The 121896-nt window shown below is 56.2% G+C and overlaps 3 protein-coding genes and 1 long non-coding RNA gene across 5 annotated transcripts; 1 reads left to right on the top strand and 3 right to left on the bottom strand.

Moving 5' to 3' along the window:
- Positions 1 to 986: 986 nt before the first annotated feature.
- Positions 987 to 35055, bottom strand: CAMKK1 (calcium/calmodulin dependent protein kinase kinase 1). Its single transcript, XM_030923817.1, is given in 17 exon segments — positions 987 to 2984; positions 6645 to 6748; positions 9754 to 9882; positions 10105 to 10192; positions 12206 to 12279; positions 13088 to 13141; positions 16539 to 16738; positions 20932 to 21020; positions 22540 to 22561; positions 23438 to 23474; positions 23930 to 24063; positions 24315 to 24366; positions 24771 to 24824; positions 25268 to 25315; positions 26215 to 26223; positions 26225 to 26618; positions 34934 to 35055. Coding segments are annotated over 16 exon segments (1518 nt in total). The 5' UTR covers positions 26576 to 26618; positions 34934 to 35055; the 3' UTR covers positions 987 to 2911.
- A 3512-nt stretch (positions 35056 to 38567) lies between these two features.
- On the bottom strand, positions 38568 to 61200 carry P2RX1 (purinergic receptor P2X 1). Its single transcript, XM_010382194.2, has 12 exons — positions 60715 to 61200; positions 48795 to 48942; positions 48438 to 48509; positions 47916 to 47985; positions 47511 to 47607; positions 47134 to 47214; positions 46779 to 46920; positions 41931 to 42058; positions 40907 to 40997; positions 40455 to 40520; positions 39981 to 40082; positions 38568 to 39851 (listed from the first exon to the last, which is right to left on the bottom strand). Exons 1-12 carry the CDS (start codon positions 60849 to 60851, stop codon positions 39786 to 39788), a joined length of 1200 nt encoding a protein of 399 aa, XP_010380496.1. The 5' UTR covers positions 60852 to 61200; the 3' UTR covers positions 38568 to 39785.
- LOC115894918 lies at positions 60013 to 67576 on the top strand. Of its 2 annotated transcripts, none has more exons than XR_004055157.1 (4): positions 60013 to 60163; positions 66307 to 66509; positions 66607 to 66773; positions 66920 to 67576. It is a non-coding gene; the product is annotated as an uncharacterized LOC115894918 (long non-coding RNA). The 2 variants fall into 2 exon arrangements; XR_004055156.1 differs by lacking the exon at positions 60013 to 60163 and adding an exon at positions 62153 to 62319.
- Positions 67577 to 69385: 1809 nt separating this feature from the next.
- ATP2A3 (ATPase sarcoplasmic/endoplasmic reticulum Ca2+ transporting 3) lies at positions 69386 to 107072 on the bottom strand. Its single transcript, XM_030922654.1, is given in 24 exon segments — positions 69386 to 70029; positions 70907 to 70952; positions 73244 to 73343; positions 73704 to 73821; positions 74570 to 74687; positions 75451 to 75584; positions 78435 to 78520; positions 79409 to 79611; positions 80550 to 80770; positions 82713 to 83048; positions 83248 to 83466; positions 84393 to 84518; positions 85168 to 85299; positions 86490 to 86592; positions 86741 to 86829; positions 89343 to 89633; positions 89635 to 89808; positions 92716 to 92801; positions 92913 to 92993; positions 93428 to 93566; positions 93756 to 93860; positions 95512 to 95594; positions 95859 to 95876; positions 106772 to 107072. Coding segments are annotated over 24 exon segments (3258 nt in total). The 5' UTR covers positions 106890 to 107072; the 3' UTR covers positions 69386 to 69897.
- Positions 107073 to 121896: the final 14824 nt, after the last annotated feature.

The raw sequence follows: 121896 nt of genomic DNA, 5'->3' as shown, positions 1-121896 counted from the left end.
TCTGTGTTCACTGCTGTGCTGTAAGAGCAGAAGAAAAAGTTTGCATTTTTTGCATTCAAACCCCATGGGAGGTGGGCGTGGTGGCTCACACCTGTAATCCCAGCACTTTGGGAGGCCGAGGCGGGAGGATCACCTGAAGTCAGGAGTTCAAGACCAGCATGGCCAACATGGTGAAACCCCGTCTCTACTAAAAATACAAAAAATTAGCTGGGGCGTGGTGGCGGGCACCTGTAGTCCCAGCTACTGGGAGGCTGAGGCAGGAGAATCGCTTGAACCCAGGAGGCGGAGGTTGCAGTGAGCCGAGATCGTGCCACTGTACTCCAGCCTGGGCAACAGAGCAAGTCTCAAAAAACCCAAACAAACAAACAAACAATACCCCACGGGAGTATTCCCATTATACCAATAAGGGAACAGAGGCTCCTCCAATGACCTGCCAAAGGTCACACACTGTTTAAGTAGCAAAGCTTGGATGCAAGCTCAGGCCTGTGTGACCTCAATGATGACTCTTTTCATTACTGCCCTGGAGGGCCGTACCATGGGAACAGAGGTGCGGGGTCCTAAAAGTCTGTACCAGTCTCCAAGGCTAAGTGGGGATGGGAGGTCACTGGGCTGGTGTCACAGGCACTCCTGTGACACCATAGGGACCTCTGCCCCAAGAGAAGCGGCTATGGCTCCTACCTGGACCAGACCTTGGCCTCCTGAGACCCTGAGAAACAGGCAGTTCTTCCCAAGGAGTGGCCACGGACCCACCCAGGAGCCTCAGCTGTACCCTGGACGGCAGCCCCGTCACCTCCTGAGCCAGCCCTTCCCTCTCCCTCCCTTCCCCAAGAGCACCTCTCACCACTGTCCTGCTCAGGGACTTAGGGTGCCTCAGGCGCTTCCCAGAAAATTCAACAAAGCCAGCTGTTCCAGCTGCTGAGAAAGAAAGAACATGTATCCAGATGCAGAAAATGTACACACAAGCCTTTTTTTTTTTTTTTTTTTTAAACTCAAGAAAGGGCTTTTATTGTTTGTAACTCACTTCCTGGGAAGTTAATTTTTAAAACACTCTTATAGAGTTTGCTCATCGCTTGTGCTACATTCAGAAACGACAACGCCAACCAGAACCCTCAGTGACGGGGTGAGCATCCCAACTGAGCCCACCCCGCAGAGCTTTCCAAGGGTGGGTCCGATCGATGTGGTCCCCCCAGACCAGACGCTCAGAGATGCTCAAGAAACACTTGGGGATCAGTGATTGGCTCTTCACTTGCCTTCCACTAACTCTATAAAAGTGTTCTTAAAAACAGTACCGAATAACTTCTTAAGCCCCGGGCCACACTCTGCCTTAGCACAGAGGAGCCGGGGAGAAACGTGGACCCACTGACAACGGGGCACATTCGGGCTCCTATAGCCTTAAATAGACGTAGAAACTGTATTACAGATGCGTGTACCAGTGCAGGACATACGAGTGAGCTGTGTGCAGCAGATGGGCACGCGCGTGCGTGTGCGCGTGGAGAGGCGACATGCACCCACAGGCGCGGAGATGCAGCGGGATCCGGGTTTCTCCCCCAGCCAGCCTCCCTTCTCCAAACAAGCCCTCCTCCAAGGGGAAACCCACACCTGTGGCCAAAATCCCTCGTCCATCCATGTTTCCAGGGCAGTGTCCGAGTCCTGTGTGATTTCCCTGTGGGGGTCCACCTCTATGAGCATTTGGTCAGCAAACGCCAAGCCGGCCAGCCAGACACTGATCCCAGAGAGAAGGCGAAGGCTGCTTCGGAAGAGCTGTGTCTGCACGCGCTCCAGCACCCCCGCTCTGAGCAGGCTGACTGCTGATGTCCTCAGGGTGAGGCAGCTGCCGCAGAGGCCACCTGCCGGCGTGCACGCCCCTCCAGGTTCTGTGTCTCGTGATCCCTCCAACCTGGACAGTGTATCCTTCATTGTAGGAATGTGAGTGCAGCTCTTGGGGCCAGATGGGTAGGCCAGTGTAGGATGAGAGGCTGGGTTCCAGTTATTTCAGCACGTGCAGGGCCACAGGCCTGTCACGTCCGTGGCCCTCAGTCAAAGTCAGCCCCGGTGTCTTCTCCAGCCTCAGCTCTGGGGAACCATCAAGGGAGGGAGCGAGATGGGCAGGGACAATGTGGTGCTTCCGTTTCAGGCCTCTGCTCAGAGCTTGATTCCGTTCAGCCCACTTTCCAGATAACGCTGAACGTGAAACACGGTCCAGGAAAGTTAGCTCCGTCCACTCGGCTGCCAAATAATGGTGGGGTGTGCTGGGAACCACCGAAGCTGTAGGAAAGCTCGTGAGATGTTCCCAAGCAGGGCCTCTCCCCTGAACCCCCAGGTTAAAAACAAAAGTAAAAGACAACAAAAAAGGAATCAGAATTCTCCAACACTGGCCCTCTCCCCAGTGAGGGGTCCGAGCCCGCACACCAGCATTTGAGTAGACAAGAGCTCTGGTGCCACCACCCCAAGGTGGGCAGGGTACCCCCCTCTCCACCATATGACTGTGGCAGCTGAGCCAGGCCTGCCCGGCCCCAGTGGGAGGTCTCTTCAGTTGCAGTAAGCCAGGCCTCCACCTGCCATCTTGGTCTCCTGCCTCTGCTCCTGCCCTGGGCCATGCCAACCAGCCGGGTGGCGTTTCTGAGGCTCCATGGGCACCTGGTTTCCCCACAGAATGGGTCAAGCCAAGAAGGGCCAGGAAGAGGAGGATGGCCTCGTGGGAGCCCTGCCCCCAAGACCCCAAATGACATACATTCCAGTCCTGTCCCTGGACGTGCGTGCGTGGCGGTCATGCAGCACGATGGGGGAGGGGCGGGAGCAGGGCTGCAGTCCCCAGCCCCTGCCCGCGGGGGCGGCTGTTGCATGAGGGCGGTGGGCCTCTGGAGGCGCGGGATGAGTATGCTGTCGGGTGGCCCTGGGTGCATGCAGGGGCTCAGGATGCAGCCTCGTCTTCCTGGACGCCGGGGAGCTCTGGGCTCTTGCCCCCTTCGCCACATCCTTCTTTCCTGTTCAGGGGACATCAGGGTCAGAATATACCCTCAGGGAGATACTCTCCCTCACACATAAAGGAATTTGAATCCCAGAATCTCTCAAAGCCTCCTTCACCCACTGCTCCAAGCTTGGCCTCCCTCTGGCCTCCCTGCATCACAGCAATTGCTCCTTGGCGGTCTCCCAGCCCCCAGCCTCAGCCCACAATACCTCCGTGGCCCCCCACTGACCAGAGATGAAGTCTAAAGCTCCCAGCACAGCCTCTGGAGCCTCTCACAGTCTGACCCAGCTGACTTCCCTACATCTTCTATCAGCCTGGTCAAGGGCCTTCTCTCTGTGTGTGTAGTTTTGTCGTTGTTGTTTTGAGACAGCGTCTTGCTCTGTCGTGCAGGCTGGAGCGCAGCGGCGCGATCTCAGCTCACGGCAACCTCTGCCTCCCAGGCTCAAGCGATCTTCCCACCTCAGCCTCCTGAGTAGCTGAGACTACAGGCACATGCCACTACGCCCAGCTAATTTTCTTTTTTTTTGAGATGGAGTCTCACTCTGCCGCCCAGGCTGGAGTGCAGTGGCGCGATCTCGGCTCACTGCAAGCTCCGCCTCCTGGGTTCACGCCATTCTCCCGCCTCAGCCTCCCGAGGAGCTGGGACTACAGGCGCCTGCCACCATGCCAGGCTAATTTTTTGTATATTTTTAGTAGAGACGGGGTTTCACCATGTTAGCCAGGATGGTCTCGATCTCCTGACCTCGTGATCTGCCCATCTCGGCCTCCCAAAGTGCTGGGATTACAGGCTTGAACCACCGCGCCTGGCAGCCTAATTTTTTTATCTCTATAAAAACAGGGTTTCACCATGTTGCCCAGGCTGGTCTCAAACTCCTGGGCTCACGTGATCCACCCACCTCAGCCTCCTAAAGTGTTGGGGTTACAGGCGTGAGCCACCGTGCCTGGCCTGAGGGTCTTCTGTATTGACCTCAGTCGGCCCCCAGCAGATCTGGGTAGAGGGGCTTTCATTTTGCTTTTTTCTTTGCTTTGTTCACAGGGCAGAATCCATCTATCAGTCTTAGTCTTCTGTTACATATTCAACAGATTTATGTGTTTAATTTTCCTCCCAAAATGTCTTTTTTAAAAAATAATCAGTAAATGGGTTTTGATATCTTTAAAAAGGACCAACCCCACTTAACTCTACTACAGAGTTTCTACAATTATCCCAAAGTATAAAAAACAGTTTATGGCCAGGCACAGTGGCTCACACCTATAATCCCAGCACTTTGGGAGGCTGAGGTGGGCAGATTACCTGAGGTCAGGAGTTCAAGACCAGCCTGGCCAACATGGTGAAATCCCGTCTCTAATAAAAATAGAAACATTAGCCGGTGTGGTAGTAGCATGCACCTGTAATCCCAGCTATTTGGGAGGCTGAGGCAGGAGAATTGCTTGAATGCAGGAGGCAGGGGTTGCAGTGAGCCGAGATTGCGCCATTGCCCTCCAGCCTGGGCAACAAGAGCGAAACTCCGTCTGAAAACAAACAAATAAACAAAAAAACCAAAACAGTCTATGAAGGATAAACATTGGGACTTGATGATGAGGTAAAATCTACTTTCAAAGTTAGACCTAGAGACAGGGTGTGGTGGCTCATGTATGTAATCCCAGCACTTTGGGAGGCCGAGGTGGACAAATTGCTAGAGGCCAGACGTTCAAGTTCAGCCTGGGCAACATGGCAAGACTCCATCTCTATTGAAAAATAAAAGCTCTACCGCCAAATTAAACTTGGGTCACAGAATTCTATAATTTTATAGCTGGAAAGTATTAAGCCCAATCTTGTCACTCTGTTTGCCAGGTACAACCTAGGTACCGTCTTTATCCTGTGTCTGTCTTGTCCCACCACTAGAGGGTGCTGGACCATAGGCTCTGAGTCAGAGGGACCAGGTGTCCAGGTTTACTGGACACAGTCCTGATTCCACCTGTTGTCCTGGCATAATTATTATAAATAAATAAATATATATATATATATATATATATATATATATACACACACATATATATATTTTAGACAGGGTCTGGCTTTGTCACCCAGGCTGGAGTACAGTGGTGCAATCTCGGCTCACTGCAACCTCCACCTCCCAGACTCAAGCAATCCTCCCACCTCAGCCTCCTGAGTATCTAGGACTACAGGCATCCACCATCACGTCCAGCTAATTTTTAATTTTTTTTTTATAGAGATGGGGTCTTGCTACGTTGCCCAGGCTGGTCTTGAACACCTGGGCTCAAGCAGTCCTGCCTTGATCTCCCAAAGTGCTGGGATTACAGGCATGAGCCACCGTGCTGGCATAATTATGAATGGCTTCCCCTTTCACTCTCAAAAGTGTCCCCATTTGGATGTCAAATTATATATGTCCCCCCCCAACACACACACTAAGCACAATTCCAGCATCAGGGGCCTGTATTCCTAGATGAATTCAGAGAATCCTCCCCCAGCCGCAACTACCTCACTGGAGAGATGATAGAAAAACTGCAGTTGGGATCTCCAGGCCTCTTCCAGGCCCCACACCTCATTATGTGAATCTCCCTGGGTGCAAGCACTTCCAGCAGGGAGCAGATGTCAGCTTGTCCACTACCAGGGGACCCAACTCTTCTGAAGGGCCCTCTTACGAGAGGGAGACCTCACCGGACACCAACATGGTGGTCCCGGACAGGCCCGCGGACAGTGCAAAGCCAAGGCACCCGGATGGCGCCTGGCGCTGGGAGTGCCAAGGGGAGTGCGCCTTCCACACAGAGCAGGCCAGGGTGGGGCAAGCAACCCTGCCAGCCCCTTCCCTGAAGCTTCCCTCTGGGGCCAGAGGAAGGCAGTGGCTGTTCCAGGACCATGCTGTGGTTCAGGACCCCGACCGTCTTCTCTCTGCAGGTTTGTGTACAAACTCCAGCAGGCCTTATCAGCGTCCCAGGCTGGCTTGTATTACAGTGGAAGAAGGTGGAACTGCTGAGGACGAGGCGCACAGGCTCGAGGAGCTGCTTTTCTGGACCCTCCTAGGAGGTGGCGAATCCACGGGCATGGCTTACTGTGGGGAGCCCTCGGCAAATGCGGGTTCCTCTCCCATGGTCCACGGGCCAGCCTGTCCCTGCTTACTCACTGGACAAGCACTCGCAAAGCGCTGACTGGGCGCACAGCCCCAGCAATGGCTGCAGGCAGCCTGGGCCACTCGGGAGAGCAACCAACAGTCCCCAGGGCCAGGAAGAGGGGCCAGCGCCCCTCCCCTACAGCCCACCAGCCTCCTACAGGGAGCCGACATCAGCCTGTCTGCAAACCTCTGCCAGGCTGCCAAGGGCTGAGGAGGCCACAGATTTGAAGCCCCAGAGGGGCTGGACCCAGTCGGAGAGTGACATCAAGCTTCATGGAAGAAGGGTCTTCCTGCCCCATGGAGGGGTTGCGTGAGCTCCTCATCCCTGGAAGCGTGTATGTGAGGGATGCTGACCCTAGGAATGAAGCAAGGGCCGGGCCCAAAAGGTCCCTTCTAGCCCTGACTAACCTTGGGGACAGAGATGCACACAGGGCCAACTCCAAGACCTGGCCAAGTCCCCAGGCTCTGGCCTCGGCCCAACGACAGTGAGCGTGGGAGGATGGGCCTCAGGCCTCCCCACCCGACTCCAGGGAGCACCCGGCAGGCCTCGGCCCACTAGTACTTACACCAGTAGGTTTCCCGGAGCAGACATGGATCGCTCTTCCCTCCGTGCTTGGGGCTCAAATGGGTTCCCAAAGGAGCGCTTCCTCAGCATGGACTTCACCAGGATCTGAGGAGGACATGGTGGTGTGAGAAGCACAGGCCCCAGGCTCCCAGACACGCCACCTCTGCTCCGATTCCCCGAGAGCAGCTGCCAAGGGGGCCGCAGTGTGGGTCTCATTTCAATCAGCACAGCATGACATGGCGGGGACGACAACACGGGGACTGGCGGCTGGGGGCAAAGCCCTGGAATGGTGAGGAGCTGGGTGCCGCTGATGCGTGAGGAGGGGGGCCGGGACCGGTCCATGAAGGGGCCACAAGGCCAGGCTGAGAGAGTGGGGAGGGCCAGGGCTGGAAGTAGGAGTCTATTAGAAAATACCTTCTCGGCCGGGTGCGGTGGCTCAAGCCTGTAATCCCAGCACTCTGGGAGGCCGAGACGGGCGGATCACGAGGTCAGGAGATCGAGACCATCCTGGCTAACACGGTGAAACCCCGTCTCTACTAAAAAATACAAAAAAACTAGCCGGGCGAGGTGGCGGGCGCCTGTAGTCCCAGCTACTCGGGAGGCTGAGGCAGGAGAATGGCGTGAACCTGGGAGGCGGAGCTTGCAGTGAGCTGAGATCTGGCTACTGCACCCCAGCCTGGACAACAGAGCGAGACTCTGTCTCAAAAAAAAAAAAAAGAAAAGAAAATACCTTCTCGCTACGGCAGCAATGCCATGGAAGATGCTGTGCCATGGAGGATGCTGTGCCATCCTTCCCACCTTCCGGCCGCAGAGAGGATGCCAAGAAGATGCTACTGCATGGTGAACCACAGCCGGTGGCTGAGCCAGGGGGGCTGCCAGGAGGGGGACAGCTGCCGCAGCCTGGCTCTCTGCCTTCGTCCGTCCTTCATGACAAGGACGGTTCCATGCTCTGCCCACAGACACGCTGACTCACACACATGCAGAGAGCCAGCAGCACGCTTGCCAGTCCCTTCACTCACTCGCCTGTCTCCATCCATCCTGTCAACACTGGTCACCACTGGCTGCCTACCGTGTGCTGGACACTGCTCTAGGCACTGGGGCCACACTGAGGCCAAAATTCTTGCCTTCATGTAGCCCTATAGCCTTTTTATTTTTTTGAGATGGAGTTTCGCTCTTGTTGCCCAGGGCTGGAGTGCAGTGGCACGATCTCGGCTCACTGCAACCTCTGCCTCCTGGGTTCAAATGATCCTTCTGCCTCAGCCTCCTGAATAGCTGAGGTTACAGGCATCCACCACCATACCCGGCTAATTTTTTGTATTTTTAGAAGAGACGGGGCTTCACCATGTTGGCCAGGCTGTTCTCAAACTCCTGACCTCAAGTGATCCTCCCGCCTTGGCCTCCCAAAGTGCTGGGATTACAGGCGTGAGCCACTGCGCCCGGCCATCATATAGCTTATATTCTAGTTTCAGGAAACAGGTGATAAGTAAAGAAGAAAAATCAGCAAAATATGTATGTCAGTAAGTGGAAAGGAAAAAATAAAACAAGGAATGGCGATGAGGTGTGACGCAGGGAAGGCTTGCTTCTCTATAGGAGGGGACCTTGGCTCAAAAAGCTGCGGGAAGTGAGGGAGCAGGTCCCGTGGCAGTCGGGGGTGGGGCTCCCCAGGCAGAGGGAAGCAAAATCTGAAGGCTCTAGGGCAGCCTCTTCCATGGCACGTGGCCAGAGTCGAGTGCATGATGCGGGGACGGTGCAGGAGCCCCGCAGAAAAACAGGGCAGGGGGAGGGCAGGCTGGGGGCCTGACTCTGAGGGACATGGCAGCCCCGTGAGAAGCAGGCTCTGAGCTGGGAGGTGACACACTCATGCCCCCAGGACTATGCTGGGTGCTGAGTTGAGCATTGACCCGGGGGATGGGGAGTGAGAGTAGAAGCAAAGGACAGCGTGGGAGGTTCTTCCGGTGGTCTGGGAGAGAGGAGATGGTGGCTAAGACCAGACAAGTGGCCATGGGGACCCCGTGGGAGCTGCCTGGTTCCAGGGACCCCACAGAGCCAAGTAAGCATAGAGGGCAGGGATTCAGCCAGCTGGTCCTAGCTGGGCCGGGACCCTGCAGCAGGGGATCAAGTACAAGGCCAGGCCCTGCCAAGGGCAGTGGCCCTGGCTCTGGCTCCTGGCCTTGTGCTTGCCCTAACTCACTTGACTCTCAGGTAGGGGCAGGGCAAGGGCTCTCAGTGGCCCCAAGTGGCCACCAGGTACTACGTGAACCACTTCCAAGTGCCAACACAGAAGCTGAGCTGAGGAAGAAGAGCAACACTGAAATGTGAGTGGGCTCTGGGGGAGACACAGGCACCATCTAACTGATATGTGGGCTTTGGGGCCACTTCTCCAATCCAAAGGCTGCCCGGGCCATTCCCCTGCCTTGTCCTCGGCAGTGCCTGGAAAACGGAAGTTCAGTAACTGTCTGGATGGAAGGAAATGCTTCTTCCAGTCACAGTGACTGTTGCTGCTCAGCAAGGGCCGTCTCTTTCTTTCTTTCTTTCCTTTTTTTTTTTGAGACAGAGTCTCGCTCTGTCACCCAGGCTGGAGGGCAATGGCACGATCTCAGCTCACTACAACCTCTGCCTTCCAGGTTCAAGTGATTCTCCTGCCTCAGCCTCCCGAGTAGCTGGGACTACAGGCACCCACCACCATGCCTGGCTAATTTTTTTTTTTTTTTTTGTATTTTTAGTAGAGACGGGGTTTCACCATGTTAGCCAGGATGGTCTGGAACTCCTGACCTCAGATGATCCACCCGACTTGGTCTCCCAAAGTGCTGGGATTATAGGTGTGAGCCACTGCGCCTGGTATTTCTTTAAATCGGTTACTCTCCTCACCAAGCCTCCTGGTCTCCTGACCACAAGACCTCCTGATACGGGCTCTGGGGAAGACACAGGTGCCGTCTAACTGATACATGGGCTCACTCCACGGGCCTCAAGCAGAATGGCGGCTCCAGTGGCCCAGGATCACAGCTGGCTGGCCAGTCAGGCCTCTGTCCCCCAACGGAGGCAGGCACAGAGCAAGGCTCAGGCCCCCCAGGCCCTCCAGGACAAGGGAGCATCTACCCCGGCCCTCTTACCACCGTGGTCCAGCTGGGGATGAGCCTGACTGAGTTCTTCACCTCCTCCTCTGTCACCTCCACCACACTGCAGTGCTCCTCCTCCGAGGGAAGGGGCTTCTCCCCATTCTTGGTCACCCAAGGGTGCAACTGTTGGGACCAAGAGGGCAGGGAGAGGGGGAGAGGTCAGGCCACAGGCAGACACTCAGTCAGCAAAGGACTCCAAGCCTTTACCAGAATCACCAGGAGGGGTCCAAAGTCCACAGACCCAAACCCAGCACACACTGCATCCTGGTGTCGATCTCTCCAGAAGGGGAAACTGACGCCTGTTTTCTGTGTCCCAGCCCAGCCCAAGACCTCCAGTTCCCCGACCTTGATGTCTGGCACCCCAATTCTCGTCTCAGGATTCTTGTCTAGCATCTTCAGGATTAGGTCCTTGAGCTCATCGCTGATCTCTGGCCTGGAGAGGGTGAAGGAAGGAAAGGAGGGTGGGATCGCTGATGAGGACCCCTTCCTGTCCACCTCTCCTCCCCACACCCTTGCCCCTCGGATGGGAAGAGTGAGTTCCGGACAGCAGGAGGGAGCTTCCCAAGCGCTTGGAGAGCCTTTCCCGAGCAGGAGGTAAAGTCTCCCTCTGGGACAGAGGCACACACAGAGTTCCATGGGTGCTGGATACCCCACTGGGTGGCAAAGATGGTGAGGAGAGTTGTTTTATGGGACACCAGGGGCTTCGGTCCCACTCACCACCTCATCCTCTTCTACACCCAGAGAAGATCCTCTCTGACAGAGGAGGAAACTGAGGCCCAGTGAGGTTAGCGGGCTGGCACAGTGCCAGCCAGAAGAGTGCAGGCAGAGATGGGAGACTCAGATGGGAGGGAGCGGCCGCCCAGCACCAGGTCTCTCCCATCTGAGTCTCTGACCACATCAGCCCCAGCTCTCTCTGCTCAAACCGCAAGTTTCCTTGCCACCAGTGGTCTTGGGGAGCCCATCCTTCCAAGCCTGGGGAGCAGAAAGCCACTCTCCGGACTGTTGACTTTGGTCCCCCCTGTTGTCTTAGATGCGTCATCCCTTTTAAAATCCCTGGGCTGGGGAGAAAGACATCGCCGGCAGGGGGTACAGCAGGAAGAGAGGCACCAGGGGTACAACTCTGGAGGCCGGGAGGGAAGGCAATCACAGGATGCGGAGGAAATGGACAGAGGCCTGCTGGCTGGTGCTCGGGAAAGGGAGTGAGGCGGCCCCAGATGAGCGGGTGGCAGAACCCGGAGATGCGTGAATGCCAGGGCCAGGGCGTGGCTTTGAGAAGCCTCAGACAAACGTCAGGCCGGAGATGTGGGCAGATTTGTTGAGCTCTGTGTGTCAGGGCTGTCTCCACCCAACTGTGTTGGCTGGACTGGAGGGAGGCCAGCAGCAGTGAGACCAGGGGGAAAGTGGCTAGACAAGTCTGGGGAGGGGCCTGAGGCCTGAATGAGGCAAGGAGTGCAGATGGCAACAAGGCCCAGAGACAGGGAAGAAGAGGGCTCAGCGGGGCTTGGGGACCACATAGGAAATAAGCAGGAGAGAGCAGGAGTCGCTAAGGACAAATCCCATTTCAGTTTCTTTTTTTTTTTTCTGAGACAGAGTCTTGCTCTGTCGCCCAGGCTCACTGCAACCTCCGCCTCCCGGGTTCAAGCAATTCTCGTGCTTCAGCCTCCCGAGTAGCTGGGCCTACAGACGCGCCCTACCACGCCTGGCTAATTTTTATATTTTCAGTAGAGATGGAGTTTCACCGTGTTGGCCAGGCTGGTCTTGAACTCCTAACCTCAGGTGATCTGCCCACCTCAGCCTCCCAAAGTGCTGGGATTACAGGTGTGAGCCACCGCTCCCGGCCTCCATTTCACTCCTGAAATGCACTCCCGAAAAGAGGAGCCAGGGAGCTCAGGCTGGCTGCCACGGTCGCCAAACCATCATGAAGCGAACCACGCATGAGCAAGAGGTCTCCCCCACATCCCTGCTATGCTCAGAGATCTCAGTCACAACGGGAGGAGTGGGGAGGAAGGGTGGCTTGAGACCCAGCCCCCTGACAGCTCTCCTCCAGAGCGTCCTCTTTCCATCTGTGAAATGGGAGCACGCACTGGCATCCTGAGGCTCCCCGACCCTGAGTGGGGGAAGAAGTTTCCCTTGAGTTCAGGGCCTGGGTGGGGCTGGCGCCACCGACCCCAGGCAGGCCTGCGGTGAAGGAGTCGTGTGAATGATGCCTGTGGTCATCCCTGGCCAACTCTGGATCTCAGGGCTCCCATCCGTACAGTGATGTCGCGGAGACCCTTGGCTCCAGAGTCCCACCCGTTCTTCTACTCAGGGGTCCCTCCCGGGGAACAGCACCACCACCTTCATATCTGCAGGCTGGGGTGGGGTCCTCAAAGGGCAAAAGCTCTGCTAAAACTCAGACACCAGGACTGGGTGGCAGCCCCCTCGGTCCCCTGGGTGGACAACTCACTTCTCAGGAAACACCACGGGCTCATTCTTGATCTTCCTGTGGAGGGCCAGGATGAAATCGTCGATGAATGGGCACTGCGGGGTGGAGAGGTAGACAAAGGATGTAGGTCCAGGGCCTTGACCCGTGCCAGGGGACCAGCCCCCCTCCCTTGGTGGGGCCAGGGGTAGGGGGCAGCTCTGGGCTCCCATTAAATGAGAAGGACCTCAACTCATTTGTTCAGGGCCTGGCACACTGCAAATGTTCAACAAATGTTGACTGAATGAATGAGTTGCTGAGGGAAGGATGAGGCTGGGTGCACCCACTGCCATTACTGCCATCTGCGGCCAGGCCAGGCCAGGCCGGGTGCACCCACCGCCATTACCACCACCTGCGGCCAGGCCTCCACTCCCAGGGCCTGGAGCTTGGGAACACGTTCACTGAAATTCCCTCCTGCGCCTTAGTGCGGTCACTAGAGCAGGAGCACCTGCAAGCAGGGATCTCGGTCACGTCAGCATCGGGTGTCCCCAGGGTCCGGCCTCAGCCAGGGTAGGGGTGAAGGACAATTTGTCAAACAAATGAGCAAGGGAGTGAACACGTGGCTCGATAAGTGAATCGCATTAAGGGACAGAGGGACGGGGAGCACTCTGGCTGGGGCGGTAGCAACACCACCACCGGCACCTCCGCTTCCTTGGGTGTCTGCTGTCCTGCGACTCCTTTGCGAGAAGCCCTCCGCAGGAGACCAGAGGAAGACAGAAAAAGCCCCTTCTCTCTCAGCCTTCTCAGAGCCAGGTGGGCTCTTTCAAAAGCCACTTTACTTAAGGACAGAAAGGAAGAGCCTGCATCCGTTGCCTGTGCCCACCTCACTGGACCTGCCCCAGCTCTGCCGGCATCCCCAGCACTCACCTTCCCATAGACAAAGCAGTACAACGTGACGCCGGTGGCCCACACATCCAAGGCCTGGAAAGAAACATGCTCACATCAGTCCCCCAACAGGCACAGCCACCTCTGCCCACCCAGCTCCAGTGGGCTGCAGGAGAGGCCTGCAAGGAATCTCTTCCCTCTGTCATGTACTCACTCAACAAACACTCCCCAGTGCTTGCTCGATGCTGGGCCCCATGCTGAGTGCTGAGGACACAGGGGCGGCCAGAACAAGGCCTCCACCCTCCAGGGGTTCTGAGTCTCCTTGGGATAAGCTCTAACCAGGAATGTTTCCAACTCAACAGGTACAAAACCTCCTTCATCCACAGGGTCACACAGGCCACTCCCATGTCATAGACGCACCCCAGGAATGATAGTATATATGGAACTTCTGCTCACTAAACCAGCTCGGGGGTTCAAGGAGTCATCTCTTCTCCTCATAATCCACCTTCTTCCTGATATTGCAAGCAGCCCCTGCCCACACAGAGGCCCTGTCCACTCACGCCCTCGTCCACTGCCACTGTAACAACTCCTCCAGGCTCCGAAGCACCCCTGGGCCTCCCCACGCCCTGGATGTGTGCTCTCTCTACGTTCTCCTGCTCTGGAATGCCACCTCTTCTGGTATCCGCTTTCTCACTTACGTGAATGATTCTCAGTCTCTACCCACATATTCCTGCCCCAGATGCATCATCTGAATCCAATCAGGGAACACCAGACAAATGCAAACTGACAACATCCTACAAAACAACAGGCTTGTTCTCTTCAAAAATGTCAAGATCGGCCGGGCGCGGTGGCTCACACCTGTAATCCCAGTACTTTGGGAGGCCGAGGCGGGCGGATCACGAAGTCAGGAGATCGAGACCATCCTGGCCAACACAGTGAAACCCCGTTTCTACTAAAAATACAAAAAAATTAGCTGGGTGTGGTGGCGGGCACCTGTAGTCCCAGCTACTCGGGAGGCTGAGGCAGGAGAACAGCATGAATCCGGGAGGCGGAGCTTGCAGTGAGCCAAGATGGCGCCACTGTACTCCAGCCTGGGTGACAGAGCAAGACTCTGTCTCTAAAAAAAAGTCAAGATCAGGACAGACAAAGGAAGGCCAAGGCCCTCTTCCAGATGAAAGCACACCACAGACAAGAAGGTGAACGCAGCAAGTGGCCCTGGATCAGATCCTGGGACCAGAAAAAGAACAGGTTGTGAAGGACAGTATCAGGACAACTAATGACATTTAAATAAGGTCTGTGGATTATACATAATTTTTTTTTTTTCCAGAGTCTCACTCTGTCGCCCAGGCTGGAGTGCAATGGCACAATCTCAGCTCACTGCAACCTCCGCCTCCTGGGTTCCAATGATTCTCCTGCCTCAGCCTCCCAAGTAGCTGGAATTACAGGCGCCTGCCACCACGCCCAGCTAATTTTTGTATTTTTTAGTAGAGACGGGGTTTCACCATGTTGGCCAGGCAGGTCTCAAACTCCTGACCTCAGGTGATCCACCCGCCTTGGCCTCCCAAAGAGCTGGGATTACAGGCGTGAGCCACTGTGCCCGGCCTATACATAAGTCTTATCAATGATGAATTTCCTAATTTTAATCATTGTACTGAGGTTATGTAAGAGAATGTCCCTGTTCTTAGGAAATATCCACTAATGTATTCAGTGATAAAGGGGCATAATACCTTCAATATAACTTTCAAATGGCTCAGAAAAATGTAGTATGAATACAGATAAATAGAAAAAGATGATGAAAAAGCCAGTGGGACAAAATGTCAACAACTGGTGAATCTGGGTAAAAAGACATATGGGATTTCTTTGTACTATTCTTCCAACTTTTCTGTAAATTTAGAATTATATCAAAATAAAACATTAAAAAAAATCTTTATCAACATCGCCAACCTCTTTCTTTCTTTCTTTCTTTTTTTTCTGAGACGGAGTCTCGCTCTGTCGCCCAGGCTGGAGTGCAGTGGCTGGATCTCAGCTCACTGCAAGCTCCGCCTCCCGGGTTCACGCCATTCTCCTGCCTCAGCCTCCCGAGTAGCTGGGACTACAGGCACCCGCCACCTCGCCCAGCTAGTTTTTTGTATATTTTAGTAGAGACGGGGTTTCACTGTGTTAGCCAGGATGGTCTCGATCTCCTGACCTCGTGATCCGCCCGTCTCGGCCTCCCAAAGTGCTGGGATTACAGGCTTGAGCCACCGCGCCCAGTCATCTTTCTTTCTTTTTTAGAGACAAGGTCTCACTCAGTCGCTCAGGCTAGAGTGCAGTGGTGCGATCACAGCTCCCTACAGCCCTTGACTCCTGGGCTCAAGTGATCCACTCCAGCCTCCCGAGTAACCAGGACTACAGGTGCGCACCATCACACCTGGCTAATGTTTTTTTTTTTTTTTTTTTTGAGACGGAGTCTCGCTCTGTCGCCCAGGCTGGAGTGCAGTGGCCGGATCTCGGCTCACTGCAAGCTCCGCCTCCTGGGTTTACGCCATTCTCCTGCCTCAGCCTCCCAAGTAGCTGGGACTACAGGCACCCGCCACTTCTCCTGGCTAGTTTTTTGTATTTTTTTTTAGTAGAGACGGGGTTTCACTGTGTTAGACAGGATGGTCTCGATCTCCTGACCTCGTGATCCACCCGTCTCGGCCTCCCAAAGTGCTGGGATTACAGGCTTGGGCCACCGCCCCCGGCCTTGTTTTTATTTTTTTGTAGAAATGGGGTCTTGCTATGTTGCCCAGTCTTGTCTCAAATTCCTAGCCTTAAGAGACCTGCCTTGGTCTCCCAAAGCACTGGGATTACAGGCATGAGCCACTATGCCCGGCCTCCTGACCTCTTTCCTGGATACTCACATGTGTCCAAATGCCTCTCGCCCACAGCCTCCCTGGCAGTGGGACGGCTGGCACTCCACAGGTAAAACAGCCAAGTGCCTAGGGAACTGCGCCAGACTGTGTAACCTCTTGTTCACATAACTTTGCCTCTGCTTCTGTTGCTTAGGAGAAAGCCCAAACTTCTAGGCCCTTTACCCTCTGTCCCCACCCTGTGCCCCTCTGTTCTCTGGTTCATTCTCTGGGTTCCGGGTCCTGCTCAGATCCTCCCCATTCTTCAAGGAACAGTTCAAATCCTGCCATGTCCCAAGATCTGCAGGGACCCCCAACTTCCCCTGAAACCATCCAGAGGGCAGGAAACAGGGTTCTCTTTGGCTCTGCCTCTTCCACAGCCTGGTCCAGAACCCAGCACAGAGCAACCAACCGTAAATATCTGCAAGGGAGATTTGGGGCCACTGTGCTGGAAAACAGGAGAAAGCCAAAGTTGTAGAGTTCGTCAGGCTCCAAGGGAGAAGCAAATATGTCGCTCCCTAGACACAAGGACCCTGGCACCCTCAGGTTAGAAACTGGGCCCCTGCAGCAAGCTATTACGCCCCCCACAGGAACCCCAGCCTGGCCCAGGGCCTGTGAGTCACCTTCCCACTGAAGCTGTGGCCGGAATCAGAAATGGCCTCGGGGGCCATGAACGCCGGGGTCCCGGCCGTGCTGGACAGTTGAGCATCGTTCCCCTCAAACTGGTTGCTGACACCAAAGTCGGCGATTTTCACGTGCCCGTCATCCCCCAGCAGCAGGTTGGATGGCTTGATGTCCCTGTGGACGATCTTCTGGAAGTGCACTGCAGAGAAAGGGAGCTTGCGCTGAGCGCTGGCCTGGGCACTGCTGTCCAGGACCCCACATCTGTCCTCGCCCGGCCAGGGATGCCGGCTGGGACATCCCAGACCATGCACGCTTTCGTCTGGTGACGACCTGGGAGGAGGACGTCAGGGCCATCTGTTCCATGTAGGTGCACACAGGTGTGAGCAGCAGAGCTAGGACTGGAATCTTAGGAGTCTTTGGACTCCAAGTCCAGTGCCCTCTCCATGACAAACAAGGGACCTGCTGCTGAGTGGGGAGGGCAGAGGTAACTAGGGCAGGAGAGTTGTTTTTTTTTGATACAGTCTTCCTCTGTCACCCAGCTTAGAGGGCAGTGGCGCAATCTCGGCTCACTGCAACCTCCACCTCCCAGGTTCAAGCGATTCTCCTGCCTCAGCCTCCGAGTAGTTGGGATTACAGGTGTCTGCCACCACGCCTGGCTACTTTTTGTATTTTTAGTAGAGATGGGGTTTTGCCATGTTGGTCAGGCTGGTCTGGAACTCCTGACCTCAGGTGATCCCCCTGCCTTGGCCTCCCAAAGTGCTGGGATTACAGGCATGAGCCACTGAGCCCGGCTGGGAGGAGAGTTCTTCCTAGGCCAGCTCTGCCCGTTCCCTGTGAGTGCCATCTGCAGGCCCAAAGCCCATCAAAACCTTTCTCCAGTTCCATCCCCCACCCAGGCTAGGGAAAGATGTCCCTGCTGCTGGGAATGACAGTAAGACTTCAGGGGCCGGGCGCGGTGGCTCAAGCCTGTAATCCCAGCACTTTGGGAGGCCGAGATGGGCGGATCACAAGGTCAGGAGATTGAGACCATCCTGGCTAACACGGTGAAACCCTGTCTCTACTAAAACAAATACAAAAACTAGCCGGGCGAGGTGGCGGGCGCCTGTAGTCCCAGATCCTCGGGAGGCTGAGGCAGGAGAATGGCGTAAACCCGGGAGGCGGAGCTTGCAGTGAGCTGAGATCCGGCCACCACACTCCAGCCTGGGCGACAGAGCGAGACTCCGCCTCAAAAAAAAAAAAAAAAAAAAAAAGACTGTAGTGACTCTGCTATCCTACAGACGTGCCATCTCAGCCCTAGGGATCTGGGCTGATGGGGTTTCAGCGATGGATGGCACCCCAGGCCTTGGGATGAGCAGGATGACACAGCTGGGGTGTAAGGTCAGCCACATACAGTAGGACGAATCCCAAATCAGAAATGACCTAATAGGCTGGAAACCTGCCCTGCTTCCTGGGCCTAGGACCACCACAAAGTGATGGGTGGCTCAGGCTGAGATGGCCGGAAAGGTCCCAGCCAAGAGAGACACTGACCCCATCCCACAACCACCGACCTGTGGGCTCCCTCCTTGGCAAATACCTTCCCTTGGACCAACAGACCCCAGGATGTTGGAGAGGAGGGAATAGAGAAGGCGAGAGAAGAGAGGGGAAGGGAGAGGAGGAGAGGGAGGCTGGGGGCAGAGAGGATGGGTGCCATATAACAATAACCATAAAACCAGTGGCACTTTCTTGATTGCCTACTATGTGCCAGGTGTACATCACACGAGAAATCTGACACACACCCATCAGGGCACAGAAGCTCGGGGGGTGGATATTTGACCATGGAAAGTAGTCTCATGTTCTTATCTCAAACCCTAGCCTCTCCCTTGGACTCCAGCTCTTTACCCACATGGATTTCCAGTAGACATCCTGATAGATAACTAGGCAGCTAGGCATCGATCTATGTCTCTGTATATCTCAACATAGTGTAATAACATGTCTAATTCAGAACTTGATTTCTCTGCCTGCAACTCCCACCACCAACAAAACCAAAACAAAACAAAATAAAACAAAAAGCCCCTGCTGCTCCCCATTCTTTCCCATTCTGTGAAAGGCCAGAAACCTCAGGATCATCCTCAACTCCTCCCCTGAGACCCCACACCCTTCCCATCAGCAAGGTCTGTGAGCTCAGCTGCTCACATCTATTCCAGATCCAACTGCTTCTCATCACCTGCATCGCCGCACCTACCCCCATCGACTGAGGACCAGGCCTGGGCTGCCCTGACCACCGAGCCCTCTCAGGGCAGCCTCAACTCTCCCTTCTTGGGGCCAGAATCACGAGGCAGGTCTTCAGCACCCTGATGCCTCTGCTCATCCACCTGCCCAGCCCCTGGTGCTAACCACTCGGCCCCAGGGAAGGCCCTTCACTGTGATTAGCTGGGTCCTGATGAGGCTTTACCCAAGAACCAGGTAAGATAAACTCGTTTCTTTGTGGAGACTAGGGGATAGCAGACAACAGGACTTCAGTAGAAAGAAGGGACCACAATGGGAAGGAGGTGGAGTCAAGCTGGTACAGGATTGTGCCTGCTACTGACCGTACCAGGGTAAAATGTCCCCTTCCCATCCCATGCCTCTAGACCACTGGTAGGGACTTTCTGCAAAGCCGTCTCCTCTGTGTGCCTCAGTCTCCCCATATGTGCAAAGAGAGTATTAATCTGAAGGCAAAGGAGAGGCTCAAGCAGGATAAAGACAGTCCTGTTTCTGTCACTGCAGGTCAAACCTCAGCCAGATCCCCACCCTGTTCCCCAGGGAAAGAATATGCTCCCAAGAAACCAAGCTAAGATTTTATTTTTTATTTTTATACACGTATGTATGTATTTTGAGATGGAGTTTCGCTCTTGTCACCCAGGCTGGAGTGCAATGGTGTGATCTCGGCTCACTGCAACCTCCGCCTCCCAGGTTCAAGCGATTCTCCTGCCTCAGCCTCCTGAGTAGCTGGGATTACAGGCATGCGCCACCACACCCAGCTAATTTTATATTTGGAGTAGAGACAGGGTTTCTCCGTGTTGGTCAGGCTGGTCTCGAATTCCCGACCTCAGGTGATCTGCCCGCCTTGGCCTCCCAAAGTGCTGGGATTACAGGCATGAGCCACTGCACCTGGCCCAAGCTAAAATTTTAGAGATGGGCATCTCCCCTGGCCCCCAATCCAAGCCAGGACCCTGGGTGTCTAGGGGCTCTCCTCTCCCCAGACCAGCAAGTCACCCCATGCTGACCACACCACCTCCTTGTGAGTGCCGCCTGCAGGCCCAAAGCCCATCAAAACCCACCCCGCTGCCACTGCCTTAATCCAGGCCTCACCATCTGTCACTTGGGCTGCAGAAACAGCCTCCTCCCTGGCCAGCTGGCTGCCTCTCACCCTCTGATGACACACTCCAATCCAGCCCCCACACAGCTGCCAGACAGAGCACAAATCCCATCATGCCCCTCCCCATGCTTAAAGCTCTCAGGGCCTCACAGAGCTGGCAGGATGAAGTCAGCAAAGACCTCAGGGGAGGCATTCCCAGCCCTCATGCTGGGGCCTGGACAGTGTTTCCAGCATCATCTTTCACTAACCACTGCCCTCCTCTGCCCACTGGAGGCTTCAGCCAGACTCCACTTCTCCCCAGACTCAAAGAGTACAGGCCTAGGCTGGGCACACTGTCTCCTACCCCCATCCCTCAAAACCTGAGCAGGGAACTCGACTCATCCCTCAGGACCCGAATCATAAGTAGCCTCTTCGGGAGACTTCCCCAGCCCCCCAGCACTCCGACAGCCTCTGGGCCCCCCGGCCTTGGCAGGCACCACATTATTATCTGCCTGCCTAGATTCCTGTTTCTCCCACTAGGCCTTGAACTCAGGTCTGGGTCTTTCACCCCTATGCCCCCAGGCAAGTGAATGCAGCTAATGACTGAAATGAGACAGAGGCCAAGCTCACCTCACCCTCCTGAGCTCTTATCAGGCTAGGGCCCCTCACAGTTAAACCCACCCTGCCACCATGCCCTGGCCCCATGCCAGGGCAGACTCTCCCCCAGCAGTTGGACATACATCCCTGCCTTCCCGCATCTCTTGAGGCCCCGTGGCAACGCTAAGCTAGGCTAAGAACTCAGCAGAAGAAAGATTCAGAACAGCCAGGGCTCAGACCCAAAGGAGCAGACACGCGGAAGGATCTGGCGCATGCCCAGTGAAGTCCAACGTGTCCCCGCTCCCCCCCCCCCGCCCCCCCCGGCCTTGGCCCCGCCCACTCGTGCATGCCCCACTCCCACTGAAGCTGATTGGCAGGCCAGCTCTGACTGACAGGAGCTGCTCAGCGCCTGCTCAGCCTGGGCTCTGCTGCCTGCTAGATCCCCTAGACTTAGCGTGGGCAGGCTGCCCCGCACTCACAGTACTCGAGGCCCAGGATGACGTCCCGCAGGTAGAGGCGAGCTTGCTCCTCCGAGAAGGGCTTGTCACAGGGCACTTCCATGACGGGCCTATGGAAAAGGATGCGGGAGGGGCATTGAGCCGCAATCAGGGCACCCGGCCATTCAGGCAGTCGGGACGTCCCGGGAAACCTGTGCCCACATGGGTCCCTAGAACCCAAGATATTAGCTTTTTCTGCTATATAATAAAAAATGTAAAGCACACATACTCATACATATTCCGTTTCAATCATAATTTCAAATCAGCTTTCTCTTAATTTGATTGCATTGATATTCCTTAACTTCTAAGTACCTAACAGTCTTAGAATCAAACAATTGCAAAGATGCCATTTAGAGCACTGTGTCTCAAACCGTGGATCCAGACCCAAGAGAGGATCACGAAATCAATTTAGTGGGAGGCAACTGCTTTTTTTTTTCCTAAATAAGTAGAATATATCAGAATATATTGCATGTAGTAAAGATATACGCTGTTTTGTAAAACTTTGGTTTCAGTTACAGATACGGATAGCAATAGAAATATATATTTATTGTTTTGGATAGAGGTCAAAACATGTGAAAGCCTCCAAGTCTTTTTTTTTTTTTTTTTTTTTTGAGGCGGAGTCTCGCTCTGTCGCCCCGGACTGGAGTGCAGCGGCCGGATCTCAGCTCACTGCAAGCTCCGCCTCCTGGGTTTACGCCATTCTCCTGCCTCAGCCTCCCGAGTAGCTGGGACTACAGGCGCCCGCCACCTCGCCCGGCTAGTTTTTGTATTTTTAGTAGAGACGGGGTTTCACCGTGTTAGCCAGGATGGTCTCGATCTCCTGACCTCGTGATCCGCCCGTCTCAGCCTCCCAAAGTGCTGGGATTACAGGCTTGAGCCACCACGCCCGGCCAAGCCTCCAAGTCTTAAAAGGATATCCCTCCCTGCCCCTCTCCCCAAAATGGTCTGTAGGAAGCTGCCCAGGCAGAGAGATAAGCTGCAGCCTGCATTGAAGCCTTGACAGTGAGGGTCCCGGAACACCCAGCCCTGTGTGCTCATTACTCCATGTCATCTGCTCTGTAAATACCCTGAAAAGTCACAGAGGGCAGACATGTGGAACCTGGGCTCCATCAGTGACTCGCTGTGTGACCTGGAGGAAGCCACATACCATCTCTGGTCCTCGGCTTTCCCTCTCACAAATAGGAGCAAATGGAATCCCACCCACTCCGTTCACAGACTTGTTGGAAAGCTGAAAAACCCTCTATGATTTGAATACCGCTAAGAGTTGAGTCCCACCTCTATACTTTGACCTAAAAAACACTCCTTTCTCCTTTCCTCCCCCTCTCCTCCATCCATATCTTCCCAGTTCTTCAAGGCCTGGGTCAAAACCCATCCCCTTTTCCAGAGGTCTCCCTGCTGACTGTTGCAGTCTCACTGACCCCCATCAGCCTTCAAAGAATGGTCCTCTTGGTCTCTTATTAACCCCTAAGGGCAGGGCCTCTGTCTCTGACTTCTCCTAGAGTAGCTGACCCTTGGGCTGGGGACACAGGGAGGGAAAGGAAGGAAGGCCTGGATGAGAATTGACCTGCCTGATCAGGACGGGGAACTCACCCCTTTCTCAGGAGGTCAAACACTGAAAGAAAAGACAAGAAGGTAAGGTGTAGCTAGCTGGCAAAGCAGCCGATGCCAAGGTCCCTCCCTGGTCTGGAGGGTAGGAGAGGGGGCAGGCATGCAGGCATACTTGAGGCAGGGACAGGACAGGGGTTCCTGGGATATCAGAGCAAATAAATGCATGAGAGTGGGGTCTGCTATGGACCTGCCTCATCTGATCCTCAGGTACCAGGTGAGAACCATCAGCATCAGCATGGGGCCCTTTGACAGAGGGGGAAACTGAGGCACGGAGAAGGGGCAGAAATTTTCCTAAAGGTCATAGCAGACAGGCAGGTAGGGTAGGGAGTGGAGACTAAAGCCTCAGCCTCTAATTCCTAAGCCAGTTCTTCTTCTGCCCCATTTTCTGAGGCCTCCTCTAAGCCCAGCCCTGAACCAGACACAAGGAACTAAAACAATGTTACTATTAACAAGGATAATAACGAACGTGCTTTACATATAGTTACTCAGTTACTCCTCACATCGGCCCTATGAGGTAGATACCACTAGTATCCCTGTTTTATAGGTGAGAAAACTGAGGCACAGAGCTACAGTGTCTGGGAATCTGTGCAGCCTGCTTCCTGCATCTACCTGAGTGCACGGCCCAAATGGATCCACAGTCTTGCTGCTCAGAGGGAAGTAGGGAGTGGGGCTTGGGAATATTTGCTGAATCTAACTGGATATTCTGGGCCTGGTTCTGCAGGACTGGGCAAGGGAATCCAGGGCTTCAGAACGTGTGTTTTTCTTCTGTCCCCAGGAGGTCAGTGTATTTACACTGCCCACCTGAAGGTCATATGTGTCCCAAGGGAGCCCTTGGGCCAGCCCTGGGTGAGCTGCTGTAGGAATGAGCCAGGTCACTCACCCAAATAGAGATTGTCCTCAGCTGGGTCATCCAGGACCTGGTCAGAGGGAGCAGACATGGGGTTGGGGGTCCCAGGCCTCCTGGTCCTTGCCAGCCCCAGAACCCTTAGCATGCACTGCAACCACCCCAGACAATGGAGCAGGAAGTGCACAGGTGCCAGACTGACGTGGCCTCAGAAGTCACTGACCCCCAGCCTGGCCTGCCACGTGACATCCAGCCTTCCTCCCTTCTTGCTGCAATGAGGGGCTCACTTCTTGCCTCTGGGGCAGCCCTCACCCTCCGTGGGAACTTGGGAACATCCCTGACCAGGCTGGGCTCCCAAAGCCTCCCTGCAGCCCCACCCCAAGTCTGGCCCTGTCATCAGAAGCCGTCAGCCACATCTGCTCCCTTGGCAAGATCCCTGGGTCTGTGCTAGGGGCTCCCCAGCATCAGAAGCGGCTCCCATGAGACTCAGGTGCTGGTTCCCACCTGCTCACCACCACCTCCCCCTACCTCGATCAGTTTGACCACATTCACGTGGTCCAGCTTCTTCAGGATGGCAATCTCCTGGTACACCCGCTCCAGGGGTAGCAGCTGCTTGGCTGGTCCTCCCTGGGCAGCCTGGGACCCTCTTGGGGGAGGGCGACCTATAACCAGGAAGAGAATTCAAGCACCTGTTCCAGGTGGCTGGGCCTCACCGTGGCCCCCAAACCAGTCTCAAGCAAGAGTCTTGCACGCCCGTGGTCTTGTCCCAACCCACCATGCACATTCCATCCCCAGGCCTCTGCTCACGCCGTCTCCCTCTCTACACCATTCCTAGCCAAAACTAGCTCGGGACCGAGGTCTCCTCCGCCTCCCAGGCTAGGAGCTCCCAGGAACAGGACCAGAAGATACATACGTGGAAAGCCATACTGCTTCAGTAACTTCTTTTTGGAAAGCACTTTCATTGCCTAAGGAAGGAGGGACAGAAACGTCACTAGCGTGAAGCCACCAGGAGCCAGAACAGGCTAGTACGTGTGGACTGAGGTCCGGAGAGGCACACTGGACATCTGCTACTGGCCCTGAGAGTGTAGCCCAGATACGTGTTAAGCGAGGTTAGGGGGTGGCCACGTCTGAGCCTAGCCCTTCCCCTCATTCCCCCAGCAAGTCTTTCTGGAACTCTCCCTACAGAGGAATCCAGCCTCTGCTTGCATATCCCCAGGGTTAGGAAGCTCATTCCTTTGCATACCCCCAGGGACAGGGAGCTCACTCTCAGGCAGCCCTGTCCTCTATCTCCTGAGCACAACTCCTGCCCCACCCCCCAGGCTTCCACAGCCTGGCGTGGGCAACACCTCCCTCCTATCCCCAGACTCACATAGTGTCTGTCTTCACTCTCGTTGTAGGCCAGCCTCACCACACCGTAGGCACCCTGCAGACAGGCATCGGTCAGCCCCACCTGGACAGGGCAACCCCTCCCAGGACCAGCTCAGGAGGTGGGGAGCCCAAGCAGCTCTGGTCTCTCCTGCACCCCATCTGCACCTCCCACCACCAGCTGGCTCATGGGCAAATATTGTAGCAGACGGAGAGGGGACTCCTGTGCCCTGGTAACTGCCCCTGCTTGGCTCAACACGGCTCCATGCCTCCCTCAGTCCCTCCTTGTCAACTGTCAGGAACTCTGGGAGTCAGGAATCAAGAGTCATCTTCCACACTCCCCCTGGGTACCTGGGAACTTCCCACAGGGCACGAAACTGTCCTCACCTCCAGGCTAGGACTTGCCCGGCTCTGCCTCCCATTCCCTCCCACACAGGAGAAGGAACAGCACCAAGCAGAGGATCCCGAAGTCCCCACTGCTCTCAGCCTGCCCACTCCTACCTTGCCGATCTCACTCTGCAGCTTGTACTGGTTGAGCTGCACGCAGTCCTGTGGGGGAAGAGTGAGCACCAGGTTGAGCTGGGTCCAGAGGCAGCACTGCTCCTACCTCAGAGCCCGTTCAGGGTCTACTTCTGGCCACAGGCCCCTCATTCCCGGACCCCCAGGTCTCACCAAGCTTTTGAGTTTGGATGGGGGAGCTGGTGGTGCCATCGCCCCCGTATGTGATGAGAAGATGTGGCTCATGTTTGAAAACATGGATGGTGACGCCATGGCTGTGCTGTGTTCCCCAGACGCAGTGGTGAAGGGAAAACGCTAATTCCTGTCTGGATTCTGGAGTCTGGGAGACCCCAATCCACGAGAAACCCATGAGCAACTATTTCCAGAAGCAGCTGAACGAGAAGGTCTAGACTCCAGGGACAAGATGAGGAGCCCTGGGCACAGAGGCCGAGAGCCTGGGTTCAGGCACAAAAAGCTCAGCCCCTGACATCTGTAGACTGCTTAGAATCTGAGTTCACTTTCAGAATTAGTGGCAAGAACTCCAGCTGAAGCCCAGAGGCTGGAGCCAGGCTGGCCGTTTCTGAGGCAGAACCGACTCTAAGAGGCAGAATTAGAGGCGAGGGATGCAAGCTGGGGAAGAGTTAGGGGGTGGGGGGGACATAGCCTCTATCTTCACATCTCTAAGAAGACTACATAGGGGACCAGGGAGAGACCTATTTCCCAGGCCTAGGCTGGGAGTGGGAATAGCAGGACTTAGAGAAGGCAGCCTTTGGCTCAGCTGCAGCTCCCCTGGTTGGGAAGAGACTATATTGTTAGGTAGTGATCTCCCCAGCTCTGAGGGTATGCAAACCAAAGCCAGATAGCTGTGTGGCACAGATAGGGGCAGGAAAGAGTCTTCATTGCAGTCTACTGAGGGGCTCATGAACAACCCCTCGTGCTGCCCCACCAACCTCTGCATCATGAGATGGCCACGTGGTGGGATTCGATGGTGGGCCTCCGCCAGGCCCGGGGGGAGATGTGGCTGGCAGGCCCCGTGGCGTAAGGCCCAGCCTGCGCCTCCAGATAGCTTCCTGCTGGCCGCTCCTGTAGGGAAAGCTTCCTGGCTGAGAGGCTAGGCCTGGCTGGGAGCAGTCTCGAAGTACTGCCAGGGATCACGGAGGCAGCTCTGGCCCGTGGCGGAGGGTCCACACCGTTTCTAGTAGGCTCTGGGCCACCATCTGCCTCTTCCAAGTGGGTCACATCGATGGCTGCCACCCGTTCCACCAGCTCTGCCCGAGGATCCTGGCAGCAGACAGCTGGACCCCCCTCCATTGCTTCAGTCAAGGGGGGTCTTCTGCGTAGCCTTGTCGGGAAGCTGAGAAAGGAGGGCAGAGAAGGCTTCACTCCTGTGTGTCAGGCTGGCTACCAGGTAAGGTAGCCACAGCCCTGTGGGTCCCACCTCCATGCCTTTGCCCTGGCTGTTCCCTCCACCGGGATTGCCAACACCCAGACTCAAGTCTGTCCCTATGAACTGAATGAATTCACATTGCCTCTGCTGAATGCCAGCCCTCTAGGCCTCAGTATCCCCGCCGGTAACAGAGGCAGTCACCGCTGCCTGCTGGCTTCACAGGGAAGCAGAGAGAATCTGACATTCTGGAGTCAGGACAGACAGGGCAGAAGCCTGGAGGCCCAGTAGCACTGGAAGGGGCAGAACCCAGGGTCAGCTCAGCCCCAGAACAGCATGCAGCCCTGTGAGTCATGAGTCCCACCCCTTGACAGCAGAACACTCCAACACTGCCTCCTGGAAGCTGAGCTAGACACTAGTAACTCAGAAGACTTGCTGATGCTTCAGACCCACCCGCCTCCTCCAGGGAGCCCTCTTTGATGTTTCAGCCTCCTACCCCCATCCCTCTCACTGCTTCCAGGAAGACTTCCCTGGGGTTCCCAACTCCAGCCAGCCCTGCCTCATTGACATCTGTCAAAGCAAGGGGATGGGCCCCGTGCGGTAGCTCACACCTGTAATCCCAGCACTTTGGGAGGCCGAGGTGGGCGGATCACCTGAGGTCAGGAGTTCGAGACCAGCCTGGCCAACATGGCAAAACCCTGTCTCTACTAAAAATACAAAAATTAGCCAGGCATGGTGGCATGCACCTGTAATCCCATCTACTCGGGAGGCTGAGGCAGGAGAATCACTTGAACCCAGCAGGTGGAGGTTGCAGTGAGCTGAGATCGCACCACTGCACTCTAGCCTGGGCAACAGAGCAAGACTCCGTTTAAAAAAAAAAAAGAAGGCAAGGGGATTGGAATGAGGGGAATGAGGGTGAAACAGGGCATGACGTCCCCTGAGACCCATGTTCTCAAAGTCACTGTGTGGTGGCTGCAACGTCAGGGAGGTGACCCCCAGCCCTCATCTTCAGCCATGACCCTGGGCTACATCCTGACTCCAGACTGAACCCTGACACTCCGCCTGAGACCTCCATCTCTGTTCCAGGCTTGTAGAGCGCTGGCCATGCCCAACCTGGTGCCCCTCCCCCTGCTTGTGCTGGACTCTGCATCCTCTCAGGAGAAGGAAGTGAGTGAACTCCTGATCTTCCATCCTTCCTGTCTGCTGGTAACTTCCTCCGTACCCACACAGCGACTGAGAACATGGATCTCAGGGAGACCCAGAGTGCACATGGTGAAGGGCCTGCTCCACCCCTCATTCCCCATCCCTTTGCTTTGACAGATGTCAGCGAGGCAGGGATGGCTGGAGTCCACTGGCCGCTGAGGAGCCAAGGCTGGGTTCCAGTCCTGCCTGCTGACCTACCAGGGGCCCTAGACAAGCTCCTTCCCAATTTTGAGCCCCAGTCTCCCGACTTGTCCTGTGGATTCCCTGCCTTCCCAGCAGGGTTTGGAGGTAGACTGAGGGTAAGGGTGAGGTCCAGACCCCCTGTGCCTGGTACGCAGTGTGTTGAATGAGTGGAAGCCTGGAGGTGGTGGGGGCTGGTGCTGACATGGAAAAAGGAAGAGAGAAGCCTCCACACTGGGAACAGGAAAAGGCACAGAAGCTGGAACCCAGAGGATTGAGAGGAAGTTGGTGAGGCTGGAATATCAAGGAGGCCTCCCTGGAGGAGGTGAAGGAGGTAAGGAGGCTGAGTGAGGGTAGAGTATCAGGGAGGCCTTCCTGGAAGAGGGGGCGGGAGACAGTGAGTGTGGCTGTGATACAAGGAGGCCTCCCTGGAGGAGGTGAGAAGAGACAGTGAGTGGGGCTGTGGCATAAGGAGGCCTCCCTGGAGGAGGTGAGAGGGACAGTGAATGGGGCTGAGACATAAGGAGGCCTCCCTGGAGGAGGTGAGAGGGACAGTGAGTGGGGCTGAGACATAAGGAGGTCTCCCTGGAGGAGGTGAGAGGCTATGGCATAGGGAGGCCTCCCTGGATGAGGTGAGAGGGACAGTGAGTGGGGCTGAGACATAAGGAGGTCTCCCTGGAGGAGGTGAGAGGCTGTGGCATAGGGAGGCTTCCCTGGAGGAGGTGAGAGGGACAGTGAGTGGGGCTGAGACATAAGGAGGCCTCCCTGGAGGAGGTGAGAGGGACAGTGAGTGGGGCTGAGACATAAGGAGGCCTCCCTGCAGGAGGTGAGAGGCTGTGGCATAGGGAGGCCTCCCTGGAGGAGGTGAGAGGGACAGTGAGTGGGGCTGAGACATAAGGAGGCCTCCCTGGAGGAGGTGAGAGGGACAGTGAGTGGGGCTGAGACATAAGGAGGCCTCCCTGCAGGAGGTGAGAGGCTGTGGCATAGGGAGGCCTCCCTGGAGGAGGTGAGAGGGACAGTGAGTGGGGCTGAGACATAAGGAGGTCTCCCTGGAGGAGGTGAGAGGCTATGGCATAGGGAGGTCCCTCGAGGAAGGTGAGCGCTTGTGGCATAGGAGGCCTCCCTGGAGGAGGTGAGAGGGACAGTGAGTGGGGCTGAGACATAAGGAGGCCTCCCTGGAGGAGGTGAGAGGGACAGTGAGTGGGGCTGAGACATAAGGAGGCCTCCCTGCAGGAGGTGAGAGGCTGTGGCATAAGGAGGTCTCCCTGGAGGAGGTGAGAGGCTGTGGCATAGGGAGGCCTCCCTGGAGGAGGTGAGAGGGACAGTGAGTGGGGCTGAGACATAAGGAGGTCTCCCTGGAGGAGGTGAGAGGCTGTGGCATAGGGAGGCCTCCCCTGGAGGAGGTGAGAGGGACAGTGAGTGGGGCTGAGACATAAGGAGGTCTCCCTGGAGGAGGTGAGAGGGGCTGTGGCACAGGGAGGCTTCCCTGGAGGAGGTGAGAGGGACAGTGAGTGGGGCTGAGACATAAGGAGGCCTCCCTGCAGGAGGTGAGAGGCTGTGGCATAAGGAGGTCTCCCTGGAGGAGGTGAGAGGCTGTGGCATAGGGAGGCTTCCCTGGAGGAGGTGAGAGGGACAGTGAGTGGGGCTGAGACATAAGGAGGCCTCCCTGGAGGAGGTGAGAGGCTGTGGCATAGGGAGGCCTCCCTGCAGGAGGTGAGAGGGACAGTGAGTGGGGCTGGAGCTTCAGGGAGAGCTTGGAAACCAGATAGCATAGCAAGGAGGAAGCCAAAGCTGGGAACACCCTCCAGGCCCCGCCAGGCTCCTCCTAGCAGGTGGCCCACCCCTCCGCCCCTTCCCCTCACTCAGCAAGCCATGTTTTTCCCTCTGGAATGTAAGTTTCATGAGATTAGGGCTCTCATCTGCCTTGTCTCCAAAAGATCATCAGTGCCTGGCATGTGATAGGAACTCGATAAATATTTGTTGAATAAATGAGTGGTTGCCATAGTGATCGTTACAGCCCTGTCCCCATTAGACAGATGAGAAAGCAGCCGCAGAGACGCAACCCCAGCAAGCCTCAGACCCCAGCACACAGAAGAGAATGAACTCCAGAGCTGGGAGCTCCTGCTCTTTGACCCTAGGCAGGGACTACGGAACTCAGAGCCGCCACAGGCAGAAGCCATAGGCTGCCCCTGGGCCCATAAAATTTGCATATTTCCTAAAGGTTGCCATTCCAGCAAAAGGCCATCCTCCTTTACCCTTGAACACCTTTCCCTGCTTTTCTTAGATAGGTAGAGGGAGGCCCAATGGGTGGGGATGGGCCCGGGATCACCCAGCAAGTTGGGGCAGAAGGGCTTCCTGTTCCAGCCTGAGCCCTGTTACCCGGTTTGGCGCCCAGGCTCTGAAGCCAGGCAGCCAGGCAACACGCTTTCCCGGCGGGGAGCCCGTGGGCAGGTGGCCTCGCCTCTGTGTCTTGGGCTTTCCTCACCCGCAAAATGGGGTTCTAGTGGGTCTCACCTCACGCACGTGGTGAGATGCTGAGGAGGGAGTGTGCGTAAGGCACTCAGAACAGGGCCTGCCACTAAGGAGGCGCCGTAAAAGTGAGTTGTTGTTGTGCTGTCGCTGTTGTGATTGCTGTGACACGCTGTGGCCCAGATGGAGGCGCGGGCGGGCGGAAGGCGGCTGCGAGGGCTGACGTCAGGCTCTCCGTCCCTCCCTCCCGCCTGGATCAAATTCAGGTGACTAAGCGTGTCTGCGAGGGAGGCGGCCGCCGGGGAAGGCCCAAGGTTCTTGCCGCGTGTCGTGTCAGGGAGACAGGGCCTGGCGCCCCGGCCGCACGTCTGCACGGGAGGGAATATGTGCACACAGGCTGTGGGCCTGGGGTGGCGGTGTGTGTCTGTGCGTGTTGTGGTCCCCACACAGGAGCGCATCTGCATGGAGATGAAAACCTCGGTGTGATGTGTGTGTGTGCAGGTGTGCTTATGTGCGTGTGTGCCTGCAGGTCTCCGTGTACATAGGCCCAGGGTAGGGGGGTGACCTGCACCCCAGGGGTCCTGGGAGCCTGATCCCAGAGCTCATATCTGGACTTTCCCCCATAGTCACTAGGCCCACCAGCCTGGCACTGCCTTCTGGGCTGGGTTCTGTGCCCCAGGCAGAAACCCGAGCCCATCTGGGGGCTCACGCAGGGGGTGTCTCAAGGCCCTTCCCAAGCTCAGGCCTCAGTAGATACTTTGTAGAAACTTAATTCGGTGGATAACTAGGGCCATGTGGGGAAACAGAAAGATGGACAGACAGGCTGGGACCCAGGCCCATGGTACAGCAAGGATTCCTACAGGCCTGGGCACTGGCTTAGTCCTGTGGCCAAGAACGGCCAGACTCAAGCCCTCCCTCTTTGGGAAAAACCACTTCAATCCCGTCCTCCCAGACTGGGGACCTGCTGCCTCGGACAAGTCATTGAGCCTCTTGGAGCCTCAGTTTCCTAACATGTGAATCAAACAGAGAGCCACCGTCCTGCCAACTCCCAGGGCGATGGGACAAACAGAATGGGGTGTGGACACAGGAGGAGTATGTGCCAGAGCCCTGTTGGGCGGGGATGTGGCTGTGGCTAGAAGCATCCAAGAGAGCCTTGATGTACAACCCCACCTCTGCCCCCGGCTCCAAGATGGCCTGGCACATACCCACCACCCAGGTTTCTTCTCCCAGGCTGTGCCCCACCCCCCAAGTGTCTGGCCACTCCCAAGGAATGTGGGTCCCTGGCTCCAGATGCCCGCTTGGCCTGGCTTCCTCCTCAGGACATGCCCCATCCAGCTGCATCCCTCAAAGGAGTCCCGGAGCAGGGCAGAGCAGGCAGACCCTGCTGCCATCCACGTGGGTTTGAGCAGCTCCGCCTGGGAGGACTTCAGGCCCTGGTCAGGCCTCATTGCGAGCTCTGGAAGGCCGCTGTGAACCCCAGTGCCAGGCCGAGGCAGGGGACCAGCTACGTCCAGGCGAGGGGATGGACAGCCCTTACCAGCAGAGGACCGAACAGAAGGGAAAGCCGCAGAGGTGGCAGCCACCCAGGCCAGACACAGAAGGTGGTCCTCACATCCCTGGGCCGCCTCACTGGAGCCGTGTTTATGATCCTGACGAGTGTCTGGATGGCCCTGGCAACGGGTACCCTCCGCAGCTCCCGCCCCCACCCAGGATGACTCAGTCCCCTTGAGGGAGGCCCAGGCGTCTGGTGCCAAGTCATGCTTGACGACTCCTGCTGTGAGGACGCCCGCTCCCACCATCCTTGGGAAGCCCCCAAGCACTGATGTGGGCTCTTGTCTGACTCAGCACAGTTACCCCCATCGCATCGTCCTGGCCCACCCACAGAGGCTGATGGTCCTCAGGCCTCATCCTGTGCCCCTCCTCATCCTCCACACCAGGTCTGTGCTTCCAGCCCCACTCTTTCCAGCTAGCTGCCGCCTGCCCCTCCATGTTCCCGAGCAGCTCAGATCCAACAGGGCCCAGATTCAACTCAGCATCTTCCCCAAACCTGTTCATCCTCCGTCTCCATTACAAGACGGGTACCACATCCTCCCCATTCTTTTCTGACCCAGACCAGCAATCCAGGAGCCCTCCTTGTCACTCATCCTTTCCCTGTTGACCATCCTCACTCCCCACAACCCCACACTTACTCTCCACTCCAGCCACACCACAGCTTCCCAAACTGCAGACTCTGTCCTGCTGCCAGGCCTCTGTACAAGCTGTGCTTCTGCCAGGAACACACCTCCCTCTCCTCTGCTGCCTGGAGGACAGCTCAGCCATTGCCTCTTCTGAGAGCCCTCCCTGATCTCCCCACTACCAGCTGGGTGAGCTCACAAGTTGAACGCCTTAGAAGTCCAGATTCCGATTACTGCTTCGTTCCCAGCCACATGGGTCTTCCCTGACTCCAGGCTCACACCTCCACCTCACCCTACCCCATCCTCCACACCAGTTGCTAGAGGGAGGATTTCCAACATGCAAATGTGGTTACAGTTCTCCCAGAGCTGGCCTTTCAGGAACTTGGAATGTCAGGGACAGAGGAGCAGAAGTGGCCTCAGATTGGGGGTAAAGGTAGGGGGGTCACAGGCTAGGAAGCAGCCAGGGACATGGACATCTGGGATGCAAGCACAAATAATCACAGAGCACCTACTGTCTGCCAGGCTCTGTACAAGCCTGTGTGGGGAGATACAGCAGTGAGCCAAAAAGAACAAGTCTCTGCTCTCATACAGTTTAATTTCTTGTGGGGGCAAGGAGCAAAGACCAAGAAAGCCAGTGATTCAGATATGATATGTCAAGTGGTACATACTATGAAGAAAAATACAGCAGAGTAAGAAGGATCAAGAGAAAGGGGCTGGGAGATGCTGTGATAACAGTGTGGTTCAGGAAGGCCTTTTGGGTGCAGGATTGGAGCAGACACCTGAAGGAAGGAAGGGGGAGGAGGCGGTGTAGCTATCTGGGGAAGGGCGTTTCAGGCGCAGGGACCAGCAGGTGCAAACGCCATGGGGGGACAGTGCTTGATCCATATGAAGAACAGCAGGGAGGCTGATGTGGTTGGCGTGGAGTCTTCCCCACGTAAGCGGCACCTGACAGCAAGAGGAGTTACATCTGGAGAGAAAGGTCCCTCATTCACTGTGCTGGCCTCAGGGATGGATTCCTGGAGGAGGTGGCACCTGAGTTCTCTTCTGAGCACTCAGCAGGATTTCAGGACAAGGAGAGGATGGAAGTTCACACTGCATAGCAGTCATTTCCTGGCTGGGACTCAGGGCTTGGTTTGGGGGTGAGGGTAGCTTGGTGGACAGAGCCCAGGAGGCCCCCAAAGGCAGGTGGAGGTTGTGAGCAGGGGAGTGCCTCAGTTAGGTGAGGTTTAAAACGACTCCCGTGGCTGCTGTGAGGACTGACGGTGGGAGACCTAGGAGGAGGCGAAGACACACGTCCCAGAGTGTGTGCGCCTGGGATGCAGTGGAGGGTCAATTTGTATGTACTGGAGGAAAGAGGGCAGGGCTTGGGGAGGCCAGTGCCACTTCCCTGGGATCCTCCAGTGCACAAGCTGTGTGCCCCTCCTACACTCCTGTGCCCGCCCTGCGGACACCACCAAGGCGCGGTCCTGTGGCCTGTGACACAGCCTTCTCTGCTCAGCCCTGCAACGCCCTCAAGACTTGAGCACACCCCCTCCCCTGACAGGCACACGCCCGTGTCCGCGTGACCCGCCCTCACTCACCACTCCATCCTGTCCTGCACCCCCCACGCAGACACAGGCACACTCCCGCGTCCACGTGACACACGCACACCCGCCTCCAAACAGCACACGCAGGTCCCCGCGCACGTGGACACCCCCCCCAGCCACCATCCTGCGCCTCCCGGGCCTCGAAGCCGCAGCGCCCGCCTCTGCCGCCCCCTCTCGTCCCAGCCAAGGCAGGACCCAGCGCAGCCAGAGCCGCGCGCCGCCGCTGCCCCATTCATCTCCCACCCCGCCCCCGGCTCCTGCAGGAAGACGCTCCGGAGGGCCGTGGGAGGAGCGCTCCGCGGAGAACCGCACGTGGGTGCCCCGGGCCGGGCCCACTCAGCACAGACGCGGCCTCCACCAGGAGCCGGGCGCGGGGGACGGTGCACCCGGGTCGGATGCCGTCCGCACACAGAAGCGGGGAAGGACGCAGACGGCGGGGCGCCCGCGGCGATGCGCTCCCGGCGGCCGGCGCAGACCAGAGCAGACTCCCCGAGGCACCCAGCAGACCCGGCCCCGCAGACAGAAGGGGAAGGATCCCCGCCCTGACCAGATCCCGGCTCCCTCGTAGACGCGGCCTCGCAGACCCCCCGCCTCTCCCTTGCAGGCTCGGGGCAGGTGTTAAGGCGTTCGTCCTCCCGCTCCAAGCCCGCGTCCCCTCCCCGCCGATCCCTACCTGGGAGCCAGGCGACAGTCTCCGCGGCCCGGCGGGTGGCCCCGCTCGCTCCCCGCCCCGCCCCACCGCCTAGCTGGGGCCCAGATCGCCGAGCTCAGCCCGCGGGCGCCGCGGCTCCGGGCAGCCCTCGCTGCCCCGCCCACCGCCGCGCCCGGCCCGCGCTCATTGGTCGGGGCGAACGGCCCCGCCAGCGCCGTCCAATCGGAGCACGGGACTCCCGCCCCCTCCTGGACTAAGGGTCCGCGGCGGGCGACGCCGGAGGGGCCCTCCCTGCCCTGCAGCGGGACCGACCTCGCCACGCCCCCGGCGTCCTGGGGTCCTCGACGTCCCTCCCGGCCGCGGCGCGGGCCCTTCACCCGGGCCTGCAGGAGACGGTGCTTCCCCGCCAAACCCTTTGCACCCCCATCCCGGCCTGCGGGAGCCAGAGCGCCCCTCCCTCCCGGGCGAGGCGCGGTGCGTGCGAGGGAGGGGCGAGGCCCGGGGAGGAAGGCCTTGAATGGCAGGCCCATGAGTGTAGCTTCTGCAGGGCGGGGGCAGGGAGGCCGAGAGGTGGCTTAGCATAGAGTGAAGTGCTTGCTCGGTGAGCAGGCGACAGGAATGGCCCAGCGGGGGCCGAGGGGATGGAGGGAACTCAGCAGGACATAGTGACCTTCGCCGTGGCTGTTCCTGGGGACTCTGCCCCCACCTCTTCCCCTAATGCCTCTGCGTGTGAATCTTCTGGCACCACCACTTGCCCCATATCCTTCCCCCAAACCTGATCTCCTGTGTCCCTGTCTCGAAGTGGAGCCAGGAGCCTGGGAGTCACCTGCAGCCTCCGTTTCCTGTTCCAACCAGTCCATCTCCAGGCCCTGCCTTGCTGCCTCTTAACTATACCTGGAATCGGCCCTCTCCTGTCCACCCCACTTCCCCTCCCTTAGCTCAGGCTACCACCATCTTGTCCCTGATTGCTGCAGCAGCCTCCTCCCTGGCCTCCAACCTCATCCAGTCTCAGCTCCTACTAGCTTTTCTCTACCTGGTAGCCAGAGCAAGTTTTCAGGGACACAAGTCCATCGAGAGGCATTTCCTGTGGCTCACCCTGAGAATAGGTCTAATCAAGCCCTGTATAACCTTACTCCCAACCACCTGCCTGTTTAATGCCTACTCATCTTTCAGGGCTCAATTCAATCCTGCTTCTGCCCGGAAACCTTCTCCATGACCTCCCCACTTCCCAGCATGGGTTAGTCGCCCCACCCAGGTACTTCCTTGGCATCTGGTACCTGCCTGTTCCTCATCGGGACTGGGAGCTCCTCGATGGCAAGCACTGTGCCTGATTCGTCCAGCACACAGCCTGTCACATGGCATAGGTGCTCAATGGACGTTTGTTGAATGAATAATTCCAGCAACTTCTGGGTGTGGCTTTTGACCTCATGGTTCAGGATAGCGGCTAGAGCTCCAGCAATCACATATGCATTGCAGGCAGTGGAGTGGAGAAAAGGATGAAGAAGAGGGCAGAGGGTCTGCACCAGCTCTCTTTTCAGGAAAGTTCTCAGAAGTTGCCACATGGCACTTTCACATACACCACTCGAGCTTATTCATGTGACCAGACCCAGCTGCAAGAGGAAGCTGGGAAATGCAGCTTCCATTCTGGGCAGCCACATGCCCAACCAAGAACCACGGACTGAATTGCTTACAGGGAGAACAGATACCCAGAACAACTAGTGGACTCCACCATTGAGAGGGTGGATAGACTGAGGGGCAGAGCTCGACTGTATGCCAGGTGCTCTTTACAGGTCTTTCCTCAACCCTACTAAAAGCTATTATTGTCCAGGTGCAGTAGCTCATGCCTGTAATCCCAGCACTTTGGAAGGCTGAGGTGGGCATCTCATTTGAGCCCAGGAGTTCGAGACCAGCCTGGACCACAGAGTGAAACTCCGTCTCTATTTAAAAAAAAAAAATTGCTGTTATTATCCTTAACTCACAGAGGAGGCTTGGAGAGTTAAGCCGCTTCCCCCAAGGGCACACAGTGAGCTGTGGCAGAGCTGCAATTGAAACTTGCCTTTTCCTTATACACCAGACAGGCTGGAAAGTCAGGAAAGGGTGTGTTCTAGGAGCTGCTGGAAGGAAATCTTTCGACAAGGAAGGCTTGGACAACAATGTCAGATTCTGTTAGGCCAAGCAGGATATGGGGCCCAAGTGTATGCTTAGACTTGGCAACCAGGACACTGCCAGTGACCTTGGCAAGGGCACCTAGGTGAAGTGGTTGGGGTGGAGGCCAACTGCAGAGGAAAGTGTGGACTGGTCTTTCTGGAAAGGTTGCAGTGAGGGGAGAGTGGGCAGAGCTGCTGGGGAACCTGGGCCAGGAGGAGGCAGAAGAGGGGAACAGATACAGGGGTGGGAGAACGGAGGTGGTTTCTGCTGGTCAGCCTCTGGGCTGGGTGGTGAGGCTGAATACAGAGAAGGGGCTCTTTTCTGCTCACTCGGAAGGGAAGGGGGCAGGAAGTACAGAAGCAGGTGTGTCTGGAGAAAGAAGGGGGTGCAGAAGAGGAAGTTCCAGTCTGATAAAATCTAAGGGTTGGGGAAGAGGGCAGAAGGCCAGGGCCCTGAGGGAGATGGCAGGTGCTGGCCTGTGTTGTTCAGTCCAGTAGCCACTAGTCACATGTAACTATTTAAATTAATTAAAAGTAAGTAACTATTTAAATTATTTAAAAGTAAATTGGGCAGTCATGGTGGCTCCCACCTGTAATCCCAGCACTTTGGGAGGCCGAGGCAGACAGATCACCTGAGGTCGGGAGTTTGAGACCAGCCTGGCCAACCAACATAGTGAAACCCTGTCTCTACTAAAAATACAAAAAAAAAAAAAAATAATAGCCAGGCATGGTGGTGGGCACCTGTAATCCCAGCTACTTGGGAGGCTGAGGGAGAGAATTGCTTAAACTCAGGGGGTGGAGCCTGCAGTGAGCCGAGATCGTGCCACTGCACTCCAGCCTGGGCGACAGAGCAAAATTCCGTCTCGAAAAAAAAAATAAAGATTAATTAAAAGTAAATAAAATACAAATTTAATCTCCTTGGCTGCATATTTCCACCCAGGCCACCTGTGGCTTTTGGGTACCCTATTGGACAGCATAGATAGAGAATGTTTCCATCATTCCAGAGTGTTCTACTGGACGGCACTGGTCTAGACGGAGCATGGTGACTGGGTGGAGAATACTGCCCAGAGATCCTACCTGGCTATAAGTCCAGGCCTGAAGTCATGCCCACAGTAGGGCCCTCCACACAGTCTCAGTCAAGACCCTCCTCCCCTCTTTGGGATTCCCCCAGATCTCCCTCCTGGCACAGCCAACCTTTTCCTCCCCACTGTTTCACGAGGCCACCCTGGGGTTCTCTACTTGTCCCACTGCCAGGCCTCTCACAGCCGTGGAGGGTTGGGAAGAGTGCCAATGTTCAGGGCTGTGCCAAGATAGCAGCCCATGGACAGAGGTGAGTTGACCTCTTCACCCAGCGTTGACCCTGCTGGGCTCAGGGCGTATGAGTCGGCTCACTGGTCCCTACCAGCCGATCAAGAGGGATCTCAGAGATTGTCCAGCTCAGTCCCACATTTCACAGACGAGCACACTGTGTTTCAGAGAGGTCTGGAAAGAAAGCATGGACAGCAGAGGTTTGTCCTCATTCCCTTTATTGTACTCCACCCCTCGCTTCTCCCAGACCTTCTGTTCAGACACAGCCAGGCAGGCCTTGGGAGCTGGGGCCGAGCCACAGGCAGGGAGCCCAGGATTTGGCTGGGGCTCCCACCCCAACCCGAGGTAGCTGAGTAAGGATTCATGGCTAGGAGGGCTGTCCTGGCCTGGCACGCTTGGAGAGAAGCCTTTCCTTATGGAGGTGACATGGCACAGACCATGTGTGTGTGCTTGGGGTATAGGTGTGTGTAGATGGTTGTGTTTGCAGGGCCCAAGCTGTTCACATACAGTGTGGAAGGCTGCTGTGTGCACGTGGGTGGTGTGTACACTGGGTTGTGTGCAGGAGACACCGTGTGGCACGTGAGCACACGACACACACGCTGAAGGTGTTTGAGACCCTGTTCAGTGTCTGCACCCGCCAGGCAGTGCAGGCTCAGGGCTGAGTCTGACTCCTGCTCAGGAGCTTATAGTCAGAAAGTTCGAGGACAGCACTTCTTAAACTTTGATCCCAGAACGGCCTAGGGAGTTTGCCATCCACGCAGATCATATGGCCAGCCCTGGAACCTTTGGTTCAGGAGGTCTGCGGTGGGCCCAGGAGCTTGCATTGTCAGTGAGTTCCCCAGGGAACCCCAAGGCCAGGAAGAAACAGGGCTCAAGCAGGGCTGTCTAATAGAACTTTCTTCAATGGTGAAAATGCCCGGAGCTGTCCAGTATGGCAGCCACTAGCCACATGTGTCTACTGAGCAGTTGAAATGTGGCTAGTTCAACTGAGGAACTGAATTTTCTGTTTCATTTGATTTTATTTTACTTTAATTTAGTCACCTATGGTTACTGACTGCCACATTGGAGAGCCCAGATCTAGAGAAACGGAGGCAGCGGGTTGGATAATGAGGGTCCAGAGAGAGAAGCACAAAGCTAGGGTACAGGTGTGTGAGAGGGCCCTGCCCAGCCCCAGCCCTTCCCCACTAGGAGCAGCTGAGGCTGGGGTAGGGCTCCACTGCGGGGTGTGGAGTTGGAGCCAGAGCTCGGATTTGCGCAGGTCTCTCCTAGTATGCACCCTGAGCTTCTGGCAAACTGCTATCTGCCTGGCTGAGAGGATAGGAGACTTCCTGGGGAGGCCCCTCTGCCCTGGCTGGGACCCACCAGGGCCCCAGGCTGGAGCCTCACGCTGCATCCAGTCAGGAGTCCTGGGCCGACCATCAGGATGTCCTCATGTTCTCCTGCAGGCCCAGGGTGGAGCTGGTGGCTGCGAGGTCACGCTCATCCTGTGTGTGTGGGGCAAGGGTTGCGGGATACAAGTCACCGCTGGGGAAGCAGCTGCCCACACCCCCCACCCCAACACAGACACACATGCCGGAGGCCTTCAGAGGGCCTGGTGCAGGGGCTTCTCTTACCGCCCCTGGCCCCATGTCCTCAGCGTACTTGAACTTCTTCTGCTTGTAGTAGTGTCTCTTGGGCAGGATGTGAAGCAGCAGCAGGTCACAAAGAACTGTGGCCTGAGGTCAGGGCAGGGCATGGAGACAGCGTGGGAATCTGGGGCGGGTACAGGGCCCTCCACATCCCACCTCAGTCCCTGGCGGTGTGGCCCCAGCTGGATCCAACCTCACTGGAGGCCGGTTTCCCTGGAGGGTGGATGAGGCCCTGCAGGACCCTCAGGGGACCAAGATGGTTCCACCTCACTCTGTCCTGCCCCAGCTCTGGGCCTTGGTTTTCTTAGATCTACTGTGGGTGGGGGGTGGGCAGCTGCTGGCTCAAACATGAGAGACAGGTAGGGTCAAGTTTCAGGGTGAGGCACGTGCTGCTGCTACTGAGTTGTGGAAGAGGAGGGGCCGACCCCAGCACGGTGACCCAGTGACCCCAGCGCTTACCACCCCAAAGATGCCAATTCCAGAGCCGATGGTGGTCATCGTGGGGATGATGTCAAACTTCCCGGCCTGGTGGCAGGACCCAGGGAGAGAAGGGTTAACTGTCGGAAGGGACCCAGCTGGAAAAGGTTGGACCTGGGACAAGGGGACTTCCCTACCCTCGGCTGTGAACTGTGCCCGCCTCTGACTCTGCATGGGCCACCAGCTGCTGGTCAGTAGACTTGGGTTTTGACCTTGGCTCTGCCTCCCTGGGCCCAGGGAGACTGTGAGGGAGGCATGGCCACAGGTGGCAAAGCCCTGCCCTGGACGTGCCCCATGCCCCATCTGTTGTTATAAGTAAAACTGCTGAGTGAACCCACCCAATCTCCGGTCATCTATAACTGTAGACACCCAGAGGTACTCACAGGAGCTGAGAATGTGTCTCAGCTCCCACCACCCTCACGCTGGACACTCACCTTGCCGTCCACCAGGATGTCAAAGCGAATCCCAAACACCTTGAAGAGGTGACGGTGGTCGGTCCCGTTCTCCACAAAGTGCCTGGCAAACCTTGGGGAAGGGATCAGGCGGCAGGAGGGTGATACAGGGGACTGTCTTGGGTCCGGGGTTCTTAGCGCGTCAGGGATGCAGGAGCTTTAGTGGTCTCTGAATACAGCCCCATCCCCAAACCCGGGCAGGATCCCAGGCCTCATTCTAGCAAAGCTGTACTCAACTCTTGCCCCAACTCCTTTTTTATTTTTATTTATTTATTTATTGTGAGACAGAGTCTCGTGCTGTCGCCAGGCTGAATGGAGTGCAGTGGCAAGATCTCGGCTCACTGCAACCTCTGCCTCCCGGGTTCAAGCAATTCTCCTGCCTCAGACTCCCAAGTAGCTGGGATTACAGGCACGCGCCACCACGCCCAGCTAATTTTTGTATTTTTAGTAGAGACGGGGTTTCACCATATTGGCCAGGATGGTCTCGATCTCTTGACCTCGTGATCTGCCCGCCTTGGCCTCCCAACGTGTTGGGATTACAGGCGTGAGCCACCGCACCCGGCCCCAACTCCTTTTTGTTTGTTTGTTTGTAAGAGATGGGATCTCGTTCTGTCACCCAGGCTGGAGTGCAGTAGTATTATCACAACTCACTGCAGCCTCAGATTCCTGGTCTTAAAGCAATCCTCCCACCTCAGCCTCCCAAGATGCCTTGATTACAGGTGTGGGTGCTGTGCCCAGCCATTGCTCCAGCTCCCGATGTCAGCAGTTTCCCCAGCTAGTCCTGGCCGGGTGGGCCTCGAGGGGTCTGAGACCCAGGTACAGGGGATTTCAGACTTCACTATCTTGCTCCCTGCTGGCTTCCTGCATGGCCACCCGGGCAGAATGGGAGCTGCCCAGGACCCTCTGCTCCCCTCTGGGGACACTTTCTCAGGCCTGAAGGGTTCTGGGAGTAGAAAAGCCCGCAGGACCACAAGGAAGAATGTGCTGCTGGGGGCCTGGCAGATACCTGAAGTTGAAGCCTGGGGAGAGATTTTTCTCCTCGTACAGCCCATGGAACTCGTAGATGGGTTTGCAGTGTCGTACGTGCCAGTCCAGGTCACAGTGCCAGTCGATGGTGATGCCAACCACTCCGCCCTGCCAAGGGCACAAGTAGTTAAGATCTGGGATTTCAGGATCAAAAACCCCCATCTCAGCCCGGCACGGTGGCTCACACCTGTAATCTCAGCACTTTGGGAGGCCGAGGCAGGTGGATCACCTGAGGCCAGGAATTCGAGACCATCTGGTTAATATAGTGAAAACCTGTCTCTACTAAAGATACAAAACTTAGCCAGGTGTATTGGTTCACGCCTGTGATCCCAACTACTCGGGAGGCTGAGGTAGGAGAATCACTTGAACCTGGGAGGCGGAGGTTGCAGTGAGCTGAGATGTGTCACTGCACTCTAGCCCGGGCGACAGAGCAAGACTCCATCTCAAAGACAAAAACAAACAAAAACCCCATCTCACAGCTGGTACCAGCACTCTTTCAAGAACAGAACATTTTGGAGTTAGGCGCAGTGGCTCGCGCCTGTAATGCCAGCACTTTGGGAGGCTGAGGTGGGCAGATCACTTGAGATCAGGAGTTTGAGACCAGCCTGACCAACATGGTGAAACCTGTGTCTACTAAAAAATACAAAAATTAGCTGGGCATGGTGTCGGGCACCTGTAATCCCAGCTACTTGGAAGGCTGAGGAGAATTGCTTGAACCTGAGAGGCAGAGGTTGTTATGAGCCAAGATCATGCCATTGCACTCCAGCCTGGGCAAAAAAGCAAAACTCTGTCTCAAAAAAATCAACAGCAACAACAACAAAAAACTGAACATTTTTTATTTCAGAAAAGATACTGGCCGGGCGCGGTGGCTCAAGCCTGTCATCCCAGCACTTTGGGAGGCCGAGACGGGCGGATCACGAGGTCAGGAGATCGAGACCATCCTGGCTAACATGGTGAAACCCCGTCTCTACTAAAAATACAAAAAATGAGCCGGGCGAGGTGGTGGCGCCTGTAGTCCCAGCTACTCGGGAGGCTGAGGCAGGAGAATGGCGTAAACCCGGGAGGCGGAGCTTGCAGTGAGCTGAGATCCGGCCACTGCACTCCAGCCTGGGCGACAGAGCGAGACTCCGCCTCAAAAAAAAAAAAAAAAAAAAAAAAAGAAAAGATACTGAGAAGCTGTTTTGGGGTAGAGGTCCTGCCACCCTCACTGGCCTTCCCTCCCATTACCCTCCACACTCCAGCTCTCTGACCATTTCATTTGTATTTATTTATTATTTATTATTTATTTCGCCCATGTTTGTACCGATATTCTGTTATTTTTGCCTCCTTTTTTTTTTTTTTTTTTTTTTTTTTTTTGGACGGAGTCTCGCTCTGTCGCCCAGCGGAGGCAGATTGCAAGCTCGCTCCGGTTCACGCCATTATGCTCAGCCTCCGAGTACACTAAGGCGCCCCACCCGCCCGTGCTGTTTTTTGTATTTTTAGTAGAATCCGTGTAGCCAGTGGTTCGATCTCTGACCCGGATCCGCACGTCTCGCCTCCCAAAGTGCTGGATTACAGCTTGAGCACGAGCCGCTTATCGTGTGTTTGGAACATCCTCACTTATTCATAGTTTGTTTAGTGTGATTATGTATTAACCCATCTCCTCCAAGACTGCGCTCCAGGAGGACCAAGCTATCTGTCTCATTCATCACCAACTCCTGAGTTCCCGGCATGGGTCACAGTGCGGGAGGCAAGCGAACAGTTACTGCATTAATTAAAGATGGAATCTGTAAAGATGTGGATTGGCAGCCGGCCGGGCGCGGTGGCTCAAGCTTGTAATCCCAGCACTTTGGGAATCTGTAAAGATGTGGATTGGCAGCCGGCCGGGCGCGGTGGCTCAAGCCTGTAATCCCAGCACTTTGGGAGGCCGAGACAGGCGGATCACAAGGTCAGGAGATCGAGACCATCATGGCGAACACAGTGAAACCCCGTCTCTACTAAAAAAAAAAAATACAAACAACTAGCCGGGCGAGGTGGCGGGCGCCTGTAGTCCCAGCTACTTGGGAGGCTGAGGCAGGAGAATGGCGGGAACCCGGGAGGCGGAGCTTGCAGTGAGCTGAGATCCGGCCACTGCACTCCAGCCTGGGCGACAGAGCAAGACTCCGCCTCAAAAAAAAAAAAAAAAAAAAAAAAAAAAGATGTGGATTGGGAAGAAAACATTTGAGAAAGCGAAGCTCCTCTGGGCGAGGCAAGTAACAGGTGGAGATGGGCTGAGCAACAGAAGAGCTGGAAGGTGGTCAGAGAAGGGGGCAGGGAGCTGGGCAACTTAGCAGGAGCCTAGTACTGAGAAGTTTCCAGCTGAAGATGGCAGGGAGATTTTCTTTCCTTCCTTCCTTCCTTCCTTCCTTCCTTCCTTCCTTCCTTCCTTCCTTCCTTCCTTCCTTCCTTCCCTTCCTTCCTTCCAGACAGAGTCTTCCTCTGTTGCCCAGGCTGGAGTGTAGTGGTGCGATCCCAGCTCACTACAACCTCTGCCTCCCAGGTTCAAGTGACTCTCCTGCCTCAGCCTCCTGAGTAGCTGGGATTAAAGGCGCACGCCACCACGCCCAGCTAATTTTTTTGCATTTTTAGTAGAGACTGGGTTTCACCGTGTTAGCCAGGATGGTCTCAATCTCCTGACCTCGCGATCTGCCAGCCTCGGTCTCCCAAAGTGCTGAGATTACAGGCATGAGCCACTGCAACCGGCCCGAGGGCAGGGAGATTTTTAGAACAGGGAGGTCTCCTCATTCAGCACGTGTGTTGCTCTGGTGTGAACCCCCTCCAGGGGTCAGGAAACTGAGGCCCATGGGCTGGATCATGGCCAGGTTCATTGTTCACATATTGTCTGTGGCTGCCCTTGCCCTTCCACAGCAGACTTGGGTAGTTGGCACAGAGCCCATATAGCCGGCAAAGCTGAAAATAGTTCCTGTCTGGCCCTCGAAAGAAAAAGTTTGCTGACCTCCCTTGTAGACAGACAAATGTGTCGTGAGTGGGTTATTTTGGTAACATCACAGAAAAGGGATTGATTTAGTTCCTGAATAGGCAACTGTGAGAGCAGGACTAATAAGGATCGCGTGCTGACAGGTGTAGAGAGTTCCCACGTGCCAGGCAGCGAGGCCCGCCAGGCACACCGCGTCAACTCACTTGACCCTCGGGACGACTCCACGAGATTGGCACCATTATTGTCCCCTGCTTGGTGGGTCCAAAAACTCAGACCCACTGAAGTTAAGAGACTTGTCTGAGTTCATACTGCTCGTTTGGGGCAGAGCTGGGATTTGTACGCAGTCAGATAGTTCTGTGCTCATAGGGACTGCTTCTCCGGAATCCCGGGTGACTGTGAGTATCCCACGGCACAGGATTTCTCAGGGCCATAGGCTATAGGATTCAAGCTGCTTTTTTTTTTTTTTTTTTTGAGACAGAGTCGCTCTGTCGCCCAGGCTACAGTGCAGTGGTGTGATCTCGACTCACTGCAACCGCCACCTCCTGAGTTCAAGCAACTCTCCTGCATCAGACTCCTAAGTAGCTGGGACTACAGGCGCTGCCACCACACCTAGATAATTTTTGTATTTTTTTTTTTTTTGGACAGAGTCTTGCTCTGTCACCCAGGCTGGAGTGCAGTGGCACGATCTCAGCTCACTGCAACCTCTGTCTCCAAGGTTTAAGCAATTCTCCTGTCTCAGACTCCCAAGTTGCTGGGATTATAGGCGCATGCCACCATGCCCGGCTAATTTTTCTGTATGTTTAGTAGAGATGGGGTTTTACCATGTTGGTCAGGCTGGTCTTGAACTCCTGACCTCAGGTGATCCGCCCACCTTGGCCTCCCAAAGTGCTGGGATTAGAGGCGTGAGCCACCGCGCCAGGCCATTAATTATTTTTTGAGACAGTCTCATGTTGTTGCCCAGGCTGTAGTGCAGTGGCACCATCTTGGCTCACTACAACCTTCACTTCCAGGGTTCAAGTGATTCTTGTGCCTCAGTCTCCCAAGTAGCTGGGATTACAAGTGCCCGCCACCACACACCTGGCTTTTTTTTTTTTTTTTTTGTATTTTAGTAGAGATGAGGTTTCGCCATATTGGTCAGGCTGGTCTCGAACTCCTGACCTCAGGTGATGCACCCACCTTGGCCTCCCAAAGTGCTGGGATTATAGGCGTGAGCCACTGCGAGCCACTGCGCCCGGCCAATTTTTTTTTTTTTTCTTTTGGAGATAGAGTCTTGCTCCATTGCCCAGGAGTACAGTGGCGCAATCTTGGCTCACTGCAACCTCTGCCTCCCGGGTTCAAGTGATTCTCCTGCCTCAGCCTCCCTAGTAGCTGGAATTACAGGCGTGCGTCACCATGCCCAGCTAGTTTTTGTATTTTTAGTAGAGATTTTTTTATATTTGGTAGAGAAGGAGGTTTCACCATGTTGGTCAGACTGATCTCAAACTCCTGGCCTCAAGTGATCCACCTGCCTCTGTGGATATAATCCCAAAGTGCTGGGATTATAGGCATGACCCACTGTACCTGACCAAGCTGCTTTTATCTAGTTTTTTTTTTTTGTTTGTTTGTTTGTTTTAAAGCAGGACATCAACAAACATCCAGATGACAAGGTTTGCCCACATCCATTCATTCTGGGCACCTCCTTTGTGCCAGTTCCATGCCAGGACCCGCTGAAGACACGGATCTGACCCTCAGGGGGCCCCAGTATCAGGGGACAGACCCATAATATACTCAGCCCTCACCAGGGAGACTTGGGAGGATGAACTGGGCCTAAAAAGCCGTTATCAGGATCCTGCGGCCCAGCCCTCCCCACCCGCCTGGCACCATGCCCCATACCTTCTCAGCCAGGGTGCTGAAGTTCTGGCCTGACTCTTGCACCACGTAGCCAAGCTGGAAGACTGGACACAGCGGGTGCAGGGTTTTGTGATAGAGGCAGGTCTTCATGTAAGCGGCATTCACCTCTTCCACCAAGTTGCGCCTATGGGGGTGGAAGGTGTTGACAGCAGCTGTGTGTCATCCGGGAGGGTGCGCGCCACGCCCCAAAGCCTGGGGACCCCTCACAGGCTCCGCAATGCCCCTTTGATTCCTTCCATGCCGGCAGGAATGGAGATGGAGGGAGACAGAGACTGCGGAGAGCTCCCGGAGCAGCCTCAACCAGCCACCTGCATTTCTGCCCTAGTTTCTCACGCACCTGTTGACCTTGAAGCGTGGGAAGCTGATGCTGTTCTTGATGAAAAGAGTGAAGTTCTCGGCCTCTCGAAGAAGGGCAGGGCTGGAGGACACCACACTCACTCACCGCCCCTCCCCAGGAGGCCCCTGTGTGTCCCACACAGAGCTTGGCATAGCAGGGGGGTGGGCCAAGCCTCCGGGACCCACCTGCAGCCCTGGGCTAGTGGAGGGGTGGGTGTGGTCTAAGGGGGCCAGGGCCCAGGGGAATCTTTGGCCTAGGTTGTGCGGATGGGGTGAGGGTGGGGTCAGAAAAAGGGGTCAAGATCCTTTCTAGACCCAGGTCCCCCTCTGTCTGGCCTGGGACCCTGTTCTTAGCTCCCTGGAAGGTCAGAGTGTTACCGCGGGATGTCGTCATCCACCTCCACCGGGCACCAGCCAAAGATCTCACACGTCTTCAAGGTGTCGTTGAAGGCCACGCACTTGCCGGTGCGGATGCCTGGAGCCAGAGAGAAACCCCTGGGTGCCTGCACTAAACTGGGGTGTAGAGGAGGCCGCCCCAGGCCCCTTCCCCAGGAGCCCCCAGTGACGGGCCCCTCGAGCAAAGGAGCTGAGGACAGACACGTGGCTGGGTCTGGGATGGGCCGGCCAAGCCTGGGCGGGGAGGAGAGAGGGCTGGAGGGAGTCCCTCCCGGAGCCCGCCTCAGCGGTGTGGGGAGAGGCAGGTCAGCACCAAGCTGGGCCTGCAGGACGCCAGGGCCCGCAGCCGGGGGACTGTGGAGGGACAGGAGGAGGCTGACCCCTTACCTTGGGCCTTCCTCTTGGCCTTCCCAGGGGTACAGCCACTGTCATCCTTGCATATGCCCCCTTCTGGGTGCTGGGGGAGGCGAAAGCTGCTGGCCCCAGGCCCCTTGGGTGGGGTCCTGAGAAGAGCCCCTCCCGCCCCCAGGGCCCTAGGGAAAGCGTGGGGCAGAGTCTCAGACCTCTCTGGAGTGACGCCTGCTCGCAGCCTCCTTCCCCCCTTTCCCCCCACACTGCTCTGCCGAGGTCCCCCCGGGCTCATGCCCAGCTGCCCACTGTCAATGTCAGCTGGGCGGCGGGGGTGGGCACGAAGTCTCGGCACCCTGCCTGGTACGCCGTGTGCTGGGCGGGAAGGCTCAGCTCTGCCAGGGTTGACAGTTACTGTGTGTGAATATACGCCCGAATTTCCACCACTGTGGCCCCTGCAGGAAGCCTCTCTGGCTTCCCCTCAGTGCCCATGGAGACTGTCTCTGCAGGTCATTTTCCCCTGTGAGTCCGAGAAGGGGGCTGGCGGGCAGAAGTGCTCACCTCTGCGCAGTAGCCTTGGGTCTGCTTTGGGGTCACGATGAAGTTGGTCATGACCACGAAGGAATTGTCCCCCTAGAAGAGGGGCAGGGGAGGGGAGGGTGGGCTGGGAGCTGGGAGAACAGCCTCAAGGGCCCCAACGCTGCCCCAGCAGGCCCCTAGAGCCCACAGGACACGCAGCAACCACCACACCCCCTGCCACCAACATGGGATGATATCACCAGGCTGTTTCTGCCCGGCATTCGCAGAGGTCCAGAGAGAAAGAGGAGCTGGTCTGGTCCCACAGGGATGTGGGACAGAGTCCCATACAGCTCTGAGACAGGCCCTGTGAGGGGAAGGCGCAGCCCTGAGTCAGCTCACCTGGGCTGGGAAGACGTAGTCAGCCACGTCCCAGACCTGGGGGCCGAGGCCAGGGAGCTGGGTCACGGCCAAGCCCTTGAGTTTCACAGACACACTGCTGATGAGGCCGCTGGAGGTCTGGTAGCCCTTCTCATAGAGGAACACCCACCTGTGCGGGTAGGGGACAGAGTGGGGGACGGAGGGGGAGTTGTGGTTCTGGCACCAGCTGGACCCGTCACATCCTTTCCCGTGCCTTCCCCAGACGTGCCTCTGAACCACCCTCTGCTCCTAAAGCTCCTGTCTTGGGCTAGAGGCAGGACAGCCTCCCGTGCCTCCCCCTGCTGGCCTGGGCCTGAAGTGCCGCGGTGCTTTTCACTGTGAAAATGCTAATTCAGGACGGGCGTGTCATCCCAGCACTTTGGGAGGTCGAGGTGGGTGGATCCCCTGAGGTCACAAGTTTGAGACTGGCTTGGCCAACATGGTGAAACCCTGTCTCTACTAAAAATACAAAAAGTAGCTTGGCCTGGTGGCGGGCGCCTGTAATCCCAGCTACTTAGGAGGCTGAGGCAGGAGAATTGCTGGAACTCAGGAGCCGGAGGTTGCAGTGAGCTGAGACTGCACCATTGCACTCCAGCCTGGGCGACAAGAGCAAAACTCTGTCAAAAAAAAAAAAAAAAAAAAAAAAAAAAAAAAAAAAAAGAGAGAGAGAAAGAAAAATGCTAATTCAAATACTCTTTCCAATCCTTTTCCAAGAACAGAGTTTGCTGGGCCCTGGAGGCCAAGCCTCTCAGACCCCAATCCTTCCCAGGGTGCTCCTCCTTCCAGAGGTCCCAGCAGAGCATGAAGGCTGAGAATATACTCTTCAATGCCTAAGAGTCTGGGTCTAAATCCCAGCTCCACTACTTACTGTGGGATTTGGGGTAAGCTATTCAATCCCCTGTGCCTCAGTTTCCTCATCTATAAAATGGGAATAACAACGATACTTCTTTATTTTATTTTATTTTTTTGAGATGAAGTCTCGCTCTGTTGCCCAGGCTGGAGTTCAGTGGTGTGATCTCAGCTCACTGCAACCTCCCTCTCCTGGATTCAAGCGATTCTCCTGTCTCAGCCTCCTGAGTAGCTGGGATTACAGGCATGCGCCACCATACCCAGCTAATTTTTTGTGACAGATGGGGTTTCACCATGTTGGCCAGGATGGTCTCGATCTCTTGACCTTGTGATCCGCCCGCCTCGGCCTCCCAAAGTGCTGGGATGACAGACATGAGCCACCGCGCCCGGCCAACAATGGTACTTCTTGTAGTGATCAAATGAGTGAGTTCATAAGTGTAGAAACATTCAGAATGGGAATGGCACAGAATAAATGCAGTATAGACATTAGTTGTGATTATGATCCAGCCATACTGAGACCCCCTGGGAGACAGCAAGGAAAACAGAGCAGGGAAGTGGTCCTCTGCAGGGCTTGCTGCGTCCAGCCCCTCGGTCAGGGCACTGTGGGAGTGGCTCAGTCAGGAGGTTTTCCACCTTGGAAAATTCTGGCCTTGCCTTCCTAGCGTTGAGCAGTCCTGTTCCTTTGGGTTCTCCACTTTCAGTCTGGAAGTTTCCATGTGGCTAACCTTCCTCTTAGCCCCAGGAGTTGGGCAGATGACCAAGGCTTGCCAATCAATGTTCCATCCCCCTAGTAACAGTGACGGGTCTAAGGACACGCACATGACCTGGGGAGTTTCAGCAGTGAGGCCAGGACTTTTCTGGGAATTGCCAGGAAAGAAATATCCTGTCTACCGAGTGGCTAAGCAGGGCGGCTGCAAGACGAAAACTGTGGTAGTCATCTTTGCCGCCTTCTGAAGAGAGCGATCCTGACAATGAAGCTCACCTAGAGGAAAGCCAGGCCAGGAGATAGAGAGGGGCAGAATCCTGACAAGGCTCTTTGAGCACCTGGATTCAGCCATACCTGAAGCACACTTGAAAAATCTACCTCCTGGAATTTTCAGTTACATAAACCAATAAATGTCCTTCCTTTATTTAAGCCCTTGGATTTGGTTTCTGTTGCTTGCACATGAAATAGTCCTGGATAACACTCCTCTCCAGGCTGTGGCCCCTTCCTCGAGGAAAGACTCTTTGTGGAGATTCAGGGTAGTGTGTGTGTGTGTGTGTGTGTGTGTGTGTGTGTTGGGTGTGTGTGTTGGGATATGGGGTGTGTGGCTGTATACCTCCAGGGCAAATCTGTGAGTGCACCTGTGGCCAGATGTGTCATCCCCCTCCACCCCTTATCCTACCCCAAGCTCACCTGTCCAAGGGGAGCTCAAAGTAATGGACTCTCTTCTCCTTCCCCCAGGGCTCAGGTCTCTGGTAACAGAACTTTCCAGGCTTCTTAGTCCCAGAGTCTCCTGTCTCCCCGCTGCAGGCCCCAGGAGGCCACCCACCAATTTCCTTTTCTTTCTTCTCGGGGTCCACCCACCTCTTCTCCAAGCCCCCTTTCACCTTGGAACTGGGGCCAAGCCACATGCTCCCGAAGCCTAAGCTTGGTCACTGCTGCCCCCTGCAGGTCCCAGAGAGCAACAGGTGAGGCATGACAAAGGCCCCTGATCCTCCGCATCCTGAGTCTGTCTCGCTGTCTCCAGCCCCATCCGGGAGAGCTAGGGCATCGTCCATCCCCGCCCACCCCGCCCGCCCTCCTTGGGCCCCTTCCTCCAGGAAGGCCTCTGGTTCTGTGTCCAAGCCAGAAGGAGCTGGTGCAGGGGAGAGTGGAGCTTCTCCATGTCCTGAACCCCTCTATGGGACAGGCCTCCCTCTTGGCACCCCCACCCCAACGGGTTAGCAACATTTCTATCTTTGCCCAAGACCAACTTATAACAGAGAAGCTGAGGCCTGCAGGAGTGGCGGTCCCAAGTGTCCCCACACTTGAGGCACCCAGCCCAGGACTCATCCCACCTCCACTGAGGAGCACTGGCTTCGACGCGTCTCCCAGGAGGCAGAGCACAGAGGGCAAACAGAGCCACCTGGAGCCCACACGCGGGGGCTGGTGCACTCAGCGTGCGTCTCTGTCTGCTCTTGGGGCTGCCGGTCTTGAGGGTCGAAGGGAAAGGTCAGTCAAATCTGGTAGTCATGACCTCAACAATGGTGATAATAGAATGACTATGGGCCGGGCGCGGTGGCTCACGCCTGTAATCCCAGCACTTTGGGAGGCCGAGGTGGATGGATCACCTGAGGTCAGGAGTTCAAGACCAGCCTGGCCAACACGGTGAAACCCCGTCTCTATTAAAAATACAAAAATTAGCAGGGCGGGGTGGTGGGCACCTGTAATCCCAGTTACTCGGGAGGCTGAGGCAGAGACTCGCTTGAACCTGGGAGGCGGAGGTTGCAGTGAGCCGAGATCGCGCTCTGCACTCCAGCCTGGGCGACAAAGTGAGACTCTGTCTCAAAACAAACAAACAAGCAAAAATAATAGAATGACTATGGTGCCGGGTCCACTCCTCCAAAGCCATGCCTTGGTCGGGCTTTGTTGTCACCACCCTGGGAGACAACCAAGAGGGCCTGATGTCAGACACAGGCATCTTCGGAAGCCTCTCCCCTTCCAGAAATAACCCTCACCATGCTTTCTACCTTGTCATCGGCAAGGCTCTCCGGTGGCCTTCTCGTGGAAGAGGCCACATGTGGAGTGGCTGAGGGTCAGGTGCCAGCCCTGCTGCTCCCCAGCTGTGTGGCTTCAGGGTAGAGACTGCACCTCTCTGAGCCCTGGTTTTCTCCATAAAACAGAGCTGAGGCCACCTACCTCAAAGGCGCTGCTTACTCAATAAGTGCTTAGTGAAACCCTAGTACATACTCAGCCTGGGCCTCAGGAGACGGAAGCATCTAGGTAAGTGTTTGAGGGAAGCTTCTATGAGTTCTCTTTTTTTTTTTTTTTTTTTTGAGATGGAGTCTCAGTCTGTCACCCAGGCTGGAGTGCAATGGCGTGATCTCGGCTCACTGCAACCTTTGCCTCCTGGGTTCAGGCTGGTCTTGAACTCCTGACCTTAGGTGTTCTGCCCACCTCGGCCTCCTAAAGTGCTGGGATTACAGGCGTGAGCCACCGCGCCCGGCCTCTATGAGTTTTTCTGTTTAGTGGTTAGTACTTGGCATGGAAATAGATCTCTCAGGCTGGACACAGTGGCTCACGCCTGTAATTCCAGCACTTTGGGAGGCCAAGGCAGGTGGATCGCCTGAGGTTAGGAGTTGAAGACCAGCCTGGCCAACATGGTGCAACCCTGTCTCTACTAAAAATACAAAAATTAGCACTCAGTGGGCACATATAATGAAAACGTCCCATTTTCACTGTTCTCTGTTCCTCCCTCACACATTCCTCTTTCAATGTCAATCCACCCCCATTCCCTGAGTGAGCTGCCTCAGACACGCTGTGTCCCCAGAATTCTATCTTCACACTGCACTCTCCCCTGAGATTCAATTCCACACATTCAGTCATTCAACAAACATGAGCCAGTAATTCTAGCACTTTGGGAGGCTGAGGCAGGAGGATCACCTGAGGCCAGGAGTTAGAGACCAGCCTGGGCAACATAGCAACACCCTGTCTCTACTTAAAAACAAAAACAAACACCTATTTATCCAGCCCCTATTAATGTGCCTAACACTGTTGAACAAAACAAACGCGAAAGTGAACAAAACAAACAAAAATCTCACACCCAAAGGTCTTACACAGATGCTCCTCGTATTACGATGGGGCTATAACCTGATATACCCATCCGGAGTCAAAAAGGCTCTTAATACCCCCAATAAACCCACCATAAAGTAAAAAAATCCTAAGTCAAACCACGCTAAGTCCAGATGCTCCTCAACTTACAATGTGATGATGTCCTGATAAAGTATCTCTTTTTTTTTTTTTTTTTTTTTTTTTTTTTTTTTTGAGACAGAGTCTCACTCTATCTGCCAGGCTGAAAGTGCAGTGGCGTGATCTTGGCTCACTACAGGCTCAACCTCCGGGGTTCAAGCGATTCTCCTCCCTCAGCCTCCTGAGTAGCTGGGATAACAGGTGCATGCCACCACACCCGGCTAATTTTTGTATTTTTAGTAGAGACAGGGCTTCACCATGTTGGCCAGGGTGGTCTTCAACTCCTGACCTCAGGCGATCCACCCACCTTGGCCTCCCAAAGTGCTAGGATTACAGGCGTCAGCCACTGTGGCCGGCCTGCAAGGTCTATTTCCATGCCAAGTACTAACCACTAAACAGACAGAAATTCAACTGGATCAACCTGAACTGTCCATCTCCCTTTAGAACTTGTTCCCTTGTGTCCTCGTCATGGAGAATGGTGCTGTCCTCACCCTGTCACCCAGGCTCAGTACCTGGGCAGCACCCTCACAGCTACCCTCCCCATCATGCCCACATTGGCTGGGTCCCCTAGTCCTTCCTGTCCTCCCTCAGCTTTCATCTAAGGACCCAGAAGAGCTGGTTGTGGGAAGACTGAGACCTTGGAGGAGCTGGGACAGGTGCGGGGGCAGCTCTGGCATGGGTTGGAAGGACTGGCCAGGTGGCTGGTGGGACACAGGGTGTGGCCATGGGCCACAGGCAGGAGTTGACCAGATGGGGTGTGTGCTGTCAGGGAGCAGCAGCCCTGGGGAGGGACAGGAGCAGACTCCAGGCTCAGACGTGGGGCCCACCCTGAGGCCCCCATGCAACCTGCAGACAAGTCGAGGAGCGTCTCGGTAAGTTCCTTGAGTGCAGGATCTTGGTGTGTTTTGTTCACTTCTGTATTTTTAGTGTCTGGAACAGAGCTTGGCACATAGTAGGGGCTTGATAAACACCTGTGTGGTGAATGACTAACTGAATGTGGAACTGAATCTCAGGCCAACGATTTGTGTTTTTCTTTTTTTTTTTTTTTTTTTTTTTTTGAGACAGAGTCTCGTTCTGTCGCCCAGGCTGAAGTACAGTGGCAAGATCTCGGCTCACTGCAAGCTCCGCCTCCCGGGTTCACGCCATTCTCCTGCCTCAGCCTCCTGAGTAGCTGGGACTACAGGCGCCCGCCACCACGCCTGGCTAATTTTTTGTATTTTTAGTAGAGATGGGGTTTCACCGTGTTAGCCAGGGTGGTCTCGATCTCCTGAGCTCATGATCCACCCGCCTCGGCCTCCCAAAGTGCTGGGATTAGAGGCATGAACCACCACGCCAGGCCAAATTATTTTATTTTTATTGTTATTTATTTATTTTTGAGACAGGGCGTCACTCTGTCCTCCAAGCTGGAGTGCACCGGTTCAGTCACGGCTCACTGCAGCCTCAACTTTCCAGGCTCAGGTGATCCTCCCATCTCAGCCTCCTGAGTAGCTGGGACTGACTACAGGCACGCACCACCACACCCAGCAAATTTTTTTTTTTTTTTTTCAGATACAGGGCCTCACTATGTTGGCCAGGCTGGTCTTGGACCCCTGAGCTCAAGTGATCCGCTCACTTTGGTCTCCCAAAGTGCTGGGTTTTCAGGCATGCACCACGACACCCTGGCCTGTTTTTCTTTCTTCCATTTTTTTTTTTTTTAATACGTCACCAAGAGGTTTCTTTCATGCATAAATCTCACTTCCCACTTCTCTTGAGATGTCGGAAGCTCTGGGCTGTGCTAGGTGTCACGTGCCGCTGCGACGATGGGCAGAAGCTGAGCAGGGGCCGCCCCAGGCGTGAGGCCTGCCAGGGTGACAACATCTGTCACCTGTGTTCACTGCCTCTGCCTTGGGTACAGCCCCGTCCTCCCTTCCCATCCCTGTGGCCTCTTCACAGCTGTCCTGCCTCTGGCCCCCACGCTCAACCCTGCCTGCCCCAGGCCCTCCCCTGCTAGACATCCTTCTTTGGCTCCCTTCTGCCTGCAGGAGAAATCCCTGCCCCTCAGCGCGGTGTTCAAAGGCCTTCGCCATCGCCCCTGCTTGCCCTATCACATCCTCTCTCTTGGGCTCCTTTTATGCCCCCTTCAGCCTAGTCCCAGTGACTCTCTATTCTTCTCCGGCCCCAGGACCTTGGTTCACACTCTGCTTCCTGACAGGAGAACCTGGAAGTGGTGGACACACAACCAGGCTCCTCCAATCAGGGCATTCCGTTTCCTTGACCGCAATGATTGATTGGTTCTGGGGTGGGCACGGGACCCGACCCTGTCCAATAAGAGTTGAGCCTGAGACTCGCTGGAGCTCTGGAGAAGGAGCAGCTCTTGTGCCTGAGGAGTGACTAAGCTGGTGAGATGTCAGCTCGGAGCTGCTGGTCACCATGTCACCACCATGAAGACAGAGAACCTGCCTGAGAATGACGCTTCCACAGAAGAAAGAAGAGCCAGAAAAGGGAGACAGGTCCTGGACAGTTTCTTTTGAGAACCAAGACTGGACCCATGAGAATTCCTCATCCCCTCTCCCCTCTAAACTTTACCCCTCCGTGTCTTCATCCTGGAGGATCCAGCCAGGCCTGAAGCCCACACTGATTTTTCAGTTACCTAAACTACCCGATACTCCCGCCCTTCCTTTTATTTATGTATTCATTTATTTGTTTATTTATTTATTTAGAGATGGAGTCTCACTCTGTTGCCCAGGCTGGCCTGCAGTGGAGCAATCTCGGCTCACTGCAATCTCCACCTCCTGGGTTCAATCAATTCTTCTGCCTCAGCCTCCCAAGTAGCTGGGATTACAGATGCCCGCCACCACGCCCAGCTAATTTTTGTATTTTTAGTAGAGACAGGTTATCACCATGTTGGCCAGGCTGGTCTCAAACTCCTGACCTCAAGTGATCCACCTCCTTGGCCTCCCAGACTGCTGAGATTACAGGTGTGAGCCAACGCACCCAGCCCACCCTTCCTGTTAAATCAGGTTTGACTGGGCTTTTCGGGAATCAAAGGAGTCTAGCTAATTCACCCTCAGTTCCTCCCTCTCCCTCTCTCCATTCCATGTCCCACCTCTGTTCCCCGGCACAGCACCAGGCATGGAGAAGATGCTGCAGAAATGGTCCCTGGATGTGTTTCTCCCAGCAATAACTTCTATCCATCCTTCTCCCTGATTGGTGCACTCTGATCTCCACTTGGAGATCTCAGAACATGTGATTTCAAGAGGTCTGTATGGAGGCGCAGGGGATGAGTGAGGACTTAGTTGAGAAGAGACCCAGAGGGACTGCAGAGAAAGCTGAGAGCAGCCCAGCCCAGCCCAGCCCACAGCCCCCAGGCCTTTGCTTATGGCTGGTTCCATCAGTGTGACACCTCCTCCAGGAAGGCCTCCTAGGCTTCCTCCCCAAGCAACATTCACAAATCCTTGGGGAAGCTCCTCTATGCTGCAGCAAAACTAGCCCTCTCCTTTCCCTGACCCAGTGTGCCCCTAGCATGGCCTGCTGGGTCACAGATAACAGCCCATTGCCTGTATACTGCCAGAGACAGAGAGCTCATCACCTCTTTGGGGAGAGCTCTGAGACCATCTTTTTATTTATTTTAGTTTATTTATTATTATTATTATTATTATTATTATTATTATTATTATTTTGAGATGGAGTCTCGCTCTGTCGCCCAGGCTGGAGTGCAGTGGCGTGATCTCCACTCACTGCAAGCTCCGCCTCCCGGGTTCACGCCATTCTGCCTCAGCCTCCCGAGTAGCTGGGACTACAGGTGCCCGCCATCACGCCCGGCTAATTTTTGTATTTTTAGTAGAGACGGGGTTTCACTATGTTAGCCAGGATGGTCTCGATCTCCTGACCTCATGATCCGCCTGCCTTGGCCTCCCAAAGTGCTGGGATTACAGGCATGAGCCACCGCGCCCGGACTATTTATTATTTTTGAGACGGAATCTCACTCTGTCACCCAAGCTGGAGTGCAATGGGGTGATCTCAGCTCCACTCTGCCTCCCAGGTTCAAGTGATTCTCCTGCCTCAGCCTCCCGAGTAGCTGGGATTACAGGCACACATTACCACACCCGGCTAATTTTTTTTTTTTTTTTTTTTTTTTTCAGACCAAGTTTCACTGTTGTTGCCCAGGCTGGAGTGCAGAGGTGTGATCTTGGCTTACCGCAACCTCCACCTCCCGGGTTCAAGCGATTCTCCTGCCTCAGCCTCCCCAGTAGCTGGGATTACAGGCGCCCACCACCACGCCTGGCTAATTTTGTATTTTTTAGTAGAGATGGGGTTTCTGCATGTTGGTCAGGCTGGTCTCAAACTCCCGACCTCAGGAGATCTGCCTGCCTCAGTCTCCCAAAGTGCTGGGATTACAGGCGTGAGCCACTGCACCCGGCCTTAACTGAGACCATCTTAACTGGATCTGAAAGAGGGTCAGCTCAGCTCAGCCTTCTGGTCTTAGGCCCACTCACTGCCTGCACTTGCCCGGGATCTCCTGGAGGAGCACAACTAGCAGAGACCACAGCCTCAGTTTTCCTTCTCAGAGTCTGTTCTCGGCATCTCAGCGTCTCTGTTCAGCCTCAGTAACTCTGTCCATCTCTGAGTCTCGGGACCTCCCTCCCTTCGTCTGAGTTGTGCTCCAGCGTTTGTCCCTCTGTCCAGGTCTGTCTCTGTGTCCACCCATCCCCCACCCAGGCTTTGCCCTGCGTCTGGGACGCAGGGGCCTGGCTGTTCTCTCATGCTCCTTTCCATCCCCCGGCAGTGCCTACAGGATCAGACATGAAAGCAAAGCCCTCCCCAGGAAACAGCAAAGTGCTGAGGGGAGTGCACTTTAGGGGGGTCCCCTGCAACCTGTGCCCCATGGGCCGGTTAGGAAGCTGAGCCCGGAGATGCCAAGGCCAAGTCCAGGCTGGCACTGTGGGGTTGCTGCTGGCACTGTGGGCAAACTTGGGTTTGCCGCTGGGGGTTCCTGGCTGAGGTCAGTGCAGTACTGGGCAGTGGCCAGACGAGGGCGCAAGAGACAGCAGGCGCCACAGCCGGAGCAGGAGCTGGAAGCCTGAGCCTGCAGCCCTTGGGGTTGCTGGTGGTGAGGGATCCTGCCTTCCTTCCATCCTCTGCTGTGTGACGTGGGCAGGCCAGTGCCCTCTCTCTGAGGATGTTTCCTTTCCAGAATATCAAGGCTGACTTTGGAGCCATGCAAGTGGGCTCAAATCCTGGTTAGCCTCTTCCTAAGCTGTGAGATCCTGGCTAAACCCCTGTGGCGCTGGGGCCCACAGACACCGAGAAGGGCCACATCCATCTGGAACCGGATTAGACGGTCTTGGGGCGGAAGACGGGCAGGAGGGCGGTAGTGAGGTCCCCGTCACTGGAGGTATAGGTTCCCAGCTGGGCAGCAGCATGGGGCATAGGCTGGGAATGGGAGGGTCCCTCCTACGCTGACAGCTTGTGACCCACACACAGGAGGGACCTGGTGCCCCTCACACCTGCAGATCTGACAGCAGAACTAGGGAGCTGCAGGGACAGAGAGAGGACAGTCTTCCCCCAGCGTCTTCCAGCAAGGGTAGGCTGGGCCTGAGCAGACAGCCTCTCTCTTCCAGGGAGGGTCAGGAGTGGCTCTAATGGTGGACTTCTGGCCCGTCCTGTGCCTGGCACCCCATCATCAGTGCGCAGTAGAAAGGATCCCCAGCCCCCGGTGATGGTGAGGAAGAAGAAGGCACAGCAGAGGCCTGGGGGTCAGGAGGGCTCAGCTCCAACCCCGGGTTTGCTGCTGACTTGCTGTGGGCCTGGAAACCTCACTGCCCCCTCTGGGTGTTTCCTTCCCAAGCTCGAACACCATCGCAGATGTCAGATTAGTTTCTGAACGAGAGAGAGGAGAGGCCAAGGCTGGGGCCTGACCCTGGGTCCACCTGGACAGCTCTGAGGTTTTGGGGACTGGTGGGACAGAGGGAGGGCTCTTTTGGATGCCAGAAGTTTCAGGGGGACTAGGACTCCGTGGTCCTTGTTTGGGCCCTGGGTCTGCCTGCCCTGGACTCCATTTAGCAGTTCTGGTTTGGAACCACAGTAAAAATGGGGAGGGCAGAGCCCTCAGAATCACACGGCACAGGTAGACAAAGGCTACTGGGCACCCCCAGACCCCCAGCAGGAGCTGAGCCCCCTCCAGTGGCCCTGGGGCCTCCAGGAGCCCTCCGCAGAGTCACTGCGAGCGGCCAAGAGGCACCACACACAGGGGACACACATCAGCCACCCAGACACTTGGCCACAGGGCAGACATGGGCACAGCCATATGCACACACAAGGGTACCCACATGTGAGCACCCAGCCCCAGGGACACACACCCAGACACACATGGGCACAGAGCTGCATACGCACACTCACAAGTATGCCAGCCTCTGCCAGGCCTGTCTTGGCTCCCGAGACAACCAGGACTGCAGGAGTGTCCCATACTGCCTCTGATTCTGCACTCCCGGCCCGGCGGGACAGGTCCAGAGATGCCCAGAAAGGAACTATCATCCCTGGGACCAGAACCGATCTCTGTCCTCTGCCTGACATGCCAACATGAAGGCACCAGGTACTCAGAATGTGAGGGTTTCTCTGCTCCAAGGGCCTCAAACATCCCTGGATGTCCCTCGCTTAGGCAGGGAAAGTGGCAGCAGAGTCTGTCCCTCTCTGACCTGTCACATGGGGTGACAGGTATGGGGTATGGCCTCTGTGTCGGTGGCAGCCTGGTTTGGCCTCTGTGTGGATGTGGCCTGTGTGTCGGTGGCAGCCTGGTTTGGCAGGTGGTCAGAGGTCGAGGACTCAGTGGCTGTGGTTGGTGGGGCCCTGACTCTGAACACCACTAACCACTCAAAGGAACCGTAACACTGAGCTGGCTCCTCAGAACCCAGGGACTCTGCCTCCTGTTCACCGAAGGCCCAGGGGCAGAGCTTCCCCTCCGGCCTCCTCCCCATCTCAACAGTGAGTTGGCAGGATTTTCTATTCCCGCACAGTGGCTTGCCAGGAAGGCCTTCCACTGGATGGAGAGGAAGAGGGGCACACAAGTGATCCCAGAGTCTGGAGGACAGGCCGGGGGTAGGGGCTGGTGCAGGCAGGCAGGCAGCGGGAGGGGCCCGGACTCACCCGATGACGTAGACCAGGACCACCAGCTGGATCAGTCGGAAGATAACGCCCACCTTCTTGTTGCGTACCAGAACCATGCGGGGGGTGTCATACTCAAAGAGGAAGGCGGCCAGCTCCTCCTGGAACCGCCGTGCCATGGTGGGCCGGCTGGGGCTCAGAACCGAGCCCCCTGCACGGCCTCTGCTCTCAGGGTGAGCCGGGTGCCACCACCCACGTTGATGACAGAGCTTCTGGGGGCTTCCTGGCCCCTTGGGAAGAGCGGGGCAGTGCAGATGGGGCCAGAGGACAGCTGCCAGAGGTCAGCTGGAGGCACTTGGGTTGGAGAGAGAATCCCTGGGCGGTCAGAGCAGCTCTTGGCCCCTGGAAGGCAATAGACTGCAGACCAGCCTCGCCCATGGACAAATAAATTCCCAAAGATAGATGGGGCGGGGCTGGTGGGGCCACCCAGGCCCAGCCCCACTGCCCCTCCTGGCTCTGCGCGGGCCCTGTTGGGCCTCCGGAAACAGGAGTTATTGGCAGGAAACCACAGGCCACCCGTCACAGGGGCAAAGATAAAGCTCTCAGCCGACTCCCCAAGTGATCTTCCCCCCAAAACCGGCAAGATGGAGCTCTGGCCAGGGCCTGGGGGAAGCTGGAGTGTCCTCAGGTTCAGAGCCTCCCCCCAACTCCCCTCCACTGCCAAAATCAGACATCCATCCCCAGCCCCATCTCCATCCACCACCCTCCATCCTCCCCTGCCAGGGTTGGCTGCTCCGTCCCCGAGGGCCTGTAGCAAGCAGGGCAGAGAGGAAGGAGGCTCTGAGTTCCAGCCTGGCCTGTGCCCGGTCAATCTCAATGCTGAGCTGGCATCTCCATCCCCCACCTCTTCTCTCCCACCATCTGTCCTGCCAGGGCCACCATCAAAGGGAGAGAGGTAGCAGGTGCCCAGACAAGGCAAGCACCACATCAGTCACTCAGTGCCATCGGGGGCCCAAGACCAACGGAGAGAGCCTGACCTTGGAGATCCCTAGCTCTGCCACTTCTTGGCTGTGGGGGCTGGGTGTCACCTCGCCTCTCCGAGCCTGCTTCCTCGTCTGTACTTTGGGGTGAATTGGGGTAATGAGGACTATTCCTTCTAGGTCGAGGCTCACAGGGGATGGGTCTCAGCAACATGGGACAGAGAACTGGAGGCCACCATCGAGTGTGGAGCACAGCACCTCTGCTGTCCCTACCTTCCCTTCCCAACCCCGGCTCGGGCCCTGAACACAAGGGTTTGGCGTGGGCAGAGAGTCCCGCGTTAGTTCCTCAGAGCTGGAGGCTTCCCCAGCCCCACCCCGCGTTTTGAAGATAAGGAAACCAAGCTCAGAGAAGAGAAATGAGTTGCCCAGGCTCACCCGGGGTGTTACTGGAGGTTCAAGCTAGAAGCAGGGGCCTCCCTGGCCAGCCCCCATGCCCCCATTGTCCGAGCCGCCCCACCCTTAAGGCTGATAAGGAGTCTTCTTCCTGGTGAGCCATGAGCTGGAAGTGCTCCAGGCAGGGAGCCAGGCCCTGGGGCTAGGCATCCCAGCAGCCTGTCTGAATAGGGGTCACCCACAGAGGGCTGCCGTGGCCCCTTCCGGCACCCAGGTCAGTCTCTGCTTGTCAGGCAGATCAGTCTCACCCCTCGCGGAGTTTCTGCTAATCCAGTGGGTGTCACGGGCTTTTCTAAAGAAAATCCAGAGATGTCGGGAGCCAGAGCTGTGGTGGCCACGTCCCTCCTTGGCCTGATCCTGACCCCAGACAGCTTCTTTCCCAGCTGCCCCTGTGGCCATTGGAGTGGGAGGCACCAGGACACAGCTGCTTGTGCTGGGGAGCCGGGTGGATGCTGAGACTGTGTAGGCCATTCTGGGTCCCTTTTCAGCCACCCTTCTCCCTGACATGCACACCACGTTCTGGAGAGTGGCGGGGATAGGAGGGAAAGGTGGGAGGAAGGGAAGGAGGGAGGGAGGGAGACATAGAGGGAGGGAAGGAGGGAGAAGGAAGGGAAGGGAGGGAGGGAGGGAGTGAAGGGAAGAGAGGGAGGGAGGGATTGAAGGGAAGGGAGGGAGGGAGTCAAGGAAAGAGAGGGAGGAAGGAAGAGAGGGAGGGAGAAGGAAGGGAAGAGAGGGAGGGAGGAAGAGAGGAAGGGAGGAGGAGGGAGGGAGGGAGGGAGGGAGGGAGGGAGGAAGAGAGGAAGGGAGGGAGGGAGGGAGGGAAGAGAGGAAGGGAGGGAGGGAGGAAGGAAGGAAGGGAGGGAGGGAGGGAGGGAGGGAGGGGGCAGAGAGAGTGGGAAAGAAAGAGAAGGAAGGGAAGGGAGGGAGGGAGGGAAGGGAAGAGAGGGAGAGAGGGAGTGAAGGGAAGAGAGGGAGGGAGGAAGGAAGGGAGGGAGGGAGAAGGAAGGGAAGGGAGGGAAGGGAAGGGAGGGAAGGGAAGAGAGGGAGGGAAGGGAGGGAGGGAGGGAAAGGAAGGGAGGGAGGGAGGAAGGAAGGAAGGAAGGGGGAGGGAGGGAGGGAAAGGAAGGGAGGGAGGGAGGAAGGAAGGAAGGAAGGAAAGAAGGAAGGGAGGGGAGAAGGAAGGGAGGGAGGGAAGGAGGAGAAAGGAAGGGACGGGAAGGAAGGGAAGGATGAAGGGAAGGAGGGACGGAAGGAAGAAAGAAAGGAAGGAAGGAAGAAAGGAAGGAAGGAGGGAGGGAGGGAAGAAAGGAGGGAGGGAGGAAGGAAGGAAGAAAGGAAGGAGGGAGGAAAGAAGGAGGGAAGGAAGGAAAAAAGGAGGGAGGGAGGAAGGGAGGAAGGAAGAGGGAGGGAGGGGAGAGGAAGAGAGGGAGGGAGGGAAGGAAGGAAGGTCAGGAAGTTCTTCAATCTATGTCTGTTCCTCTCACACCACCACCACGTCTTCCTCCTCCTCCTCCGCCTCCTCCTTCTCCAACGAGCCACACTTGCTGACAGAGAGATTGACGGATGGGCCAACAGACTTGCTCGGACAGACTGATGGACCGACAGACTTGCTCGGACAGACGGATGGGCCGACAGACTTGCTCGGACAGACTGATGGACCGACAGACTTGCTCGGACAGACTGATGGACCGACAGACTTGCTCGGACAGACGGATGGGCCGACAGACTTGCTCGGACAGACTGATGGACCGACAGACTTGCTCGGACAGACGGATGGGCCGACAGACTTGCTTGGACAGATTGATGGGCCAACAGACTTGCTTGGAGCACACACACGTGCTTCCGTGACAGCCTGGGCCCTGGCGCTGGCCCTGAGAAAGCGGCCTGGCCTGGAGCACCGTCTCATCTGGGGATCTTATCATATCCAAAGTGCACCCCAGGGACCTACATTTATTTCCCTGCTGCTGCTAACTCCACAAGAGCAAGACAGCCAGCTGCCGGGGTCAATGTCTCTTTCACTGGCTCTAAAATGCATCTTTCTGATCCAAGGTCTGTGATTTCTCACCCCTGGGCCCTGCCCCAGCGTCCTCAGGGACAGACACCTGCCTTTGTTCTGGGCGTTTGGGGCTGAGGTGGGCAGGGCAGAGGCCAGAGTTCCACACTCTGGAGTCCGGCAGGGTTTTCCTCACAACAGCCCCATGAGGCAGGTCCTAGAGCCTGCATTTGACAGATCAGGAGACTGAGGCTGTGGGGGTGGAGTCCCTGGCCCATGGTCACACAGTAAGTAGTTCCCTTGTCTGCTGGTGGCTGGGAAGGAGGCTCCCCAAAGTCTGAGGGCTTGGCCCCGGGCCCACTTCAAGCCTCCAGCACTTGAGAGCTGCCAGTCCTGCCTTATAAGCCCAAAGACCGGGTGGCCGGCTCGGGTACTGGGCCGGGCCTTGTAGGGAGACAGCCTTGCTGCCAAGCACTCGGCCCCAGGACAGCCTCCCTGTCCTGGCTAAATTTAGCGGCTCTGTGCAGTGTGGAGGCTGGAGGCTGGCTGGAGCCCTCAAGGGAGCAGACACGGGTTCCAACAGGTCTCCTTAGTCACTCAGGGGCCTGAGGATGCCAGGACCGTACCCCAGTCCAACCTTGACACCATCTGGGCCAGAGATTCCTCTGATGCCACACAGCCCCCTAGACCCTGACTGGAGAAGGGCCCTGGGCCAGCCTGGCAGAGGCTGTCAAGGGGAGGTTGGGGGACGACCAACAGCTATGGGGAGGCCTGGGGAGTACAGCGTGGGCCCCCAGGTTTGGCATCTCCCACTGCCTGGACCTGGGCTGCTTCTCAGGCCTCTTCTATCCCCCAGCTCTGGGTGTGACCTGGCTGAAGCCCCCCTCCCGTGTGTTTAAAGCGTCCCACCCTCCTGGTCCTCCGCCATCCCTCTGGATCATTTCCCTTCATCCTTGGCCTCTCTCTGCCCTAGATTAAGAGAACTCCTGGGAGGCCAGGGCTGGTAGCTCATGTCTGTAATCTTGGCACTTTGGGAGGCTGAGGCAGGAGGATTGCTTGAGCTCAGGAGTTCGAGACCAGCCTGGGCAACATAGTGAAATCCTGTCTCTATAAAATATACAGAAAAAAAAAATTAGCCAGGCATGGTGGCGCATGCGTATAGCCCCCAGCTGCCTGGGAGGCCAAGGCGAGCAGACCACCTGAGGTCAGGAGTTCAAGACTGGCTTGGCCAACATGGTGAAACCACATCTCTACTACAAAGACAAAAATTGGCTGGGAGTGTTGGCAGGAGCCTGTAATCCCAGCTACTCGGGAGGCTGAGGCAGGAGAATTGCTTGAACCTGGGACAGCGAGATTGCAGTGAGCCGAGATTGAGCCACTGCACTCCAGCCTGGGGGATAAAGTGAAACTCAGTCTCAAGAAACAAAACAAAACAGAAAAAAAATTAGCTGCGCATGGTGGTGTATGCCCATAGTCCCAGCTACTTGAGACGCTGACGTGGGAGGATCTCCTGAGCCTGGGAGGTGGAGGCTGCAGCAAGCCGTGATCACGCTACTATACTCCAGCCTGGGTGACACAGTGAGAGCCTGTCTCAAAATAAATACATTAATTAAATAAAAATAAAGACGACTCCTGTGGGCTGGGCTAGCATGTGGCCACATCTACCTCCTCTCTGGCACTTATCTCTTTTTTTTTCTTTTTTTTTTTTTTGAGATGGAGTCTCATTCTGTCACCCAGGCTGGAGTGTGGTGGCGCGATCTCAGTTCCCTGCAACCTCCGCCTCCTGGGTTCGAGTGATTCTCCTCCCTCAGCCTCCCGAGTCGCTGGGATTACAGGCGCCCATCACCACACCTGGCTAATTTTTGTATTTTTAGTAGAGATGGGGTTTCACCATGTTGGCCAGGCTGGTCTCGAACTCCTGACCTCGCGTTCTGCCCGCCTCGGCCTCCCAAAGTGCTGGGATTACAGGCGTGAGCCACAACGCCCGGTCTGTTTTTTTTTTTTTTTTCTTCAAATCCAACTGTCTTGGGGTGTAATTCACATACAATAAAATGCATCCATGTTAGGCACACGGTTTGAAGAGTTTTGACAAATGCACCAGCCCCCTGCAAATCCATCAGCCTAGAACGCCCCCGCCTCCCGCTTGTGGTCCATCTTTCCCCAGCACCCCCAGGCCCAGGCAGTCACTGACCCGCTTTGTCACTGCAGATTTGTGCAGCCTCGTCCAGAGCGTTCGGCAGGTGGAATTGGGCAGAAGGAGCTCCTTTGTGTCTGGCCGCCTGTGCTCAGCTCAGCGGTTTAGGCTTCACGTGGCGGTTGCGTGCCTCGATGGTTGGTTCCTCTCGGTTGCCTGGACATACTGCAGCTTGCTTATCCTTCATCAGTTCATGGACATCTGGGGCCTATGCTGGGTAAAGCCACTGTGGACACTCGGGGGCCTTTGTGCGCATGTCCAGCTTCCCTTCTCCTCCCTGCTCTGATTTTGTGCCTCCATTTCTCCTAATGCAGCCCCACCGGGGCCCCTCCCACCACTGTGAGGACTGGAGCGTGGGGTCTGAGGAGCACAGAGTCCTGGTCTCTGGAGGGGCAGGGTCCCCAGGAGGATTTTGGTAGTTGCCATTTAGAAGCGTGCCAGGGCTTGCCCCAGAATTCCCTCCTGGGTGAGCAGCTGTGAGGTAAGGAGACCTCTGTTTACCTTGGCCGCCCCATCCTGGCCTGTGGGCTCCAGGCAGTGGGCTGGACAGAGCTGGACTCAGGCCGGCCTGGGTGGGGGTGGAGGCAGCGTGGCCGGGAAGCCTGGAGCCGACCGCCTCGTCCGCAGGACCCCCAGCCCATCTGAGCCTCACACCCTGCCTGGCCACCATGATGCAAGCTAGATGCTCAGATCACCAGAGGGCCTTGGGGACGGCATCACCCGCCCATTCTGGGCCTCGGGCTCCTCATCCGTAAATGGAGCCCTAGCCCTTGCCTGGCCCATCTCCCAGGGCTGGCTGAAGACACCAGGAGATGAAGTGTATGAGAAGGTTCTGTGGTATGAGAGGTCTTACCGGTGGACCATGTGGAGGGAGGTGCCTTCTGCCTACCCTGGTTCCTGCTGTGAGCTAGGCGCCAACCCCAGGCCCCCTGCTAAGGAACCTGGGAGCTCCTGGGTTGGGGTGGGAGGGCTGCGCCCACCATCACGCTGGCATCATGGACGTGCGATCCAAGCACCTGCACCCAGCCCCGTGCTCAAAAAGGCTCTGTGCTGGGGCCATTTCCCCTCATTCCCGGCCTCCTCCCTCTGCTCTGGATTAAGAGAACGCCTGGGGGCTGGCCCTGCCTCTCAAACACTGAGCACTTCTCCCCAGGTCCTGAGGGTTCTGAAACCACTATACCCACATGCCAGCCATGTGCCAACCCACTTCTTCAGTGGCTGCTACCTCTTTTTTTCCTTTTTAAGTCAAACTGGACTGCAGTGTAATTCACAAACAATAAAATGCACCCATTTTAAGCACACAGTTTGGTGAATTTTAATGTTCTTTTTTTCTTTCTTTCTTTTTTTTTTTTTTTTAAGACAGAGTCTTGCTCTGTCACCCAGGCTGTGGCACGATCTCGGCTCACTGCAGCCTCCACCTCCTGGGCTCAAGTGATTCTCCTGCCTCAGCCTCCCGAGTAGCTGGGACTATAGGTGCCTGCCACCGCACCTGGCTAATTTTTGTATTTCTGGTAGAAGCGGAGTTTTGCCATGTTGGCCAGGCTGGTCTTGAACTCCTGACCTCAAGTCATTCACCTGCCTCGGCCTCCCAAAGTGCTGGGATTACAGGCGTGAGCCACCGCGCCTGGCTATGTTGAATGTTCTGCTGTCTTTGTAATTCTTGTCATTTTGGGTCAAAGGGCTCCAGGGTTTCATTTTGCAATGGGCCCTGCAAGTTATGTAGACAATCCTGCCCCTGGCCCTGTGGGCAGGGCCTGAGTCTCCTTCCCAGGACAGCTGAGTGGAGGATTAGATACGAAGCCTTCATGATGGGTTTTGGCTGTGGCGACTCCCTTCCCAGAGCCCCGGCTTCCAGGAAGGCAGGGCCACCTGGGTGAGTCGGCTCACCCCAGGCAGCCTGGCAGAGGTCCCTGGGTATTGTGAGCTGAGGGAAGCCTTGGGGAGGTGGTAGGGGTGAGGTGCATCTGAGCTGGTTGTGGAAGGGCCGGTGGGGATGGGATCCTGGGATTTGAGGAGGAGAGGGAGGTCGAGCAGGAGAGCTGCAGCACCCACAGAAGAGCTGGGATTGAGGCTCCCCTGTGGGATGCAAGGGGCCCCTGAGATTCAGGCTCCAGGCCCAGCCCTGCCCAGGCCCAATCATGGAACTCTCCCAGCCTGTTTCCTCGGGGGTGACATGCAGATCATAAAATGCATAAAAGGGGTCGGGCGAGGTGGCTCACGCCTGTCACCCCGGCACCTTGGGAGGCCGAGGCGGGCGGATCACCTGAGGTCAGGAGTTTGAGACTAGCCTGGCCAACATGGCGAAACCCCATCTCTACTAAAAATACAAAAATTATCTGGCTGTGGTGGTGCATGCCTTCCCAGCTACTCTGGAAGCTGAGGCAGCTACTCGGGAGGTGGAAGTTGCAGTGAACTGAGATTGCACCACTGCACTCCAGCCTGGGCGACAGAGCAAGACTTCATCTCAAACAGATACATAAATAAACAAATGAGGCCGGGCGCGGTGGCTCAAGCCTGTAATCCCAGCACTTTGGGAGGTCGAGACGGGTGGATCACGAGGTCAGGAGATCGAGACCATCCTGGCTAACACGGTGAAACCCCGTCTCTACTAAAAAATACAAAAAACTAGCCAGGCGAGGTGGCGGGCGCCTGTAATCCCAGCTACTCAGGAGGCTGAGGCAGGAGAATGGCGTCAACCCGGGAGGCGGAGCTTGCAGTGAGCTGAGGTCCAGCCATTGCACTCCAGCCCGGGCAAGAGAGCGAGACTCCGTCTCAAAAAAAAAAAAAAAAAAAATGAAACAAAGTAAAATGCATAAAAGACCTTTGAACTAGTGCAGAAATTGTCAACACCGTCCCTGTGAGGAGCAAGCATCCCGAAGCTGGGAGGCTGTGCAGGCACTGCACCTGCCGCTCGAGTGTGGCTCTCCAGAGCCTTGTCTTGGAGGCCAAGAGAACAATCCTGATGATGTGTGAACCCCAGACCTTTGCTCAGCGTTTCCTGGACTGGGTGTGGGGAGGTGGTAGGGCCCCTGGTAGATACCCCGTAGGTGGAGATGGTAGGACCACTCCCCGGGAAAACAGACGCTGAGAATCCTCTGTTCCCCCAGACACACAACCTTTATTTCTCTACCAAACAGCATGTCAGCAGGTAGGTACAGGGCCCTGCTCCTGCTAAGACCTCCCCACCTCCCCCCAGGAAAGCAGAGAATCTCTGCAGGCACCAGACTCCCCGCCTCCCCCACTGTTTCTCTCACTGCCCCCCCAGAACCTGTGAGAGGGAGGAGGGGGAGGTATGGGGGAAGAGGCTACAGAACACGGAGCCCATTGGTCTGCAAGGTAGGCTGAGGGGCTTTGGATGTGGGGGGCTAGGAAAGGGATGTGAGTCTTGATTTACATATAAAATCATCAGTCTGCACACTCCCTAGGAGGGGCCAAGACACAGGGACAGTCCGTGGCGCACGTTTCTGCTATCCCTCGCTAGTTGTTGCCAAAGTAGCAAAAGCTGAGTTAAGAGAAACATTCTGTCCATCAAAGGCCATCTTCCTCTCATCTGACATGACGCGTTCCTCCAGCAGGGGGGAGGGAGAGCAGGTGCCCTTGGGGAATCAGCCATCCTTAGTGACATCCTTTCGGCTCATGGGTGTCGTGCGGAGGGGGCAAGGAATGTGGCCAAGAGTCCAGGAGAGCCCACCAGGCTCAGAGGCCCCCAGCTGTGCAGATAGTGCGGCAGCCGCACCCTGGGTTGGTAGAAGGGCGCCACGGTCAGGAACCTGAGGATGTCAGGGGTCTCAGGTACCAGGGATGCAGGTGGCGAGTTGGACCTCTGCATGGCAGATGGGGCGGCAGTGTGACCCTGAATGTCTCCTGCTCTCAGGACGGGGAACCCTGAGTCCAGGAGGCGAGCGGGGCTGAGGCAGGTCAACTAGGCTTTCCCAACTTGTCTCCCGGGAAAAGGCATCCTCGCTCTGCCTCTCCTCCTGGCTCCTTGTGTCGGTCTCTCTGACCCTTCACCCCCCCGGCCCTGCACATATAAACAGCAGCAGCCTCAAGCTCTCAGAAGCCGACTTTGTGGAAGCAGAGCAGAGTGGAGGGGGCTGCCCGCTCTCGCTGTACACAGCTGGGCCCAGATGGCCCCTTGTGATCCCCCAGGGCTGACCCAGTCCCAGACCAGGCACGAAGGGACGGGTCGGAGCCGGTAAGACGGACCCTCAGGAGTCCTCCGTCAGTGCAGAGGCACCAGCCACCAAGTAAAGATCCAGCTTCCAAGCAAGGGGGAGCAAGCTCCAGGCAGACTCGTGATTTGGGGGTGGAGGAACCCCGGATCTCTGGGTATGCTGCCAGCTCTGGCTACTTGGCTGCCCCCTCCCAGCCTGCAGCTCCTGGGCCAGAGCTGCAGAGCGGGGAACTTCCCAGGAGAGTCCAAGAGACAGGAATTACAGAGCTCCCAGGCCAGAAGGAAGTGGGGACAGAGACCCCAGGACGGGGCCTGGGGGTGGCCGTTCTGGCCTCGGGCCTGTCCTCTATCCGGCGGGAACTGGTGGGAAGTGGGCGAGTGTGGCGGCAGGGGTGGGGGCGGAGGCGAATGCATGGACACCATCAGTCTGAGGTACACACCAGAGACTCCACTCCGTTCCCAGCGCTCACTTCTGGCTCTTTTTTTCTGGAAGAAAAACCCAAGAGCGTGTTAAGATGCATGCATAAGTGCACACATCCAGGCAGGTTCCTTCCAGCCCCTTCCCAGCCCCTTCCAACCTCCACTTCTCCCAGGACAGCCCCAGGCTCCCATGGCCTCCCTTACTCCAGACCTCAGTCTACCCCAGCCCCACCAGACGCCCCACGCGGCAGCCAGGATCCTGCTCTGCAGGACACATCCCTGCAACGTCCCCCACACCTCCTTCTCTCCGCTGTTCCATCAACGCCCCCAAACCCTCCAGTACACACTCCCCGGGTTTTCATTTTGGGGAGTCACTACCCACCACTGTAAGGTTCAGACACCAGGCTTATCCTTGCTTCTCTTACCCATCACACACACCCAGGCCCGATTTCGCCCAAATTGCGAGATCTCATCTCTCCCATTGCCCTCCCCCACCAGGACTCAAGGCCTGCTGCTCTGCCCCCAGCCCCAGTCTTACCTTCCCATCATCCTTCTGCCCTTAGCATCAAGCAAAAGCCCAAATCCAGTCCCAACACCCCATTTCATGGTTCCTCACTGTCCTCAGAGTAAACTCTAAGCCCGCCTGTAACCTCCCAGATCTGTCCCCCCCAGCCACCACAGCCCAGCCCCCAGGCCTCCCCTGATAGCTGCTCAGCCACACCTGGGCAGAGCCAGGAGGTAGGGCAAGAGGACTGCCCCCAGCCCCCAGGCCTGACCCAGGAGCCAAACTTCTCCCTAGGACACATCCCTCATAAATGACATAAATCATGGGGAAGCCACAAGCATCAGGCTTCAGAAAAACTTCCCTAAAAGGCCACCCAGCTGGCTTGGGAGCACAAAGGGTCCTGCTCTCACCCCCGCTCCGTCTGGCTTTAGGAGGCCCCAGGGACTGCAGCGGCGCTGGGCAGGGCTGTCTGGGCTTCCAGCGAGCACATTCCTTGGGGTGCCTCCACCCCACCCCTCAGATGGAGCTGCAGGTACCCAGCCTGTGTCTGTCCTCCAGCAGCCAGGCACCACCTTTCCAAGCCAAACTTCACAGGGGCCACCGCCAACATCTCAAGGAGGTGGAGGTGGAGGTGGAGGTGCTGCCGGGGCCAGCTCCCCGGGGCCAGCTCCCCAGGGCCAGAGCTCTGCCTGCTCCCCAGGTCTGTTCAATGCTGCTCGTCCACCTCCTGGTGTTAGTCTCACCCCCTCTTTTTGGGGGAGGGTGGGGGACGGAGTCTCACTCTGCCCCCTGGCTGGAGTGCAGTGGCTCAATCTCAGCTCACTGCAACCTCTGCCTCCCAAGTTCAAGCGATTCTACAGCCTCAGCCTCGTGAGTAGCTGGGATTACAGGCACCTGCCACCACGGCCAGCTAATTTTTGTATTTTTAGTAGAGACGGAGTTTCACCATGTTGGCCAGGCTGGTCTTGAACTCCTGACTCAGGTGATCCTCCCACCTCAGCCTCCCAAAGTGCTGGGATGACAGGCGTGAGCCACTGTGTCCGGCCCGTTAGTCTCACCCCCTCTTGCCTGTCCTCCATGGTTGACACAGTCCCGCGTTGTCCTTACACTCCTCCCATGCTTCCCCACTGCCCTGAGGACAGTGTCCAGGGTCTCTACCTTGGCACTCAAGGCCCTTTGCCCCTCCCCCGGACCTCACCCCCTCGGCCCTCCACTCTGAATGTCAGCATCTGTGCTCACCCAGCCCTGTTCCACTAGGTTCAATCCTATTCTTTCCAACCACTGCTTTAACCTCAAAGCCTCGAGAAACTCCCCCTCACTCCTGGCAGGCTGGCCTTGCTGAGTGCCCACCTGCACCCTCAACGCAGTCCCTACACGTGTCTGGCCACTCCCTGGACAGGCCAGTTCCCTTGCTCAGTCCCTAGGGAATGACAGACGTGTGATCTATTTATAGTCCCTCCACCCCCTCCCCTGGGGCACATTCCTGCCAGAGGTGGCCCCCAACGACCCAGCTGCCCCAATGCAGGCCTCAGTCACTGCCCAGCCCAACCTAGGCCCCCCGCATAGCAGTCCAGCCACACGGCCACTGCCTCTGCGTAAATCCCCAGAACAGGAGCTCACCCCGGCTTCCTCCCTCTCTGAGCAGCTCTGACAGCGAGATGATGCTGTGTGCCTGGCCCTTGGAGGTTCAGAATCACCCACTCTCAGAATCCACCTGGCAGAGGCAGGTAGATGGACCCCAGGTCCCAGCCCACTTCTCTCTAGCCTGACACCTGCCATCCTGTCCTCTCCACTCCAGGGTTAAGGCAGACCCAGAGCTGTGAGCTCAGAAACAACCCTCCCCTTGACCCACCCACAAGGTGACACCGAAGAGGCCAACCCGGTGTGGTCTGGGGTCCAAGAGGCGGTCATCGGCTGCCTACTCCAGGCCTGCGAGACTGTCCTGAGAATGCCTGGATAAAAACAGGCCAGGTGCAGAGGGGTCAGAGGCCGAGGCCCAGAAGAGCACACAGTGCCCTGGCCATGTAGGGAGTGGCAGGTGAACACAGTGAGGCAGTGTGGCTCGAGAGGTGCTTCCATTGCTGGCCCAGGACCCTTGCAGTGCAAGACCCTGCAGACACCTTGGGTCCCGGTCACCAGAGTCCCTTCATGCCCTCCACTTGGAGATCCAAGAATGCCTCCGCCGGTGCAGACACAGAGGCTCTGCCCACCGCACCCATAGCGTCCGCTGCAGCCCAGGAGCAGCGGTGGGTGGGGAGGCAGGCTGGAGGTGGGTGGGCAGCAGAGTGGGTGGGAGGGGACCTCCCACTCACCGTCCACGTGGTTCCGGGACAGGTACTTGAAGGCCTCATCCAGCAGGATGACAGGCAGAGATATCTGGAGCACCACCACCCACTGGCGCCCGCTCAGGGGGGTCACCTGGAAAATGAGCTGGCGGGGAGGGGAAGGGAGGTTTGGTGAAAGGAAGGACTGGCTGTCCTGTGCCCCAGCCGTCCGCCAGCCTTACCGCCCTGGGCTCTGACGGACTCTTATCCCCCTGGGCTCTGACGGATTCTTATCCCTCTGGGCTCTGACGGATTCTTATCCCTCTGGGCTCTGATGGACTCTTACCCCTCGGGCTCTGACGGACTCTTACCCCCCTGGGCTCTGACGGACTCTTATCCCTCTGGGCTCTGATGGACTCTTACCCCCCTGGGCTCTGACAGACTCTTATCCCTCTGGGCTCTGACGGATTCTTATCCCTCTGGGCCCTGACGGACTCTTACCCCCCGGGCTCTGACGGACTTTTCGTGAACACTCCTAAGAACCTCCTGGATGTACCCCCGATCTTTGTCCACTCAGCTTCCTCTGCCTCAAGGGCCCTCCCCTGCCCTTGCCCACTGGGCCAACTCCCATCCATACTGTTGGGAGGCAGGAGGATTCTGCCCCGGGAAAGCTCGTCCTTCCTTCCCCCCCAGCCTGGGCACAGTCCCTTCAGCAGGGGGTTCCCCCTCTGCCATCCCCCAGGTCTGGGAGCTCCTGAAGGTAGGGCCACATCTGGAGGTGGTAGCTGGCCAGACCCCTCACCTCCCTCTCCTCCAGGTGGTTTCCATTGCAGGGGGGCCAGAGGGGCCCAGCGACCAGCCCGGGGCCTGTGATGTCCGGGGACCAGGGCAGTGGGACAGACGGGGTGACTCACAGGCAGGGGTGGCACGAGCAGGATGAGGAAGTGCAGGGCCATGGACATGGCCACAGCCGCCAGCAGCCAGGGGTTCATCCAGGGCGGCATCCGAAGCAGCGACTGGTTCTCCGAGACGCTGCCAAGGCACAGGGAGCTCCCCTTAGGCTGGGGTGCAGGGAGGCCCTGCCACGGAAACCCACCCCTGTGGGAGGAGCCTCACCACTTCTCCAGCAGTGCATCGCCGTTGCCCGCTCAGCCCGCCAGGGCCTGTCCCGGGCTGGGACCCCTTTCTCTGTCCCTCAGACCTAATCTTGGCTTATTTCTTCAGACCCCAGTTTCAGCCCTTTGTCCCCTAGACCCCAATCCGGTCCCCACACTCTCAGAATCCCCTCTGGGCCTCTCTGACCCTTAGACCCCAATCCTGGTCCCCAAATCTTTGGATCCCAATCTTGGACCCCCCTGACCCCCAGACCCTAATCCTGGACCCTACTTGGCCCCAGACCTCAGTTCTGGACCCCTCTAACTCCCAGACCTCAGTCCTGGACTCACCTGACCCCTGGAACCCAATCCTGGACCCTTGACCCTCTGATCCCAATCCTGAACTCCCCAAACATCAGACTCCAACCTGAACCCCTTGACCCCAGACCCCAATCCTGGACCTCTCTGACCCCTAGACCTCAGTTTGGGACACTCTTGACCTCTGGACCTCAATCCTGGACCCCCTTGAACCTCTGATCCCAATCCTGAACCCCCCAAACATCAGACCCCAATCCTGGACCCTCTTGACTGGTACACCCCACTCCTGAACCCCTGACTCTCAGACACTGATACTGGAACCCCCAACCCTCACAACTGGCACCAGTCCAAGGCCCCAGCTCCAGGCCCTGCGCCCAGCCCACCTGTTGAGGGCATTGCACATTTCAATGGTCACGAGCACAGACAAGGCCATGGTGGTGGGGAAGCGCGACTCGAACACCTCACAGTCGATGCCAGCAAAGAGCGGGTTGTCTTCAGAACACTTCAGGAAGTTCCTCTGGGGGCACCGTGGCAGGTCAGAGAGAACAGCAGGTCAGGCGAAGGGCTGGTGGGTGGGAGGAGGGAAGCCTCACCCTGCCCTTGGCCCATGCCTGGGCACAAGCAGCACACAGAATGCTATCATGGGGTGGGCTGGGGATCCCGGGAGGGGCGCAGGGTCGGGGTGGCGGTGGGGAGATGCACCGTGCCAGGGAGAAGCAAGGGTACAGAGTGGGAAAGGCAGAATGTTCTGGAGCAGGAGTGCAGTGGCTCAGAAGGAGAACAGCTGGCATTAGCCTGGGGAGGCTAGCGGGACCCTGGAGACCACTGAATAGGGAAATGCATGGCTAATTTTTGTATTTGTAGTCGAGATGGGGTTTCATCATATTGGTCAGGCTGGTCTCAATCTCCTGACCTCAAGTGATCCACCTGCCTCGGCCTCCCGAAGTGCTGGGATTACAGGCGTGAGCCACTGTGCCTGGCCTTGTTTTGTTTTTGAGACAAGGTCTCACTCCCATTGCCCAGGCTGGAGTGCAGTGACGCGATCTCAGCTCACTGTAGCCTTGAATTCCTGGGCTCAGGTGGTGGTGCCACCACAGCCTCCCAAGTAACTGAGACTCCAGGCCTGAGCCGTCACTGTTGGCTAAGTTTTGTATTTTTTGTAGAGACGGGATTTCGCCATGTTGCCCAGGCTGTTCTCAAATTCCTGGGCTCAAATGATCCACCCACCTTGGCCTCCCATAGTGCTGGGATTACAGGCATGAGCGGACACACGTTTCTATTTGGTGCTGACCATAAAGAAGGGAAAACCTCCTGAACTTTGAACCTGACTCGGCCCACCCAGTGACCAAGAGGAACAAATCCTCCTGCCAATTGTGCCACTGTTTTCAGGCCTCACTCTGCCACATCTTAATGGCCTATCCATACATGTACACACAAATTAGCCAGGCATGGTGGCAGGTGCCTGTAATCCCAGCTACTCGGGAGGCTGAGGCAGGAGCATCGCTTGAACCCGGGAGGTGGAGGCTGCAGTGAGCCGAGATCGTGCCACTGCACTCCAGCCTGGGCGACAGAGTGAGACTCCATCTCAAAAAAAAAAAAAAAAAAAAAAAAATGTATCAATGGGTCTGTTGCTGTTGCCATAAATTGCCCTGCCCAGTGCTTCTGGGTTTCACCAGAAAGCACCTGCCACACACACACAGTATTCCCCAGGTCATAGGTCTCGCTGTGGCCTTCCAGAATTATTCATTAGAAGGTACGCTGGGGGCTGGGCGCGGTGGCTCATGCCTGTCATCCCAGCACTTTGGGAGGCCGAGACGGGCGAATCATGAGGTCAGGAGATCGAGACCATCCTGGCAAACATGGTGAAACCCCGTCTCTACTAAAAATACAAAAAATTAGCCGGGTGTGGTGGCGGGCGCCTGTAGTCCCAGCTATTCAGGAGGCTGAGGCAGGGGAATCACTTGAACCCAGGAGGCGGAGGTTGCAGTGAGCCAAGATCGTGCCACTGCACTCCAGCCTGGGTGACAGAGAGAGACTCTGTCTCAAAAAAAAAAAAAGAAGGTGCACCGGGCTGGGGCTTCTGCCACACAGGCACATGGAGAGCCCTGGAGGAGCCCATTTCTACTGGTGAGACCACTGCTCTGCCCACTCCTTCCCTTTGCCTGCCTGCCTATTTCCTGTTCACTGTATCCTGCAAGACCCCCTTTGGTTTTCTTTCCTTTTTTTTCGAGACTGCGTCTTGCTCTATTGCCCAGGCTGGAGTGCAGTGGTGCAATCTCGACTCACTGCAACCTCCGCCTCCCAGGTTGAAGTGATTCTCGTGCCTCAGCCTCCCGAGTAGCTGGGAAAACAGGCATCTGCCACCATGCCTGGGTAATTTTTATATTTTTAGTAGAGACAGGGTTTTGCCATGTTGGTCAGGCTGGTCTTGACAGGGTCTTCCTCTGTTACCAAGGCTGAAGTGCAATGGTGCGATCACGGCTTACTTCAGCTGTGACCTCCTGGGCTCAACTGATCCTCCCACCTCAGCTTCCCAAGAAGCTACAGGCACACATCACCGTGCCTGGCTAATTTTTATTTTTATTTTTATTTTGGTAGAGATGGGATCTCACTATGTTGCCCAGGCTTGTCTCAAACTCCTGGGCTCAAGTGATCTGCCTACCTTGGCCTCCCAAAGCACTAGGATTACAGGCGTCAGCCACCGTGACTGGCCTCCCCTCAATTTTTTTTTTTCTTGAGATGGAGTCTCACTCTGTCACCCAGGCTGGAGTGCAGTGGTGTGATCTTGGCTCACTGCAACCTCTGCCTCCCGGGTTCATGTGATTCTCCTGCCTCAGCCTCCTGAGTAGCTAGGATTACAGGTGTGCACCACCACGCCCAGCTAATGTTTGTATTTTTAATAGAGACGGGGTCTCATCGCATTGGCCAGGCTGGTCTCGAACTCCTGACCTCAGGTGGTTCACCCACCTCGGCCTCCCAGAGTGCTGGGATTACAGGCGTGAGGCACCGCGCCCGGCCCTCCCCTCCATTCTTGATCTCCTCAGTTTGACCCTCTGCCTAAAGTCCTACCATTTAGGGGCTCATTCCTCTGAGGCCTCTACGTTTTAGGGGTCCTCTGATGAAGGTAAGATACATCTGGCAGTGGGGCCCTTGGTCCCCGCTAACTGACTGGGATGGGGAGGGGCCTTTTGGCCCGGTGGGGGCCGTGCTGGTGTCTCCGGGTTTCCAGCGGGCTCTGAGCTTGGTTCCGTAGGTGGGGATGTTTATTCGTGTATAGCAAGTGGGGAAGGACACTGCAGGCCCCCCATGCAGCTCTGGACCCATCTCCCCTGGAACTCCAACAACTCCCTGGCCATCCCTTGCTCACCAGCTGGTAGAAGTTGACGTGAGGTCCCTCGGCATCATATAGGAACCACCAGGTGGCGGCAGCCACTGTGGCCAGGCCTACGTACACTGCGGGGAGGGGAGGAGACTGGCTGTAGAGAATGGCGGTGGCTTTCTGGCATCTGTTTCCCCTGCCTAATAATTCCCTGAATTCCAGCAGGGAGCCGCCCTTTTCCTGTCTAAGCCATGTGGTTTGCAGGCACCACCCCTCGATGCCAGTGGTGAGCCCTGGCTGGTCAATCAGCATCTGCCATAACCGTGGCCACAGTGATTGGAGATTAGCAGGTGACCCTGTGTGGGCTGATGAGAACAGGCCTGCTGAGACTTTTTTTTTTGAGACGGAGTCTCGCTCAGTCGCCTAGGCTGAAAGACAGTGGTGCCATCTCAGCTCACTGCAACCTCTGCCTCCTGGGTTCAAGCGATTCTCCTGCCTCAGCCTCCTGAGTAGCTGGGATTACCGGCACCCGCCATCACGCCCGGCTAATTTTTGTATTTTTAGTAGAGATGGGGTTTAACCATGTTGGCCAGGCTGGTCTCGAACTCCTGACCTCAGGTGATCTGCCTGCCTCGGCCTCCCAAAGTGTTGGGGTTACAAGTGTGAGCCATCACACCCAGCCCAGGCCTGAGACTTTTATTATACTACCAGGAGAGCAGTATGATAAAAGACTCTCTTCTGCTGAATTTGGGGTTGTAACGGAGTAAGCATGATGGCTGGGCTGCAGCAGCCATTCTGCCACCACGAGGGACACGGGCCTAAGAATGAAGCTGAGGCAGTGCCAAAATATGCCAGTGATACTGAGACCCAGATCCAGCCGTGCCTGGTCTTTTCCATTACATGAGCCCATACAGTTTCTCCTGGTACAAGCCAGGCTGAGTCACACTGCCTGCACCTTGCAAGCCTGATACAAGGCTCTTAGGAAGCTTAGGAACTCCACGGAGGGCTCAGGCCCCACTCACCTCCGATAGCCAGGTATCGGAAGAAGAGCCAGCCACTGATGAGGGCTTCTCGGGGGTTCCGAGGCAGCTTCTCCATGATGTCCAGGTCTGGCGGGTTGAAGCCCAGAGCCGTAGCAGGTAGGCCGTCTGTCACCAGGTTCACCCAGAGAAGCTGCACAGGGATCAGGGCTTCGGGCAGGCCCAGAATTGCCGTGAGGAAGATGCTGGAACAGAGTCATGGGCTCTAGCCCCCAGTAGGCCCAGCCCCCAACAGACAGAGGCTCCAGCTCTTGGCTCAGACCCAAGGCTGGGAACTCACCCACTGTCTCCAGGGCAGCCCCTCCTTCCTCCGCTAGCTCTGATGTGAAGGGTGTGTATACACAGCTCTGCCTCGGGCCTGGCCAGCCCTGCCTTCCCCAGTCCCAGCTCTGGATCCTGGACATACCTGCTCTTTAGGCCTAGCAGAGGCCAAGTACACACACACACACACACACACACACACACACACACACACACGAAGATGGCATGCCCAAGCATCAGACATGTGCAAAAATCTAGCACATGCCACACCATCCCGCAAACACAAGCAAACACCTACACATCTGCCCTGAGGTGCAGAGATGCAGAATCCATCCATGTCCAGCAACACACATGCTCACCACTCCCCACAGGCATCCACACATGTGGATACAAGCATGTGCACAGTCACACGCCGGCACACATACTTCTGCTTGTACTCACGCTCAAAATGCACAAGGGCACACATGCATACATACACACGTTACACACACCTCTCAGGCACTCAGGCCACGTGCACACAAACACACATCCGCACACGGACACACAATTGACTGCCTAAAGGTGGGGATTTTCTCTCATCTTGCTAATCTGCAAGCGGGAAGTTCATGGCTGGAGGGCTGAGAGGCGACTCTTCAGGCACCTCCTTGGGTGCTGGACTGACCATGATCCAGAGGTCACCAGGGCCTCTGGAGAATGACAAAGTGTTCACTGTCCACTCCAAGGTGGGACCCTGGAAGGCCCCAGCCAGGGCAGGGCACAGGCCCCTCCATCCCTGCAGCTCAGCCAAGGAACAGGCATTTTCCCCATCTCAGGGGCACAGGGCAGATTGAGAGGGCTGTGAGGAGGGAGTGCCCGGCCTCACCAGACGACCTCGCCAACATTGGAGGAGATGAGGTAGCGGATGAATTGCTTCATGTTGTTGTAGATGGCCCGGCCCTCCTCCACTGCAGCCACGATGGAGGCAAAGTTGTCATCGGACAGCACCATCTCTGCCGCCGACTTGGCCACAGCCGTGCCTGAGCCCATGGCGATGCCGATCTCTGCTTTCTTCAGGGCTGGTGCGTCGTTTACTCCATCACCAGTCTGTGGGCCAGGTCAGGTAGGGCCGTGCCTGAGAAACTTCCCTTCTACCTCCCCATCTCCTCTCAGCTCAGCCCATCCCCAGTCTTAGGGGATGTCCCAAAGGAAGCAGACAGCTGGACAGAACAAATGGTGGGTTCAAGAATGAATTTAGAAACTGGGCGGAGGATGAGGCTGAGGAGAAGGCAAGGGGTGCAGACAAGGACAAAGTTGGGGAGAATATCAAGCATGAGGTCAGGGAAGATGATGAGGTGGGGATGGGTGTGACGGTGAGTCAGCAATGAAGGTAGGGATGCAGTCGAGGTTGGATGTGGGGTAGAAACTGAGGTAAGGGAGAAAGCTGAGGTCAAGTCAGGATGAAGTCAAGGGGATGGCCCGGGGAAAGAGCCAGGCAGGTGTTGCAGTCAAGTTGAAGATCAAGGCAAAGGTAGGGGCCAAGTCAAGGTCCACATGAGGAGTGATGGCAAATGACATGAAGTCTGGAGTTGCGGTCAAGGTCAAATTGAAGGCCAGGCTGGGCACGGTGGCTCACGCCTATAATCCCAGCACTTTGGGAGGCCAAGGCAGGCGGATCACAAGGTCAAGAGATCGAGACCACCCTGGCTAATATGGTGAAACCCTGTCTCTAGTAAAAGTAAAAAAATAAACTGGGCATGGTGGCTGACGCCTGTAGTCCCAGCTACTCAGGAGGCTGAGGCAGGAGAATCGCTTGAACCCGGGAGACGGAGGCTGCAGTGAGCTGAGATCGCGCCATTGCGCTCCAGCTTGGGTGACAGAGCGAGACTCTGTCTCAAAAAAAAAAAAAAAAAAAAAAAAAAAAAGCTATAATCTGATACAACAATGCAGACAGATCTCAAAAAAGCCCAAAACCAAAACAGTCCATACTGTATGATTCCATTCATTTGAAAATCTAGGGTAGATAAAACTCATAAACGGTGGAAAAAACCAAAACAGTGATTGCCGTTGTGCGACAAAGGACAGAGATGGGGAAGGAGCGTGTGGGAACTTCATGAGTTGATGGTAATGTGTCATATCTTTGTTTTTTTTGGAGATGGGGTCTCAAACTCCTGGGCTCAAGCAATCCTCCTGCCTTGGCCTCCCAAAGTGCTGGAATTACAAGCATGAGCCACCATGCCTGGCATTTTCCTATCTTGATAAGGCTGTGAGTTACACAGGTGTGTGCATGTTCCTAAACTCATCAGATGATACAGTGAAGATCTGTGTGTTTCATCGAAGGCAAATTTCACCTCAAAAAGGAAAAACAGAACCATAAACAACACTGCTCTCTCGTTAATATGTATTCTAAAGTAGGTGAGGAGGAAGTATGCCGGTATCTGCAACTGACTTTGAAAAACACTTAAGAAAGGATAGGCCAGGGATGGGCAAAGAATGGCTGGATGGACAGGTATGTGATAAAGCAAATACAATACAATGTTAGTTGTAGAATCTAGATGACAGATATGTCGGTGTTCAGAATAAAATCATTATTATTATTATTTTGAGATGGAGTCTCACTCTGTCACCCAGGCTGGAGTGCAGTGGCGCAATCTCGGCTCACTGCAACTTCTGTCTCCCGGGTTCAAGCAATTCTCCTGCCTCAGCCTCCCGAGTAGCTGTGACTTCAGGCACGTGCCACCAGGCCAAACTAATTTTTGTACTTTTAGTAGAGACGAGGTTTCCTCATGTTGGTGAGGCTTGTCTCGAACTCCTGACGTCAAGTGATCTGCCTGCCTCAGCCTCCAAAGTGCTGAGATGACAGGCGTGAGCCACCGCACCTGGCCCAGAATAACATTATTTAAATTTCTCTTTGTATTTGAATTTTTTGGTAATAAGATGTTAGAAAAGATGAGAAGGAGGCAGAGGGGAGAGTTGCCTGGCCTGCTTCTTTCCACGCCCTGTGGCCCCGCTCATCACCCGCTCCTGGGGCTCCAGGCTGTGGCCTCACCATGGCGGTGATCTCGTTAAAGGACTGCAGGTTCTCCACGATGCGGGACTTGTGTGCGGGCTCCACGCGGGCGAAGCAGCGGGCGGTGCGGCAGGCATGGCGCTGCTGCTCGGGGCTGAGGTCATCAAACTCGCGGCCCGTGTAGGCCTTGCCCGCCACATCTTCCGTGTCCCCAAAGATGCCAAGCCTGCGGCAGATGGCCACGGCAGTGCCTTTGTTATCGCCCGTGATCATGACCACGCGGATGCCCGCCTGGTGGCAGCGTGTGATGCAGGCAGCCACCTCAGGCCGCGGCGGGTCCAGCATGCCCACGCAGCCCACGAAAGTCAGGTCCGTCTGTAGGGAGGGGGCAGATTCAAGCGGTGCCTGAGACCATCCCTGACCTACCACCAGCCCAGCTGCTGCAGGGAGAATCGGCTCCCGCACCCACCCTGTACTGCGGGGAGAGTCGGCTCCCGCACCCACCCCGTACTGCGGGGAGAATCGGCTCCCGCACCCACCCTGTACTGCAGGGAGAATTGGCTCCCGCACCCACCTCGTACTGCACAAACTTGCTGCAGTCGTCCAGCTCCATGTCCTCCTTCCTCGGGGGCACGTCCCGGGTGGCCAGTGCCAGGCAGCGCAGCGTGTCTGAGCCTGAGCCCCAATCCCGTATCTTTGCCAGGATCTGCTCCCTGGAGGTGGGGGTCAGGGGTGCTGTGTGGCTCCCCATGCGGACTGAGCTGCAGCGCTCGATTACACTCTCAGGAGCCCCCTGCCAGGCAGGGAGAGGGAGAGGAGTCAACTCGTCAGTCAGGACCCCTGCCCTCCCTCCTGCCCAAACTCAGGAAACGGAGACTAAGATATGGAGAAAGGCCACCCAAGGGTACACACACAAGGCAGGGAGCAGAATCCATTCTTTGAAAGTTGAGAGTGAGAACCAAGTGGGTCTCCCTGTGAGACAATCTAAAGGGAATGGGGGGAGTGCTGGGGTGGGGGCAGCCTCAAACCTAGCGATGCCCTTCCCCCACCAGCCCACAGCCGACTCAGGCACTGCAGCGTTTTGCAGGCAGGGGTGGGAATGGCATTTCCTGCAGGCCCTGCCTCCCTGGAACTCGGGTTCCAATTTGGTAGGGGCCTTAGCAGCAGGGAGGCAAGCTGAACCCTGCCTGGGAACCAGAAATAGAGCCACGCACAGGGTGTGGCGGGCATAGCCCTGGGAAGGGGGCCCGGGGGTGACAGGCCCCTCAGTGGCCTCACCCCGGGCCTAGAAACAGGCTCTAAAGCTCCTTCAATGGCTTCTCCTGCTCCTAAAAGGTCACCAGACACTAACTTTTCCAAGTGGCCGAAGCTCTCAGTACAGAAGCCTTTTCATTTCAAAAGGGGTTTAAAGCTTCCTTGCAGGGTGAAGCGAGAGCTGTATTTCCCTCTCCAGGTTTGGGAGCAGCAACGGAGATGCTGCAGACAGTGGTCTGCACGGGAGTTGGTTCCTTTCCCTCCCTGGGACTCAGTTTCCGAAACATGGAGCACCAGGGGTGGCACCAACCACCCCCACGCCACCGGTTAGAGGCAAAAGGGGCTCCTGAGAACGTCTAACCCAACCCTGTCATTCACATGGGGACATGGGGGCTCACAGAGGAGCGTGGATGACCAGGTGCCCCAGGGTGCGCAGGGGCCCAGGCCAGACAGGCAGGCCCCCACCTTCACAAACATCTTGCTGCCCTGGCCGGTAGGGTGAGGGCGGGTGGGCGTGCAGTAGACGGACATGGACTTCCGGTCTCGGGAGAACTCCAGGGTGAACTCTTTCCGCATCAGCTGCTTGATGACCTGCGGGGTCCAGGCAGGTCAGGGCATGAAGGACAGAGCCAGCGACTCTCGCCTGCATTCCCACCAACTGCTTGTCCCCAAAAGAGCCTCCTGCTCTGTGCGGGATAACATCTATGCTCCTCTGACCCTGCCATTCAAGGCCTCCATTTCCCTCTCCAGCCCCAGAAATGGCAATATGCTGCCATTTCCTGACCATGCTGTGTGCAGACTAACTCCAAACCCTTGTCTGCACTCAGCCTTCTCCCCTCTTTTCTCCAAGTCTGTCTTCACTGTCAGCCAGGAGCGGTGGCTCATGCCTGTAATCCCAATCCCAGCACACTGCGAGGCCGAGGCGGGCGGATCACCTGAGGTTGGGAGTTTGAGACTAGCCTGGACAACATGGTGAAATCCTGTCTACTAAAAAATTCAAAAATTAGCCGGGCGTGGTGGCACACGCCGGGAGGTTGAGGCACGAGAATCACTTGAACCCGGGAGGCGGAGGTTGCAGTGAGCCAGGACTGCACCACTGTACTCCAGCCTGGGCGACAGAACAAGACTCTGTCTCAAAAAAAAAGAAAGAAAAAAGACTTCACTGTTCTCTCTGCCTTCTCCAGATGTCCCAAAAACCCCAGCCACGCAGCTGGAGGCCTGAGCCCCCAGCCCTGCTCACCGCATTACAGGCGCCAGCTCGCTCCACCCGGGACAGGGCCTGCAGGTCAGTGTCAAACACGTTCATCTTCTCCACCAGGCAAGTCAGAGCTGTCTCCGTGGCCTCTCCCACCTTCTCGTACACACCCTTGGCCTGGCAAGGACCCAGGGGATAGGGAGTGAGGGGCAGGCACCCTCCAGCCTGTGCCCCCAGCCTCACGCACTCCTTGCCCCTGAAGCTGCCTTTGCTGAAGTTCTGTGTAATCTCCTTTACACAGGCCTGTGAACTCTTCCGATCCTGGCTGCCCTGGAGTCGGGGTGGTGTCTGACACTGACATTCAGCCCCCCACCCTGGCATTGATCGCCACACACCCTCCCTGCCCTCCGCCTGCATCTCTGTCCACTTCCTGTCAGCCTCCTTCACCGGTTTCTGCTGTCTGGGCCTGCTCCCGCCCTCCCACCTGCGCTCCCTGGGGCCCTTTGCTGAGCCCCAAGCCCATATGTCCAGCTGCCTGCTGAACCTTGTTCCCTGGGGACCCCTCAGGCCACCTCTCCCACTCTCTGTATTTGCCACTCCAGTGGCAGCCCCAGCCAACAGAGCAACCAGGAGCCACCCTGGCCTCCTCCCTCTCTCTTCCACCTAACCAGTCACCAAGTCCCAGGATTTTCAGCTCCTAAATATCTCTGACCCATGCCTTCTCCCCTCTCCCCGAGGCTCCAGCCAGGGCTCAGCCCGCATCTCTCTGGCCTGAACGACCACACAGACCTCCCTGACTTCAGTCCTCTACTGTCTGTCTGTCCTCCACACGGAAGCCTCAGTGATCTTCTGTAAATGCACATCTGACCATGTCACTCTCCTGCTCAAAACTCTTCGGTGGTACTCTACTGCCCTCAGCTTGGCCTCAGGCTGGGTCTGGCCAAGGACCTTCCCTTGGGCAGATGCCTGCTGCATGCCCCATTCCACTGTCCCAGCCACGTGAACGGCAGTCAATGCCTAAGTCGCAGGAGGCTTTAACTGAATGTGGGGCTTTTGTGGGCTGTGCCTTCTGCTTTAAACATTTTCTTAGTCCTGTTCCCCAAATCTTCTCCCTCCACAGGTTTCCCCAGCCCTTCGGCCCCTTCCATGGTAGTCCCCAACAGCCCAAGAGCTCTGAAGGAGGGTTCTGAAGCCTGTCTGAGGAAAGGGAGGGGCGGCAGAGAGTGGTGGGCAGGGGTAACCGTGCTCCCTGGGTGTGGCACTTCCAGGGTGCAAGGGCTGCCAAACCTGGGAGCTTTGACCCTGGGAAAAGGGTCTGTCCTGGTGGCCTGCATACTAGGGAGGTCATGAAAGGGGGTGAGGCCCACCTCATTGTAGTCCAGCGCCGAGTCGTTGCACAGGGCGCAGATGGTCGCCAGCTCCACCAGCCCGTCGAACTGGCCGCAGCGCACAGGCAGATCCCCCTGCCGCCTGTGGAGCCGGGGCGGTCACCATGAAGACCTCGGCCCCGCCCCCGGGAGGGGCTCCGCCTCCTGGCCCCGCCCCCAGGGGCCTCCCACGGACACCTCGGCACCGCCCCCAGGCCGCCCGCCCGCGAGTCCCCTGGCGCCACACTCACACTTCGCCCTCGGGGGTATACGTGGTACCCGAGATGGTGAACTCGTGCAAAAGGCAGGAGCCCGCATCGGCCTCGGCTACCACGAACATCTGGGGAGTGCAGGGGCGTGCTTAGGCGGGCGGGGTCGCCTCCCTCCTCCCTGGGCGGTCAGATTGAATAAAGCCCGACCCCAGGGTGGGGTCCTGCAGGCCCCCTGCCCCACCAAGCGCCAAACCAGCCTGGCCGTCCGTCCCCACCAGGAGGGAAATAGAAGGCAGGGTCCAGGCTGAGGCAGGGACTGTCTGCTCTGCCAGGTGTGTCCTGCTCCGGTTTGTCCAAATGTCCTGGACTTCTGAGGGATTTATGACAGATTCTTCAATGCTGTGGGGGCAGCTGCCAGCTTGAGGGAGCCCTGAGCTAGGCAGAAAGCCTGAGTCCTTGCCCATCTCACTGTGTGACCCCTGACCAAGTGGCTGAGCCTCAGTTTCTCCACTAGTAACATGGGAACCGCCCCCTCCTTTGCCTTCAAGGAAATGAGTTCCTGGCCTTCAAGGGAGATGTCCCCAGAGAGTGAGTCCCTGCCACAGGGCCTGATGGGTCACCCAGTCCCCACCTGTGCACCTCAGGGACAGGGGGGCTTATTTCTTTGTCTGTTCAGCCAGCTTTGCTGGGGAGACAGTTCTTGCTTCCTGGACATGGCCTCGCTGCACATTCTCAAGCAAATGGCCAGCCCAGCCCCCAGTAGATACATAATAAGTGTCCTTTCCTTCCCACTCTCCTCCCTACTCCTGGGGATAGTCACCCAGCAAACACAGCCCAGCATCCAGCACGTAAGGCCTCTACAACTTCCCCACACTGCACTTTGAAAATGTGTGTTATTAGCCGGGCGCGGTGGCTCACGCCTGTAATCCCAGCACTTTGGGAGACCGAGGCGGGTGGATCACGAGGCAGGTAGATCACGAGGTCAAGCTCGATCGAGACTATCCTGGCCAACATGGTGAAACCCCGTCTCTACTAAAAACACAAAAATTAGCCAGGCGTGGTGATGCGTGCCTGTAATCCCAGCTACTCGGGAGGCTGAAGCAGGAAAATTGCTTCAACCCAGAAGGCGGAGGTTGCAGTGAGCCGAGATCGTGCCATTGCACTCCAGCCTGGGCGACAGAGTGAGACTCCATCTCAAAAAAAAAAAACAAATCTTTATTAGGGTCGGGCATGGTGGCTTAGGGCTGTAATCCCTGCACTTTGGGAGGCTGAGGCAGATGGATCACTTGAGGTCAGGAGTTACAGACCAGCCTGGCTAACATGGTGAAACCCCATCTCTACTAAAATACAAAAATTAGCTGGGTGTGGTGGCACATGCCTGTAGTCCCAGCTACTTGGGAGGCTGAGGCAGGAGAATCGCTTGAACCCGGGAGGCAGAGGTTGCAGTGAGTTCAGATCATGCCACTGCACTCCAGCCTAGACAACAGAGTGAGACTCTGCCTCAAAAAAAAAAAAAAAAAAAAAAAAAAAAAAAAGGCCGGGTGCGGTGGCTCAAGCCTGTAATCCCAGCACTTTGGGAGGCCGAGATGGGCGGATCACGAGGTCAGAAGATGGAGACCATCCTGGCTAACACGGTGAAACCCCGTCTCTACTAAAAAATACAAAAAACTAGCCGGGCGAGGTGGCGGGCGCCTGTAGTCCCAGCTACTCGGGAGGCTGAGGCAGGAGAATGGCGTGAACCCGGGAGGTGGAGCTTGCAGTGAGCTGAGATCTGGCCACTGCACTCCAGCCTGGGCGACAGAGCGAGACTCCGTCTCAAAAAAAAAAAAACAGAAAAGAAAAAAAAAAAGCTCATTCTTAGTCAAGAAACACTCTGTTTAAATAAAATCCTACGAGGGCTTTTAGCAGGACAGTAAAGGTCGCTAGCACCCCTCCCCAAAAGCAGCCTTTGATGGGCTCCTAGAAGGCCTTAGGGTCTCAGAATACAGAGCCTGGGCTACCAAGCCCAGTGGGCAGATACGGAAACAGGGGTGAGAGAGAGGCACTGGGGACCTGGGAAGGATGAGGAACCCATAGCCTTCACCATCTCCCCACTCACCCATCTGCTGGGCCAGGAGGAGCCTCCTGCCCCATGGACCTGCTGAAGTCTCAGCCAGAATCCCTTGGCCATGTGGGCGGCGGGCCCAGGATGTGGGAACAAGCACCAGGGAATGAATAATTCCTGCCCTGGCCCTTCCCGGGTTACCGGAGCTGGCTTATCTGGTGACAGGTGTTGACTGCACAGAGCCATGATGGGGCAGGATGGAACCCGGGTGCAGGTCCAGCTTGATTCCTATGCCAAGGCTGAACTTGAGCCTCTACTATGTCCTTCACGTTTACCTAGCAGGCCTCACACAGCCAGGCTTCCGACCTGGCCAGGGCCCCACAGTGCCACACAGGCCTCAGTGACATGTGGCTACCCAGGCATGATTTGCTATAGCCTCCCTGTCATCTCATGAAAACCTAGACCTGCTCTGGGCCAAGGGGCAGCCCACAGGTTCTCTCCTGCATCCCTCACTGAAAAGGAGGTCGGGGAGAGACCCAGAGAGGGAGCCCAGCCCGCTTAGCAATGCACAGCAACACCAAGCTGGCCGTCACTCACCCGGCAGACAGACATCTGATTGGTGGTGAGCGTGCCCGTCTTGTCAGAGCAGATGACCGAGGTGCAGCCCAGGGTCTCCACGGAGGGCAGGCTTCTCACGATGGCGTTCTTGCGTGCCATGCGCCTCGTGCCCAGGGCCAGGCACGTAGTGATGACGGCCGGGAGGCCCTCGGGGATGGCCGCCACAGCCAGGGCCACGGCGATCTTGAAGTAGTAGACAGCGCCACGCAGCCAGGAGCCACCATGGGCTGGGTCAGCGAAGTGGCCAATGTTGATGACCCACACGGCCACTGCAGATCACAGAGATGGCGTGGGACAGCTGCCGCCCAAACTCATCCAGCTTGCGCTGCAGCGGCGTCCGCTCGGGCTCCACTGCCGCCATCTGGCTCCGAATCTTGCCCAGCTCCGTGTGCAGGCCAGTGGCCACGGCCACACCCACTGCTTTGCCCGAGGCGATATTGGTGCCCTGGCCGAGGGAGGGACAAGGAAAAAGCTGCTCAGCAGTCAAGCCGGACCCCTGACTCCTTCAAGCCGGAGTAAGGCACTTTTCCTTCTACCTGGCTTTCCTTTTCTCCATGTTGCTAGGGCTTCCAGACTTCTGTAGCTAGGTATGCATTGCCTTCCCATGACAGTGTCAGCTCTAGGAAGGCAGGGATTGGGTTCATCACCGTATCCCCAGTGCCTAGCATGGGGGCGGGCACAGAGGAGGCATGGGGGCTGATCCCGATAATATAATGGACCAGCGCAGCACAAGCATCCGTCCCGCAAAATGTGATTTGTAAACAACCACTATAGCCACACAGGAGCACAGCAGACTACGAACTCAATAAACAGCCCATTAATATTTACTGAAAAATCCACAAAACCTGAGCCTCAGCTCATCCATTTCCAAGGCTCCAGTAAAATCCTCAATTCCTAGCATGAGGGACAGCCAGCCTTGTGACTTGGTGTCCTCTTCTATAAAGTGATCCAACAGAGGCCCAAGATGGTTTTTCTGAGGAGGCTAAGAACTCAGTACCTCTTCAAAAGCATATGCTGTTGAGGCTGGCGAGAAGGCAGGCCCCAGACTCTCTTCTATCTTAAGCAATGCAGCTCTAGTGCCCAACATGCAGGGCCCAGCCAGACAACCTTCCTCCAAAGATTCTTTTTATTATTACTTTAGAATTTTTTTTTTGTTTAATTTTGAATTTTAGTAGAAATGAGGTCTCACTATGTTTCTCAGGCTAGTCCCAAACTCCTGAGCTCAAGTGATCCTCCTGCCTTGGCCTCCCAAAGTGCTGGGATGATTAGGCATGAGCTACCATGCCCGGCCCCTCCAAAGCTTCTTAGTGACAGCTGCTGATACTGGAGCAATGGCTGTCACCATTGCTCCCCACCCCAAGGCAAGTGCCAGGGAATAGAAGCCCGTCCAAGGCTTCCATGCAGCTAGGTAGGCCCCTCTCAAGAAGAGCTCTGGGCTAGGTGTGGTGGCTCACACCTGTAATCCCAGCACTTTGGGAGGCCAAGGCGGGTGGATCACCTGAGGTCAGCAGTTAGGGACCAGCCAGGCCAACATGGCGAAACCCTGTCTTTACTAAAATACAAACATTAGCTAGGCATGGTGGCATGTGCTTGTAATCCCAGCTGCTTGGGAGGCTGAGGCAGGAGAATGGCTTGAACCCGGGAGGTGGAGGCTACAGTGAGCCGAGATTGTGCCACTGCACTCCAGCCTGGGCGACAGAGCGAGACTCTGTCTCAAAAAAAAAAAAAAAGTTGGCCGGGCGCGGTGGCTCACGCCTGTAATCCCAGCACTTTGGGAGGCCGAGGCAGGTGGATCACAAGGTCAGAAGATCGAGACCATCCTGGCTAACACGGTGAAACCCTGTCTCTACTAAAAATACAAAAAAATTAGCCGGGCGAGGTGGCGGGCGCCTGTAGTCCCAGCTACTCGGGAGGCTGAGGCAGGAGAATGGCGTGAACCCGGAAGGCGGAGCTTGCAGTGAGCCAAGATCGTACCACTGCACTCCAGCCGGGGCAACGAAGCGAGACTTTGTCTCAAAAACAAAAAGTTATGGGTGAGTTTCACTTTCTTCATTCTTCTTCCCTTCCAGGAAGTTTTCTATCCCCTTATAACTTGGTGGCCTGGGCCATTGTCTGACCGGCCTGACCCTTCCTTGTGGCCCCAAATGCTCCTTGCTGGCCTCAGGCTGTTGCTGGGCAGCTGTGAGTATCACTTGCTAACTTCCTCTGAGGCCACAGAGGCAGGTCTCTCCCCCGAAAGCTGGACCCATCACTCTCCCTGAGAAGAGCTGGACATCATGCCTTGTGGGTCAGTTTTCCTATCGGAGAATGGACTATGCCCACCATCCTCCACCACTTTGGCAGACCTCTTTCCACTAGAGCATTTCTACTGAGTGATTACAGGGGGTCTCTGCCCCTCTCCAGGAGAAGGCAAGGTCTCCCAGTAGAAATCCAGGATGTCTGAGTTCGTCCCAGCTCTGCCACTCACTGGCTGTGTGACCTTGGGCAACTTACTTAATCTCTCTGTGCTTGTTTCCTTGCTGGAAAATATTGATAACAGGCATAACAAGAGTACTTATTTCAAAGATTTGGTGTAAAGATTAAATAAGCTAATATATGTAAAGGGCTTAGAACAGTGCCAGGCACACAGCCCCCCAGTAAACACGAGCTATTATTACTATAAATTTGCATGTATTGTCAAGAATTGATGAGGTTCTTCCCCATAGGACTTTAGTTGATTAATCTTAATGTTGGGCCGGGTGCAGTGGCTCATGCCTGTAATCCTAGCACTTTTGGAGGCCAAGGCGGGCGGATCACTTGAGGTCAGGAGTTCGAGACCAGCCTGGTGAACATGGTGAAACCCTGTTGCTACTAAAAATACAAAAATTAGCCAGGTGTGGTGGCAGGTGCCTGTAGTCCCAGCTACTTGGGAAGCTGAGGCACAAGAGTAGCTTGAACCTGGGGGTAGGGGTCACAGTGACCCGAGATTGTAATCCAGCCTGGGCAACAGGGCCAGAAAAAAAAAATCTTTTTCTTTTTTTTTTTGAGACAGAGTTTTTGCTCTTGTCACCCAGGCTGGAGTGCAGTGGCGTGATCTTGGCTCACCGCAACCTCCATCTCCCGGGTTCAAGCGATTCTCCTGCCTCAGCCTCCCAAGTTGCTGGGATTACAGGCACGCATCACCACACCCAGCTAACTTTTTGTATTTTTAGTAGAGACAGGGCTTCGCCACGTTGGCCAGGCTGGTCTCAAACTCCTGACCTCAAGTGATCCACCCACCTCAAAGTGCTGGGATTACAGGCATGATAATAATCTTAATGTTGTTATTTTTATCATTGTCTGGGCAAAGGCCTCAGATATTTGAGGGACTTACAGAAAACAGCATGTTCTTCTTGTCCTGGTTCACAGCTCTGGGGTCTGGGATGGCCTCTGTGTGCTTGGTCACGGACACAGATTCACCTGGTCATGGAATCAGAGATGAGAAGCCCCACATGAAGACACACCCACCCCGTGGTCCCATCCCGTGGTCCCGGTCCACTAGGTCCCGGCCTCCCGGCAGGGGGGCCTCACCCGTCAGGATGGACTGGTCCACTCGCAGCGTGGTGGACTTGATCTCGATGAGGCGGAGATCAGCAGGCACTTTGTCCCCCACTGTGCGGGGAGAATGACTTGGCTGAGGGTGGCTTTGGGCACCACCAGCTGGGAAAAGCCAGAAGGGTTCCCAGGACCCAAAGCTGGGACTGGGCGTCGAGTGCCTGAGCTGTGATCGCTCTGGTGGACCCCTGTCCCTCTGGCCCAGTCTCATCTGTCCAACAGGGTTTTGGCCAAAGGGCTTTGGAGGAATCTGACGGCCACCCCCTCTGTACATACAGCCAGAATGATGGAGGCACAGAGAGGGATGGGGCTCCTAGGCCCATTATAATAAAAGAAGGAGGCCCCTACGGGAGGCTGAGGCAGGAGGATTGCTTGAACCTGGGAGGTGGGAGGTTGCAGTAAACCGAGATTGCGCTACTGCACTCCAGTCTGGGCAACAGAGCAGGACTCCATCTCAAAAATAAAATAAAAAGAGGAGGCCCCTGGCATACCCGCCACTTCTACAATGTCCCCTGGGACGATGTCCCGGGCACGGATCCTCTGCACGCCCTTGCGGTCCGAGCGGATCACCTTGCCCATCTCAGGCTCATACTCCTTCAGGGCCTCGATGGCACTCTCAGCGTTGCGTTCCTGCAGAACAGAAGGCAGGCAGGCGGTCTGCCCTGCTGCCCCCAGCAGGCCGCCCCCTTGGAGTGACTCCCCTGGGGCCTGGGATGGAGCTGGAAGCAGAAGGGTCCGCAGGACGCCAGCACCAGGTGGAGGGCACTCCACTAGTGGCTGGGAGACCCCCGGCCCGGTCCCACCCCCCGTGCCTCCCACCTGCCACACGCCCACAATGGCGTTGGCCACGAGGATCAGCATGATGACCAGGGGCTCCACAAAGGCGGTCGTGGTCTCCTCGCCCTCCTCGAACCAGGCCAGGACCTGCAGGATCACAGCTGGTGAGCTCAGGCCCTGCTGCTGGCCAAGATCTGCTCTTCTTTTCCTTGGCACCCCAGATCTCCTGTCTGCTCCCCTGCTTTGGGGAGATAGCACTGGGGAGCCCTTGGCTTGGAGAGGGCCACTCCTCTGAGAAGGCCTTGGCATAGGATGCCCACCCCACAGGAGTGACCACCCCACCCAGGCCAACCTTCAAAGCTGTGGAGCAGTGGGACGGCTGCCCACCGAGGCCTTACTGTCTGCCTGGAGCAGAGCATCTCAGTGTAGTCTCCAGACCAGCAGCAGCGGCTGGGAACTTGTAAGAAATGTTGATCTCAGGGCCTCTCCCAGACCTCCTGAGTCACAAATTCTGGGGTGGGGCCCAGTCATCTGTGTGTCAGCAAACCTACGGATTCTTTTGAGACAGTCTTGCTCTGTTGCCCAGGCTGGAGTGCAGTGGCTCGATCTTGGTTTATGGCAACCTTCACCTCCCAGGTTCAAGAAATTCTTGTGCCTCAGCCTCCCGGGTAGATGGGATTATAGGCGTCCACCACCATGCCTGGCTAATCTTTTTATATTTTAGTAGAGACGGGGTTTCACCATGTTGCCCAGGCTGAACTCCTGAGCTCACCCGCCTAGGCCTCCCAAAGTGCTAGGATTACAGATGTGAGCCACCACAGCCAGCCAAGCCCAGGTGATTCTGATGCACGCATCCAAAGCCCATTAGGCAGCGGAGTATCACTGGGAATGGAGGAAGAGCAAGGAGAAGCAGCAGCCAAGAGGAGGCTGCAGGAGGTTCAGACCCCAAAGTCCATGTAGGGGGCACCGGGACCCACGAAAGGGGCTCCGGCGGCAGCACTCAGGCAGGGGCTATGTGCCCCCAGGGGCATTTGGCAATATCCGAAGACATTTTTATTTTTTTGAGACAGGGTCTTGCTCTGTTGCCCAGGCTGGAATGCAGTGGTGTGATCACGGCTCACCGCAGCTCCGGCCTCCCAGGCCCAAGCGATTCTCCTGCCTCAGCCTCCAGAGTGGCTGGGACTATAGGCCTGCACCACCACACCCGGCTAAATTTTTTTTGTATTTTTTGTAGAGACAGATTCTCCCTATGTTGCCCAGGCTGGTCTCAAACTCCTGGGCTCAAGTGATTTTACTGCCTCGGTATCCTACAGTGCTGGGATTTCAATCATGAGATGTTAGGCCCAGCTGTCTAAAGACATTTTTGATGATCACAGCTGGGAGGTGCTACTGGCATCTGGTGGGTAGGGTCCAGGGATGCTGCTAAACACCCTACAGTGGGAAGCCCCCACCCCCACCCCAACAAAGAATGATCTGGTCTAAACTGTCAGTAGTGCTGACGCAGAGAAACCCTAGGCTACAGCAGGGCGGGGCAGGGGGCAGATGTGAGTTGGAGAGCTTGCTGAGAGCCAGAGGATAAGATGGACTGGAGGGGTCAGGTGGAAACTGGGGGCCCAGTATAGGGGCCATGAGGGTTCAGGCAAGGGAAGTCTGAGCAGGGCAGGGCCAGGGAAGGCCGGAGAGCAGGCCCAGGGTGTGGAGAACAGGGCCAGGCTCCAGGGCCTCGGAGCACTGCCCAGCCTGTTTCTCCCTCCAGGGTTACCCACTACCACAGGATGGCAGGCAGGGCCCCACTTACAAAGGAGACAAGGGCGGCCAGCAGCAGGATGCGCACCAGGAGGTCCTCAAACTGTTCCAGCACCAGCTCCCACAGGGACTTCCCTGGGAACAGGAGTCATGCGTGAGGCTGGGCCCCCACCACTGACCCTTCCCACTTTGGAGCTAGGATGGCCCCAGAAACCTCCCGGCCCATTCTCTCCCTGCACTCGGAAGAGGGAGAACCCAGATCCCTGAGAGGCTCAGGTGGGTGATCCTGGGGAGCTCAGCAAGGCCTCACTCAGCGGCGAGACGGAGTCACGACCTGACGGTGAAGGACCCAGGGATGCTGTCCCACGGCCTAGCAGTTCATCATGGTGCCAGCCTCACCTTCCTCAGTCGGGAGCTCTGCAGGATCCAGGCAGCCACGGGAGCCATGAGGAGACAAGAGAGGAGTGGGTCACGTAGGGGGCCTCGGGGGAATCTGGCAGCGCCTGCCCACCGTACCCGCCCAGACCCCCACCACGGACTGGATGTATCCCCAGGGCTCTGAGGTCACAGGATAAATGGTTTGGGCCCAAATGCTTCCACCCCACTACCCTCCCCGCACTCAGACTGAGGAAGATCTAGGGTGACTTGGCTCATCTTGGGATGAGATCGGAGCCAAGAAGGTCCTTCCAGCCCCTCTTGTCCAGCCCCTCCCTGCCCCATTTCACAGAGGGGAAACTGAGGCCTAGAAGACACTTCCCCCACCCAGGTCACACACAGAGTGGGCTGTTCTCACGGCTCCCCTGCATAGCTCTTCCTTAGATGGCCGCATAGTCCTGTTGAGCATCTCCCACCCCCACAGCAAGGCAGCCCCTCTCTCAAACGGAGAACACTGGCTCAGGCGTCTTCCGCTCACCAGGCCTCTGACATCCCTGCTCCCCTGGGACCAGCTGGACAACGTCTGCAGCTGGGCCGGCCTGCTGAGCACCACCGCACAGCGGGGCGCCCCCTGGACAGGACCCTAGCAGCCAGCACCCCGCAGTTAGGATCCCTCCCACGGTGCAGTCCCCCCAGGCCTTGCACTCCAGGTGAGTTCAGTGAAGACCCCCCAGCCCCGCCCCACATACCCAGTTTCCCCCACCCCCCGACACAACATGGTGAAGAACATTGTTTCCAAACTGCAACAACACCCGCCTCACTTTAGGTGCTTTTTTTTTGGAGACAGTCTCGCTCTGTCGCCCAGGCTGGAGCACAGTGGTGCAATCTCGGCTCACTGCAACCCCCACCTCCCAGGTTCAAGCGATTCTCCTGCCTCAGCCTCCCAAGTAGCTGGGATTACAGGCAAGCAGCACCACTCCCGGCTGATTTTTGTATTTTTAGTAGAAACGGGGTTTCACTGTGTTGGCCAGGTGGTCTCGAACTCCTAACTTTGTGATCTGCCCACCTCGGCCTCCCAAAGTGCTGGGATGACAGGCGTGAGCCACCGCGCCCCGGCCTAGGTGCTGATTTTTATCTCCAACGTTTCCTGAAGCACCTTTTATATCAGGCGGAGCTGGGTGCCTCAGGCCCCTGAAGTCGTTGAATCATTCCTGCAGCCCAAAGGGGAGGCTGCAGAGTTCCAGCCCCTCCGCTTCACAGACCGGGGCAGGAAGGATCACGGTGGAGGCGTGGCTTGAGCAAAGCCACACAATGAGTGAGTGGGTCTGTGTGGGGAAGAGAGGGGCGGGAGCCGGGCTCTGGAGGATGGGCTTGGAGAAGTTCCCCCTTCCCAGACCACAGTCTAACTGAGCCCTGCCTTCTCTTGTCCCTTGCCACTCAAAGGGCAGTCTCTGGACATCTGCGACATCTCCCCGAAGCTCGTTAGCCGTTTGGAATCTGAGGCCCTGGCCCTGGCTGGCTGTCTTCCACCTCCTCCTTCCTGACACTGGAAACAGGTCCTCGCGTCCGTCCACCTGTTTTTGGCCTGCAGGCATTTCTTTTCTCTCCCCGGACCACCTGTTTGGAAGCTTTAGGGTCTGCACCTGGCAGCTGAACCCTGGGGAGTATCAAGCAGCCCACTGGACTGCAGGAATCCAGGAGGAAAATATATAGCCTAAAAATACACTTTCTAGCATTTTCTCCAAAGTCCTATTTTCGGCAGTGGCTGACATTTTCCGTGGAGAATGTAATCTCCAGTGTCCTGCGTCGAGATTAAAATCAAACAGACTTTTTCCTTCTGATCTATTTAGCTGAGGCGAACAGGAAAGGCTGGGGGCGGGCCAGGTCTGGTTTCTGGGCCAATTCTCCAATGAAGCAGTGTGCTTTAGAGGACACCCCAGCCATGCCCCAGCCTCAAATCAGGACAGTGCTAACCTCACAGTGTGCATGGGTGGGCTTGTGCCGGGCTCTACCCGGGAGATGCCTGTAACCCTCACCTTTCTTTATTCTGGGCGAGGGCGAGGCCTGGGGTTGGGAAGCGTGTCGTGGGGTACAAGTGCCAGCTCCGGTCTCTGTACTTCCTCACAGAGTTCCCCACGATGCCTCCTGCCTGCCTTGGCTGGTCTCTCAAGTTCTTTCTCTCTCTTTTTTTTTTTTTTTTTTTTTTGAGACGCAGTCTTGCTCTGTCGCCCAGGCTGGAGTGCAGTGGCGCGATCTTAGCTCACTGCAAGCTCCGCCTCCCGGGTTCAAGCGATTTTCCTGCCTCAGCCTCCCGGGTAGCTGGAATTACAGGTGCCCGCCACCATGCCCAGCTGATTTTTGTATTTTCAGTAGAGGCGGGGTTTCACCATGTTGGCCAGGATGGTCTCAAACCCCCGACCTCAGGTGATCCACCCACCTCGGCCTCCCAAAGTGCTGGCATTACAGGTGTTAGCCACCGCGCCCGGCTCAGTTCTTTTCTCTACCTGTCGACCTGGGTCATCTCCCCTTCTGCTCTCTGACCCACCCTGACCCAGCACCCACTCTTTGGTGCTCATGATGCTGTTCCCCAAATATTTCTGGTTCTCCCCACCTTGTGGGCATAGTAGGAAGGCACTTCCCGGCCCCCGTGTGACTTTTGAGAAGAAGGATGTGTATTCGTGTCAGGTTGGAACATTGACTTTTGGTGGGGGGCTTTCTAGGAGGTCACTGTCCAGTAGAATGTCCTGTGATAGCAGAAGTATCCTCCATCTGTGCTGGCCAGGACCGGAGCCACTAGCCACATGCAGCTGGTGAGCCCCTGGACTGTGACTAATTTCAAATTTTAATTTTTATGCATTTAAATGTAAATAGCCAAGTGGTTGGAGCTCTTTGACACTCTCCTACAGCAGCCAGCAGCCTGTGAGATGGTGTCTACTCCATCGACCTGGGTCACAGAGTGAGGAAGGCACAGAGCCCCCGATGACCAGTCTGCTGCCAGCACTCAGCAGGAGTGAGAAAGGAGCCTCTGGTCCTTTAAGCTGCCGAGATTCGGAGGCGATGGCTACAGTAACCAAGCTGAACCTGACTGATGGCCCCCTCCGCCCAGACCTGGCTTCCTCCGCAAAGCCCCCCTCTCACCCCGCCCCCCTGAGGAGGCCTGACCTGCCCCTGAGCACAGCTCTGGTCCTGCCCACACAGCCGGCTCCCTGTGGGGCCTTGGGCCTCATTTGGGAGGTAGGGTACGCACACCCACCTTGAAGGCCTGCTGTGATGATCGTCATCATCATTACTATTAACAGCCACATTTACCAAGCACCTGCCAAGCAATGCACCAGGTGCCTTCCCGCATTATCTGCAGAGAACAAATGGGAAGACGCTGGGGACTGAGCTAAGCACGTGAGGTGCTTAGCAGAGGTCATAGCAGCAGCAGCTGGTGGTGTGCGCGAGACACGCTGCCAACTCCCTGTGTGCCTTATTCTCATGATCCTCAAACAAGCTGGGAAGGAAGATGCCATTGTTATACCCATTTTACGGAGTACACAACAGAGAGGTTGAGTGTCACGCAGCAGGGGAGGCCAGGAAGGGTTTTGAGCTCAGGCAGTCTGGTTCTCGATGCCCTGCTGTGGGCCTCCTGTGCTAATTCTTAGGCTGTCCTGCCTTCCCTCCTCCACTCTCTTTATCACCCACCCAAGGTCATCTGAAAACCCTTTGTGTCCCATGTCCTGATTGCTGGGCTGGATGTCCTCATCCCACCAGTCGGAGAGCCCCTCTGTAGAGAACCCAGAACCACAGCCCAAATCCTCCTGTCCAAAAGGCCCTGCTGGCCTCCCTCATGGTGTTTTAGGGGCCCGCGAGGCTCTGCCTGCTCAGGCCTGGTCTGCTTCCAAATTCAACCCTGAAGGACCCAATTCTCCCCTCTCATGAATGAGCCCCAGGGTGATGGAGGGAGCCCAGGGCTGGGAGATGCCCCACTCCAGGCGTTCCTGGAAGACGCTGGCTCCTTCCTTGCTCTCTCCCAGGCTGCATGTTGGGGTCTGAGACAGTTCCCCTTGAAATGGCGGCCTTGGGCCTCTCACAGTGCCAGATGTCCTATCTGTTAAATGAGAGAGTGCCCTGGCTCTGCCCACTCTCAGGGCCATCCGCTGGGCTGCATGGGGCACTGACAGGACTGGGGGGGTGCCTCTCCCTCTGAGAGCCACAGTGGGGCTGGCTACTATTCTTATCTGAGCCTCTGCCACGGTGACCCCTGCCTGGCCCATGTTGCCAGACTGAGAGGGCCTGTGTTCATGGAGGCCCAGCGTGCAGGCCTGGGAGTCAGCCTGCGGTCCTGGGACAAAAGGGAGGTGAATCAGAGAAGCTTTGTGGCTTAGATCAAGGAATCTGGTCCAGAGGGCTCAAGTTCAAATCCTGCTCTATCTCACAATACTTCCGTGGCCACAGGCCAGTTACCTCATCCCCTGTGTCTGTTTCTCCATCTGTAAAAAGAGGGTGATAATGGTAAGTACCTCACAAGGATGTGGGAAGATTGAACAGCATGCATAAAGCACGTGGAATTCAGAGCACACAGTGAACGCGCTCCAGCCATAATCACTTGCTGGAATATAAGCTCTAGGGCTGCAAGATTTTTTTTTTTTTTTGAGATGGAGTCTTGCTCTGTTGCCCAGGCTGGAGTGCAGTGGCGCAATCTCGGCTCACTGTAAGCTCCGCCTCCCGGGTTTACGCCATTCTCCTGCCTCAGCCTCCCGAGTAGCTGGGACTACAGGCGCCCGCCACCTCGCCCGGCTAGTTTTTTGTTATTTTTTAGTAGAGACGGGGTTTCACCGTGTTGGCCAGGATGGTCTCGATCTCCTGACCTCGTGATCCACCCGTCTCAGCCTCCTAAAGTGCTGGGATGACAGGCATGAGCCACAGTGCCCGGCCGGGCAGCAAGATTTTGTTAAGTGCAGCGTCTCCAGCACCCAGAGCAGCTCCTGGAGCATAACTCAGTAAACATATGTGACGAATGACTGACCTGCCTCTGTCCTGCTCACACAGCTTCAGTGGCTGTCTTTGGCCTACAGAATAAAGACCAACCTTAGCACAGCCTTCAGGGCCTTCCTGGATCTGCCCCCACCTGCCCTTCCAGGATCATGTCTGTATCCCGAATGTACATCTGTCCCTCTGTTAGCCAAGCCTCAGGATCGCCACCCCTGTTTTTCAGTTTATTGTTTTTTTTTTTTTTTTTTTTTCTGAGACGGTGTCTGGCTCTGTCGCCCAGGCTGGAGTGCAGTGGCCGGATCTCAGCTCACTGCAAGCTTCGCCTCCCGGGTTTACGCCATTCTCCTGCCTCAGCCTCCCCAGTAGCTGGGACTACAGGCGCCCGCCACCTCGCCCGGCTAGTTTTTTGTATTTTTTAAGTAGAGACGGGGTTTCACCGTGTTAGCCAGGATGGTCTCGATCTCCCGACCTCGTGATCCACCCGTCTTGGCCTCCCAAAGTGCTGGGATTACAGGCTTGAGCCACCGCGCCCGGCCCCAGTTTATTTGTAATTGACAAATCATAATTGTATACATTTATGGGGTCCAGCATGATGTGTTGATAAACCCATTTTGCAAAACCTTCTCCTCCTCATATATATATATATATATATATATATATATATATATATATATATTTTTTTTTTTTTTTTTTTCCCCACACGGAGTCTCATTCTGTTGCCAGGCTGGCACGATCTCAGCTCACTGCAACCTCTGCCTCCTGGGTTCAAGTGATTCTCCCGCCTCAGCCTCCCGAGTAGCTGGAATTACAGGCACCTGCCACCACGCCCGGCTAATTTTTTATTTTTATTTTTAGTAGAGATGAGGTTTCACCACGTTGACCAGGCTGGTTTCGAACTCCTGACCTCAAGTGATCCGCCCACCTCGGCCTCCCAAAGTGCTGAGATCCCAAGATGCTAGCCACCGTGCCTGGCCTTCCTTCTCCAACATTTTACTTGTGCCATTCCTTCTATGCACAGCAGCATCCCATCTCCTCATCTGAACCCCCTTTCCAGGAAGCCCCTCCCCTACCTCATCGATGTGCCCTTCTCTGAACAGTCGCCAGTATCCCCCCACCACACTGGAACACTTCCAGGGTGGGGCGAGACTGAGTCATCCCTGTGTTTATGCTGAGTCCTTACAATCATTGTTTACTCTGTTGCTCCACGGTGTAAGCCCACAGTCCAGAGCCAGGGAGAAGGGGGGTAAGCGATGCCCCGGGCTGCCCCCAGGCTCCACACCCCCTGCTCCCCTCATCCCCCTTCTACTCCTTCCTTCATTGGAAACTGGTATTTCAGCTTCTAAATGTCAGTTGCAGCCGGGAGAGGCAAGCACTCACCCAGGTCTTCCTCAAAGGTAAATTTACAGAGCAATTAAATCGTCACTTACAGAGTCAGGGAGAGGCCCTGGCGAGGCAGGGCCCGCCCAGCCCACCTGGCCCTGCCTGTGTCTCCGGGGTCCACCTAGAGTGGACACCTGACCTTGCTCTGCGGGGGCCACTGCGGGGCCTTGGGAAGTAGCTCTCCGCTCTGCAGAGGGGCCTGCAGCACCCCTGGCTTATCTGGAGCTGGAGATGAAGGTTTGCCCAACATCTCTTCGCCCAACTGTGCTGTGGGAGAAAACAGGCCCTGCCTTAGGGTGCAAGAGGGTGAGGGGGCCCAGCTGGGCAGGCCTGATGCTGCTCCTGGGGGCTCCGGCTGCCCAGCAGAGGCCAGTGGGAGTGAAAACTAGGGTGAAGCATGAAAGATGTTGAGCTTCCGAAGGGCTGCAGGCAAACCACCCCCTCTCAGATCCTGCACGGCCCTTATGGGATCTCAGGGTCCCAGCCCTGCTATCCTGAGGAGCAGCAGGTCCAGGAAGGGGCAGGTCTGCCCAAGGCCACCCAGCAAGCAGGGCCACTCGGATGGCTACCTCCTCCTGACACACTCCGTTCCTCTTGGCCTGGTTTCCGTGGGCTACGCATATGGGTTGCCCGAGTTTCAGCGCCAACTAGGGCCTGGAACTTATTTGAGGGCAGCAAATAAGGCCAGAGCCAAGAAGCCACTGGCAGGAGTCTAAATCTGGACCACCTGTCCCACCTGGCAGCCCTGGGGCCAAGGCGCTCACTGCAGATGGACCGCGTGTGGCCCAGGAAGGCAGGCTTCTGCCCGGCTTGCCAGCTCCCTTGAACAGAGACCACCTCAGGAGACCTCCTGGGATCTGCCCAACTCCCATGTCACTGGGGTCTCCAGGAAATTTAGCTACAGGCAGGACATGCCCAACAGAGCCAGGTCTCTTGCCTTGGCTCCAGTCCAGCAAAGGAGATGAGCAGCCCATCTGGTGGTTCCTTAACATAGAAAAAGACACTCAACATGACTTTAAACAGAAAGAGGCCAAGCAAACCTACGAAAGGACTCTTCCACCAGACTGGCACAGATCAAACCGTCTGATCCTCCCCTGCACTGGCGAGGCAGCGGAGAACGAGCCGGTCACTCGGCCCAACTGCACAGAAAACCAACTCTTTAGTGACAGCTGATGACACTGAAAATATACACCCACTTAGACCCCACAGTTCCACCCCAGGAATGCGTCCTTCAGTGATATTCACAAGTGCGTGACATGATGTGGCAACAAGAATACTCCTTGCGATATTGCGCGTCATAACAGAGGCTGCCAACAACACAAGCGTCCACCAGAATTCAGAGAAAAGCCACACGCTGAAATCCCACGCAGCCACTAGGAAGCCCCACCGTGCTCTTCCTGGCACCGGCTCCAAGAATGACTGTCAAGGTCAAAGCAGGGACAAAGAGCGCTTATCCTCCTCCTGCTGCCGTGTGGGAAAAGATCACAAGGTCACAGCTCCAGATGTGTGTATGCACGGACTGTCTTGGGAAGAAGACACAAGAAACTGGGGGGACTGGGAATGGGTGGCTGGGGACAGAGTCGGAGACTTTGCTGTGTACCTTTTGTATCCCTTGAAGGTTGCACTGTGCACATTTTTATTCAGAAAATAAAAAAGATGTAAAAGAAAAAGCCCCCCAAGGAAGCTGAACTCTGGGTACCTCTGGCACCTGCAAAGGTGGGCTCACAGGAGGTCCTGGGGCCAGGAGCCTCCCCACTCACTCCCTGTTGGGGCTTGGGGCAGATGGTGTTTTATGTGTGAGTGGAGGGGTTCCTGGCTAGCATGCTCACTGACTGTGCCGCTTAGGCTTCCCAGCTCTGAAGTGTCTGTCTGCAGTGAACGGGGAGGGTGGAAGGTGGGGTGGGATCCTCAGCCCCTGCCTCCCTTCCTCCCTCGCCCAGCAGAATTTGCAAGCTTCAGGACTTAAGCAAATGACTTCCTTGTGGTTTCTACACTAACGACCTTGCAGGTGCACAGCCTCCTGGGGTGGGGAGAACACACGTCTCTGGGATGTCCCTTCTACCCACAGGCCTGACCCACCCTGCCATGCAGCTGGTGGCCAAGAGCCCGCCCCAGCCTCTTCTGCGACAAGGAAGGATGACTTGGTGTCTGTGACCTCACTAAAGACTCACAAACAACCCTGGGAGATGGGTTCTATGGTAGCCTCACTTATGGAGAAGAAACTGAGGCACAGAGAGGCAAAGAGGCTGGTCCAGCATTGCAGAGCTATGAAGGGGCAGGGTTAGTGTTCAAAGCCTCATCAGCCCCACCCCAGCGGCTGTGCTAGAACATCTGCGCCTCCTCCTCAAGCCACGGCAAGCATGTGGCACGAAGGAACAGCTGGCTCCCCTCTACTCACCTAATGACTTCTAGAGCCCTGGAATGCCCCCCAGTCCCAATCAGTGATCTGAGAGAAGAGCCCTCTAGGGACCCATGGAGGCTGGAGGCAAAGCTGAAAAAGTTGCACCAGCGGACCCAAACTCCTAGCACAGGCGCCGACACCAGGGTTCCGGAGCCTGCAGAACTTGTGACTCTCTTGTACAGATGGGGAAACTGAGGCCCAGAGAGGAGCAGGTACCCAGTGCTAGCTCCACCACCTACTGTGTGACCTCGGGCAAGTGGTTTAACCTCTGGGTGCTTCTGTTTCCTCCTGTATAAAACGGGGATGACAACAGTTCCTCCCTTACGGAGTTGTTTTGGGGAGGAAATGAGATAATAGATGAAAAAAGCTGAGAACAGTACCTGTCACATAGTAAGTGCTCAGTGAACATCAGCTTTTATTATTAATACTATCAACGCCCAGAGGATCCAGGGGAGCCAAGCAATACCCCTCCCCAACTTCTCCCATCACATCCCAACACACATCTACCCTCTGTGCATCTACACACCACGCCAAGCCCACAGCCTTCCTCATCAGCTCACACAGGTGTGCAGTGGCCAGGGCACCCCAAGATCTCATCTAACCAAATAACCGGTGGGGAAGGCTGGGGCTCCCTCGCTCCCAGCCAGTTCCTCCTCTGCTGGACCAAAGAAGACATGATGTCAGAAAGGAGACAGACCTTGGCTAGGGTCATACAGGAGCAGAATTTGTGTGATTCCAGGGACAGGCCAAGGGCTGCGTCTCCAGTTTCCCTCGGGAATCAGGATTCCCAAGCTGGAGGCTATAGTAGCACAAAAGAGGTAGTGGGACCCCAGACCTGCCTGCCACAGCCCTCGCCCCTGGCCCACTGCAGGGTCAGAGGCAGGCCATGCTGCCCAGCTCTCCTGCAGCAAAGCACAACCTCCCTGCCAAGTCACTAATGGGGGATATTAAATAATATTTATCTCCCCAGTTCCTCCCACAGCTCAACTAAATATAGCAACTAATTTTTTTGAAAAAGGATTTCTGCTCCAGAAAGATAATATTTATATAAGAGGTGGTTTTCATAAACCAATACAAAACCCAAAAGTCCTTTTCTGACACCTTTTCCTAATTTTCAAGCTAGCCCTGAGTAGTAGGAGCCCAGGGCTAGAATACCTTCCCCTCTGGCTGGCTGGGAACCCCAAAAGGGCAAGGCTGCAAGTCCCCAAAGGATGCAGACCTAGGCTGCCCTCTGAAGATGGTGAGGGCATTTCTCCTGGCATTCCTCACACTCTGCCCCGCGCTGAGGGCATGAGCAAGGGGGTGGCAGATCCTGCCTGGAAGGGATGTGGGGAGGGCACCTGTGTATCTTCCACCCTCATGGGACCTCCAAGGTGCCAGGCCACATCTGGACAGTACCCGGTGGCACTCAATGTGCCTTCTAGCACAAAGGAGAATCCCACACTCCTTTGACGGAGGTGAGGACGAAATGATACCCCTCCACCCGAACAGCAAGGGCGTGAAGCCTCCCTCCCTCCCCAGAGATGGGAAAGGCCTCCCTGGCAGCTCCCTGAGGCCTTGACTCCGCCACCCCAGGAAGGTGGGTCTCCCGCCTCAGCAGTTCAAAGCCCCCACCGACTCCGCCAGCCACATCCGCTTCGGGTTGCAGAAAGAGGAAGACCTGGGGTGGGGGTGGGGGCCCCAAGGCTGCTAGCTGATAAGCGGCACTTTCTTGGGCATTTTCTGGAGCCCTCAGGGGAGACCCTGGGGCCAGCTGGGAGGGCTAGCCTGAGTCTCCGGCCGTCCCTCGCCCGCCGATGTCAGCGCTGCACCTGCACGATACCGGCAGGAGCGGCGCGGCGTGGGGGTGGAACACGGTCCAGGATGGGGTGGAATAACGCTTCCAGGGTGGACGGGGCCGGGGTGGAGGTGGGAAGTCCGGGAGGACCGCGCAGAGGGTGCCAGGCGTCCGGTCTCCCCAGCTGGAACCCGACCCCAGCCCCCAGTCCCCAGTCCCCAGTCCCCAGTCCCCGCGCCCGCGAAGGTGGCCGCGCAGCCCCGCCGGGCGCCCCAGGAGCATCCGAAGAGGTTTCCGGAGCCCTCGCTTCCTGCCCGCCCAGAGCCGGGTGGGGAGGCAGGAGGGGAAACTGAGACTGCGGCGCGCGCGGCCCCCGCTCCCCGGCCCGGCCCGCCCGCTCACCGTTGGGGCCGTAGCGCTCCCGCGCGCCGGTCACCTGCGCCGGGCTCAGGCCGCCCTCGGCTGTCACCGAGAAGTGGCGCAGCACGTCGGCGGCCGGGAGCAGGTGCGCCGCCTCCATGCCTCCGCCCGGCCGTCTGCGCCGTCGGCACCGTCGAGGCCGCCTCTCCGTGGGGGGCTACAAAGCGGGGCTCGGGGGGCTCGGGCCCGGGCTGGCGCCGCGCGAGGCCATGTCCGCTCTGGGACCTTCCCCGACGGCAGTGGCGGCGGCTGCCCCGGCCCGCGCCAGGATGCTGCGCCCGGGACTCCCTCCCCGGGGCGGGGCGGCGCGGGGCCCGCCCCCCCATCACACCCCTTCCGGCCGCCCTGCGCGCCCGCCGCGACCCGGGGCGCACCGCCTGGGCCCCCCGCCTGTTCTGCAGAGGGGAAACTGAGGCCGCCGGCGGGGTGCGCGCTCGGCCCCTGTTGGGAGCCGGGGGCGCTTGGCCCGGAGGTCCTGGATCTCGGTCCGCGGAGCTGCTGGGGTTGGGATCTGGCCGAGAGCCGGGGCGGGCTGTGGAGCACCCGGCTCTGGGCTGCGCGTCGCCTCCTCTGAGTTCTCCTGGGCCCGGGGCGTCCGGCTTCCCAGCTCGAATTCTGCAAAGTGGCTTCAGAGGGAACCTGAAAGCCTCTGAATAAGCGGGTTTCCCCTAGAGGAAAGCGCTGGGTGTTCTCCTTATTTGGTGTTTCTGCTTTCTTTATTATACCTGATGTAAACGACGAGTTGATGGGTGCTGAAGAGTTGATGGGTGCAGCACACCAACATGGCACATGTATACATATGCAACAAACCTGCACGTTGTGCACATGTACCCTAGAACTTAAAGTATAATAATAAAATAAAGTTCAGAAAACCAGGCTCCTTACCCTAGACTCACACCGTCACCCCAGCAGGAAATGTAACCAGGGAGCAAGGGTGGGGCTCCCCAGAGCAGCCCGAGAGGGTGGGGTGGGGGTCTCTGCCCAGGGCTCCCAGGGGACTGACCCTGGCTCAGGGAGGAGGAGAGATGGATGAGACCCAGCCCCAGAGCGCCCGGGCTCCACCCGCCCCGGGAGGGCCAGGAGAAGCCGCAGCGGGTCAAAAGAGGAAGTCGCAGGAAGGCAGAAACCACTCGCCCGGCCAAAAGGAGGAGCTAAGAGAACAACCTGATTGCCGCTCCCTCCAGCTGAACAGACCCAGACAGCCTCACCCCTGCCCCCATCTGCCTACCCCCACGAGCTAGGCTCTGCTGTCTAGAGCCTCAGCCTCTGCCATCCACCAAGGCTGCACAGGGTCAAGAGATGCCAGGATTGAGCCCGCACAGCTGGCTGTTCAAACCCCAAACCCCTTCTGTGCCCCCGCAGCCAGGAGCTTTCCCAGATAGCTGTAGCTGCGCCCTGCCCCAAGGACACAGTGCCCTACTCCTGAGAGCCTCAACTTCCAGCCTTGCCTGGAGCTGCTGACCCCTCTCCAGATCATGCACACCCCAGCTTCTGTGCGGTGATCCAGATGGATTCCCCGGATATCAGCTGCGTCTCAGCCTGGTGCTGTGGAGCTAGAGGAATGCTGGTTTTCTGGTTGTGGCTCCTCCCAGCTGGTATTTTATTTATTGATTTCATTATTATTATTATTATTTTCTTTTCTTTTTTTTAAATTTATTTGAGACGGAGTCTCGCTCTGTCACCAAGGCGGAGTGCAGTGGCGACATCTCAGCTCACTGCAACCTCCACCTCCCTGGTCCAAGCGATTCTCCTGCCTCAGCGTCCTGAGTAGCTGGGATTACAGGTGCTTGCCACCACGCCCGGCTAATTTTTTTTTTTTTTTTTTTTTTTTTTTTTTTTTTTTTGTAGAGATGGGGTTTCACCATGTTGGCCAGGCTAGTCTCAAATTCCTGACCTCAGGTGATCCACCTGCCTCAGCCTCCCAAAGTGCTGGGATTACAGGCATGAGCCACAGCGCCCAGCCCCATTATTATTTTTTTAGGACAGGATCTGGCTCTGTCGCCTAGGCTGGAGTGCAGTGGCATGATCACGGCTCACTGCAACCTCTGCTTCCCCGGCTCAGGCGATCCTCCCACCTCAGCCTCCCGAGTAGCTGGGGTTATAGGAGTGAGCCACCACACCCAGCTTATGTATATGTGTGTATATATATGTGTGTATACATGTATATATGTGTATATATGTGTGTGTATATATATGTGTGTGTATATATGTGTGTGTGTATGTGTGTGTGTGTGTATATATATATATATATATATTATATATTTTTTTTTTTTTTTTTTTTGTAGAGACAGAGTTTCCCAGCATTGGCCAGGTTGGTCTGAAACTCCTGGACTCAAGCAATCAACCCACTTCGGCCTCCCAAAGTGTTGGGATTACAGGTATAAGCCACTGCATCCCACTCATTTTAGATCTCAAGCCTGATATCCCCAGATATTTCCACCCTATGCCTTTCTTCCCCACTGCTATAGTCCACAAAATCCCAACTGTATCCCTAAGTTGCCAGGAAAAGTGTTAGCCAGGCCATGACTGGGGAGAGAGCCTCACAGCTCCCCACTAGAGCCCTATTTCCCAGAGATATGGAGCCCTAGGCGTTCAAGCCGCTGGGAAACCCTTGCTCCACCCTATGCACACATCTTGGGGTCTGACTCCTCCTGTGCCGGCCCTAGGGACCGTAACTCCAGCCTCTCCCACTCCACCGCACCCTCAGCTGTGAGCTGGTATTTGCTAGAAGGTAGGGCCAGAAGGCCTGACTGTTTGCTCTGGCATCAGGCCTGTGTTCCCTTTCTCTAGCCCACCCCACCCTACCTTCAAACCACCATGACAGGACGAACCGTTGCCAGCAACTGGGGCCCTCACCTGGCAGGCTCACACACCTGTCAGCACGCCCAGCTGCTCGGCTGCCCCCATCGCAACTTCTGGTGCCCCTCCCGGCTCCCACAGAATCACATGCAGTCATTTCACACTCCAGCTGCCTGCCCCGGGGCTTGCGTCCCTCCCCGCTATGCTCTCTTTTTGTGCCTGGACAGACAGCTGGTGGCCAGGGTGACATGGTCACAGGCAGGCTATCCAAAGGGCAGGTCTACATTCCCCACCTCCCAGCTGCCAGGAACCAAAAACTCCATGCTTGGCACCTAGACACAGCTTTTGCCACCTACACTGGACAGGGGGTGGCAGAACATACCAGCTATCTAGCAGAGGTGTATCTACTCGCCTCACCTGAGGGGGCCCGGGTGGGCATGAGGAAAGAGGGTCTTCCCTGGAATGATTTATTTATTTATTTATTATTTTTATTTATTTATTTATTTTGAGACTGAGTCTCGCTCTGTCGCCCAGGTTGGAGTGCAGTGGCATGATCTTGGTTCACTGCAACCTCCGCCTCCCGGATTAAAGATATTTTCCTGCCTCAGCCTCCCAAGTAGTTGGGATTACAGGCACCCGCAACTATGCCCAGCTAATTTTCATATTTTTAGTACAGATGGGGTTTCACCGTGTTGGCCAGGCTGGTCTCGCTAATTTTTGTATTTTTAGTAGAGACAGGGTTTCACCATGTTGGCCAGGCTGGTCTCGCTAATTTTTGTATTTTTAGTACAGATGGGGTTTCACCGTGCTGGCCAGGCATGGTGAAGATAAGGCAACCCACTGTTCCTTTTATTTGCAGTCCTTCTTTATTCATCCACCTGCCTCGGCCTCTCAAAGTGCTGGGATTACAGGTGTAAGCCATCACGCCCAGCTTTTCTGGAAATATTTAGACACATGGAGAAGAGGGTGTTGCAGGCAGAAAAAACCAGCCTGAGTTGAAGGTGAGAAATCTCAGCCTTCAACCCACTATGTCAGGGATAGTGATTTGATTCCTTTGTGTGGCTGGATCGTAAGGAGCAAGAGTGCAAGGACCCGGAGGGTATATTAGAGAGACAGGGCTAGGACACTGAGAACCTCAACTGTCTATGTTATGTCCCGGGTTTTGTACTGAAAGATTTTTAAGAAACGGAGAGATGGGACCAGGTTGGCCTGTTAGAAAAGTCCCCCATAGAAGCTGGTATGGAGAAGAGATTAAAGGAGAGAGCGATGGCTGAAAGGACCATGGAGTGGGGCAGCAGGGCCATGCCCCAGCACCCTGATTTCCCTCAGGCCACCCCAGGGGAGAGGCCTCTAAGCCATGTAGGGAAATATCTGTGATTAGAGCCACTGACTTGAACATTCACCATATGCTAAGCTTGTTTCACAAATTACCCCCATTTAATCCTTACAGTAACCCTGGAGGAGGATTTTATTATCCCCATTCAGAGCTGGCTTCATGGGCATGCAACCTGGACAGGTCAGCAGTTGTCAGAAGGACCGTCTGCTTGATTTTTGTTGTTGTGGTTGTTTTTAGAGATGGAGGTCTCACTCTGTTGCCCAGGCTGGATTCCAACTTCTGGACTCAAATGTTCCTCTTGCCTCTGCCTCCTGAGTGGCTGGGACCATGGAAATACAGCATCACGCCCACCCCCCACTTGGTCTAATGCTCTGCAACCCCCATCTTGACATTCTGTTTTGTTTGTTTGATTTTTGAGACGGAGTCTCGCTCTGTTGCATAAGCTGGAGTGCAGTGGCGTGATCTCGGCTCACTGCAAGCTCTGCCTCCTGGGTTCAAGTGATTCTCCTCCCTCAGCCTCCTGAGTAGCTAGGATTACAGGTGCCCACCACCACGCCCGGCCAATTTTTGTATTTTTAGTAGAGACGAGGTTTTTCCATGTTGGTCAGGCTGGTCTCGAACTCCCGACCTCAGGACATCTGCCCGCCTCAGCCTCCCAAAGTGTTGGGATTACAGGCATGAGCCACCATGCCTGGCCCTTTGAAATTCTTAATATGGTAATTTTCTCTTTGAACTTGTGCTTTCTAAGTGAAGCCCGATGGGGAAATGGAGCATGCTGTGAGCCAAGGAGACCCGTTTAATACGCCATCTCTTTCCCATAAAGTGTTCACTGTGCTCCGTGGGCACGGAATTCTGGTGGACTCATGCATGATGGCTGGGAGTTGAGTGGACTCGAATCAAGTCTAGGGTGAATGCGTTTTGTCTGCAACTGAGTAAGTGGGGAGCTGAAGCGAGCTGACAGAAGCCTGCTTTCCATTTGAACCTGAATTTGCCTCATGCAGAAAGAAGACAATAGTGTTCTGAGAAACACGAGAGGTCAGGGGTCCCTATCATATCATTTCTTACTCGCATTACTTCCTTGTGTTCAACAATCACTTGCATTCAACATGATGACACAGAAGGAAAGGAAAAGATAAAGCAGCCTATAGTTCCTTTTCTTCCCAGCCCTTCTTTACTCATCAGTAAAGCAAAGGCAGAGGGTTGGTAGAGTGTATGCACATTGACGAGTGAAATGGAAACAGCTGAGTTTGTGTTGTACAGCATTTTCCTGTTCTGGTCGGAACAAAATGTATGCGCATGTACCAGCTACACACTAAGACGTGGTAATTTTAGTGATTACACATATGAGTTAAATGCTCTTCGTTGTGCATTTAAAACTGGCATTGCACAAAGTAAATGATAAAATTTCATGCAAATAATTAAAATGTTTAATTCTCCTTTTCTTCGAAAATTAATTTGTAGGCTGGGTGCTGGGGCTCTTGCCTGTAATCCCAGAACTTTGGGAGGCAGAGGTGAGTGGATCACCTCAAGTCAGGAGTTCAAGACCAGCCTGGCCAATGTGGTGAAACCCCGTCTCTACCAAAAAGATAAAAAATTAGCGGGGCGTGGTGGTGGGCGCCTGTAGTCCCAGCTACTCAGGAGGCTGAGGCAGAAGAATCGCTTGAACCCAGGAGGCAGAGGTTGCAATGAGCCAAGATCATGCCACTGCACTGCAGCCTGGCAACAAAGTGAGACTGTCAAAAAAAAAAAAAAGGCCAGGCGCGGTGGCTCAAGCCTGTAATGCCAGCACTTTGGGAGGCCGACACAGGCGGATCACGAGGCCAGGAGAAGGAGACCATCCTGGCTAACACGGTGAAACCCCGTCTCTACTAAAAAATACAAAACCTAGCCGGGCGAGGTGGCGGGCGCCTGTAGTGCCAGCTACTTGGGAGGCTGAGGCAGGAGAATGGTGTAAACCCGGGAGGCGGAGCTTGCAGTGAGCCGAGATCGCGCCACTGCACTCCAGCCTGGGCGACAGAGTGAGACTCTGTCTCAAAAAAAAAGAAAGAAAAGAAAAGGAAAAAAAGAAAATTAAATTGTAGCTTTTTCAAAAGCACCATGACAAGTTAAGAGAGACTGCACAAGAAAGGAAAAGCTTTATATTTTAGTGCCTTTAATGAGACTTTTTCCCCTGTTTTTAATTTAATTTTATTTTTAAAATTCTTTTGAGATGGGGTCTCACTGTGTTGCCCAGCAGGAATGCAGTGGTGTGATCGTGGTTCACTGCAGCTTTGAACTGCTGGGCTCAAGCCATCCTCTCGCTTCAGCCTCCATAGTAGCTGGGCCTGTAGGTGCACACCACCATGCCTGGCCAGTTATTTTTTAAACTTTTTTGTAGAGGCAGGGTCTTACTTTGTTGCCCAGGCTGGTCTCAAACTCCTGGGCTCCCAGGATCCTCCCACCTCAAGCTTTCAAAGTGCTGGGATTACAGACATGAGCCACTGCACCTGGCCCCTCTGTTTTTTCAACTAAGGGTCCTCATTTTCATTTTGCACTGGGCTCCACAAATTCCCTAGCCAGTCCTCTTTCCATTTTACAGATAAGAGCCTGAGAGGCTCAGAGAGCCTAGGGCACTTGCCCAGCGGTGTTCAGCTGGCATTAAAACCTGATCTGACTCCAAAGCACAGGCTCCTAAGCAATCCCTAGCCTGCCTGTTGGGTCTGTCCCAAAACACAAGGTCAGTGCAGCTTTCACTGGACAGAGGATGTCCTACATGCTCCATCCCTTTGCTTCTGCCTGTCACTGCTCGAACTCAGGCCCATCTTCTCTCTCAAGCTATACCTTTCCAACAGCCCGCTTCCTGGCCTTCCTGTCTCCAGACTTACTTCTGGTATAGCAAGATTGCTTCACGGAGATGGTGCTTTCATTACTTCATTCCTCTCCTCAAGAACCTTCCTTGGCTCCCTAGTACTGGCAGGATCAAGTCCAGACTCTTCAACACAGCAATCAAATCCCTTTAGCCACGGGCCGCTAGCCAAGGCAAACCTGTCTCTTCCAGATTCACTGGCCTTGTACATCCTAGTGTCACCCCTCGGTTCATGCAGTTCCTCTGGCCTAGATTGCTCTTCTGGCTCCTCTCCCTAAAATCTGGAAACTCATTTCATTGCCTACTCCAACCCTGTGTATTCACTGTCTTCCCTGCACGCTTGATTGACTCTGAATGAGACCCCTGAGGAGGCCCCCAGAGATGAAGGCCTACCTCCTCATTGTACACAAGGGGAAACTGAGGCCCAGGGAAAGGAAAGGACTCGAGTAGACTCAGCCAGGGAGGCTGAGGGAGAGAGCTTCAGCTGGAACCCCCGGCCCAGGCATGTGCTGCTCTTTGCGTGTCGATGGCTTTCCTGGACACACAAAGGAGTCTGAGTCCTCTGGGTCCTTTGGCTCCTGGGTCCTCTGCTGGGCTAGGACCAGGACAGTCTCCTCAAAAGCCAGGGACTGACCTTAGGGCAGTCTGGCCTCAGGGGGTTCTAACCCTGCCCTGAGGAAGAGTCTTGGCTCCAGAAAAGTGAAGTAGGAGTTTGAGCCACTGTTCAGGAGGTAAGTTCTGGGCTGGAGTTTGGGAGGGCTCGGGGGGAGGGGGGAGCGGCAGGAGGCCTGGGCTCTGCGCCGTGGTTATCCTAGCTTAATTCATTCAAAAATATTTCTTAGTTGGGAACGGTGGCTCACACCTGTAATCTCAGCACTTTGGGAGGCCGAGGTGAGCAGATCACCTGAGGTCAGGAGATGAAGACCAGCCTGGCCAACATGACGAAACCCCGTCTCTACTAAAAATACAAAAATTAGTCGGGCATGGTGGCGGGCGCCTGTAATCCCAGCTACTTGGGAGGCTGAGGCAGGAGAATCGCTGGAACCTGGAAGGAGGAGGTTTCAGTGAGCCAAGATCACACTATTGCACTCTAGCCTGGGTGACAAGAGCAAAACTCCATCTCAAAAAAAAAAAAAAAAAAAAAATTATCGGTTGGGTATGGTGGCCTGCACCTGTAATCCCAGCACTTTGGGAGGCCAAGGTGGGAAGATACTTGAGGCCAGGAGTTTGAGACCACCCTGGGCAACATAGGAGACCCCCATCTCTACAAAAAAGTTTAAAAAATTAGCCGGGTATGGTAGCCTGTGGTCCCAGCTACTCAGGAGGCTGAGGTGGGAGGACTGCTTGAGCCCAGGAGGTCAAGCTGTGAACCATGATCATGCCACTGCACTCCACCCTGGGCGACAGAGCAAGACCCCATCTCTAAATAAATAAATAAATAAATAAAATTTTGAAGGACCCAGCATGCCCCAGGCACGACACCAGACCCTGAAGAGATGGTCCTTGTTCTCCCCGTGCCAACACCTGAGAAAGCAGCAAGCCATTCATCCCAGATAACCACACACAGCAACAGATCACAGCGTAGTCAGAGGTACCTTGAGAACATGACAGGCGGTGGAGGGTGAATGTCTCCCAGTCAGGGAGATCGGGAGGCTTTTGGAAGAAGGGATACTTCTGAAATCTGAAGGCACAGGGGAGGGAAGAGTGTTCCAGGCTGAGGGAACAGACTCTGCAAGGTCGACCTGGCCGTGAGGTCTTAGAGGTGCCTGCCTGCCTCTGGGCCTGAGCCCCCTGTCCGTCACGTCAGTGGTGACAGGGGAAGTGGCGGGGGCAGCATCTTTCCCCAGAGAGAACAGAAAACAGTGGCGGGGTGGCCCTGCTGCTGCCCCACTTTGGTTTGTAAATTGGTTTGAGTCAAAATGCAAACAGGCTTGCAGGCTTGGGAACCTCACCTTGCTCTTCTTCAGGGTCACCTGGGCCTGGTGAGCAGGTGTGCCCAGTGTTCTAAAGACCTGCTGCTGAGCAGCGAGTCACCCGTTCGTTCGTCTTATCTGATGTCATCTGAGCATCGGGTCTGCTGTTTTACGCCCCCACCCCGCTCCCTATTTGACAGCTTTCCCTCAGGGGAGGGGCAGGGGAGGACCTTGGCTCCCAGCTGTTCAGGGTGGGTGACAGCCCCCTATTATCTTGCCCCTACCCCAAGTTATTTCGTTGTCGCCTTTGGGGCTTCGGGAGCCCTGTGTGAGTCTCTGATGCACCCCGTCAGTCCTCCTGGGCCTAGACCCCCCTGGCCTGGAGCCACCTCCTGCCTGGCTCCTCCAGCCTCTCTGTGCTCTGCGATGGGTCCTCCTAGGAGCCCTGAGACTCCCACCCTCCCACCTCATCAGCTCTGCCCTCACAGACACCGTCCAGCCCTCAAGGCTTTCCCACCAGGTCCCGACTTCACCCTCACCACTTCCTTCCTCCCATGAGACCCACACTGAGACACATCCAGCCCCTGCACACAGTAGGGGCCACACTGAGACACATCCAGCCCCTGCACACAGTAGGGGCCACACTGAGACACATCCAGCCCCTGCACACAGTAGGAGGCCACACTGAGCCACATCCAGCCCCTGCACACATTAGGGCGTCCACACTGAGCCACATCCAGCCCCTGCACCCAGTAGGGCGTCCACACTGAGCCACATCCAGCCCCTGCACCCAGTAGGGTCCACTCTGAGCCACATCCGGCCCCTGCACATAGTAGCGGCCACACTGAGCCACATCCAGACCCTGTACAGAGTAGGGGCCACACTGAGCCACATCCAGCTCCTGCACACAGTAGGAAGTTTCTAGCTCTGGGTCTTTGCCCATGCCCTTCTATCTGCTCGTAACACCTCTCCATCTCTCAGCTGGCTAATTCCTACCTATCCTAAAGGCCTGTAAGTCCCTGAATCCCTGAGGCCAATAGGGCTCCCTCCTCCTCCCTCCTTTGACCCGCCGAGCAGCTGCACCCAGTACTGTGGGTGTTCACTGTCTGCCCTGCTCCCTTGTCTGGCAGCCACTTCACCTGACTCGACGCTGCTCCCGGAAGGTGTGGGGGGTGTTTGTGGAATGACTCAGTTGGGTGGGAACACTCTGGAGCCTCTTTCTGGGAGTGGAGTACACTCTGGCCTTCTGGGGCCTGGGGAAGTGGGGATGTGTGGTCAGCAGGATTGAGCAGGCACCCAGGGCCCCCAGCCAGCCCAGGACACCTGTACCGTTGCATTTTGGCCTAAGGGAACCCACCTCCTGCCCTCTTGCGTCCACCTCTACAGGAACACCCTGCACAGAGTGGGGCTGGGGACCCGGGGCCAGGCAGCTCACTCCTCCGCTCCTTGAGGCAACTTCCTGTCCTCTCCCCGTTATCTCCCCAGGCAGACCGAGGAGAGGAAGCTGTCCTCTCCCTCCCAGCGGCAGACGGAGACACTCCTGGGCCTCAGGAAGAGGGGGCGAGCCTTGTGAGGGTAGGCCTACTCCTTCGGGGCCTGCCTTCTCCCTCTGCTGCTCCCAGTCCTCCCCAGGCAGCCCTGCTGCTACCCTCCTGCTCAGGTGCCTTCAGTGACTCCCTCTGTCACCCTAGTTCAGATCAATTCCACAGCTTGGCCTTAAGGCCATCTTGCCAGGCTCATCTCACGCCCCTGCTCCCACATCCACCCCCAGCACCTTAGAGTTCCTCCCATTGACCTATTTTGCTCTATACTGCTCCCAGCCCTTTTCCACGTCTGCTGTTACCCATCCTGGAAACATGTTCTTCTCATCTGTATGTGTCTAAACCCTCAGCATTCTTCAAAGTCAAGCTTCAATGCTGCCTTCTCCAAGAAGTCCCCCTGGATCTCTCTGGAGCCAGTGGCTTGTGCCTCCCGAGCAGCCAGTGGCGTGTGTGCTCCTAATTCTGATCCACAGCACCCACACTGTGTGTCTGTCCGGAACAGGCGCTGCATTCGAGTCATCATGAGGCCTCTACGGTCCAGCCCAGTGCACGAAGGTCATTGTAACGTTGCTGTCTAGGTTGGGGATGTCCTGGGGCAGAAGCCATGGCGTCTGTGGCACTCACTGCTGCATCTCAGTTCCTGGCACCCAGTCTGGCATTTACTGGACTCTCAAAGATATTGATTGGTTTAATGAAGGCAGTTCTAGCCAATGCAATAAGACAAGAAAAAGAAGCGAGGTGCAAATAAATACTAGAAAGGGAAAGAATGGATGAACATACCCACATCCATAAGTGTGCGCCGTCCTCTCCATGAGATACATCAGGCAGCACCCCATTGTATGGGCAGGGGTGTGTGTGTGTGTGTGTGTGTGTGTTTTTGAGATGGAGTTTTGCTCTGTCACCCAGACTGGAGTGCAGTGGTGCAATCTCGGCTCACTGCAACCTCTGCCCCCTGGGTTCAAGCAATTCTCCTGCTTCAACCTCCCAAAGAGCTGGGATTACAGGCACCCACCACCATGCCTGGCCAATTTTTTGGTTTGTTTGTTTGTTTGTTTTGAAATGGAGTCTCGCTCTGTTGCCCAGGCTGGAGGGCAGTGGCGCAATCTCCGCTCACTGCAACCTCCGCCTCTCGGGTTCACGCCATTCTCCTGCCTCAGCCTCCCGAGTAGCTGGGACTACAGGCGCCTGCCACCTTGCCCAGCTAATTTTTTGTATTTTTAGTAGAGACAGGGTTTCACCATGTTAACCAGGATGGTATCGATCTCCTGACCTCGTGATCTGCCTGTCTCGGCCTCCCAAAGTGCTGGGATTACAGGCGTGAGCCACTGCGCCTAGCCTCTTCTTTTTTTTTTTTTTTTTGAGACATTCTCTCTCTCTCTCTGTCTTCCAGGCTGGAGTGCAGTGGCATGATCTTGGCTCACTGCAGCCTCCGCCTCCTGGGTTCAAGTGATTCTGTTGCCTCAGCCTCCCAAGTAGCTGGGATTACAGGTGCATGCCACCACGCCCAGCCAATTTTTGTATTTTTAGTAGAGACGGGGTTTCACCATGTTGGCCAGGCTGGTCTCAAACTCTTGACCTCAGGTGATCCACCTGCCTTGGCTCCCAAAGTGCTGGGATGACAGGTGTGAGCCACCGTGCCCGGACACGGACAGGGGTTTAAGTCTCAGAGAGGGGCTGGGATTTGCTGATGCCACACAGTGGGTTGGGCTCTCCCCGGCTCTGTGCTACCTTCTTTGCTGCCACAATGTCAGGCACAAATACACAGTGCCAGTCTTGTGCTGCACCTACCAGCACCTTGGCAGTGAGGCCAGAGGCTCTGCTGGCAGGGAGAGGGCTCCAGTTGTCCCAGCCCACGCCTGACCAGTCTGCCTGCAGGCCTCAGTTGGAAGTGGGTTGTTAGTGCATAAGACACAACACCCCTATTTGCCTTGTAAATTGTTATACCCCAAGGAGCTTGTAAGCCTTAAGGCACAACTGGAAAAGGCATTTTGAGATCTGGGACTTGCTCCCTGGTATGGGGAAGAGGCTGTTGGCTTGGGGGTGCCTGAGGGCAAGTGGTCAGGCCCCGAACCTGCAGGGCCAGCCTGACTCCTGTGTGCAGGGGTTGTGGGGTGGGGCTGCTGGTTCACCACAGAGGGTGCTCCCAGGCCTGGGGCTGGGTGAGGGTGGCTGGGCAAGTCCTCAAGCTGGGCCGGGTTCTCCTGGGGACCACCCTGGCTGTGGGAGTCTGGGAACATCCCTTTCCCCCTGAACACAGGGTTGCTGTAAGGTGGGTGTGGGACAGCGTCTGGAGGTCGCAGGGTCCCTGGCCACAAGGATGAAGCGGCAGGAGTCCGGGGCCCTGGCCTTGGCTCTCAGGCTCTGCAGGCAGTGTTCCCTGCCCCCACTGCCTGTAGTCCTGGTTTCCATAACAACCCTGGACTGTCTTTGACCCCTGGGCTCAGCTGTCCTGACTTTTCCTCCTCGATGCCCTTCTGGGTCTTCTCGTTTGGCAGCGCCAGGTCTCCGCCCTGGTGTTCCCTGCGTGGGCAGCCAGCCCAGCTCCCTGGGGATATCCTGTCATTGTGGCCCAGAGCCGAGGCCCGGCGTCTTCCAGGTCAGGCCGAAGTGCTCTGGGTTCTTTCCAGGTCCCCAGGTGGGGCCCGGGAGCCCAGAGAGGTGGGGGAAGTTGGCAGCGGCACCCAGGTCCCCAGCGTGGCAGGGCTGGGCACTGTGTCCAAGCCACCTGACGCCTGGGCTGCAGCCAACCTCTGTGGCAGATGCACAGGCGGGGCTCTCGGATCCATAGCTGGCCCTGGAGGTGACCTTGGCATGCCCTCTATCTCTCTACGCTGCCTGCCTGAAGCCATAACTGACGGCACACCCAGCCCAGGCCCGGTGGACCCAGGGGATCTGCAGGGCAGGTGAGTGTGATTATTCCCAGAGTGGCTGTTGGGTGCTGAGAGTGGCTGGGCCTCAAGCTGCTGTCTGGACACAGCGGGGGCGCTGGGCAGGAGGGAGCTTCGGTTAGGCTGCGTCCCCTGGCTTCCAACAACCAGACTCCAGGAAAATGTTCAAATTTGCAAGTTGGCGTATGCGTGTCTTTAATTCCCTGGACTCACACCCCTCATTTGCATACCCAAATCAGCCCAGGCCCTCCTGGGTCAGCCCACCCCAAAAGCAGCACTTCCAAAGGCAGCTGCGGGGGCAGAGAGAAGGATGGGATCAGGAGGGGGTCTGCCCTTGGCCCTTGCTCTCCGCTGTGAGGGTGTTAAGTAACCATGGTTCACACGAACTGCATCCTGGCTGATGGAGGCTGGGGCTAAGTGCATTGCTTCATCCTCAGAAGCAGCCTTAGAGAGGCTTCATTCAGCCTTAGAGAGGTTTCATCACACCCAATGAAACGAGGGCCACATGACCAATACGTGGGAGAGCAGAGATTTCCTACAGGTCATGTGGCCCCAGAGCCCAGGCTCGTAACCTTTGTGCTGGACAGAAAGAGTCCTGGAGTGTTTGTCCCTGGTCCCTAGGCAGTGCAAGTTCTGACTCAAAGCCCTGGCTCCTAAGCACTGAGTTAGACAGCCCTGAGGATGGGCCCAGAACCTCTTTGGCCCCCAACATGCCCTCAGTACCCTCTCAAAGGTCCCCAAGGTACCTGCCAGTCACCCTTGACTAGGTTAAGGACTCCATCTGAGAAGTCAGTTGGCTTCAGTCTTAGCTCTACTGTGTGACCTTAGAGGAGTGGCTCCACCTCTCTGAACCTCAGTTTTCTCATGGTAAAATGGGAAGTACAGTGGTCCCAGTCCTACAGGGTCATTATGAGTGCCACCTGAGACGGTGGACATAGAGGCCAGGTACTGTAGGCTCACACCTGTAATCCCAGCACTTTGGGAGGCTGAGGCAGGCAGATCACCTGAGGTCAGGAGTTGGAGACTAGCCTGGCCAACATGGTGAAACCTTGTCTCTACCAAAAATATAACAAATATTAGCCAGCCATGGTGGTGGGCATCTGTAATCCCAGCTACTCAGGAGGCTGAGGCAGGAGAATCGCTTGAACCTGGGAGTCGGAGGTTGCAGTAAGATGAGATCATGCCACTGCACTCCAGCCTGGGTGACAGAGCAAGACTCCATCTCCAATTTAAAAAAAAAAGACAGTGGACATAGAGTGGCCAGCATGGGCCCACTGGGCTGCTGATTCTCACAGTGCCCACCTTTTTCTTGCATCCACTTCCAGGGACCCAGCCTGGTTCAGGCCTCTGTTCCCCAGGACACTCCCGCTCTGATCAGACTGTCTGTGACCTGAGCAGGAAGCTAGCCAAAGGCAATACCCACCCAGATCCTGGAGGCAAGAAGCCAACAGGCGGGAACAAAGAATTTTCCATGGCTCCACTGTTAATGAGGAACTGACACTCTCCAGGGCCTCAATTGGTCTTTCACCCTCCTCTGCTTCCCCAAATTTCCATCATTGGTGATATTTACATTGGAATTATGCCCAGGACTTCAGGAACCCAGCATGGGTAAGTGGAAAACAATACAAAAGAAAAGAGGCGTATTTTTAAAGGCAGTGTTGGCAAGTTTAAACTCTTGGTTTTAAAGCATATTACAAAGCAGCGAGCATCAAAACCAAATGGTTATGTGTTTAAATCAATTCAGCAGGGCTTCTGTCCATTGCAAGGCACTGCTGAAGTGCAAAG

The sequence above is a fragment of the Rhinopithecus roxellana genome, chromosome 19, assembly GCF_007565055.1.
Source record: "Rhinopithecus roxellana isolate Shanxi Qingling chromosome 19, ASM756505v1, whole genome shotgun sequence".
In the NCBI taxonomy this organism is placed as follows: Eukaryota; Metazoa; Chordata; class Mammalia; order Primates; family Cercopithecidae; genus Rhinopithecus; species Rhinopithecus roxellana.
Note: the sequence above shows the minus strand (reverse complement) of the source record. Positions and strands in the feature narration are given on the sequence as shown.

Bases quoted from the DNA above. Each gene is read 5' to 3' on its own strand.
- P2RX1 (XM_010382194.2), bottom strand. From the start codon at position 60,851: ATGGCACGGCGGTTCCAGGAGGAGCTGGCCGCCTTCCTCTTTGAGTAT. The intron at 40,998-41,930 runs GTATCTGCCAGG...CCCTTCCCCAAG, and splicing joins TCCCCAGGCTTCAACTTCAG to GTTTGCCAGGCACTTTGTGG. The intron at 39,852-39,980 runs GTAAGAGAAGCC...CCACACACACAG, and splicing joins AGGACATGGGGCCAGGGGCG to GATGAGCGTGACCTCGCAGC.